Source organism: Crinia signifera, chromosome 1, assembly GCF_055691185.1.
Source record: "Crinia signifera chromosome 1, ASM5569118v1, whole genome shotgun sequence".
NCBI classification, from domain to species: Eukaryota; Metazoa; Chordata; class Amphibia; order Anura; family Myobatrachidae; genus Crinia; species Crinia signifera.
In genome coordinates, this window is record NC_139217.1 from 50,413,772 (window position 1) to 50,557,950 (window position 144,179).

General features: G+C 46.3%; 2 protein-coding genes across 5 annotated transcripts; both read left to right on the forward strand.

The window, feature by feature from the left end:
- Nucleotides 1-564: 564 nt before the first annotated feature.
- Nucleotides 565-87,567, forward strand: CFAP99 (cilia and flagella associated protein 99). 4 transcript variants are annotated; one of them, XM_083151475.1, is made up of 17 exons: nucleotides 565-1,114; nucleotides 1,493-1,710; nucleotides 7,554-7,680; nucleotides 14,371-14,515; nucleotides 17,544-17,638; nucleotides 37,656-37,768; nucleotides 39,178-39,352; nucleotides 40,602-40,682; nucleotides 47,939-48,007; nucleotides 52,187-52,270; nucleotides 53,910-53,998; nucleotides 56,416-56,620; nucleotides 61,593-61,734; nucleotides 62,396-62,547; nucleotides 63,515-63,720; nucleotides 75,574-75,739; nucleotides 87,318-87,567. In XM_083151475.1, the coding sequence occupies exons 3-17, from the start codon at nucleotides 7,570-7,572 to the stop codon at nucleotides 87,477-87,479; spliced, it is 1,995 nt and encodes a 664-aa protein (XP_083007601.1). In that variant the 5' UTR covers nucleotides 565-1,114; nucleotides 1,493-1,710; nucleotides 7,554-7,569; the 3' UTR covers nucleotides 87,480-87,567. The 4 variants fall into 4 exon arrangements, with proteins under 4 accessions (XP_083007601.1, XP_083007608.1, XP_083007615.1 ...); XM_083151482.1 differs by having other exon boundaries at nucleotides 565-995; XM_083151489.1 differs by having other exon boundaries at nucleotides 565-950.
- Nucleotides 87,568-120,851: 33,284 nt separating this feature from the next.
- Nucleotides 120,852-134,139, forward strand: RNF4 (ring finger protein 4). The gene is made up of 8 exons (XM_083151509.1): nucleotides 120,852-121,013; nucleotides 125,644-125,761; nucleotides 126,078-126,157; nucleotides 126,336-126,345; nucleotides 128,889-129,026; nucleotides 130,469-130,481; nucleotides 130,824-130,879; nucleotides 131,792-134,139. Exons 1-8 carry the CDS (start codon nucleotides 120,882-120,884, stop codon nucleotides 131,938-131,940), a joined length of 696 nt encoding a protein of 231 aa, XP_083007635.1. The 5' UTR covers nucleotides 120,852-120,881; the 3' UTR covers nucleotides 131,941-134,139.
- The last annotated feature ends 10,040 nt before the right edge of the window (nucleotides 134,140-144,179 follow it).

A 144,179-nucleotide genomic window follows, 5' to 3' on the forward strand; every position in this document is an offset into this window, starting at 1 on the left:
TCAAAGAGAGATAATGTTCTTCCCCGTTACACTCATCTGATCTCCCAGTTGCAGTAACCTGTAAAAAATGAATCAATTGGTTTTAAATATCTCTTTTCATAGAAAGACATCATTCAGACTAAGGTTTTATGTTTGGAAAATGATTAGAAAATGGGCTTATTGAGGGGCAATTGGTTAACAAATAGAATATTTTACCATGTCACAACCTTCCCAACTCCCTACATGGAGCGTGACATGATCCTAGTACCGATAGTATGTGTGATATGAGCGAATGATATACTACTAGTATCATCTCTGTTTCTCCATCTAGGGCCTTATTCAGGTCCGTAGGCTCACATGCAGATTCGCATGCGAGCGCAATGTATTTGAAATGCGCGTTTCTGTGCATTTGCCGGGTGCATACGTCCACGGCGAGTAGATTGTTTGCCGGGTGCAGGCACCCCACATTGCGTTTGGTGGGCGGGGGCAGCCGGGGGACTCACCCATGGGAATGTCCAGCGTTGTGCATGCACACATCATACTGGGCGCATGCACAAGCTGTTTGTGTGGGGTGCCGGGTGACGCTCCAACAGTGGGGATCCCGAGAGTCAGTATCTCGATGTCGGGATCCCGACTGCCGGTGCTCTGACAGGCGGATCCCGACTCACAGGAGCTATCCTCCATTGTGGGGGTCCACAACCCCCATAGAGGGAGAATAGAACCTGTGGCGAGAAAGGGGCTTCTTTGCGCTCGGCCCCTGTCGGAGCACCGGCAGTCAGGATCCCGACGTCGGGATACTGACTCTCGGGATCCCCACTGTCGGAGCCCCTTACCACACCCGTGTGCATGGCAGGCTGCCCATAGGGTGATTGACACCCCACGGGTTTTTGGGTGTGGTAATGCAGCATTTCCTGGCCGTTGGGAGGGAGGGAGGGACGCTGACATCATCAGCGGCCTCCTTCTCCCCATCAGTAAGTTTACTCTGCGCTACAACAAGAGGGGCAAACCATTCGATGGTAAATTTTGAATGATTTTCCCCACATGTGCATATGGGAAGGGGGAATATGGTCGGTGCGCTGGCAGGATGGCGTTAACCTGATCGTTGTGCTCTGAAATCTTGCAGCCCAGCGTTCAGGTATGAATTTCCGCCTAAGTAAGGAAAGCAGAGGCTCTCAAACTCAGCCCTAAGGACTCCACATATATATACATATTCTTTACAAGGAGTCTATTTTGTGTCTTTGTACATTTTGTATATTCCTCATTGTATAGAGCTACATTATTGTGTAATAACATGCCAGAGCTTTGTGAAGAAAAGTTTTTAATATATTACCCATTACATCACTTTTCCATAATAAGTGACGTTTTAACAAACCTATTGAACGCTAAACTTTAGTTCTACACACTGTGGTCCCAATTAATGAACCCCTGGCTAAAACTTATAGTTATTATCACGTGTTCTAATGCACCAAATCAACAGCCTCCTCTTCCTATTTTTTTTTTACCATGTTGCCAGGGAGACGATCAAACACTGGCAGCGCCGCCTACCCGAACTGCAATCTGGGAAACGGAGTTTTTCTCTAATTAGGAATCGTATTACTCGAGGGATCGGCGCAGCTCGGGACTACAACTACCATAAGCCACCGCGCGGCACTCGGAGCAGCTGCTAAAGTGTCCGGATCCCCTCTAATAACAACGACTGCATTCATCATCATTATCTAAGAAAAAGTCACGGTATGGGTCAGAAGAGCTCCATAAGATGTGTTTGTCCTGTATGAATTCGTATACATTGATAATTAACTGCCCTGAGCTAAGACTGTAGGTATGTTGCCATGTGGAATGGGGCATTCTGCACATGAAGTCATGTATCTGTTATAGCAGCAGAACACTGACCATCTATCTATCTGTCTATATGTCTGTCTGTCTGTCTGTCTCTTTATCTATCACACACACACACACACACACACACACACAAAATGGTGGGGAAAACCTGGCACTCCAACATGACTGACTGGGGTGCTGCAAGCAGGAAACATGTAGAGGGGGAAGAGTAGCAGCACTCTGAAAATCTGTGTGAGTGCTGCTACTCTCTGGGGGGCTTTACGTGACAGATGTCACCAGGGAGGTGCAGGAGGGTGGAGAATAAAGGCTCCCTGTATGGCCCGGGCAGGTAGCAAAAACTGGAATGGTCCCCTTCCCTATGTCCCTATGACGCCCCGGACTACAAGCTCCGGAATGCAGATTTTGGTGTCTATATATATATATATTTTTTTTTTTTAACTAAATACCGTTTCAGAGGCATTCCCACTGCCTCAAAAACGGTATTTAACCGTGTAGGACTCTGCTTTTAAAACGGGTTGAAATACCGGTTATCTTTAACCGGTATTTCAACTCTGGCACTTTCCCACTGCAGCCTTAAACGGTAAATTGCGCTGAAAAATCGGCAATTTACCGTTTTAAGACCTGCAGTGGGAAAGGGGCATTATGCTGCTTTCAGACCGCATAACTGGCTTTGAGCCTGTATTTGAAAACGTTTCCAAAAACGGGTCTGCCAGGTAAAACCCCTTTCACACCGCACTTCTTAAACGGTATATTACCGTTTAAGTGCCGATTTTTTTACACTGGCAGACCCGTTTTTGGAAACTTTCCAAATACAGGGTCAAAGCCAGTGCAGCCTTCAGCGCCGCCTCCCTCCCCCACCCTCCCCTCCGTGCAGCCCCCCCGTCCCCCCTCCCCTCCGTGCAGCTCCCCCCTCCCCTCCGTGCAGCCGGTACCTGAGTTCGGTTGCAGATCCCGGCAGTAGTAAGGACCGATGCTCTTATAAAAAAAGTGACTTTCGGAAAATGTCTGCCCCATAGGAAAATCCATTTAAAAAAACTGTCTTTCGTGTGGGGGCAGCCATTTTCCGAAAGTCACTTTTTTTTTATAAGCGCATCGGTCCTTACTACTGCCGGGATCTGCAACCGAACTCAGGTACCGGCAGTAGTAAGGACAGAGGGGAGGGGGGGCTGAAGACTGCACTGGGAGATCGGGGGATGTTACCCCGGGAGATCGGGTAATGTTAACGCGCGCGGGGGGGTCGGCGGCGGGCGGCTCCAGTGCTATGAATATTTAATGAGCGCTCATAATACCGTTTCAGACCCGATTTTGATCCCAAAATACCGGGTCTGAAACGGGTAGGACCCTGCATTTTAACCGGTTTGAAAAAACGGTATTTTCAAACCGGTTAATTGGATCTGCACCTTTCAGACCGCACAGATTACCGTTTTAAAATGGTAAAAAAACGGCAATATACCGTTTCCAAAGTGCGGTCTGAAAGGGGCATTAGAGATGCACCTTGTTCTGTGTCTGTGACTGTTACATATTTATGGCACAATGTGTTCCTTTGTTTGTTTTGGGAATGTTACAGCCATTTGCACAATTATCCCTGACAACACACGGTCACTGCTCAGTTATGATGCATTTCTTAATGATACAGGGCCAGATTCTCTAAAAGCTTCAAAAGTGATAAAATGGAGAGTGATAAACAGCCAGCCAATGTGTTTGAAAAATGTCAGACAGGAGCTGATTGGCTGCCTGTTTATCACTCTCCATTTTATCACTTTTGAAGCTAAGAGAATCTGGCCCGCAGTATGTAGATGCTGTGATTATGGGGAAATGCTGCTGGAGCTCACTAAGGCTGAGGGCCCACCAGTGGAGCCCCTGATGATATTAATGGCAGCACAAGTCTTGATACACAAGATAAAGAGATATCTATAGCTTATTAATTAGAAGCTCTGAAAATGATCTCCTGGCTGCTAGCGGATTAGCAGGGAGACAGACAGCGTGTGGGCATCATGTGGGAAAGCCACCAGAGAGGAGAGATCAGATACCACGCTGGGTGTCTAATGCAGTAGAAACAAAACCAAACATTAGAAAAATAGAATATTACTGCTAAAAGGATCAAATAATTCCACTGATATAAAATGCATTCGTTTTCTTATGGCAAGTAACTATTGACTTAAGCAAGTTGAATTGACATTTCACTATTAAATCCCATTGGTTATATTAGTAGACAAAGTACATTTGTAGGAACGTCACCCACACATGCGCAGTTACACTGCGAGGGAAGGGGACATGCTGCAACCACTACACTTCTTATACACCGAACACAGGAGCTCCTTTCTGAGGTATACATTCACTTAGTCGACAGGCATTAGGTTGACACAAACATTATTCAACATTGGGAAGGTGGACAGTCAAACGGTCAGCATGTTTTTTCACTTTTTCTCTGAGCCGACATGTGCCGACAGCTGGTATTTCATCACCATCCACTAGGGCAGAGGTGGGGAACCATTTCCTCCAAGGGCCATTTGGAAATTGATAAAATCCTTCGGGGGCCATATCAAAACTTAAAAAGTACCCTGACTCCCCCTTCCCACGCTCCGGCTGCCGCTGAATAACTGGTGCCGGCTGCTGGACGCCTCTCGCGTGAACTCTCTCCTGCCCGCCTCACCACCTCACGCAAGAACGCCCCCTTTTCTCCTGGGCAGGTGGACGGGCCGATCAAACTGGCTACGGGGGCCGTTCACGGCCCGCGGGCCGGAGGTTCCCCATCCCTGCACTAGGGGGTTGAGGGAGAATAGAATAGTGTGCCGAGTGTAGGAATGCACTGTACAGTGGTCAACCTAAAGGTGGCCATACACACGCAGATTTATCTGCAGATCTGTCTGGTTGGAACAAAAACATGGTTATGGATGAGAGCAAATGACAGTTGACCATTTGCTTGGAGATGCTGGAAAACTGCCAAACTGTCACTCATCCATAACCATGTTTTTGTTCCAACCAGCCAGATCTGAAGATAAATCTTACTAGTGTATGGGCACCTTAATTCATGTCGACCTTCCTGTAGTCGACCTAATGATCCGCACCCCTTTCAGAGTTTCCGAGTTAGTGTTTTGTAATGCATTTGGGTGAAATCTAATGTTATATTTCCATGAAGTGGACCATAACCCGGTAATTAAGTCCAGAACGGGTCCTGTGTGGGTGCACCCAGGGCTCGGTGGCAGCGGGCAACTCACAGGCAGATTTCCAGAACGCAGCTGAGCAGTTCCAATGGTCATGTTGGGTAAGCTTCGCCTTACTCAGGTGACCGATGCCTCTATTCCATCCGGAGTCAGGTTCAGCTGGAGGTTGCTTTTGGACTTTGGACTTTGACCCAGTATTCTCAGATGCCGACGGCATATCCCGGGTATCATGCGAATTTCAGAACTGAATTGCGTTCAGGTTCTCCGCCATCTATGGGCTCACGTCACTAACCACCTACCACTACTGAGGGCGGCAGTTGGCTGTTTTGATGCGGGGGACCATATTTGTGATTCCAGTGTGTTACGTAAAGGCGGAGAATAGGAACGTTTTGCTTTAAGGAGGGCCGTACGGTATTTATTTTATATACCGTTTGTTTCTGTGATTTGGAGAAGAGGACCACATGCACAGAGGCCTGATGCAGCGATGGGCGCAGTGGTGACGTTGGACGCAAGTGGCTGATGTTTTCAGTCTGTGCATGTGGTCAGGTCACCCTACGCATGCGTCCCATTGGTTACCCCTCTGAGACACAGATCAGAATGCAGCACATTTATAAGGCAGTTACAGTAGCACTGCTTCCAGACAGTATCTCAACAGGCTGAGAATCGGTCACAGCGTATGCAGACACTGTTACAGGAAATATGCAGCTGCGGCCGGGAGTGCGTGCACCTCTGAATCAGGCCCTTATTGTCATCTTGATGCCTTTGATTCTACTTTTATATTTTCTTCCACTGTTTAGCAAATTCTCTCTTCTGTCACCACTCTCTGTCCCAAAACTGACTGCTTCTCTCTATAACCGCACTCTCACCCCAACCCAAGGAAAGCCGTGTATACCAGCACTGACTTATTCTAGTGTTCTTATCCTCAGCAGCAGCAGCATCCATACTTCCATAGTGTTCTTATCCTCAGCAGCAGCATCCATTGTTCTCATACATGTGGATGTTGCTGATGGACATCTTGCTCTGTCGCTAACTTTCTCCATTTATACAGCTTTGCCCAATCTCTCACTAGCCTCATCTTAGGCCAGATGCACTAAGCTTCAAAAGTGATAAAATGGAGAGTGATAAACAGCCAGCCAATCAGCTCCTACCTGTCATGTCACAGACCGTGTTTGAAAAATGTCAGGCCGGTGCTGATTGGCTGGCTGTTTATCACTCTCCATTTTATCACTTTTGAAGCTTAGTGCATCTGACCCATTATCTCCACCATTCACCCAACATCTACATCCAAATTCTGCTAATCTTCCAACTATTTACCACCTTTTTCTCCATTCTGACACCACTGGGAATGTGATCCTGCCAGGCCCCAACTGTCTTTTTCGTTTTATAAATGATTCAAACCCCTCTTAATGTCCTCTCGAATGGAGTTTATTTACTAAGATGGGAGTTCTTTTGAAGATGGGATGTTGCCCATAGCAACCAATCAGATTATGGACCAGATGCACTAAGCTTCAAAAGGGATCAAATGGAGAGTGATAAACAACCAACCAATCAGCTCTTGCCTGACATTTTTTTAACACAGTCTGTGACATGTCAGGAAAGAGCCAGCCAATCAGCTCCTACCTGCCATGTCACAGACCGTGTTTGAAAAATGTCAGGCCGGAGCTGATTGGCTGGCTGTATATCATTCTCCATTTTATCACTTTTGAAGCTTAGTGCATCTGGCCCTCTATGTCTTATATATTTAGCACTTTCTAGAAGATATTACATAGAATCCAATTGGTTGCTATGTGCTATCTTCAATAGAACTCCCTGGCTGCACTTCTTCATCTTGTCCCTCGGCCCTTCCTTGCCTCCATTTTCCAAATTGACGCATGTCTTTATATATATATATATATATATATATATATATATATATATATATCCTTTTATACTACATTCATGCACTTGAGGGCTAATAAATCTTCATTCATTCAATGCGGTTCTTTACATGAATATGGTTATTCGGTTGTTCTCAGTATATGAAGCCATTGTTGTGTCAGTACGGAGGAGCAGTCGCACAGGTCACATGGGGCCACCTCCACAGCCAGTTACTACAGTCCCTGCACCATTTCTCACACTGCGGACTCCGCACACTGATCAGCCGGCTGCCTCATTAACTGCAAGCCGGGATCTGCAGGCGACAGACTCGTCTAAAATACATCAGAACTGGAAATTGAATCAGTGACCGTGACTGTCACCATAGGTTAAAGTGGCAATATTTACTGCAGGAAAAGATGGATGTTGTTTAATTACCCCGTTGAGAACATTGTATTGTGTACCGTCCTTATAACCACTGCAAGTGGCCTTTTCATCATCCATCCGAGATCGTTACACACTCTGGGGCTGATTCATACCTCCTCGTTCAGCAGCGAATTTGGCCCCTCTGTCGATGGTGTAGGTCTGTGCATGCACATAGGAAGAAAGTAGATTCTGATTGGTTGCCCATGTGAAGTGTTATTCCCATCTTAGTAAAAAAAAAATTATGAGTAAAAGTTGGGTTTGAACTTTATTATCAGTTTTGTTACTTTACAGGACACTGCCAGTGAAGATGACTATGTATAGGAGGTGCATTACCCTGGCCGCCCATCTTGTTGGCAGATATAATCCAGAGAATCAAAGTCTGGAGCATTTTGTTGAAGAATCCACAGAAGATTTTGAGGTAAGTCTTTTTTTGTTTCTACGTAATGCTAGTGGCTGCATGTAGGCTAATTGATGGTTTCAGCTAATCTGTATACATATGCAATATACCAGGGAGTAAAAGATATCGGACCTCATTCTGGTCTGCTCAGTCCCCGGCGTGTTCGCACTGGGGACCGATGTTTTAGCACTGCGCATGTGCAGGCCTGCAGTACGGGCATGCTTTCGGAGACTTGCATAATCTCTGTGGTGCTCGTACAGGGAGGGTCGGGGGGCGGGTTGGAGGCGGGCAGGGGGTTCGCATGCGAACACCAGTGGGCTTCCAGAGGGGGGTGGCTGACGTCTCAGATGTTTTTTCTGACACTCCCAGTAAACGGCTGATCACCATCCCCATATGGCAACTTCCTGTCTGTCATATTGCCAAAAGATATTTTCCCTATACTGATTTCGCATGCGCATCTGAGCTAAGATCCGTACACATGTGCAGTTGTTCCATAATCGCTAGGATTGCGAATTCGCACAATAGTGATCTACTCTGAATAACCCCCTGTATCCTCCTCCATAGCAACAAGGTTCTCCATCACAAGTGGTTACTTGCAGCTCTGGTGTCACGTACTACCATAACTTGGTCTATCAACTTGCGGATTGGCTTGACCTGATGCAAAGGCCAAGGAGTCTTACCGTGCTGGGGGATTTAGACTCGGCCCCCTGGGCAGGTTCCCCTTTTGAGCTGATATATACTAGGGAAACGGAATAGGGAGAATCGTAGTCGTCTAGCTGGGTCATTAACAGAACGGACTAAGCCAGTGGTTCCCAAACTGTGTGCCGTGGCTCCCAGGGGTGCCTCAGGATACATGCCAGGGTGCCCTTGGTTGGTGGTCCAGGACCAGCTCAAATTATTAATGGTTAATTATTTATGAGCAAAACCAGTGCTGGTGGCTGACAATCATAAAATGTGTACAAACAGAAGGAAATCCTGCCCTTTACCACATAACTGATCCTAAGAATCGCATATAAATCCAATCTAATTATGTTAATTTGGTCTAGGGGTGCCGTGAAAAAAATCTGATACTCTAGGGTGCCGTGATTCAAAAAAGATTGGGAACCCCTGGACTAAGCAGTTACCAAAGGATAAGGCAAAAGGGAAGTCCAATGTCAGACCAGGTCATACACAGGGAAACACGGTTTGCAGTGCACTAGGATGAGCCTGAAGAGTGGTCAGGATCAAGCCGAAGTATTCTGGAGGGAATACAATAACACAAGGAATGCTGGAGCAGGATGTGAACCTATACTCAGGGAATGCCTGCCAGAGACTTACTTATATAGGGGAAGGCCAACTGTGAACGTCTGATGATGTCATTTAATTGCGTGCCTGCCCCTAGGAAGATGGCCGCACTGCCTCCCATGTCCCCGTTGCTGCACGGAGCCACTCACCGCCATCCGTTTTCGGTCATTTTCCGAAAATCGCACATCTTTCTATAGGATGCGATTTGCGGCAAAAAAACCCACACTTTTTTGCAGCGAATTAGCACATTTTAAAGTTGCGATATTTAGTAACACTAAAAATCGCATCCAGATGTTTTCCCATTAAAAAGTATACAAATCGGCAATTTAATGGGATGCGATTTTTAGTAAAGATTACTAAAAATAGCAAAACAAATAGACCAGTTTCCGACGAGAATTTGTCTGAACCATGCACCGATCATTGTGGCCTATGCATGGTTCTGGTGTAAAAAAGGGGTTAAAAAAGTAGAAAAAAAAACGGCGTGGGGTCCCCCCTCCTGGGCATATCCAGCCCCGGGCTTAAAGACCTGGTCCTGGTTTCATAAACTCACGGGGCAAAACAAATAGGGGTCCCCAGGATTTTATAAAACCAGCACCAGGCTCAAGGGCCGGTCCTGGTTCCAAAAATACGAGGGACAAAACGAGTAAGTGTCCCCCGTATTTCAAGAACCAGCACCGGGACCAACCAGCCAGCAGGGTAATGCCACAGCCGGGGGAAGACTTTTTATAAAAGTCCCCCCGGCCGAAGCATTCTCCCCCTGACCGGTTACCATGGGCAGGGGTCCTGGGGAAGTGGTGACACCCCCCATCCCCCAAAGAAGGGGTCCCCCCTCCAGAACATACCTGCCCATGCTGAAGCGCGGGGCTGTCCTCGATGCCCCTGGGCAGTGGGCATCGAGCAGATTATAGTGTAAAAAATAGAAAAACTATTGTGTATTGCTGTGGCATTACAAGTCCCAGCAAGCCATCACCGCATGCAGGGACTTGGAGAACCACAAGTCCCAGCATGTGGGGCAATAAAGGGCCGCTGGAACTAGTAGTCCCCCAGCTGTACAAATAGTTAAAAAAAAACACGCATAAACACACTTACAGTACTTAGCCCCGCCTGGGACTTAGCCCCGCCCGCCATGGTCCGGCATGGGGGTGTTCCCCATTTTTTTTTATAAATACATGCAACCACAGGGGGCCCCTAGCTAGACAGGAGTACTGCCCCCTTTTGCCCCTGCTTTAATCCGGCCCTGATTGTATCTAGTTCTGAGTTCTTGCTGCAACGTTATAGCACAGTACTCCTGGTTTACAAAGCTCCATGTGACTCCCAATCAGGCCTGAGCATCTGGATTACGGGGTGCTTACCCTATGTATCCTATAGGAGACCTAAAGCTGCTGGATTCAGTTATACCCCTTTAACATCGCAAATGCCAGGTGGCACCCAGGATTTGGACACAGGTCCGTCCCGTGTGTTGTTTGCTGCTCACAGCGACCCGGCAATACTGACATCATCCGTGGAGCGGGGCGGAGCGGTGGCGCATCAGGTGGAGGAGGAGGCAGCACTAAGGTGATGATGCTGCCTCGTTTACAGAAGTGAACCGGACCCGGGTCGCTCGACCCTGGTTACCTCTTCACACTGCCTAGCATTTCTGCGCATGTGAATATGCTGGGTGCGAGCGGGCACAGCGAACTGTTAGTTCCCATCCCATTCGCACCTACCAGTGCAGACGGGGGGCATGGGGCGGCAGCAACGGGCTGCGCCCATGGGAACGCCCAGCATTTCATGGGTGTTCCCATGAAAACGCTGGGCGTTCCCATGGAGATGATGCAGTGATGCAGCTGCCGAGGGCGGCCAGCTGACATCACCGGATGTGAAGCGGCAGGCGGAATTTAATCCACTGTCAAAGCTGCGAAATTCGCAGCATTACGGCCACTGGAGGGCGGTAATGAGCCGCCGAGGAGAGGTACCATAGAGGTACCATAGAAAGCTGGGAGCGGGGAGCAGGTAAGACAGAGGGCTTCCCTCTTCACCCACCCCCCATCCCGCCTCTGAATCAACACTGCCCTCCCCCCCCTGGACGTGGGGGGAGGGCAGTATTGCCCACATCACAACCACCCACCCACCCCCCACCCCCCTGGAGTGCGGGCGGCTGCTGCAGTATTGCCCGCAAATCCCCCCCCCCCCCGGAGCGCGGGTGCCCGCCGCAGTATCGCCCCCCCCAAGCATGGGGGGGTGGTGCATCGGGTGGCGGGCGAAGTATTTGCCTGGGGCGGGGGGGGGAGGCTTGCACCGGCCCTGTGTGGACCAGATTAAGGTCCTTTCTCTGATGCTTGTGTGCAGCTAATGTTATACTGTAGTGTAGTTATTGTTAGGAACTGCCCGGGCAGCGCTGCCCCGGCAGTCCTCAGACGACGCGCCCCGGCTGTTGCTAGGCAGCCGGAACGCCGCCACGTCATCACCCCCGCTCTTCCGCCGGATGCAGACACAAGTAGCGCTGCTCCGGCAATCCTTAGACCAAGCGCCCCGGCTGTTGCTAGGCAGCCGGGACGCCGCCGCGTCATCAGTCCCGCACTTCCGCCGGACGATGATGCGCGTCCAGCAGCTCTCTTACAATTCCTTCCTCCCCTGCCGCAGCGGTTGCCTAGGCGACGGGGGACACCAGGCGGCCGCGGGGAGGAGGGGACTGTCTGCAGGCCCCTCACAGCTGATTAGCAGCAGCTGTGGGGGACGCCTTTTGGCGCCCTATTTAAGGTCCCGGGCACTTCTATCTGACGCCGGTGATAGTTCTACCTTGGTTGGTCAGAGTGTTTTCCGGTTTCCTGGTTCCTGTTGGTCGTGGTTCCTGCCCTGCTTCCAGCATTCCAGTGCCTTTTCCCGATTTGCGGCTGAGGGATATCCCTTCTTGTCTGTATCACCATCTTTCAGATAAGTGGGAGTTTATCCCTATCTTTTCAGCTCCTGTATATCAGTTTTGTTATATACCATCCTTTGAGTATTGTTACTCCTGTATGCCAATTAGTGTTAAGTACCATCCTTTGAGTATTGTTACTCCTGTACGCCTTTTATTGTTAAAATACGATCCTTTGAGTATTGTTACTCCAGTATATCATTTATTGTTAAAATACCATCTCTGGAGTATTGTTACTCCCGGTGCCTTTTGTCACTGGTTCTACCTTCCTCTAGTTGTGTGAGTCCTCGCCAGTGGTTGTAGTCAGTTGTTCCCCTTGTCCTCCGTTGGCCTTGACGGTCGCGTTGTCACACGTAAGACCTGGTGGCATTGGGGGCGGAGCCTGACTAGCGGGCTCTGTCGAACGCGGCTATTTTAGGTGAAGCCTTAGCCCTTGCACGCGTCCGTCAATTCTATCCAGAGGCAACGGAGTTAGGGTTGGCGGGGACTCTACGGATCCTAACAGTTATTGGATAAGTGTACTGTCCATGGAACTAAAGACTTTTGATTTAGGATAAAAGATCATGGGGTATATTTTCAAAAGGTCGATGTTGGCCAATCTTGGGTCAATTTTGGTCCATTTAAAAAACGATCTTTATCGATGTTGGGCTTCCAGATCGAAAACACACATTAACTGACACATTCATTTCTTATATCCTTTTTAAATGTTAGTAAATGTGTGTTCTAGCCCTGAAAGTCCAATATTGATTAAGGTCCATTTCAACTCGATTAAGATGACCCAAAATGGACCCCTATATCTTTAAAGTGATAAGTGAGTGCATCAGGTGCCTTTGTTGGCATGTACAGAATGTTTTAGCTGAATTGAGCACGTGTTCATCAGAGCATATAACGCACTGGATGATCAATCTTTGTATGTTTGTGTGTTTGTGTGTGGCCAGCTTAACACCCGTCCACAGCACATGTGAGTTATTTACGTACGAGCACCTGTTCTCTTCCCATCACACCGGTGTGTGTGTGTGTGCACAATGCATCCTACTTTCCAGCAGGAGAACACCACCAGAGCAGAAGGAATAGTTTAATTGCTCCTGAGAGAGATATAAATCATTTTACGGCAGTTTTTGTATGTCTGCCAGCGGTAGAGTGACATTCGTAATGACTCATTTAATTGTGCACTTGAAGCCTGCGCGCGAGTATCACTTACAGAGAGTTTCAGAGATGGAGATCTGGTATTATAATGTCAAATAGATATAATTTGGAGTTATAAATCTGTCACCTGCAAATCCAGAATTATAATTGAAATCCTGACTAACATCTGAATCATCCACTGTCTCAGGAAATCTAAATATTTCTTTGCATAATAGCAGATGTTTAATCCGTGTTATCTGCACTTTGTCAGGTACTGTGCTGAATCTGATGCACGTTAGCTGGTAGCGGTGTGACGCCACGTCTCAATCTTGCTGTATTCATGGGTAATGTCATGCATGCAATAAGACGGTACAACGGACTGTGTTGTAAAGGTCAGTTGTAAGGAAAGTGAGATTCAAACATGAGGTATACCTCTTGACGTCATGACCTTACAATGGGCCCTATTCAGAGGAGCGAGCAAGCCACATGTAGGGAAGTAAGCATGACTGGTCTTTCATCTGATGCACTAAATTTCCTTGGGCGACCACTGTGTCTACGATCTTCAACATTGCCCGTTCTATGTGCTTCTTCAAAAGAGCTTATAACATACAACCACAGTCTGTTTTAAAATCTTTGTCTGGGAGAGACCTTGCTGATGCAGTAAAACTACCCTGTGTCTTGTTGCTGTGCTCAGTCTTGACATGGTGTGTGACCTGGGACATGAAACTGTCTCCCACGACCTAACCTTTGTAGCAGAGTTTGTCTGTTCCTCACCCAGTTTTAAGCCTCCTACACAGCTGTTTCTGTTTCAGTTAATGAAGAAAAAAGAAAGCAGCGCTATTAATAATTACTCAAATACCATTGGATTGACTTTACATATATATTAAAAATAATAGATATGGATATAAATAGATATAAAAACATTTATTATACAATTTGACCATGGGTAAATACCATATAAATCTTGGTAAGAAAAAAATTCAAATAAAATCAAGCAATTGCAAATATGCTATGATAATAGCTTTTTAACATTTTACAATAAAACCCAAAATGGTTAAAATAGCTAAATAGAGAATTTGCAAATCATGTGATTTTCGAACGGGTGGTAACAGCGATGACCACTTCCAGCCTGCCTCAGACGCAGATTAATGGCAGCCTTAAGACACTCACATTTGCACAGATGGAAGAATTCTTTCAGTGGCTCGGGAATTGCGTATGGATCTGCAAGTGGCTGCCGATTAGCGATCCACTTGAAATCCTTTCACAATTTTGCAAATGGCGGTTACTCTTTCTTTCCTGGTGGCTATGGCTTACTCCTCGCAGCCCACTCCAAATCCTCACATTAACGATCCATGATAAATTGTTTTTACGCATTTTTTTTGCATATTTTGTCTATTTCCTTGCAGACACTTAATGATTCAGAAGAACAATTAGTGCTTGACATCCTTTCTGGATGTGTTGAATATAAGGATGTCTTGAACATCGTTGTCCAGGCTTTCTATGCCCGGGATGGGAAGCATTCTTTGCTGTCAGAGCACCATTTGTATGTTGGTAGGTATTATGGTTCTTTTAAATATGTTAGAAGTCAAATGAACTTCCTTGGACAATTACATTGAAAATACAATTTAGTACCTAGACTTTAATATAGTGTAAAAACACAGCTTATAGATATATTTGTCTAGTACAGCAACAAAATCATAGGAATAACAGTAGTGGTATCTGATCAGATAGATCAGTGGTTCCCAACCCTGGTCCTCAAGTACCCCCAACAGTGCTCGTTTTCCAGGTCTCCACACAGAATCACAAGTGCTATAATTAGCTCAACCTGTGGATCTTTTCAAATGTGCCCGAGGGGTACTGGAGGACCAGGGTTGGGAACCACTGAGATAGATCCATTTTATTATCCATTATATTATAAACGCTGCTTGTTCAGCTGGTCCCCCCCCCCCCCCCCTCGCTTGCCGCGTTCCCTGCATGGATGTTTTGCATAAACATCCATTGGCAGCCTTGGGTGCGGGGCCAAAACATTCGATGGTCACCGACCATCGAATCATATGGAACATACACGCAAAACTAAGGCTTTCTCAGGTGCCTTAGCTTTGCATGTTCCCTGTACGGCAGGGGTGGGGAACCTTATTTCTTCTAAGGCCATTTGTAAATGGATAAAATGCTTTGGGGGCCATAACAAAATTATCAACTAAGAGGTTCACCACCATCATTTCCATGGGAACGGCCAACGTTTTCATGGCAACACCCATGAAGTGTTGCCCGTTCCCATGGGCACCTCAGCTCGCTGCTGCCCCACGCCCCCTGCCAGCACCGGTGGGTGTGAACAGGACGGTAAACTAATAGTTTGCTATGCACGCTAGCACCCAATGAATACGCATCCGCATTAGCAAAACATTGGTCTCCCATGGGAACGCATGGGGGACCAAGTAGATTAGAATAAACCACCTAAATATCTGGACAAACCATGCTGCAGTGCAAGAGTAGCAAATGCATTTACTTATGTTTACATGCAGGGTAAATAATGGCTGCTTTTGCAGGTAGCCCCCAAATACTGTGCAGCTCCATTTTTTAGCTGGATAAGAACACAACTTACTCTCTCTGCACATGTTACATTTCCCTCACTTGCAGTGCAGCATGCAATTTTGCCCAATTTCACCCAATTGCGACACCTCCAGTCGTGAAATCTGGCACATCCCATGTGTTTAAGAACCGATGCTTGGTCCCATGCACATCGAATCAGATCCTCTAGACCTGGCAGTTCAAAGAAGTCTGTGTCGACTTCTCCCCTTGGAGAAGTCGCAGTATTGTATGGGGGCCTTAAGAACTAGACCCCTTAAGGCAGGGGTGTCAAACTCAAATTCATCGGGGGCCGCATCAGCAGTTTGGTCACCCTCAAAGGGCCGGTTGTATGTTGGCATCATAGTACAAACCAATCCCATACTCCCACCTAAAACCAAAAATTCCAGAGACTTCATCTTTGGTTGGTATTTACCGGGGACCCCCCTGCACCCCCATGCTGGAAATCAAGCACCTTGAGAGTATATAAATACTATGTAATGTGACTAATGTTTACATGCAGTGTCAGAATGCTAGCTCTATTAAAAGCAGAACTATTAAAACACCACTTGTGAAGTATGGGGGCGTGGCCACGGCGAGGCGGGAGTGAAGGAGTGTGGGGTAGATTGCTCCCTGGATTAATATCCTGATCTATACACTGAGCCGCTGAAAGGTGGTAAAACCCCCGTCTCTCGAGCTCCATAGTTGCATAAAGGTACCTGCTGCTGAGTGTACCAGGCGCAAGGTCTGACGTTGGAGACTGTGGCGTTTGCTTCCGTCCGTGCTGGCTGCTGTGTTGTGCCGAGAGGAGAGAGAGAAAAGAGTCGGAGCGAGCCAGAGACTAGTGGCCGGGTGCGCGAGGCGCAGGAGAGTGACGCGGCAGACACGTGGAGGAGGGAGTGTGACGCGGCAACCCGCGGCGTCTCTCCGGTGACGAGTGGGAAACGAGCCGGGCAGGAGAGGGGGAGAACCCGGTGGGCGCCTTTCCATCAGCCCGGTCCCTCATTCCACCCCAGGCAGCCAATGCAAAGTGGATCTAGACTCTAGATTGCGCGGGCCACATGAAGAGGTCTGGCGGGCCGGGTTTGGCCCGCGGGCCTTGTGTTTGACACCCGTGCCTTAAGGGCATGTATCAAACTTATAAAGAATGGAGAAATGGACCAGTAGAACATTTTTCCCAAAACAACCAATCAGCTTCTACCTATCACTTTATACAATGTACTTGATAACTTCTACTGTAGAAGCTGATTGGTTGATATGGGCAACTTCTAAAACTCTCCAATCTTTTGAAGCATTTCCTCCTATGGCCCTCATTCTGATTGACCCGCAAAGCTACGGCACAGCTTTGCAGGTCATCTAAATGCCGCCCGCCACCCGCACAAATGCCCGTCTGCTACCAGCACGCAGATTTGACCCGCACGCATGCGAATGGATGTTTTCCCATAAACATCCATTTGCAGCTTGCATGCGGGGCAGAAATCCTTTGGTGGCCGCCGACCATCGATTGATTTCTGTAATGCACGCAGATCTAAGACACTCTCTGGTATCTTAGATCTGCGGCACCCCTGTACAGGAAGACGGCGGGCTGCGGACCCTTGTCACCGGCAAATTACCATGGGAACGCTTAGCGTTTGCATGGGAACGCCCATGAAACGCTGGGCGTTCCCATGGGCGCAACCGATGTCCGCCATCCTACGCCCCTGTTTACACTGCTGCGTGCGAACGAGCTGGCGAATACTCAAGTTACCATGCCCGCTCGCACAAAGAGGCTGCACATTCGCATAAATGCTCATGCGTAGTCTCTAAACATCTCCCCCCCCTGTGGGAACGCGCAGGGGAGCGTATGAACCAGAACGAGGGCCTATGTCTGTTGTTTTCAGTTTAGTGATATTTTAGGAAATTCATCCTCCATGTCTTTCAGTAATTTTGATATCTTGTCTTTACAGTATTTCAGGGTTATGGTAAGCACCGTGTTACAGGTGGAATAACGTTGCTATTTTCTTGTCTTTTTCAGTGATATGTTATATAGCCATATTTAAGATGGAAGAACTTGGTCTTCAAACCTTTGGTAGAGTTATTAAATGCCAAGATGTCTCCAAGATATGCAAGGTAAAACTAAAATAGATCTTACTCTCTGTAAATGATTGTAGGGCAAGGCTTGGGAGAGTGTGGGGGTGGCGGAGGTGTCTAATCTATACCCGTCCAAACAAGCAACAAGAGTGTTGGGGTGGCGGAGGTTTCTAATCTATACCCGTCCGAACAAGCAACAAGAGTGTGGGGGTGGCGGAGGTGTCTAATCTATACCCGTCCCAACAAGCAACAAGAGTGTGGGGGTGGCGGAGGTGTCTAATCTATACCAGTCCGAACAAGCAACAAGAGTGTGGAGGTGGCGGAGGTGTTTAATCTATACCCTTCCGAACAATGAACAAGAGTGTGGGTGTGGCGGAGGCGTCTAATCTATACTCGTCCAAACAAGCAACAAGAGTGTTGGGGTGGCGGAGGTGTCTAATCTATACCCGTCCGAACCAGCAACAAGAGTGTTGGGGTGGCGGAGGTGTCTAATCTATACCCGTTCCAACAAGCAACAAGAGTGTGGGGGTGGCAGAGGTGTCTAATCTATACCCGTCCCAACAAGCAACAAGAGTGTGGGTGTGGCAGAGGTCTCTAATCTATACCTGTCCGAACAAGCAACAAGAGTGTGGGTGTGGCAGAGGTCTCTAATCTATACCCGTCCGAACAAGCAACAAGAGTGTGGGGGTGGCGGAGGTGTCTAATCTATACCCTTCCGAACAATGAACAAGAGTGTGGGTGTGGCGGAGGTGTCTAATCTATACTCATCCGAACAAGGAACAAGAGTTTGGGGGTGGCGGAGGTGTCTAATCTGTACCCATCCGAACAAGCAACAAGAGTGTGGGGGTGGCGGAGGCGTCTAATCTATACTCGTCCAAACAAGGAACAAGAGTGTGGGTGTGGAGGAGGTGTCTAATCTATATCCATCCGAATAAGCAACAAGAGTGTGGGGGTGGCGGAGGTGTCTAATCTATACCCGTCCCAACAAGCAACAAGAGTGTGGGGGTGGCGGAGGTGTCTAATCTATACCCGTCGCAACAAGCAACAAGAGTGTGGGTGTGGCAGAGGTCTCTAATCTATACCCGTCCGAACAAGCAACAAGAGTGTGGGTGTGGCAGAGGTCTCTAATCTATACCCGTCCGAACAAGCAACAAGAGTGTGGGGGTGGCGGAGGTGTCTAATCTATACCCTTCCGAACAATGAACAAGAGTGTGGGTGTGGCGGAGGTGTCTAATCTATACTCATCCGAACAAGGAACAAGAGTTTGGGGGTGGCGGAGGTGTCTAATCTGTACCCATCCGAACAAGCAACAAGAGTGTGGTGGTGGCGGAGGTGTCTAATCTATACCCGTCCGAACAAGCAACAAGAGTGTGGGTGTGGAGGAGGTGTCTAATCTATATCCATCCGAACAAGCAACAAGAACATTTTGAGTGTAATAGAGCAAAAGATAAACAAGGAATAGGTCCACAGGCAAAAGGTCAGCATGCTACAAAATGTCGGCAGTTCAAAAGGTTGATGAGTTGAAAAGGTCAACTTGGAAATGGTTGTGTTATGATTCACAATCATAGTAGATGTGACCGGACGCCTGCCATTACGCTCTGGCTACGCCCTTCGGGTCCACAGATAGCGGTTCCTGGTCTCACGGGACCTGGCCAATAGGGGATTCCCTGTTACCGTCAGCAACCGCCTGTTACTGACTCCGCCCACTACGCTGTGGGCGGGGATATGGCTGCCACCACCAGACTCCTCCTACGTGGCATCTGGAACCACGGATACTGACTCAGGCCCAAACGCTGGCACATGAGTACTACCTGCGTCGACACGCTGCGGACACCCCCCCCCCCCCGACTGGCGTTGATTGGTTCCCCTTTGGTCACGGACCAGCCTGCTGCTTTGGTAGCAGGCAGAGCGGACTTTGGAGACACTGGATGCTATACCCAGAACAGCCAGAGAACGGAATTATTGCAGTAATTCTGTTGGTCGCAAGATGAAAGTAGTCGTCTTGGGCAAAAGATGGTTTATTTGCCAATATATCTTAAGAGATCTCTTCTCCTATCATAGGAGGCATACAGATGTTTACAGCATTCAGGTACAGGCAGAAGTACAACTTTACAAAGGGCAGAAGCCCTCTTTATATAGACAGAAAAACACACTGGCATAGTCAGATCCTTCCATATACCTTTAGGATTTGCATATCAATCAGACATCTTACTTCCAGTGCATAACGAATCAAGATTACATAAAGAAACACAAATGTCTGTGCATTACCAACACCTCGTACACAGGATAGGCCATCCTTGACACATCACATACACAAGTTTCCTTATTAACACCTTTACACAGGACTTCAGACACAAAGCCTACTCCCTGCTGTGTTTTTGGCCACTCACAGACCTTCTGCCAGGTGAAGCTGTTTAGCATCTCATTTCCTCATCACCAAGATTTGCTTATTTTCTTCCTCCAGAAATGTACAACGTGCATTGTAAGTGTAGAATGCGTTCCTCAATATTCAATACAATATACACAATATATGATGCAGTCCTAGCTCAGTGCCAAACATATATTTCATAAATACATATACTTTGTGCCTTGTGCCCAGCAGCAGGCTTCATCTTACAGCAGCACTGCAGAAGGGGGTCCTGTCCCAGCTCAGTGCCGCTCACTCCGGTTAAAACATATCAAGTGCCCTTGTTCCGAACAACAGGGCTTCACAGGCGGTTTCCTCCGTCGTCCTACATGTAAAAACAACCGAGAATATTGCTGATGACGGAAGGGGTGGTTTGGAGGAGGGGTCCAGCATATTACATTCATAGACTCTGAGCATCTGCAGCAGTTATACCTTTTCTGTGTGTCCCGTTCTCACACATACTCCCCAACGTCTCTCATCATTCCATTGTCAGCACAGAATGCGGTTTCCTTGCAATGGGATGGTTAATGTGCTGGCATGTCAGCTCAGGCGTGGAATGCTTTTATTGCACTCGCTGAGATGAGGAGACAGATGGGGCTCCCGCAGATGTTGCAGCACTTATAGGAGTGAGGATGAGTGCAGCAGGTGGGCTGTGTACCCACTCACTGGTGACATCACACCCCGCACCGAGGACCATATGCATCTTACAAATGAGCCGCCTATAATTAGATTTCTTTGCTACTCTCCAATTCTCATTTGTTACTGAAATAGCTGTAGCCTGCCAGATACACAGTACTCCGACGCCAGCCCAGTGAGATCCACATCTACATGTGCCTGGGATGCGCAATCAATGATAATGGGGCCGATTCATACCTGATCGCACGGCCGTCATTTTGCAGCGGCCAGTGTTCCGTTATGACGACGTCCTGTTAAAGTGAAATCCTGAAAGCTCAGTCTTTTTATAATCAGTCTCCTTGCGAATTCGCAAGGTCTGAATTACCCCTATCAGAGTACACAGGGATGGGAGAGTACGCAGCATTTCTGGGTATTTATTGGGCAGCAAATGGGCATACACCTGGAAGAGAACCATGTCCTGGGAGTGTCAGGGGCATGTACCAGCATAACACCATGATAATGCATATGCTTACAGCTGTATCTCCAGTGCTATATCCTAGGAGGTAGATATTGTCACATTACCATTCCAATTGTTATTCGTCTGCATTCAGAATGTGGCCACATTCACACCTGCATCTGGCCCAGGGTCACTACACTCATGTGCAGTATATATACTCTCATAATGGGGGACATTTACCAAAATGGATTCCCTAAAAATTCGTATTCGTATTTGTATTCATAGAAAATACGAATGAGTACGAATGATAGTGATCCTAAAAAAGTCGTGTTCCGGGGTTTAAGTTACTACAAAGTCGTATTTTTAAAATTCGTATTTTTCGATGTTGTAGGCATTCGTATGTTGGTTTACACATGTTTTCGTATTCTCGTAGAGTCGTAGGTGAAATACGAATGGCGTAGAGATTTTTGTCTGAAAACGCCGTTATTTCACGAATTTGTCGTAAAAAGGAAATACGAATTTTCGTATATTCAACCACATGGCTCACTACGAAAATGAAACTACAAGCGTGATTGGTGTATCTCTTTTACACTTGGGAGGGCTCTCACACCCATATATAAGTCGTGGAGGCGCCAAAACTTGTTGTGGGTGTAGTTTGGAGTGTGTAGGAGAGAGGTGCAGTGGAGAGTTGTTTGGTGATTTTTGGTGAGATTGTTAAAAGTGATTTCTGAGTGTGTATTGTTCTGAAAGTTGTCTTGTGCTCTTGTTTGTCTTGTCCTTTTCAAAGTTTGTCCCATTAGGTTGTTTTTTTTGTACTATAGTCGATATTTGTGTGTGTTTGTGTGTGTGTGTGTGTGTGTGTGTGTGTTTGTTTGAGGGAAGGAGTAGGAGTGTGTTTTGTGTTGTTTGTGTTTAATTTTTTTTGTGTGTTCTACATTTGGCATCATGTCTGAGAGTGGTGACAGTTTAATGGGTGAGGTTGAGGAGGTGGCTGCTGTGATGGTGGCTGACGAGGAGCTGGTGGAGGAGGAGGAGGAATATGTGGCAGAAAAGCTTCAAGCACCTGGGTCAGGTACCTGGACAGTGTGGGCTGAGATATGCCAATGCCATGGGCAATGACATGTTGAAAACTGCCAGCCGCCAGAAAGTACAACACAGCCAGCAGTTTGTGCAGGCCTGAGACAGCGCATGAGCGTCCTGTCACAGGATCTAGCTCCAGTCTAATGAGCCCATACAGACGGAGAATGTTGGTACGATTAAGCCGGAACATCTGTATAACCACATCATCCGGCAATGCGTCTAAACATAAACGCGGCCTAAATAAACGAGGCCGACGCAGTCTCTGTGATACCTGCTGGACCTGCTGGTCATGCTCAGTTTCATGACGCCGGCATCTTCTTCCTTGGCACAGCCAAGACATCAGCTGTCTCAAAGCCCACACTGAAGCACCCTGATATAGCATATAGTCTGCCATGCTAGAAGTCAGGAAGTGTTTGTAGGTGGATGTTTGGCTTTTATAAGGCACGCATGTGTGATTACAAAGGTCTGTGATGTGTTGTTAAAATGATAACACATGTGTTCCATTGAAGCAGGTGAAATACACTTTAACCCCTTCCCGACACATGAGTGAGCTGGCTTGAAAGAGAGCAGGTAATGGCTGTATATTACAGCCAGGTCCCTGCTCTCACGGCCACGAGCGGCGAGTTCGCCGCTCGTGGCCGTTTAACCCTTTAAGCACCGCGGGCAAAGCGACTGCAGTGCTTAAATAGCTGATCGGAGGGGGGGCGCCCCCCTCCGGCGCCGATCGGGGCCCCCCGCAGCGAGATCGGAGGGTGCCGATCAGTTGCCATGGTAGCCAGGGGTCTAATGTAGACCCCTGTGCTGGCCGTGTCTGCATACCTATCATATCCTGCCTGAGGCAGGATGTAATAGGAAGTGCATAAAATCACTACGTTCAGCCATAGAGCTCTATGGCTGAACCTAGTACAGGCGATCGCGCCTCCTAGTGGTCAAGTACACTAGGGGGCCTTGTAGTAAAAGTAAAAAAAAAAAAAAAATAAAGTTTAAAAATAAAAAAAAAATAAAAAAATATTAAAAGTTCAAATCACCCCCCTTTCCCCATTTCCCAAATAAAAATAAATAAAAAATAAAAAAAATAAACATATTTGGTATCGCCGCGTTCCTAAAAGTCCGATCTATTAAAATATAACATTAGTTATCCCGCACGGTTAAAGGCGTAAACGGAAAATAATCCCCAACTCCAAAACTACGTTTTTTGGTCGCATCGCCTACCCAAAAAAAAATAGCTAAAAGAGATCAGAAAGTCGCCCATATCCCATAATGGTATTAATTAAAAAGTACACTTCAGCCCGCAAAAAATGAGCCCTCACCCAGGTCCGTAGGTGGAAAAATAAAAAAGTTATAAGCCGCAGAACATGGCGACGCGACGCAAATTCGAAAAACCGTAACATTTTCTATTTTTTTTTTTAGTGGTAAAATGTAACGAAAACTATATAAGTTTGGTATCACCGGAATCGTAACGACCCATAGAATAAAGATAACCCATCATTTTAAACGAACTATGAACTCCAAAAAAACCGTAACCAGCGCAAAATTGTGGAATTGCGTTTTTTTTTCTTTTTACCCCACATTGAATTATTTCCTGATTCCCCAGAATATTATACGGTATAGTAAATGGTACCATTAAAAAGTACAACTTGTCCCGCAAAAAAAAAGCCCTCATGTGTCTATATAGCCGGAAAATTAAAAAAGTTACGCTTATTTGAACGCAAGGAGGAAAAAAAAAAAATAATTACCATAAAAGGCAATGTCGGGAAGGGGTTAAAATAGACCTTGTCAAGGAGGGTGTATTTTATTTCACGAAATTTTTTACGATTCTGAGTTGTTTACGAATCCTATTTTACAACTTCACGAATACGAATTTTTAGTACATGATGAAAATACACCTAGCCAATACAAAAATCATTCGTATTCTATCGATGGTGTAGACTTTTCGTACACATGCGTAGTCGTATTTTGATATACGAATACGACCTCAATATGACAAGTTCACGCCAAGATAATTTCCACGATAGTACGATTTTTTTACTTGTTAAATTACGATTTCACGAATACGCCAGAAATTCACGCCAATACGACTGCGAATACGACTTTTTTCACTTTTAAAATACGAATCCATTTTGGTAAATGCCCCCCAATATGTCTGTAGACTGTATGGTGATGCTGTAACTCTTACTGTATGTGTAACAGGTGGGAGGTAAGCTGTGAGCTGGGAAGTAAGCTGTGAAATGGGGGTTCTGCTGCAGACTGTATGCTGTCCCCACACTGCAGCAGCTCAGATACCTGCTGTACCCACACTGCAGCAGCTCAGATACCTGCTGTTCCCACACTGCAGCAGCTCAGATACCTGCTGTATCCACACTGCAGCAGCTCAGATACCTGCTGTACCCACACTGCAGCAGCTCAGATACCTGCTGTTCCCACACTGCAGCAGCTCAGATACCTGCTGTATCCACACTGCAACAGCTCAGATACCTGCTGTACCCACACTGCAGCAGCTCAGATACCTGCTGTACCCACACTGCAGCAGCTCAGATACCTGCTGTACCCACACTGCAGCAGCTCAGATACCTGCTGTACACACACTGCAACAGCTCAGACACCTGCTATACCCACACTGCAACAGCTCAGACACCTGCTGTACCCACACTGCAACAGCTCAGACACCTGCTGTACCCACACTGCAGCAGTTCAGATACCTGCTGTACTTACACTGCAGCAGCTCAGATACCTGCTGTACCCACACTGCAGCAGCACAGACACCTGCTGTACCCACACTGCAACAGCTCAGTCACCTGCTGTACCCACACTGCAACAGCTCAGACACCTGCTGTACCCACACTGCAACAGCTCAGACACCTGTTGTACCCACACTGCAGCAGCTCAGACACCTGTTGTACCCACACTGCAGCAGCTCAGACACCTGTTGTACCCACACTGCAGCAGCTCAGATACCTGCTGAACCCACACTGCAGCAGCTCAAACACCTGTTGTACCCACACTGCAGCAGCTCAGATACCTGATGTACACACACTGCAGCAGCTCAGGTACCTGCTGTACACACACTGCAGCAGTTTAGGTACCTGCTGTACCCACACTGCAGCAGCTCAGACACCTGTTGTACCCACACTGCAGCAGCTCAGGTACCTGATGTACACACACTGCAGCAGCTCAGGTACCTGCTGTACACACACTGCAGCAGTTTAGGTACCTGCTGTACCCACACTGCAGCAGCTCAGACACCTGCTGTACCCACACTGCAGCAGCTCAGATACCTGCTGTACCCACACTGCTGCAGCTCAAATACCTGCTGTACCCTCACTGCAGCAGCTCAGATACCTGCTGTACCCACACTGCAACAGCTCAGATGCCTGCTGTACCCACACTGCTGCAGCTCAGATACCTGATGTACCCACACTGCAGCAGCTCAGTCACCTGCTGTACCCACACTGCAACAGCTCAGATACCTGCTGTATCCACAGTGCAACAGCTCAGATACCTGCTGTACCCACACTGCAGCAGCTCAGATACCTGCTGTATCCACACTGCAACAGCTCAGATACCTGCTGTACCCACACTGCAGCAGCTCAGATACCTGCTGTACCCACACTGCAGCAGCTCAGATACCTGCTGTACCCACACTGCAGCAGCTCAGATTCCTGCTGTACACACACTGCAGCAGCTCAGGTACCTGCTGTACACACACTGCAGCAGCTCAGATACCTGCTGTACCCACACTGCAGCAGCTCAGATACCTGCTGTACCCACACTGCAACAGCTCAGAAACCTGCTGTACCCACACTGCAACAGCTCAGAAACCTGCTGTACCCACACTGCAACAGCTCAGACACCTGCTGTACCCACACTGCAACAGCTCAGACACCTGCTGTACCCACACTGCAACAGCTCAGACACCTGCTGTACCCACACTGCAGCAGTTCAGATACCTGCTGTACTTACACTGCAGCAGCTCAGATACCTGCTGTACCCACACTGCAACAGCACAGACACCTGCTGTACCCACACTGCAACAGCTCAGTCACCTGCTGTACCCACACTGCAACAGCTCAGACACCTGCTGTACCCACACTGCAACAGCTCAGACACCTGTTGTACCCACACTGCAGCAGCTCAGACACCTGTTGTACCCACACTGCAGCAGCTCAGACACCTGTTGTACCCACACTGCAGCAGCTCAGATACCTGCTGAACCCACACTGCAGCAGCTCAAACACCTGTTGTACCCACACTGCAGCAGCTCAGATACCTGATGTACACACACTGCAGCAGCTCAGGTACCTGCTGTACACACACTGCAGCAGTTTAGGTACCTGCTGTACCCACACTGCAGCAGCTCAGACACCTGTTGTACCCACACTGCAGCAGCTCAGGTACCTGATGTACACACACACTGCAGCAACTCAGGTACCTGCTGTACACACACTGCAGCAGCTCAGGTACCTGCTGTACACACACTGCAGCAGGTCAGATACCTGCTGTACCCACACTGCTGCAGCTCAAATACCTGCTGTACCCTCACTGCAGCAGCAGCTCAGATACCTGCTGTACCCACACTGCAACAGCTCAGATGCCTGCTGTACCCACACTGCTGCAGCTCAGATACCTGATGTACCCACACTGCAGCAGCTCAGATACCTGATGTACCCACACTGCAGCGGCTCAGATATCTGCTGTAGCTCAGAATTCACCATGCATGTATATTGGATGCGTTCAGTATGCCGGCAGTCGAAATCTGAATGGCCGGCAGTCGAAATTTGAATGCTGGAATGTCAACTGGCGGCCACAATATAGGGTTAGGCATCTGGTAGGGAGGGTTAGGGGGATAGGGTAAGTATACTTACCCCTATCTTCTGACCTGCAGCATCCCATCCACCGGTTATCTGTATGTATTCCATGTATACTACTGTAACAGCAGCATAACATTGCAGAATGTGCATTATGTAAAGTACTCATGCTGGGAATCCATATTGTTACAGTGCGCTTTCCAAATAAGCCATTTCCCTGGCAGACAGCGCTCTGCTCCCAGTGTCTGCTGGAAGAACACATTTCATCCCAGGTTATTGCAGGCGCTTCTCCTGCCAAGTCTCCTGTTGCCCAGCTGTCAATGCTGGCAGTGACTGACTGCAGTATTACAGTGGGTGGGTTTGGAGGTGACCGCCCCCCACCAGTGTGCTGCAGGGGAGTACAGCTAAGGCTGTGGGATGGTATACAGTCCTGTACAGCTTGCAATATACTCTGTATGCATAATCTATTAGATTGTTGCTGACAATCAAATTACTCTTCCTCCCTTTGCAGATAAAAGTAAGCCTGTACTTTATCCTGCACGGTGATGGCCGAATTGGGGGCGGGCGCTGACGTCGTGTGAGGTCAGCCGCCGGCCCCGAGCAGGAATGGGCTGGGGTAACCCCAGCAAGTAACCCCGGTCAGGTGCTTGTAATGTTTTGAACAATGTGCACCTGATCTGTACTGTGTGAACGATGCGTGGCCCTACGGGTCAGGCGCGCTGCACGTCCGATCCGTCGGCTTCCATTGCGGTCGCAGGCAGATTTAAAAACAGACAATTGCCACGGATGTCTACTTATTTACAGTCGGCGTCCATGGTAATTATCTGTTTTTCAATGACCTCTGATTTTATATAGCAATCTTTCAGTGGTTCGGCACAGCCACTTAAATGGTAAGTATGGGAGGGTGCCCGTGGTAGCAGGTATATAAGAATAAAAAACACCGCACTCCATCCACTTAAAACCAAATTCTTTTTTATCCAGCATAAAACAGCAACATTTCAATACAGTGATTATTTTCTTTAGCCTATAGAAAATACGGTACTTGTTTCCTAGAACGGCCACAATCGTGAGTGATCGTGGCTCTTAATTAAGGGACACGATCCTCACGATGTGGCCGATTTTTTACATTTTTTTCCCTTTGATTGACAGAAATCGGGTCAATCGGTCGGTCGCGACCAATTAAAATCGGCCGCGATGCGACCGACCGATTGACCCGATTTTTCCATAGACTTCAATGTTAAAAAATCTTTTAACATTGAAATCGGGAGGATCTTGTCGGTCTTGTGCCATTATAATGGCACAAGATGAGATGGACTTGATTAAGTCCATCTCACATAGGGAAAAATGTTAAAAAAGGTGAAATGGGCCAATATGACCCATTTCACATTTTTTATGTGCCCGCCATGACCCCACGATAGACGTCAACCCGAAGCGTGGCGAGCGCAGCGAGCCCGCGAGGGGCGGCGGTGCGCGTCCTCCGACCTTTTCATTCCCCTACTATCCACTAGGGCGTGGAGTGAGAATAGAATAGTGTGGCGAGCGCAGCGAGCCACCGAGCCCGAAGCGTGGCGAGCGCAGCGAGCCCCGCGAGGGGACGCGTATACCTGTGAAGTTATACGCGTCCCCTCGCGGGGCTCGCTGCGCTCGCCACGCTTCGGGCTCGGTGGCTCGCTGCGCTCGCCACACTATTCTATTCTCACTCCACGCCCTAGTGGATAGTAGGGGAATGAAAAGGTCGGAGGACGCGCACCGCCGCCCCTCGCGGGCTCGCTGCGCTCGCCACGCTTCGGGTTGACGTCTATCGTGGGGTCTAGCCCACTTAGTAACATTTGGGGGGGCAATTGAAAATAATCAGGTGAAAAAAAAAAAAAATCGGGTGAAAAATCGGTCGGTCGGATCGGTCGCATCGCATGCGACCAAATCGCATGCGATGCGATCGATCCGATTTTTTATCTTACGACCACAACGATCTAAATCGTTGTGGCCGTTCTAGGAAACAAGTACCGAAAATACTCACTGTATTGAGACGTTGCTTTTTTATGCTGGATTAAAAAGAATTTGGTTTCAAGTGGATGGAGTGCCGCGTTTTTGATTCTTTTCTTTAATTTCTAGTTACATAGTGCTGAACGGGAAGGTTATGAAAAGTTGCCCTTCGCCCGAACAGGCAGTGTCTGCTGTGCCGTTCCGTGCCCCCTCCCCTGTCAGCGGCAATGATTTGCTTAAAGGTGCTTGAAGTGATCTGGCTGATCCAGCCTCCCTCCTTTACCCCCTCCCCTCTCTGAAGCTCCCAGGGCTCAACTAAACGTCACTATCAAGTGACCAGCCCCAGCGTTAAACCTGCGCCGCTGCTAACAGTGCTCGAAAGACCCAAGGCTGCCTCCAAAAAATGATCTCTGTGGTAGGGATGGCCATCGTTGCCATTGCCATCGATGGTTGCCATGGATGGCAATTCTGCAACTGGCCATCGATAGTGCTTAACTATGCAATGGATGACCATCGATATTTTTACATCCATTGTGTTTGATTGATTGGCCTTTGGACCAATCAAAACACATGGGGGCGGGGCTTCACAGGTGTTGGGGGCGGGGCTATGCTCCGTGTCCCGGCACTTTGAAAAAAAAAAAGCAAAACATCGTTTTGCTGTTCCATCGATGGAGGGAAACTATCTGGTTCTCCCCCATCGATGGCAAAAGTATTTGCCATCGGCCATGAACCATCGATGATGTCACGACCCTAGTCGGCGATTCCCCAGATACGACAATCTGAGTATCCCGGCCACGTGACACTTTCACTGAGTATCCCAAGCGTGTGCGTATTTCACCACGTTTCCGCTTGCCACCAATCAAAGTAAGCTTTTTGGACTTAGTCCGCGACAGCTTTGATTCTGCCGACACACCAAATTATGAGTTACAGGGTAGCGCTCTGGCAATTCGTCAGAGGCTTGGGCTGGAAAACAGCAGATACCAGAACTAATTATGACTTTTTAATTAAGTGAAAACACTACAAGGCTTACAGTATATTACAGAAAACATAAGTTACAAGTAAAATGATTAATAGGTAAGTCAAACGTAAAAACAGTTTCAAAATAAAACAAAATGGGAATAAAGAAACAAACCACTTCAAGGACACACAGCATGAAGCGGGATTTGGAGTGGAAATCTCTCCGGATATTGGATCATTTCAGAGACAGGTATCGGACCTGTATCATCCCAAGGAAAAATGAACAAAATGTCTTGTGAGACACACACTTTTAAGATTTTCAAAACACACACAATCACAGCCCCCACCTCAGGAATTTCCCTGTCCAGGGGTTTCCCTAGGATATAACCAGGGGCTGGCTAATTGACTTCCCTTTTGAAGATGAGCAATGTAGCCATTCAATCACCCCCCTGGGCCTCCTAATTCTTATCTCAAATAAGGTGTCCTTCTAGAGTTATAAGGGAATTGCTTTCCTGACATCTCTCTGGTCTGGGAAGACATTTGCCAGAGACCCTGGACTTCAATACAAGATTTATAGATGCAGGGGGAAGGAGATAACCTCTTCTTTCCTGTTGAGGTTTCAAACAGATGGGCAGGGGTTGTTAAAATAACCTTTTTACCCACAATTTCTTCATAAAAATACAAGATGAGTAGATTGCACACCATATCAGAAACAGTATTGTAAACAGAGCATGGACTTCAAGGGAAAGAGATCCCATCTGCCTTCCTGCTTCACCCCCCAGTCCTCCCAACCATCCAGGGCAAAGGCAGGTCACTTTCTCCATTACATTTACCATTAGGGCAGAATGGCGTGGTACAATTACGCTCCTTCTGGCGTAAAAATGGCGGTCGCTCATGACAAGATGGCATCCAATCATGACACCTCCCCCTTTAAAGATCAGCATGGGAGCAGTGGCCAAACCAGCCACAGTATCCCATGCTGAGCCCTGACACTTGTCAGTGCCCTGCCCGACAGTCTGCTGCAGTTTCCAGGTTAGGACCAGCGCTACGGGCGAAGTCCCCGAACTACAGAATTCTTGTATCACCCCTAGGCTCTGCATCTCACCCACCTCCCACCTTATTATCTGTAACAACTCCAGGGGTGTTCGGTGACCTGAGTCTACCCGGTGGGTGCCTAGGTGCCTTTTCCCTGGTCTCCCTGCGAAGCAGGTTTGGTACGGGTGCAGAGGGTCTGACCACTGACGCTGCTGCATTCCTACTAACACATTACGATAATTGGCATCTGTCAGGATGACACCTGACACCTCAGCCATGGCTAGGGCGGGCCAGGGGCCTGATTCCAGCTCCTCTTCCAGGAGACAGCAAGCTGTGAGCGAACAGGTGTCCCTGCCCAAGTCATCTGTGGGCACACTGATACAGTGGAAGCTGTGTCCCCTTGTGCCACCCTTGCTGGCAAGGTCACAGCCCACCCCAGCTGTGCATTGGACTCCTGGGCATAGATTCTCACCTGCCGCCGGCAGTTCCGTTTGCCATCCTGGGGTCAGAACCAACCTCTTCTGCCACACCCCACACAGGTATTCCCCTGAGGTGTAGGCGTTCCAGAGCCTCTGCTTGGCTGGGGCAGCCTTAAGAGGACTGTGGGACCATGCTATCAGGTGTTTTAAAGTACCTTTACATGACATGAGGTGAACAACAATAAATATGATACAAATCATATGGGCTAGGGCCTTTCCTGTGTTTACCTCAGCACTACATACCATGGGACAGGTAATCCTGTCACCTTCCAAGAATCTCTTGTCCTGCTCTCTTGCCTGAGCTGATTGACCCCCCCTCGCTTTCACTGGGGGGAAGGTACACTTCCTCAAAGCCTTTGTGTGTGTGAAATGTGAAGGGGGGCAGGTTTCTGCAGGGGGGAAAACCAACAGGTCATTGTCCCCTGTGTTGGAAACATCCAAGTCCAGCCCTATAGAGGTTAATGGAGCTGAGTTTATCTGGGCTCCGTGGGCCCTCAGACCCTTCTGGTTACACACAACACTTGCCACTGGCTCTATTACTGAAGCAACCCTCTCACTATACCCATGTGTATCTTTCACACTTCCCAGGTACGGGGCAGCCGCAGTGGGAGGCGGCTCACCTGGCATCTGCAGGCTTGCAGCCTCCGTGACGGTTTGGTCACGGAATCTCTCCGTGTTTGGAGGGGACCCCTGCTGGGTTCCGGTGTTCCTCAATATCTCCTTGGGGAACCACACCAGGGAGAATATGGGGACAAGGGCATCGGCCACTTTGTCGATGGGGACAAGGGCATCGGCCACCGCTTCTGGGTAACGGATGGCGTAGTCTACCCCTAGTGAAATGTACTCTGTTCTGGAGCTACTGGGCACTGCAAGGGGCCCTACAACGTCTACAGCCACCTGCTCAAAGGGCTCTGATACCACAGGGAAGGAAATAAGGGGGATTTCATGAGCTACCTTAAGCAGACCCTCCCCATACCTTTGGGGTATGACCAGCTGACGTTCCGTAACTTGCCCTGGTGGGGTGTTGTGGACTCCATACTCTCTATGCAAACAACAATTCTCCCAGTACAGCCTGGGAGTACCCTGGGAGCCATCTGACTCCTCAGCTGCTGCTGCAGCCCTGAGACTCGCCGTTATCAATTCCACTTTGAAAGATCCACTTTCTATTGAGCCCTCAGGGTGTGCAGGGACCTCCTGCTGTGTGACTGTGTCCTGACAAGAAGAAGGGGGGTCTGTGGGGGAAGCTGCAGTAAGGGACACTCTCTCCCTATCTGACAGGTCTGCAGTGCACACAGGACCCACCAGGTCACTTATTATACCTGGTACCACATTTCCCACATTAGAGCAAGACATCACATTATCAACAGTAACATCAATGTCATAACCTGGGGAGGCATCTTGCACTACCTGAAAATTAGCCTGTGCATCTTCCACAACACATGGGACCCATCCTGCTGGCTTACAATTGAACCATGGCAAAACCACTATATCTGGATCCCATTGTCTCTGAGCAGGAATGGGGTTATCTGAGCATGTTGTCACCATTAACTGATTGGCAGGTACATGCGCTGCCTGCAACCAACTCAGATCGGTCCCATTTGTGCAGTTAGCGTCCCCTGGCCCCATATCACAACCAGACATCACTGGAAGAACAGGGTTAACTTCTAGCACAGCAACCTGAATGACATCACCAGCAGCACTCCTACCATTGGTGAGTGAGGGTGTCTCATTCCCAACTAGATTAGGGCATTCGTTTAACCCCACAAACTGGCAAGGATTACCCACTATGCCTGTCTCTAACTCGCCCTCCCCTACCTCTACAGAAGGTACGGCACTATCACAGATCATCCCAGGAGTTTCACAAGAAATCACAACATTGCAATGTTCAGCATGGTTACATACTACCTGAGATGCATCATATGGTTCAGAAGGGTTAGCGACAGTGGGGAAAACATTCACAGATATGTGTGGAGTGAATAAAAGTCCCACATCAGTAGTCCCACACACATTTGTGTGCATACAGTCAGAAAGTCCCATTCCTCTTTCCGACATTGTCCCTTCCCTGCATACTTTCACTATGCAGGCAGCCTCATCTGGCAACAAATCTGGAGCAACGGATGGGAACATGCTGCTCACATCTTCCAGCAGTTTAAACTGGGCCTTGTGATGTGAGGTCTCCGGAGCAGGTTCCATGACGACTGTAGTAGGCAGAGTTACCTTGTCCTGGTAGGGCATTCCTGGTGAGAGCAAGCTGCTGACATCCTCAGCTTCTGCTTCTCCCAGCAGTTTAAACTGGGACTTTGCTTCCAGAGCTGGTAACAGCAGCTGTTCTAGGCGATGCCACTCCGCATCTACCCGGCGGCACTGATCTCTCCAAAATGGGGTATCCAGCTTTCTCCAAGCAGCGACCTCCTGCTGCGCGAATTGGTAACATTCTCCCAGCTCTCTCAGCAGCACCTCAGGAGACGCAGATGGACCCCAGACACGAAATGCTGCCCGATACTGGCTGAAGGCATTGCACTCATCGTCCCTTGCCTTGGTGAGCTGCGTGATCATCTCCCCACGAGTATGGTTGTGGCAGGAGATACCTTGCAGCTGGCATTCTTCCGTTAGTTCCTCTGTGCTCATTAGGGTAAACACATCATCATCCTCCTCTGGGTCAATATACCCACTGGACTCCTCCGGTGCCGTAGGGGATTGGTACTCCGCAGCCTCCGTGACTGCCATGCACCCTCCAGTCTCCCTGGTACTAGCAGAAATGCCAGTCCCCTGAGTAAAGTCCAGGTCCAGCTGGTTATCCACAACCAAGCCGGCATTTACTTTGCTCTCCCTGTGTGTTTCAAAGACAGGGAAATCCTTGTGACGCAGTCCATTGAAATTTGCATCCACTGCCACAGGCTGCCAGCTGAGCTTAGCTAGTTCCAGCTGAAGCTTGCGATCTGCTGCTTCCTTTGCAGCAGTGGACTCCCTTTTATTAAACTGCATTATCAGTTTCAGCACCACGGCATTATCTGGCTCTTTCACATACTTCAGAGCCTCTTGCATATACAGATCCAAGGCAGAGCAGTAATTGGAGGCATCCAATCCACGGTGTGTGGGGCCTGCAATCTTCATTGTCCGCTTCTCCTCTTCCTCTGTTCTGGAACCAGAATGATTCCCAACCTCAGACCTGGAATTCGCTTGATTCCCCCCAGCTACCTGCTGGTCCGCATCTCTGAGGACTTGGATCATCTGTTCCCTGGTCTGCCCCTTGGCAGGCTCCACTCGGTTGATACCAGAGACCACATCACGATCCAACTTCACACTATTAATTTCCGCAGAAAGTAAAAGTTCTGTACGAAGTCCACCTCTTGCTACCTCAGTAGCCCTGGCCGGTGAACTCTCACGCACAAGTCCGCCATCGTGATGCTCTGTATCTTCCTCCATAGAGTCACAGGTCAATCTCCACTTAATCTGTGCCTCTTTATAAGTAGCTGCCATTCTGCTGCAGTTACTTCTCCAAAATAATAAAACAGGGATGGGGAACAGAAAATGCTTTTACGGTGACTTACACTACTACATAAGCCTTGAGTTTTGGTATCTGGTGAAATGTATTCACTTAAGTTATCCAAATAAAAAACAAAAATTGCTTTTTGAAATATCCCACCGCTGGCCACCAGTTTGTCACGACCCTAGTCGGCGATTCCCCAGATACGACAATCTGAGTATCCCGGCCACGTGACACTTTCACTGAGTATCCCAAGCGTGTGCGTATTTCACCACGTTTCCGCTTGCCACCAATCAAAGTAAGCTTTTTGGACTTAGTCCGCGACAGCTTTGATTCTGCCGACACACCAAATTATGAGTTACAGGGTAGCGCTCTGGCAATTCGTCAGAGGCTTGGGCTGGAAAACAGCAGATACCAGAACTAATTATGACTTTTTAATTAAGTGAAAACACTACAAGGCTTACAGTATATTACAGAAAACATAAGTTACAAGTAAAATGATTAATAGGTAAGTCAAACGTAAAAACAGTTTCAAAATAAAACAAAATGGGAATAAAGAAACAAACCACTTCAAGGACACACAGCATGAAGCGGGATTTGGAGTGGAAATCTCTCCGGATATTGGATCATTTCAGAGACAGGTATCGGACCTGTATCATCCCAAGGAAAAATGAACAAAATGTCTTGTGAGACACACACTTTTAAGATTTTCAAAACACACACAATCACAGCCCCCACCTCAGGAATTTCCCTGTCCAGGGGTTTCCCTAGGATATAACCAGGGGCTGGCTAATTGACTTCCCTTTTGAAGATGAGCAATGTAGCCATTCAATCACCCCCCTGGGCCTCCTAATTCTTATCTCAAATAAGGTGTCCTTCTAGAGTTATAAGGGAATTGCTTTCCTGACATCTCTCTGGTCTGGGAAGACATTTGCCAGAGACCCTGGACTTCAATACAAGATTTATAGATGCAGGGGGAAGGAGATAACCTCTTCTTTCCTGTTGAGGTTTCAAACAGATGGGCAGGGGTTGTTAAAATAACCTTTTTACCCACAATTTCTTCATAAAAATACAAGATGAGTAGATTGCACACCATATCAGAAACAGTATTGTAAACAGAGCATGGACTTCAAGGGAAAGAGATCCCATCTGCCTTCCTGCTTCACCCCCCAGTCCTCCCAACCATCCAGGGCAAAGGCAGGTCACTTTCTCCATTACATTTACCATTAGGGCAGAATGGCGTGGTACAATTACGCTCCTTCTGGCGTAAAAATGGCGGTCGCTCATGACAAGATGGCATCCAATCATGACAGATGATTTCAAATCATCGATGGTCGATGGCCATCCCTACTCTGTGGCAGAGCTGGAGACAGCTGCAGCAGGCAAAACCCTGGCTGCAATGTTGCAGGTATATAGCGCCACTTATATTTAAGGGTGGTGTGTGTGGGGGAAACAAAGGGCAACTTGTATTGAGGTCATGAAGGGGAGAGGATGGGGTTAGGGCAGTGTTTTTCAACCAGTGTGCCGTGGCACACTAGTGTGCCTTGAGCTGTTCTCAAGTGTGCCCCCAGATCTAGAGATGCCCAAACCCATTTACAGCCACCACCAGTTCAAATGTTATTTACTGGTCTCCTCTTTTCATCTAAAGGGCCAATGTATTCTATTTTTGTTACCTGTGGGGATCAGTGTGATTGTTTTTAATGTGGGGGCCAATAGGTTTCTTTTTTTCCTGTGGTGTCCAATGTGTTTTGGCCTGTAGGGATCTTGTGTGCCTTGGCAATTTTAAAGTCCTATTTAGTGTGCCGCAAGGTAAAAAGGTTGAAAATCACTGGGTTAGGGCTTTAACCCTTGCTCTCTGTCGCCACCCCACCTCCGCTCTCTCTCTTTTTTCTCTCTCTTCCCTGCTCTTTCTGTTCTTCCCCAGACCGCCTCTCCTCACTCCACCTCTTCTCTCCCCCCCCCCCCCCCACATCTCTCCCATCTCTCTTTCCTGCACTCTCCCTGACAACCTCTTTGACTCTTTTTTTTTCTGCAATGTAAAGACATTTGGGGGGGGGGGGGGCTTTCAAAGATTTTGCTATGGGGCCCAGAAGATGCTAGTTACGCCCCTGCTTATAAGACTTAAGCCCTGTACATATGCATTGATTTTTCCCAATTTTCAATTCGATTTTGCTTATAGAAGCATAATCGAATCGAATCCTAAACAAAATCGAATGGTTTTTGTGTCACTTTCGATCTACATTTGATTTGATGCGCGCTCCCGTTTTCACAAAATCGAACCTAAAAATCTACTGTGCAGCCAAGGAAATATCGAATTCGATCTAGTAAATCGAATGTGTACAATGTACCATGAATGTATATCGAATTCGATATCTAATGCAAAAGTACAGATCTAATGCCAAATCAAGGAAAGATCTAATGCCAGATCTAATAGAAAGTCGAATCTAACATCGAATCAAAAGCAAATCGATGTGTGTGCACAGGGCTCAAGAGTGCTGCCCGTACCCATGGCTCTGTCCGTCTGTCTGTCTATCTATCTGTCTATCTAATTTTAATAAAGAACAGTAGAATTTGCTGAGAACTGGAAGCTCTGCATTCCAATGCAATCCAGTACTGATAGTGCCGATACTGGAGAACACTTCCGTTCTTTAGCAAAGAAAGTATTTGTTTTATCACATATAATATATATGTATATATTGTGTTGGACAATGAGGATTCGTGTTACCCTCCCACTCCCACATTTCTTTTCAGTTTCTGAGGTTTTTCTTTAATACTTTGAACTTGAGCACTTGGATAAAAGATGAATGGTGTCAAATCTATGATTCAGACTACGTCAAGGAAAACTGGATCGGCCCCTTGCTGAAGTGAGTCTTACCTCTTATAAGCCAATGGGAAATAAAAGGTAGGGTGGTGCCTGGCATAGGATACATCCATAGAACGCTGAGGCTGTGTGTAATAATGTTTTAGGGCCAGATGTACTAAGCTTGAAAAGTGATAAAATGAAGAGTGATAATCCACCGGCCAATTAGCTCGTTACTGCCATGTTGCAGGTTGTGTTTGACAAAATGACAGTTAGGAGCTGATTGGTTGGTGGTTTATCACTTTCCGTTTAATTACTTTTCAAGGCTTAGTACATCTCGCTCTACGGGGATATTCAATCTACCGCAGCCATTCCCGATGGGGGAGATGGCTGCGGGGTCATATTCAATGCTGCATTGAACAGGGGATCTCGGCAAGTCATAATCTCGGCAAGTTTCACAAGCAGTCAGGCTCGTTCTGCCGAGAACACCTGGGAATTGACGAGCTCCCGGCCGCAGCTCGCTGATTCCTAGCCGCGCCATCTTCTCGACCCACGGCAGGTGGGACATTGAATCCCTCCTGCAAAATCTCGGTCCGAGAACTGGACAAGGTCACTGCTGTCGGGCCAGCCCGAGAGTCATGACCCAACATTGCATATCCCCCTATATCTTTAAAACATTTTGGTTACTTGAAATATAATATAAAAAAATACCATGTGACCGAAAAGTAAGAGTCACTTCTTATATTTTATCGTATTTAATGGCTATCTGGCTGCAGAATATAAGGAAAGGTACCCGCTCCCAGTCTTGGGAGCATATGATTGGACTAGGGTCATTATTCTGGTTCACTTGCAAAACCATGTGCACTGCAGGTGGGGCAGATGTAACATGTGCAGAGAGAATTAGATTTGGGTGGGGTTTACTTCAAAGTGAGATCTATATTGCAGTGTAAAAATAAAGCAGTCAGTATTTACCCTGCACAGAAACAAAATAACTCACCCAAATGTAACTCTATCTGCACATGTCACATCAGCCCCACCTGCAGTGCACATGGTTTTGTCCATTTGAGAAGGAATTTGCCTTTGCGAGTGAACCAGAATAAGAGCCTAGATATGCAGCTAGCTAGCCAATGCCGTCCTCCCCATGAGCTTGCCAATGTGACCTAACCTTTTATCTTTTCCACATATCCCTTTTCCTTCATTGCCATTAACACTGGACGACGTTTTACTGTTCACATTAGCTAATGACTACATAGATGAGGACTTTTCTTGATTCCACTGATCAGAGATGGAACATATATGTACAAGTCTACTTTGTGCCTCCAGCTCTAGACCCTTGTGTGTCTCCACTAGGTGGCAGCAGGGAGTGATATATTTACAATGTAAACCTAGAACTATGCAGTTCATCCTCTAGGTGGCAGCAGGACGTTCTGAATATACCATTTATAAACCAAGGACTGTGCATTTCTCCACTAGGTGGCAGTCTGAAGTTCTACATTTAATAGAAGGCCTTGAATGCAAGTCTGTCAATGGTTCAACACCAGTGAAAGGTTCAAAAGTGACAGAAGTTAAAGAATTCAATTTAACAAAGCCCAAACCAAGGTCTATACCAGTACCACAAAGAATCCCATCACAGAAGCCTCATCAACCTGTAAGTTGTCTTCATTGGAAGTAATTTGGTTGTGTATTCCCTTTTACATGGTTCATCAGTGGAGTAGTTAGTTTAGTACTTCCCAAAGCTTCTTGCAGAGATGAACATAAGTACAGTCAAGGACAGAACATGTAATCTAGGGATGGCCATCGACCATCGATGATTAGAAATCATCGATGGTTTATGACCGATGTTGAATAGATTTGCCATCGATGGGGGAGAACCAGATGGTTTCCTATCATCGATGTCAAGCTTAAACGAATAGTTTCGTTTTTGCTTTTTCCCCAAGGTGCCGGGACACGGGGCATAGCTCCACCCCAGGCACCCGTGAAGCCCCGCCCCCGCATTTTGATTGGCCCACAGACTAATCAATCAGAGAAAATGGATGACCATCGATATGTAAAAACATTGATGGTCATCCATTTAATAGTTATACACTATCGATGGTCAGTTGCACTGTTGCCATCGATGGCAAAGGCAACGATGGCCATCCTTAAATGTAATCACCCCCCCCCCCCCCCATAGTCCTCCTCCCCTCCACCCCCCACCCACCATAACAATATTTGGTGAGGGCCAAACTAAGCTTCACTCTACATGATGTACTGGTCTTAAAATCCCTGCTGTACAGAAGTGTTTGTGTGTCAGTGTGTGTGTGTGTGTGTGTGTGTGTATTTATATATATATATATATATGTGTGTGTGTGTGTGTGTGTGTGTGTGTGTGTTTAAGCTGAAGTGATAAGGCAAATCTTTGCCATCTACTACTGCTACTTCCATAAGTCAGTCTTGTTATCTTGTTATTGTATTTCCCCGAGACTGTTGATATCCTGTCATCTCCCATTAGGTTGAGCAATTCTTTTTGAATCTCTGTTTTCATTTAAAAAAAATCTCATTGTTTAACTGATAATTGCGGTGAGTGGATATTTTACATTTGTATATTTAAAAAGTCACAGGAAATCCAGGTGTTCTATATAGATTTTGTCTGACACATAAACTTTACTACAGCATATATGATTCTAAACAAGCAGAATTGTAGTCAGGGGTGGTGAGTATCTTATGTCCTGTAAATCATGGAATATTAGTTGCGGAAATACTTTTTGATGCAGGTGCTGCGCCCTTGAGGGACCACGGGGTACTGCACATGATTGCATTTTCTACTGCTGCTCTAAAGTACTGTTTGCGTAAAGACTCCTGGATTACAGCACATAGTGGAAAACTCAGTATAAATACATATTATTTCTTTAATGCAGGTCCCTGAGAGTACGTACAAAACTCCAAAGGAACACGAGCTACTTCAAGGGAAGAAACTGAGCAATCGTAAGAAAGCAGAGGTATGTATCTATAGAGGTGTAAATCACAGATTGTGCAATACCCACTTCTGCAGTATCATCCAATAGCCGGACGTATATAATGCTTATTTGGCATTATGGGAAAGAATCCTCAGGCTTATATATATATATATATACCACCCAGGTTTCTGACCTATATGCATTAAATACCCCAGGAGCCCCTATCCCTGCATATACGTTTTGATACATTCATTTCTGCAAATAGCATTAATACAACATGGTCAGATCTAAAACTTGATCATTGATGATATGTCCCTTAATTTTTCCATGGCTACATAACCATTGCTTTGGCATTTCTTTGTTTTCATATATTGGAGCTAATACACAATGTTTGCTGGAGACAGCAGCATCTCTCCCAGGGAAAGCACCTGCGCAATAGTGAAGTATTTCACCAAAGCAGGAATGGGCTGCTGACGTCATCTGAAGATGGCCTTATCTACCAGGGGCAGTTTCAGGAAGGCTAACCTTTTCACAGCTTGATAAATTGGGTAATATTGTAGTCTCCTTAATAAACAGGCCTCTTATTAACTTCAAAGCTTATGTTTATTATCTTACATTTATCTATTATCATCTTCGTCTGCCGTTTTATTTAACTAACTTCTACAGAAGTCTTTCTGCGCCAAGTAACCATCCTGTGGTGATAACCTTACATCGTTTACTTCCATCTGCACACAGGAAGTCTTCTGGTTCTAGGCCATGCACAAAGTCATTAATAAATAAATAGCAGGACCCAGTAATGATCCCTGCTGTACTATTAATAGCTTCAGGCTTTCCGATCTCATGAGTATTGGTCTCTAATGACCTGGTGGCATCTGCTTTCCACCTGACTTGTGGTGCTGATCTGTTGTTCACCAAGATGTCTTTAAACAGAGCATATAGGACTTAACCTTTTATATATTTTACTATATTTGTGCTATTTATTGATCATTTTGTTTAGCCATACTACTTATATTACTAGTGTAAGGTTTCCTTTGATAGCATATTTAATATGACTAGAATGTGTTTGCGTTCTAAGCTTTATTTAACATGTCTCTGAGTTTAGGGAATGTATCCAAGAGTTATAATGTTTTCTTTTACACATACTAGCAAACCCTTTTGTCATACATTACACAGAGCTATTCCTTATTGAGGGGGAGATGTATCAAGCCTTGAGAGAGGTAAAGTAAGGCTTCTGTCATTTATCTAGTGAAGTCTTTGAAATGAGTTAGAAACAGATCTCTTCATCTCTCTCCATGGCCCTTATTCTGGTTGGTGCGGTAATATCCGCGTGCGTTCGTGCCGCCGATGTTTTGTGTCTGCGCATGTGTAGAGGCGTCTCTGCGCATGTGCGAGCGGGACGCAGGGCCACATTCCGCATGAAATGTGTACACTACGAACAGGGGGTGGAGAGGGGTGTGAAGGGCTGTTTGGGCTCATTACCATATGTTTACACCCCGCGTTTCATGGGCGTTCCCATGCAAACGCTGGGCGTACGTATGGTAATGCGGCCGAGACGCACGTGTAGGGGGCGGACATATGACATTGCAGGATGTCAGCTGCCCGCCCAGATCCCTGCTTTTGCACGGAGAAATGCCCGTGTGGTCTGAGGTTGCGGGAGCTGCCTGACCACTCAGTCCTGCATTCGATGGTCTGCGACCATCGAATGATGGGGGAGGTTCCCTGAGATGGAGGAGGTGTATTCATGAGAAATACACGTGCAGTCCGTTCGGACAGCTTCTTACCGCGTACGGACGGAGTTGGCGATCCGTATGGAAGGCGGGGTTTAGGACGGACGGTGCTGGCCGCATATTCGGATCCGGCCGCACCGATCAGAATAAGGGCCCATATCTTGATACACTTCCCCCTATGTATTAATGTTGATGAAAGGTGCTGTATTAGTCTGTAGTGGAATAATGAAGTACTTTGGTGAAAGAGCAGTGCCACCCAATATTTTAAGGATAAGCTATAACCCTAATGCTATCCAAGCCTTGGCTGAACTTGGAATAACAGTCAGGCAACTAACAGTATTAAAGTGCATTGTGATTCCCTGGCAGCGCCGGGTATCGGAGTGGAGGTAATAATGGGGTACACCAGGCCGTCTCATCACAAACACCAAGCAGCTTATGTCAAGTTCAACAAAAAGGTTGTCACGGCAATCACACTTCAATCCTTGTTCTCTCTCCAGCACAATATTCATATAGGTTACATCAGGTCAGCATTTCCTTTCAATCACATCAATGGCAATAGCAGTATAAACATGATGGGACAGCATTACATTACAAACCTGAGAATTCCATGGGAATCAGTAGTGCGGCGGCCACAAACTGAGAGTCTGTTTGGTGCATGAAAATGCGATGGTCGCTAGCCAGGACTTACTTTTCATATAGCCACTTTCCGACAAATTCGGGGCAGGCGTTAACGTCATGTGACATCATCCACCCGCCCCAAGCAGGCATATGCACGTCTCCATTCACAGGGCTGCCCAACACTTTGCATACGCTCCGGCGAGTGTAAAACTCGCCAAAGGTGTTCGCTCTAGGGGTTTGCGTCTGCGCAGACCCTCACCATCGGGGACGGAACCGAATTCGGACCTGTGCGAACAGGTCTGAATCAGGCACGTTGTGCAGATTTTAGTTTCAATTTGTTGGAGAAGAACAATTAGCGTCAGGCGTGGAATCTCCCAAATTCATCACACCCCACATTTGTCCTAACGGAGAACACATCCGCTAGATCAGGCATGTCCAAACTGTGGCCCTCCAGCTTTGTTCCATCAAGTTCCATCATGCCTTGCCACAGTTTTAGGGAATGCTAAAACTGGCAAAGCATGCTGGGATGTGCAGTTTCACAACAGCTGGAGGGCCACAGTTTGGACATGCCTGCGCTAAACAGTCACTGTGAGCTGCTGTTATACTTTCCCAGTTCCTCTTTGTGTGTGGCACTACAAGTCTCAGCATGTAGTGAGGTTGCAGTGTAGGGCCCCTGCCCTATATATATATATAATTTCTATAAATTTGCCTGATAATCTATTTCCATGAATCTCCACCATTCCTCATCAGACATTCCCTGCCTCGCTCTCTAGTAATTGCTGCCCACTGTGTCCTGCCTGTGCCTTTTGCAAGGTGTCAGCATATGTGATAAACACAGTCTTGCCTGAGAACACCACAAGGACAATTGTTCTCTGAACAAAAGCTTTTAAATCAACAGAGCAGTTTGTCAATAGCGACACACTCATTAATGAGATTACCAACAGACAATAGAGAATCTGTGTGTGCAGCATCATTTAGATGCTGTCAGACAATTGACAGGATTATCCTATGAAACACTGACCTACCCAGGTCCCTGTCCACCACACACAGCTCTTTCATACAGCTGTACAGGGACATGTAGGACATCTGAACTTGTTATCAGAGCTTATATACAGTGACCCTACTGGATCCAGCGGAGGTCATTTACGAAGGACAACCAATGCACTGAAAAAATAAAAACATGCCCACGGGACCACTCATCGGACCCGAGGGGACATCACACTGGCCCGTTCCATCGCAAGGGTCAAATTGGCCCAATAGTGCATGGGGGCCTTTATACCACTTTTACACCACATTACCGGGTCGCATCGGGGATTTTCTATTCAGCTCCAACCTTGCTTGAGGCCCCTTTTACACTGGCTTCCCTATATGTGATAATGCCGGCTAGGTGACTGTGTACTGGCAGTGATAAAAAAAAAGTAGCCTGCGTTTATCGCAAGATGGCCTTGCACATGCATTCTCCCAGACGTACTCAAAGCGCAGTCTATCCATAATCGTCCGCCAGGTGAATTTACGCCCATGTGATCAGGTCTGAATAACCCCCTCTTTTCTGTGTAGCATAATGTGATGTGAAGGCACTATATTCTGTGTGGCATAATGTGACATGGAGGCACCTTGTTCTGTATGGCATAATGTGACATGGTGGCACCTTGTTCTGTGTGGCATAATGTGACATGGAGGCACCTTGTTCAGTGTGGCATAATGGGAAGTGGAGGCACCATGGGCCTTATTCTGGTTATTGCGGTCTGTTCCGAATTCTTTCGGAACTGACCAAATGCCACGCCGTGCGGACATTCTGAGAACACACGCCCACAGGTCGTCCGCATCCCTTCGGACGGACTCTCTAAGAAGAGGGAGTGTCTTCGGACTTCATCCAAACGTGCGTGTGCGGTGGGAACACAAAGATTCTGCATGGTCTTACCGCGTCCCAACGGACGTGAAGCTGGCCGTATGCACCGATTTGGTGAATTTCCGCAAACCTCACTACTCTATTCGGAACTCATGCATCTGCAACATGACACACTTATGCAATTAGCCAACCTCATAAAAAATGGTTTATTTTTAAATGTAATCAATTAATTCCTAATTGATACTTAAACACATTACTAGCACTTTAGATTAACCCTTACATCATGTTAAGTGGTATTACTTCATTGTTGCCCCTTTACCTGTCTTAGTGGTTCCAATTTAACCTGTGAAAAGAGTGTAATTAATCACTAATGAGTAGATGAGTGGATTGTATTGTGGTCAGCAGAGAGTGCTTCAGGTGCGGCCGTACTAATTGGGCGAACCGAATGCCTAGCGCATGAACAAGTGCTCTCCGCAAACTGAAACTTGCTTATGGACACTGCATATTTCATGCGTGTTGGTTCGCTTGCAGTCGGTGTCCTGTCCGAATGCACGCCTACCACAGTTCATGCACTCCCACGTGTACGCCCCGATTTACGCCCAGTTTTGCCCACTTTGAAACCGCGCCCTTGTGAACGCCCACATGACGCCCATATTTCCCGAGCCACTTCGGTGCACATTTCTGGATGGTATTGGCGAGAACGAGTGCGGAGACACTACGTTGCACATGCGCATTGCGTTGCCTACGCATGCGCAGACGGCTAAAATGCGCCCTACGAAAGAATTCGTAACGGTCCGCACCAAGCAGAATAAGGCCCCATGTTCTGTGTGGCATAATGTGATGTGAAGGCACTATGGGGTTTATTCTAGTTTATTCTTTCTGACAAAATCCTTCTTAGATGGACAAAACCATGTGCACTGCAGGTGGGGCAGATGTAACATGTGCAGAGAGAATTAGATTTGGGTGAGTTATTTTGTTTCTGTGCAGGGAAAATACTGACTGCATGATTTTACACCTCAATATAGATCTCACTTTGAAGAAAAACCCCACCCAAATCTAATTCTCTCTGCACAAGTTACATCTGCCCCACCCGCAGTGCACATCAGGTTTTGTCCATCTAAGAAGGATTTTGTCAGAAAGAATGGACTAGAATAACCCCCTATGTTCTGTGTGGCATAATGGCCCTTATTCTAATTGATTCGGACAGATGCGTATTTCGGACAGGAACCGAGTGTTCTTAGCACCGCCTACCGTACGGATCGCTCACACCATCTGAATGCAGTAAGATGCCTACCAAACGGACCACGAGTGAATGTTTCATGTGAACACCTCCCCCATCTGTGGGAACCTCCCCCATCCGCCGACCATCGAATGATGGACCGAGGGGTCAAGCAGCACCGAGTGCTCCAGACCACTCGGACATTTCTCCGTATGAAAACAGGGATATGGGCGGGCAGCTGACATCTGGCTATGTCCGCTGTCCACCCCCCACACGTGCGTCACGGCCGCATTACCATACGTATGCCCAGTATTTTCATGGGGCGTACGAATATGGTAATGATCCCAAACAGTCCTTCACGCCCCTCTCAACCCCCTGCTCGGATGGTTCCGTACGATCATTTTCTGCACGGACCTCACACCGTATTCGTAGGTGTGAGGCGTTCGCACATGCGCAGATACGCCTCTGCACATGCGCAAACACCTAACATCGGCCGTCCGACTCAATCAGAATAAGGGCCAATGTGACATGGAGGCACCTTGTTCTGTGTGGCATAATGTGACATGGAGGTACCTTGTTCTGTGTGGCATAATGTGACATGGAAGCACTTTGTCCTGTGTGGCATAATGTGAACTGCGAGCACTGCTTTCTGTGTGGCGTAATATGAACTATAGGCACTACAATGATGTTTAACGATGACCTTTTTATGTTGATTTTAAATTTTAGAAAACAAATCAGGTAAAAAAAAAACAGTAGTCAGTGAGCATCACCTGGGAATAGAAAGCTAGAAAACATTACTGCACAACTAATAGTCACAGGACAGGGTAACACAAGTTCTAACAAGTGTTTGGAACTGGACACCGTGGGCCTTATTCTAGTTCACTCTTAGAGGCAAATTCCTTCTCAAATGGACAAAAGCATGCGCACTGCAGGTGGGGCAGATGTAACATGTGCTGATAGAATTAGATTTGGGTGGGGGTTTTCTTTCAGACGAGAAAACTGAGCATCTTTCACATGAAAGTCGCCAAGTGTGTACGGGGCTATATTTGGGTAGAGTGTTTTCAAACTGAAATATATATTGCAGTGTAGAAATAAAGCAGTCAGTATTTTCCCTGCACAGAAACAAAATAACTCACCCAAATCTAATTCTCCTCTGCACATGTTACATCTGCCCCACCTGCAGTGCACATGGTTTTGTCCACTTGAGATAGGGTGACCAACTCATCCCTTTAATCCGGGACAGCTGGCTTTCACCTGGTTTTAAACTGCCACACCTCAAGACTCCATTTCACCTGGTTTTAAACTGCCACAGAACCTGTGTAATTAATATGTGTCCCGGATTAAAGGAATGAGTTGGTCACCCTAACTTGAGAAGAAATTTGCCTCTAAAGGTGTGTACACACGGTCAGATGTGCCTTAAGATACTATCCACGATCCGATCAGATCGGATCGGAATCAGATCGCAAGGCACATCTGATTTGTCCAGATCTGCACTATATAGTCAAGGCAGACAAGACTTTCTGCCTTGCGATACGTGAACGCGCATCGGGATCGGATCGGGATCGCAAGGGTTAAAACCTTTGCATCCGATTCCGATCCGATGTTGACTATATCGTCAACATCGGAAGGCAAATAGTACCGTGTGTACACACTATAAGAGTGAACCAAAATAAGGCCCATTATATTATAAAATATTAGAAACATCCATCAGGCACATACACATGTAATGAATAAGACAGTAGTGAGTGATAGCATATATAAATATATAACAGCCACCAAGCCATTTCACTGGTGACCATGGCATCCACAAGCTACCCATTTGTTATTACACTGGTAGGGACTCTGCACTATGTACATGTAACACTCCTCCCTCTTTCTATTTCAGGAGCTGCTGATTGATGCCAACATGGTGCAGTTCAAATGTGCCAATGCAGAGAAGTCTGATAAAACTAAGGTAGGTTACACCGGAGATCATGATGTGTGAGTAAAGGCCCATACACACTGGGTGACTTTCAGCTCAAAGCCGCTCAAAATAGCAGGTTTGAGCTCAAAGCCGCCCAGTGTGTATGGGCCGGCAATGAGCGGTGAGTGCTGCTGCGCGCTCCTACATCCTCGCCAGGCAAGCCATTCATCTGTTGGTATTACCAGCAGATGAGTGGCTTTGAGGACGGCTTTGCATAGCACTTAGCCCTTCCCCGCTTGCTGGAACAGCGCAGGGGGAAAGCCGATCAGTGTGTATGCATTGAGCGGCTTTCCCCCCAGCGATGACAGCGATCATCGCTGTCCATACACGCTGGCCATAATCGCCCGGTGTGTATGGACCTTAAGAGAAGGACATTCCTAGTGGAGAAACTATCTAGATTATGATGTGGAGCCACCAGGCTGACAACACTGGGGCTGATTCACAGTCGCTTTTACATAGGTGTGGATCGGCACAGGTGTTCAGATCTGATGACATCTATGCATCCACACAGCCTGTGTATGTCTATGTGGGAAGTGACAGACAAGGGGCCTGATTCGTACCTGTCGGACTTCTGTGTAAAAGCCATCCTGCGATACAATCTTGCAGTGCCTGACTGATGAACACTTCTCCTGGCTTTGAGGTGACTTTCCCCTGGCACGTCTAGAAATTGTCTAAACTGTTGAATTACTTGAACAGGTGGCTTTTTGGGCCCACCTAAAAACTGTTCTTTTCCTGTGGAGGCCTGGGGACAGGCCTGGTGCCCCCTTGAATGAGAAAAGAATCTGTGTACCAACAGTCTAAGATCAATATACCCTTTGAGGGGATCAAGGTCCTCCATATACAAATATATTATGGCTGTTGAACTGCGCACACAACAAAAACATCTTGAACGCTTTTTATCCAGCTGAAAAAGACTATATACATATATATATACTGTATGTATATGGACTTTCCTATGAAATCTCCATTCCCGGGCGGTTGATCAGTCCTCGGTAAATCGGTATAATATTCGATATGTGCTTCTTATAGCAAGGTCATATGTTCCTAGTGGCTGTAATCCTCTCTAACTATGGCCCTTATTCTGATCGGTGCGGCTGGATCCGATTATGCGGCCAGGACCGTGCGTGCGAAACCCCGCCTTCCATACGGATCGCCAACTCCGTCCGTACGCGGTAAGAAGCTGGCCGAACGGACCGCACGTGTATTTTTCACGGAATACGCCTCCTCCATCTAAGGGAACCTCCCCCATCATTCGATGGTCGCAGACCATCGAATGCAGGACCGAGTGCTCCACCAGCTCCCGCAACCTCAGACCACACGGACATTTTTCCATGCAAAAGCAGGGATCTGGGCGGGCAGCTGACATCCAGCGATGTCATATGTCCGCCCCCTACACGTGCGTTACGGCCGCATTACCATACGTACGCCCAGCGTTTGCATGGGAACGCCCATGAAACGCGGGGCGTATGCATATGGTAATGAGCCCAAATAGCCCTTCACGCCCCTCTCCACCCCCTGTTCGGAGTGTTCACATATCATGCGGGATTTGGCCGTACGCCCCGCTCGCACATGCGCAGAGACGCCTCTGCACATGCGCAGACACAAAACATCGGCGGGCCGAACGCACGCGGATATATCCGCACCGACCAGAATAAGGGCCTATATCCCCTTTTAATTATGGATTGCAATTTTATACAGTTCAGAATAATAATAAGAATAAAAGTAGTGTCTTAGGCTGCTGGGAACATATCGTGTTCTTTCATTTGAGAGGTGTTATAAAACAGAGTCAGGTTCCATTGATGGTTTTCACAAACAAACCAATACCAGGCGGAGCAGCTGCCCCAGCTTTCGGTACGCTGCACAGTTCATGCATTTCATGATATTTTATTACTTTTGGCATTCTGTCCATCTTCTAACGACCGGCCAATTAAATTCCAGTCGGGTGGAAAGCCTCGCTTCTGATAGAGCAGCCCTGGTCATACAGAGCAGCCAGGCTGGTTAATGGGGTTATACAGAAAGACATCTCTTAAGTGAGTCGTTGAGTAGGAAAACTGGATCCCGAGAGAGGGGAACCAGCCATGCTGATAATACACACCGGGGCCAGCAGGAGCATGAAGACATGCAGACAAGTCTGTGTCAGACGGGAAAGGCATGGATCAGAAATCAGCTTTTCTATTTCAGAACAATGAGATTTATCTGCCAAATGTGCAAATCTACTCTAAAATCACAGCACGCAAAGGCTGGCTGTTGGTGGAGGGGATTTATGTTCAGGCTGCTATATGAAGGGAGTATTGTTTGCATGCAGCAGGTGTCCCTTGGTGGAGATGGGACATGTATAGGGGAGTTCCTGTCTGTGCTGAGCAGTGGCGTAATTATAAATTTTGCTCCCCCTGCCAAAAAAGTGTGTGCCCCCCCCCCCCCCCCCCAGGGTCCTCTCCAGCGTATTTCCCCAGCGTGTGATGTGATAACATCACACGCATAACGGGGAAACTGAAGCAGGAGAGAGGAAGAGAGACCAGCATACACTGCTGCTTCCCTTGGCTCCGATGCATCCCAGGCCGCCCTAGCACGCACATCCACCCGCCCATCCGGTACACAGTAGCCAATAGCCGGCTCTGTGTACAGTCAATTGAATCAGTGAGGGAATTTGTCATCTCTGCCATGGCCCCACCCGCGCTGCAGCTGACTCGCGTGGAGTGCTCAGTCAGTGGGCAGCGCCAGGCAGCAGCATGTCAGGGCGTCGAGCGGGTGCCGGCGCCCACACAGACCCTGCTGCTGCTTGCTCCCCCAAGTGGCTGCTGGGGCTGCCTTACAGTTGTTAAGCCACTGGTGCTGAGAGTTGCATGGGCTTTTCTAATGGATTAGGCCAGTGGTTCTCAACCTCGGCCCTCAGGGACCCCCAACAGTGCACGTTTTCCAGGTCTCCTCACAGAATCACAGGTGAACTAATTAGCCCCACCTGTGATCTTTTAAAATGTGTCAGGGAATAATGAGTGCACCTGTGCAACTGCTAGGTGACCTGGAAAACATGCACTGTTGGGGGTCCTTGAGGACCGAGGTTGAGAACCACTGGATTAGGCACCGGCTTAGAACTAATGTTCTCCAGGTCTCACCCTTTAATTTTAAGGGGATCCATCTTCAATTAAATGCATTTCCAGCCACACTCCAAGCAATATAATAAAAAAAAAAGATTTACGCAAAAGTATAACTTACACTCAGTGACCACCCGGTTAGTACCTTAGGCCCGGTTCAGCGTGGGATGCCAGATGAACTTGGGTGTTTTTTTTAAAGGGTCAATCAAGTCAAAACCATGCTTTTAAGTGATTGCCCCTTTAAAAAAAAAGTTTTACGTTCAGACGGCATCCCGCATGGCCGCCGAACTCGTCCGTCATTGGGCCACCTTTTTCCCTTAATGCAGCTTGAATTCTTCTAAGCACGGATTCCACTTAACTGTCTGTATGGCATTTGCAGAATATTAGCCCAAATGCGATGAACGTCATCTCTAACATCATCATTACCGGACGTTTGATGGAAGCAGATTCTGTTGTCAGATCTTCCTCTCCATGTTTTTGTGCTCGCCCTGGTGTAACTGAAAAACATGATTCGCCAGATCACATGACCTGCTTCCATTCATTCACTCCCTGGTTCCTGGGGTCGCTACACCCTGAGTACAGCAGATAGCAATGGTGTATGGACAGGCCTTCTGCTTCTGTAGATAATACAATAATGTGTGGTGTACTGTTTCCTGAGAGGGCATTAGTCCCTAATTCAGATTATCCATAAATCAATGTACCGTTACCCACCCGTAAGACTGAACAAGAGCAAATTTCCACTGGAGCATCCCATAGCCATTAATGTCCACAGTCCTAGCGCTCAGACCCAGCTTTCTGACCAACACTCATTTCCCTTCCAAAGTACAGCTGTGTATACACTGGTCGACATGAACTATTTTGCCGATTCTGACAAGTCAGAACGAATGTCGGTCAGTGTGTACGTAGGCGTGTTACTGTGCGGTCAGCAACATCCTCCGTCATCTGTGCCTGCAGGGCTGAGGGTGAATGTATAGAGGAGTAGAGCTGATAATGGGGGTCTAGAAAGTTCTTGAGTGGAATATTTACCTATAGGAAACTTTCTCCATTCATCCAGCTTGTTATTTACCTTTCTTCACAGCGTGTTATGGCGGAGATATTGAAAGAAGAAGATGATGCTTTGTCGTTTAATAAAACTAAAGCTCGACAAGTACAAGTGAAAAAGGTAGGAGCTTATCACTAATTACCAGCCTTTCCTAGAGAACACGGTCGCTGTAACAGCGAACATTATTGGCTGAGCCTGAGTGTCATAGGAAATAATATGTCCGAACCATATGTAAAATGAATTTAAGTTTAATATAAAACTTTTACCTCAGGTTTCACAATTTTACTTTTATTACAGAATTTTAACCCAGTGAAGAAAAATGAGACAGATTCATAGCCATACAATCCCATTTTTCGGGCGCTGTCCCGCCATCTCACCCATGGGTTCCAGAGTGTCCACCTCCTAACCCCCCCTTGTGGTGAGGAAGTAGGGAGATCTCTTACCAATCACTGCCCTGTTTAGCAGATGCCGTGCCAATACACATGGTTTCTATTTTGTGGAGAGAGGGTCTGAGGACATGGCCACCAGCTCCTGATGCCGCCACATTGACGGTTGCAGCATTTCCCATAAAGCCACGTCTCCTTACATGAGGCTATCCCCCTAATGGTTGCAGCATTTCCCATAAAGCCACGCCTCCTTACAGGAGGCTTTCCCCCTAACGGTTGCAGCATTTCCCATAAAGCCACGCCTCCTTACATGAGGCTATCCCCCTAACGGTTGCAGCATTTCCCATAAAGCCACGCCTCCTTACATGAGGCTATCCCCCTAACGGTTGCAGCATTTCCCATAAAGCCACGCCTCCTTACATGAGGCTATCCCCCTAACGGTTGCAGCATTTCCCATAAAGCCACGCCTCCTTACATGAGGCTAACCCCCTTTTTGAGTGCATGCACCTTTTGGAGTGTGGCAAGGTTCCTGCTTTATCATACAAAAAGGTTATCCACTACGACGAACACTGCTAAACATATTAGGGTCTGATTCGGAGTCACGCACATATCGGCTCCAGTTGCCGGTGGGGGATGCAGTTGAAATTCCGACCGCCGAAATCCCGGCACTTTGTCCCTCTATGGGTGTCCACGACAACCATGGAGGGAGAATAAATTAGTGTGCCGACCGTAGCGAGGCATCGGGCCCAGCGAGCGAGCCCGCAGGGGGGGCACTCCACGTCCCCCCCTTGTCGGGATTTCGGCGGTCGTGATTCCGGCGTCAGGATTTTGACCGCCGGGATTCTGTACCAATCCCGCCGGTGGAATCCCGATTTGCTCTCTTATGCTAATGCCTAAAACTGTAGAGCTAAGGAAGGGTTTTGTGCATCTGCAAGCAGAAAGACCAGGTGACCATTTGATTATTCCTCATTATATCAGCACATGCAGCATGTAAGTGCTACAAGAGATATGTCCGAAACAGACCCCCCCGATGGCCAACTTCATGGCAAGACCATCCCAGCCGAGTTCCATCGGACTTGACGTATACCTGCGCTTTATGCAAAACTTACCATGTGCGCTCAGATATCGGTCTAACAATCTGGGCCTTAGTGAGCAAGGGAATGCCGGGAACAGTGTTGGGGAGACATTTTCCATGGTTCTTCGGCTAAAGGGAAAAAATATCTGGAAAACCGCTAATTCCAAGCATTCTGGATAATCTGTGCAAAAACTTCTAACTATTTAAATAACATTTTGTAACATATTATATTAGGCTTTTGTTTGGGTTTGTCATTAGATTTTTCTATTTTCTAACATGTATATATAAATTTTTCCAGGTGGACAATGTCCCGGTTAGACTGAACGCCACAGCCATATTAAGAGAGGGCGCCCTCTATCAGCGGCAGGTGGAAGAGGAGCTCCGCAGGTACAGACAGGGCGGATTTGCTTTGCTGCTACCTCAGTGTAGCATTTCCAGGGGATCTTATGGTATAAGAGAGGGAGAAAAAGCTGAGAGAAAATTGGGACAAGAATAGTCCCTTATGTGCAGTGTTCAACCGGTTCTTACTCCTGTCTGTTCTAAGCTTTGGCTCTCAAACCTACTCATATACTGCCAATGTGTCTCACAAATCCATGTGCTTTTATGCAGAGCTGGCCCACATTTGGACAAGGGGTGTCCAAACCTGTCCTCAAGATCTACCAACAGTTTATGCATTCCAGGGAGCCTGTGGATCTATAGTAGGAATGAATGCAGCATGTTTGAAAATATGACAGTTAGTAATGACTACAGCTGTGCACCAGCTAGGTGATTTGGGTCATGTGACAGTTAGTAATGACTACAGCTGTGCACCAGCTAGGGGATTTGGGTCATGTGACAGTTATTCATAACTACAGCTGTGCTCCAGCTAGGGGATTTGGGTCATGTGACAGTTATTCATGACTACAGCTGTGCACCAGCTAGGTGATTTGGGTAATGTGACAGTTAGTAATGACTACAGCTGTGCACCAGCTAGGTGATTTGGGTAATGTGACAGTTAGTAATGACTACAGCTGTGCACCAGCTAGTTGATTTGGGTAATGTGACAGTTAGTAATGACTACAGCTGTGCACCAGCTAGGTGATTTGGGAAACGTGGACCATTGGTAGATCTCGAGGACCGGTTTGGACCATACTTGCCGACTTTTGAGCTGCCCTCTCCGGCAGAGGGCAGCCAGCTAGCTCTGTTAGGCAGGGAGGCGGGGCCATATCTGGGAGCGAAAAAGAGGCGATTTGGGGCGTGGCCACACAGATGCTGCCCCGTGGGGGCGTGCCTACAGCGTTGTGTCATTTTAGCCCTGCCACCCACCGTGCAATGCCGGTATTTCAGGCATTGCACGGTGGGGGGCGGGGCTAAAATGCTGCGATCACGGCATTTTACCTGCGGGACCCCCCCCTGCCGAGGGACACATCGCGGGAGCTGGGGGGGATATGCGGGAGGATTGCCACCCTTTCCGGGGGGCCGAGAGGGGGACCAGATTTCCGGGACCCTCCTGGCCATTCCGGGAGGGTAGGCAACCCTGGTTTGGACACCCCTTATTTGCATTATGCATTTCCACCTTTTCAGTTCCTTCAGATCCGAGCACCATCAGTAATCGCTCGTTCTCTGTTAACAAGCGGCATGCTCAACATTATTCGGTCAGGCCATCATGGCTGCCACCACAGTGAGCAGAAGGCAACCAGCCACAGTTTAAAATCAGTATGGGACCTGGTAGCTAATATATATCTGAATGCATAGCTCCGGGAATACATGGGGCTAATGCAGCGCTATGCACGGTCGCACCTTATTTTGCTATTTTTATTGCACTGTAGAAATGGCAGAACCAGGCAGTTAATCAGCCGGCAGCAAAATCATCACTTTCTGCCTAGATTACTCTTTTTTTACAACCTTACAAATGCTAGCAAATCCGTCTGACTTGATTTGTGTCACTGTCTGGCAGCAGCTTCTGCAGACAAAGGCATATATTTAAGGTAATTAAAATTGCATATGGCCTTAAAATCCGCATAGAGTAGAGCCGCGTGAGAACGTTACCAGTTATAATATGATATGAACTGGAGCCAATGAGCTAAATGCTGCTCTCGGGGCTGTGACCTGTATGGAAGCACAGTAACTCGGCAGTCACATAACTATAAGGGAGCCTTCGTATCATACTAGCAACCATTGCACAGGTTTGCTTGTGTCTATTGAGTATGCAGTCACTAAGCCGGCATGATGAGGCAGTGATGCGGCTGCCGGGGGCGGGCACCTGACTGTCCTCACACAGGGCGCACGCAAAGCTAAGACACCTGAGACTGAGAGTGTCTTAGTTTTGCATGCTCTTTCCACATCATTCGATGGTCGGCAACAATCGATGTGGTCCTCGCCCCCCAGGCTGCCAATGGATGTTTATGCAAAACATCCATTTGCAGCCGTGCGGGCGAATTCGGCGTGCGGAGGGGGCAGCATTGCAAGTGGCATTTAAATCACGCGCAGTGCTGTCAGCTTTGCAGCGCTGCATGTGAATCAGAATAACCTCCACAATACAGATGCCTCCAGGAAAGAGGCACAGGCACACTAGAGATGCAGGCCCGGTAACAAGGGGCAGGCGCCATGTTCCCACAGACCTCTGTATGCTGAGTTTACCGGCACAAAGTCACTTCTATTACTGTACTGCCAACCCGATACCGGTGCCAGGTCGTTCCACCCCAGACTTATCAACCCAAACGTGTGTCATTCAGCCCGTCGGACAGCACCCACCTAATTTTATTGCATGACATGTATCAGTACAACTTGGTTTCCCCATTTAATAACCTGCATTGAAATTCTAGGGTCGAGAGGCTGGTTGATGGGGCCCGGGACCCCAGTGAGTTTCTGGAATGGCAGCGACAGAAGCGAGAGGAGGACATGGAACAACAGCTGGCTGCCATCGAGTGCCGGCGCCTGGAAGGCAAACTGAGTTACGAAGAGGCCGTTCTAGCACGACAAAATCTCATCCAGGAGAACAAGAAGAAGGCGGTTCTGAAGAAGGAGGAGGTGACGTATGCAAAAAGGCAGAATCGCTACTGCGCCAGCACTTATGTATGAAGGAAAGGCGTAAAGATCGCTGCCATCACGCAAGGGCATCTCATTAATCAGAACTAATATATGGCTTTACGGCAGACAAGATTCAATGATCTGTATTCTGTTGCCTGCCTATCTGTGTAGCAGTAATCCTATGACATGCTAATTTAATTTCCAAGACAAACATCCTCATTTAAAGCGTGACGATAATAAATAAAATAAAAAATCGGAATAGTCACGGAGCGATCATGAGTTACGCTACAAACTCACATTTTCCAATACATTAGGGTTTTAGTGCAACAATAAAAGAACAAAATAATAAGACGTCAGGGGGAACACATTAATACATCTGCTGATAACTCGCTGCAGACGAATACACAGGTAACGTCAACATAAAACTCAGGCAACATAAAAAGAAACCTTTTAATATCTCTCGCCGTAAATAAAAAACATTTATCCCAGCTCATAACTCTCTCCTGACCAGAATTACATGTATACAGTTATTTAGCAATCTAAAGAAATCTAACTTTACGGCAAAAGCGTTTGATTCACGGTCATTTAATTCCCGTCTTATTTAAGGGCTCGTATAGACCGGTGGCATTTCACGCATCGTTTTCTACACAGGCGGCAAATGCAAACAGTCATTCTGCAATATAGGGACCAATCTCTGTATATCAAATAGACTTTTATCGTTGCTTCACACCTTACGCAACTGTAAACCATCAATTTATTATATTGTGTACTATTAATTTAGGTCATATTTTCAGTTCATTACGCTGTTTGTATGATATTTACAGCATTGTTTTCATTATTATGCATCAATAGAATGTTTACGGTAACAATGGTCCATAAAAAGATACGGCACATACCAGGTACAGACTAGAAAGTGAGAGGCCGTAACTGACCATGGGAGAGAGCGGGTCAGGGTCACCGTGGTCCCACTGGAAAATCGAATCTGATTTTATTAGGCGTATTGTGCAGACTCCGTTTAAGGCTTCCACTGCTTTATATAATTAGTGCAGATGGCCTTTCGCAGCACTTGGTCATATTTTTCAATTATCGTTTAGACAAAATCATTTTAAGCAAGTTGAGGAATAGAGCAGTTGCCTCCAGCCCCTATTTTAGAACTAGTCACTTAGCAACAAGAAGATATTAAATGATCATTTCGCAAGTTCAATTAAGCTTCATCGTATACATAATATTTGAAAACCTTTGTGTTTGATATTCTGCCGTTACATATATTCTGACCAAGACTTTTTAGTTCTTATAGAGCAGGGGTGGCCAAACCAGTCCTCAAGATCTACCAACGGTCCACGTTTTCCAAATCACCTAGCTGGTGCACAGCTGTAGTCATTACTAACTGTCACATGACCCAAATCCCCTAGCTGGTGCACAGCTGTAGTCATTACTAACTGTCACATGACCCAAATCACCTAGCTGGTGCACAGTTGTAGTCATTACTAACTGTCACATGACCCAAATCACCTAGCTGCTGCACAGCTGTAGTTATTACTAACTGTCACATGACCCAAATCACCTAGCTGGTGCACAGGTGTAGTCATTACTAACTGTCACATGACCCAAATCACCTAGCTGGTGCACAGCTGTGGTCATTACTAACTGTTACATTTTCAAACCTGCTGCATTCATTCGCACTATAGATCCACAGGTTGTCTGGAAAACATGAACTGTTGGTAGATCTTGAGGACAGGTTTAGCCACCCCTGTTATAGAGTTCAAAAGTCCTATTTATAGATAACGGGCGCAACAAGATGAGTTCCAGTTTCATAAAGAAACGGATCACTTTGCTCATTGACTGACAGTTAAACCAATAGGGCAGTGGTTCCCAAACTTTTTGAATCACGGCACCCTAGAGTATCAGAATATTTTTCATGGCACCCCTAGGTCAAAAGTTACTAATTTCAGGACAAATATTAAAAAAGATGTGCTTTAAATGTTTTCCTTTGGTCCACTTATGTGGTGAGAAACATGATTCACTTCTGTTTACCCACATATTCTTAATTGGAAGCCCCAAGCACTGATTTTGCCTATTTCATTGGCCATAAATAACTTGAATTGGTTCTGGACCACCAACCTGAGGCACCCCTGCAAGTGCTCCGGGGCACCCCAGGGAGCCTAGGCGCACAGTTTGGGAACCACTGCAATAGGGAGTGCTCGCGCTAGATACCAATTGTTGCGAGGGGGCTGCCAGGCTGGAGTGGTCCAGGCTCCTAAACGGTAATATTAATAGGTAGGTAACCTTGCGCTCAACCTCTATATGTGACACTGATGCATGTGGTTGGATATAATGAGAGAAGTGACACGTAATGTTCCTTTTAAAGGATTTATTGTGCATCACAAACTTTAAACTAAAATGCAATATGAGTCCGTTTGCACACACCCAGTGCTGTAAGGTGGTGTTGATGCACAGTGGTGGGTACGTACTGAAATATTGCAGTGGTGGTGGTGGATAGGGGTATAGGGATGACTCTGTGATAATAATCTCACAGAGTGAGTGTTCCGGTGGGTGAAGTAATTGACAGTCTGTGGAGTGAGGTCAAGGTGAGAGTGTAAATGTCACCGGGGGCTGGCGTCCCTAACCTCCCGGTGATACACTCAACTCTTACCCGATAACTGATCTTCTGAGGCTCCGGGTCCCTCGCCGCGGTCTGTCTGTCTTCACAGGTGCGTGCACTTGCAGCCGGCAGCTGTTCCACACTGCTCTACGGCGTCTCCCGTCACTTCCGGGTTCAGCTGGTGGGCGTGCGCCCGGAGTGCAGGTTCTGCCGGAGCTGTGTGCGCTCTACTCCTGTGTATGGAGGAGACTTGGAGATGGATGTCTGAGATGTGGTGGAGCTCTATCCAACGCGTTTCGGCCGCCTTCGGCCTTTTTCATCCTAGAAACATCACGTGTCACTTCTCTCATTATATCCAACCACATGCATCAGTGTCACATATAGAGGTTGAGCGCAAGGTTACCTACCTATTAACATTGACTGACAGTGTAGTACACTGATACATGTGATATTATCATTGTTTATTTATATGGCGCTACGAGGGGTGTGCTCTGCAGTGCCTAGCAGAAAACAGTAATTATTGGCAGATGTCTAGGTGAGTATGAAGTATGGGGCAGTAAGCACTTTTATGCAAATTCCAGCCGCCGTAAAGTGTGGCCGGTGCCGCGATGGTTAGCACTCGCAAATTAATTTTTGCCAATAGGATTGACCCCTAAGTAAGGAAAAAGCACATGAGGGGAGAGGGCCCTGCTCTTTGCAGCTTACATTATAAAAGGGCAGACAGACATGAGTGACACTGAAGAGAAGAAAGGGTATGTACACCTGTGATATACTTACTGATATACTGACACATGGGATGTAGGGTATCCCCACTGTTGCTCATCTGCATTCATCCCACTGACTCATATGATGCAGGGAATGTGTACAGTGCTGTCACGCCTGCAGAAAGCAGCTGTGTATGCTAAACAATGCAATCTGCTTATTTCCACACCAATGATGGTAAATGCACCAAATATTCCTCTGTGCTCAGGCCTTCTCCATTTGAACTTGATGGGAAGCACCTTAGCTGATGAATTTTCTGAAGTGCATTAAAGTGTATGCTTAAGCTGTGTACACACGGAGCAATATGATCGCTGGCAATATATTGCTCAGAAATCATATTGACCAGTGTCCCGTTTTCATCAGCGACCAGAGATAGTCGCTGATGAAAATGACACACTGCCGGGAGAAGAGGCAGGGGAAGCCGCTGGTCGGAAGCCCAAGCTCCTCCCACCAGCGACCATTAGGGGCTAAAAAAGGGAGCGCGCACCCAGCGATTTATCGCCGGTGCACACTCCAATCGCTAGCAATATGGTTGCTCAGCGACCATACTGCCAGCGATTTTTGCCCATGTGTACGCACCTACACATACATCTTTACATAGTTGCTGAGATTGAAAAAAAGACGTTCGTCCATCAGGTTAAACCTTTATAATAGTTTTAGAATACATTTTAGAGGCCCTTCTGAAATATCATCCTATTGATCAAGGATTTTTAAGCTAGAACTCCCGGGAACCCACTGTCTGTTATGTTCAATACCGGTCTACTATTAGATATATTATAATTTATGGTTGTATCCCTGGATATTATTATTATTCGTTTTTTTAAAATTTGTCTAACCCTTTCTTAAATATACAGTATCAACTGAGTCCGCCATCACAACCTGTTCCATATTTTAAGTGCCCTTACTGTAAAGAATCCTTTCCTTCGCAGGATATGAAACCTCCTCTCCTCTAACCAAATGGGGGGCCCTTATAACCTGTGTCACCTGACAGTTCTCTGTATTGACCCCTAATGTATTTGCATATGTTAATCATATCCCCTCTTAGTCACCTTTTTTCCAACGTTAACTTACGTAACCTGGCTAACTCCTCTTCGTAGCTCGTTGACTCTAAGCCCTTACTCAAGCTAGTTGCCTTTCTCTGAACTCACTGCAGTTCCAAAAGATCTTTTTTTTCTGGAGCGTTGCCCAGAAGTGGACACTGAATTCTAGGTGAGGCCGCACCAATTCTTTATAGTGTGGCAATATTACGGCATCTTCCCTAGTTTTGATGCAAGATAATATCTTGTTGGCCTTGGCTGCTGCTTCTTGACATTGAGCACGACAGCTGTTTATTGTCAGTGTACATCACCAAGTAGTTCTCCATTAAATTACCTGCACACAGGAGGTGGCCATTTAGTTTCCATATTCAGGAGACTATTGCCTCCTTATGCCTTTTAGTGATATTACTGAATCAGCCATTTTGTGATCCAAGTATGTGAATGCAAAAGTGCCTCCTGCCTCAGCTAGGATATTAGTTTCTAGCCAGTTAATAAGCTGATACTATGGGTGCCTCTGTTGTGCGTGGGTGATAAATGAGGGTGAGTCATGTAATCGTTGTCTATTCTGTAGACTGAGAAGCTTATGCGCCAGTACGCGGAGAAGCGCCTGCGGGAGGAGAAGGAGATGAGAGACCTGGTGGAGCAGGTGGCTGAGGGACACAAGAACACTAAGCAAGCAAGGCTGAAGCTACAGAAGTACAAGCAGCAAATAGGTATGTCTACTGTGGTTGGTCTTCGTCCCAATAATGTCTAATGGGACACTGATGAAGTTGCCTGGTAAACTGAAAATACCCCCTTTAAATATATGCTCTGCCTCTTCAAGCTCATTTGCATATAGCATTGCTTGATATTTGGGAAGACACATGTGCAGACCCGCTGTGCAAACGCCTTTGGCGAGTATCACACTTGCACAGATGGGGATGGGAAGGGGGCGGAGAGTTGGCTGTCACATAGGAACGCCCAGCGTTTCCTGGGCCTGCCCACAAAACTGTGGGTGCGCCCAGAAAAACACTGGGCATCCCCATATGAACACAGGCGAGTCGGAGCCTTCTTGGTTATCATTTCTGTGTTGCATTCTAGAAAATTATACACATAATCTCATTAGTTGCTATGGACAATGCCTCCATTTATCTGTTTTTAAAGTTTTAGTAAATATTACTCAACCTCGGAAATGGTCATAGAATATATGTGCAAAAAGAGACACGGGACACCATAAGATAAAGAACAAACAATATTTGTGTAGCGTATGCCCAAGGTCACGTGATTAGAGATGACCCTTTTATTGTTGCTTTATTCGGCACTGTTATTAATCCTAAATGTCAGACATTATGGGAGAACAATGTTTTACTACCGTATGGTTCTCCGGGCATCTAGTGCAAGAAGTAACGGAGGAGAGCCGGGAGCTGCTGCGCCGGGCTCTGGAAGAGGCTGAGGAGGAGCTGAAGAGGAAGTTTGAATTGATCTGTGAGATAAGAGCCATTGAGTCGGTGCCATTCATCAGACACAAGTTTGTGGATTTAACACAAGTGAGTGCACTTGTATGTATGAAATAATATGTTCTGTACAGATGCCCGAAGTGTTAGGTACAGTAATACAAGTACATTAACACACATGCTAAATTGACCATCTCTGGCCTCCTTGTGCCTCCAGACATGGTGGAAAAATGATCAGTATGTTGGGAAATGGTGATCGGCCATGTCGACCTATTGTTTGTATCGACATTTTGACCATGTCAACCTAAGGTATGTTGACCTTTTTCATGGATGAAATTTAATAGGATGAGAGATTCAGAAAGTGAGAGATTTGGTAAGAAATCTCCATTTTTTTAAAACGGCAATCATTTACACTGCAAAACCAGTTTGATTTTTGAAGTGTAAATGATTGCCGCTTTAAAAAAACTGGCAATGTCTTACTAAATCTCTCACTTCCTGAGTCTCTCATCCTATTAAATTTCATCCCGTGTGTCAACGTATGGCCTGTCAATCAAATGTGGGCTACCTATGGCCTGCCGACCTTTAACAGCCGACCTGCCGACTGCATCCCATTGTATCTTCCATGATGTAACCCTGAGGAGTATAAAGCTGTCTGATCAGCAACAAGGGATTCTGGGAAATAGGTACAGAGCTTAGCCACCACAGAGGACTAGTTTTAACAATTTATATACTTCTCAGTTTACCCTCCATAGTTACACACTCTGGGGCTGAATCACAGTCGGGAGCAAAACCAGGAGGGATTTGCTCAATAACAAACCATGCGGCAATGCAACATTTATCAATTTGCATGCAGGGTAAATACTGTCTGCTTTTGCATGTAGCCCAGATACGGCAGACAGCTTTGTTTTGCACTGCAATTTACAGTTCAGGTAGGAACAGAGATAGCATATATGTGTGACTGGGTTCCCCTCATAGCACCATACCACCTGCACCCACGGTAATACCACCACCATATTATATAGTGATGATCTAAGCAGACTTTTCTTTGGGTTCCTTACAGACTGCTGGGCACCGTCTGAACTGTGAGATGTCCATAGTGGAGCTCCATGAGCGACTGGCCTTGTTGAAGGAAGCCCAGAGGAAAGATGAGGAGGAGAAGAGGGATCAGATCCTTGAGGAAAAGCAATCGAAGCAGCAGAACCTACTGGACACATTGGAGCAGATCTCTCTACATAGATCCGCAATGGCCAAAGCAGCTCTCCTCAGGTACGAGACGTCTGCCGTGTTGCTATCTGACCGCCTATATTTTGTCATTAGGAACTGGTTTTACGGAGAGAATAACCTGCAACCAGTGGGATGTTGGTGTTTTATGGTGTCTCATCGACTAAAAACAGGGTCTGGGTCAATAGGGTACAACCTGCTGCAAGACCGTCTGATGTTGAGTAGATGACAAGGTGTTATATGCTATCTATAAGTCCTTCTACAGCAGAGGTGGCCATACCTGCCCGTCAGGCATCCCTGTTCGTATCAGCATCGTGTTCCCGCCCGTTCGCGGCCAGCCGGAGCTTACGTAGTTAGCGTAGTCAGTCAGCATTACGCAGTTAGCGTAGTCTGTCCGCGCTTCTTACATTGTGTGGGAACCATTGACCATTTTAACCTGGCTGACATGACAGGTGTGAATGTGTTCCTGAAACACCCCCACTATCCACGCCAGCCCGAAGCGTGGCGAGCGGACGCGTTGCTCGTCCTCCTGACCTTTTCATACCCCCACTATCCACGTCGGCGTGGAGTTGAATTTATAAAGTGTGGCGAGCCACCAAGCCTGAAGGGTGGCGAGCGGATGCGGAATACACGTAAAGTATTCCGCGTCCGCTCACCACGCTTCAGGTTTGGTGGCTCGCTGCGCTCGCCACACTTTATAGAATCAACTCCGCACCGACGTGGATAGTAGGGGTATGAAAAGGTCGGGAGGACGCGTAACGCGTTCGCTTGCCACGTTTCGGGCTGGCGTGGATAGTGGGGTTTCAAATGGAGGCATTTACCAGTATGTAACATGGAGCACTGGCAAATGCCTCCTTTATTGTTCATGAGACGCACTTGCGGCCGCACCCTAACACGCGCGATACTGAATCCCTAATCCTGTCGGCAAGGTTGCCGTACCCTGCCGCAATACTTACTGAGATGCTCCTGCGTCTCAGACAGATAGAGCGCCTCTCGGCCAGCACCATGCGGGCGCCAGCACTGTGTGAGAGACGCTCACTAGGCTTGCCAAAGACGCCGGGGACAGAACTGCATCTCCTGGGGACAGTACGGTGACAAGCTGCCTGACGGGTACACTATGCTGACTACGCTAGGCAGCCATTGGGCTACGCTGACAACGTAGCTTAGCCTACGCGTAGCGGGGCGACGTGATAATACACCAAGTACCATAGTACCAAAAATAAAATTTGAAAAAGCCTCAGTTTGCTGTGCTGTCCGGTTCTGAATAAGCTCAAATATATTCCTCTGCTTATCTGCGGAAAGGTCCCAACGGCTGATGTTCCTCCATAAAAAAAGAGATTGTTACTTATATTCCTGGATTGGGCTGCAGAACACCGTCAGGCTGTCTGTATCCCATTATTGCTGAGTCACTGTATAACAAGTCACATTTTTGAGGCAATTTCATACTCTAAGACAAATAAGGGGCTTTGTGGATTTTGGACAGAGTAGAACGTACCTACCCTGTGCCTGGATTTTGCAGTTCCGACTTGTATGATGCATGGGTACATTGGGTTAATTCTGCAGCAATAGTGTAAACTGTGTGATAGAGATGTCATTTGTTTTTGGATGGATTTCTTGTCTTATGAGGAATGAGTCGTTAATCTCATATTTGGGGCTTTCTGTAATAACATTTCCACAATTTGCTGCAAGATCACCGAAGCATGTAATTCATCAGCATGCGTCTCATTGTCCTACAGATCTTACAAGTCACGCGAGTACCACTGCAGTGCTAATCATCTGCGCAGTGATGGCTGGGAACTAATTACACCCTTTACTGGTGAAAGGGCCCTTCTGCAAAGTAGTGACATTATCGTCTCCTTCCCTCTGCAGTACAATATAACCCTCGCAGTAAACACGGGATCTGCTGTAGATGCATCCATTATATTTAGTAGGCCACAGTCTCCCCCATGACCAAAACAAGCCCAAATGTTAGTCGCAATTGCAAGAAAAATCTTGCTTACTCCATCAGTAACCGTCTTATGTAATACATCTAAATAGAGAAGTATTGAAATCATATTTAAGACACTTTTTACATATACTCCCCCCCCCCCCAGCCAAAGCATTATCACCCTGGCTGACCAGATCCCTGGGTGGAGTGGGGACCCCTCCAACCCCTTCAATAAGGGGGTCCCCCCCTAGGCCACCCCCAACCAGGGCTTAAGCCCAGGGCTGTCACCGGCACCCCTGAGCGGTGGGTGCCGGCTGATAGAAATGGTGTAAAAATAAGATCAATTAATAAAGTATTGGGTTTTGTTGTAGAACATCAAGTCCCAGGAAGCCTCCTCTGCATGCAGGGACTTGGAGAGCCACAAGTCCCAGCATGCAGGGCATGGGCCAACTTGGACTTGTAGTCCCACAACAGGACCAGTCCCCCAATAAACACACAGATAAAGTATAACGGTACTTGTGTATTATCAGGGCGCCCACTAAGCAAATAACTTAGTGCCCCATTCTGCGTAGTGAGATCGCATCACATCGCATGCAATTTTGGATGCGATTCGATGGTACTAGTTAATTTTCACTGCACCCCTGGCCGCAGATCGCATCTCATCTCATGCGATTTTATCGCGTGCGATGTGATTTAGCACACCCCCACTATCCATGTTGATGCGATGCTATGCGATTTAACACACCCCCACTATCCACGTCACCCCGAAGCCTGCCGAGTGCAGCGTGCCCCGCAAGGGGACGTGGACCGCGTCCTCCCGACCTTTTCATACCCCCACTATCCACGTCAGCGTGGAGTTGATTTTATAAAGTGTGGTGAGCGCAGCGAGCCACCGACCCCGAAGCGTGGTAAACGGACGCGGATTACTTTACATGTATTCCATGTCCGCTCACCATGCTTTGGGCTCGGTGGCTCGCTGCGCTCACCACACTTTATAAAATCAACTCCACACCGACGTGAAAAGGTCGGGAGGACGCGTGACGTGAATAGTGGGGTGTGCTAAATCTCATTGCATGGCATGCGATTTGCCTGCGATGCGATCCACAGCCAGGGGTGCAGTGAAATTTAACAAGTACCATCGCATCGCATGCAATTGCATGCGATGCGATCTCTACGCCGGCGTACGTAGGCAAATTGGGCACCCTGATACACAAGTACCAGTATAACTTTATTACACACGCCATCCATACATACAGTACTTACCTATCTTGACACCGTTGGTTTGGTCCACTTGTCCAATAGTAATCCAATGAGTTCCTGTGAAAAAAAATATGCATCCACGGGATTAAATATAAAAAAACACAAAATAACCCAAACCTGACATGAGGAGCTGCTTGTTTACCCAAGCAGCTCCTCCACGTTACTGATGTCACTGGGACTTCCCTCAGCCTATCAGAAACCCGCTCCAGGGAGCTCTGCCCCTGATAGGTTGTGCGCTCCTCCATAGATACACATATTCATGTAAAAAGTTTCTCCTAGCTGTGGCATTACACTGTTGGCTGTTGGAGCCTGGTGTTGGTTATAAAGATATGGGGAACCCCTATTCTTTTAATCCCCAATATTTTTGTAACCAGAACCGGTCAAAGAGCGCAGTGCTGGTTGTTTGCTGAAATACAAGGGAACCCCCTAATCATTTTGTATTTCTGGAACCATACACTTGTGCCATCGGATGCGATGCGACATCGCAATTCGATTTCCCATCTGATCACATCTGAAGTTATTTTTTCCAGCATTCGGTGTCACATGTCACCAGCGATAACACATCGGGTGCTGGAAGAGAGCTGGCAGCTGGACGACTGGTGGCAAAAAAAAACACATTTCAAAAGACTAGGCGGCCACACCTGAAATCTCAGCTTCTCTTATTGCTGGTTTTCCACAGAGCATCCTTATTTTCTCTAAAATTGCCCATAGACTTCCCATCTCTGAGCTGGGGTTCGGTATGATTTACCTACAATCAAAATACCGACAAGGTCAAAATACCTACATCTAAAATATAGACAGGTCAAAAATTAGACACATGTATTTCATATTTTTTGGGGGGGTCTGTATGTTGCCATAGGTCGACATGAACCCCGTGCTTCGGGCACACTACAGACATTCCTCACTTAACGACCAGGTTCCGTTCCTACAACCCGGTCGTTAAGGGAATTGGTTGTTAAACGATCTATATAAAACCCCTTAATACTTCTGAGACGCGGGTCGCTAAACAGGCGGGGCAGGTCGTAACTGCGAGAGGGTAGGCGGGGCAGGTCATAACTGCGAGAGGATAGGTGGGCAGGTCGTAAATCAGAGCAGGCAGGGTCGTAAGTCCGAGGAGTCACAGCACGGACGCTAAACGAAGGCCTGGGTCGTAAGTCCGGGTGGTCAATAAACAGGTAGGTCGTTATGTGAGGAATGTCTGTATAATATCCCCCGTCCATGTTCACTGGGATGGTAAAGTATGTACAAGTCGGTTTCAATGAAAAAAAAAATCATTTCGGTATTTTGACCTTGTCGGTCAATGGTTGTCGGTATTTTGACCGTCGGGATTTTGATTGTCGGTAAATTGACTGCATCCCCTCTCTGTGGCATATTTCAGAGAACATGCTGCGAGCTGTATAACAACAACTGCCGCAGAGCCATTAGTAGCAGTGGCGTAAGTTCATCCCAGTTGCCCGGAGGCAAGATAAGTATTGGTGCCCCGCCCCCCCCCCCAAAAAAAAAAAACCAACTCATTCAGTAAGGTGTCTGTTTCCAGTAGGGTCATGGGATCTAATACAGGGTGTGACACTTGCAAAAATGATGTTAAAAGGGGGAGTCAGCCACATTAGCAATATCAATTGCTTTCAATTAACTGATTCAAACTTGAAGGGGATGAGAGGTGCCCCCTTCGGAGCAGGAGCCCGGCGGCAGATGACTCCATTGCCTGCCAGAGTTCTGCCTATGATTAGTAGGCTATACTCAATGTATAGGAAATGACGTACCCCGCCAGATCCATATACCTATAAATATGAATGTTATATATTATTCTGAGCTTGTGGATGTTGATTATTTACTGAGTTCATGTTTTATTTATCACAAAGCCATAATGAAAGCTATGTAATTATCTCGTGCACATCAGGAGCTGCCAGTGACCCAAATCTTCAGGTGGTTAATTGCCATGAACATTACTTATGTTAAAAGGTATTTGTTTTTTTTAATAAAAAGCTTCTAATTTTAAAATATTCAGTGGAAAAAAAAATCACACCCATTACCTGATTTATCTGGCAGTGGCAGCATAATTAGCTAATTTCCTAGACACCTAATTTACATGCAGAAACGGTACAGCTGCACTGATAGATGCAGTGACTTATTCCCACTGAGCAGCTGCGAGGGCCTGCATGTGGGGAGAGGCAGGGGGACGACAGACGGGAAAACACAAATTGGGAGTTTTATTAAAGTTTGCGGCAATATTAACGTTGCATTATTAATTGTAAGAATATTCTTTCAGTTGTCTGTATGTAGCATCTAGTATGGCCCGACAAACAGATACACGGCAGAATTCAATATTTAGAATTTTTGGTACTTGTTTCGTAGCACGGCCACCCCGAATTTGCATCGGGGTGGTCGTGTCGGAAAAATCGCGTCGGTCGCATCGCATGCGACCAAATCGCATGCGATGCGACCGACCCGATTTTTTTATTTCATCAAATGTGAATAGGGTCCCTGGGACCCTATTTTACATTGGATTCAATGTAAAATATTCCTTAAGGTGCCCATACACGTACCAATTACCCGGTACTTTTTGTGCTAAAATAGCATCGTTGTGCATATGTTGTGCATGGGATGCGATGCTATTTTAGCACAAAAAGTACCGGGTAATTGGTACGTGTATGGGCAGCTTTAGACCCCCAATTTTACACCTTCAACGCCACCCCACGATTGACGCCAACCCGAAGCGTGGCGAGCGCAGCGAGCCCGCGAGGGGCGGCGGTGCGCGTCCTCCGACCTTTTATCATACCCCTACTATCCACGTTGGCGTGGAGTTGAGAATATAAAGTGTGGCGAGCGTAGCGCGCCACCGAGCCCAAAGTGTGGCGAGCGCAGGGAGCCCCGCGAGTGGACGCGTATAACTTCACAGGTATACGCGTCCCCTCGCGGGGCTCGCTGCACTTGCCACGCTTCGGGCTCGGTGGCTCGCTGCGCTCGCCACACTTTATATTCTCAACTCCACGCCGACGTGGATAGTAGGGGTATGAAAAGGTCGGAGGACGTGCACCGCCGCCCCTCGCGGGTTCGTGTCAATCGTGGGCTCACGACAGGGCCATATACAATGTGAAATGGGTCATATTGGGCCATTTCACATTGTTTCCTATGTGAGATGGACTTAATCAAGTCCATCTCATCTTGTGCCATTACAATGGCACAAGACCGACGCGATGCTCCCGATTTCAATGTTAAAAAATATTTTAACATTGAAGCCTATGACAAAATCGCGGGCATTGCGTCGGTCGCGTCGGGGGCAATGTTATTGGCCGCGACCGACGCGATGGCCGTGATTTTGCCTTTGCCGGCAAAATGGACCTAATTTCAAAGGAAATCGGGTCCATCGCGGGCATCGTGTACCTTAACTTTAAGGTATTGTGGCCGTGCTAGGAAACAAGTACCGAATTTTTTTTTTTTTAATCAAATCCATCAAACCAATTTTCAGTTGTCATCTAATGACACTGAAGGAGAAAAAAAATCCTAATAAAAGGGGTTATGCAGGATCTGATCGCTGCTCTGCTAAATTGCAGAGCCCTAAGATCAGATATACGCCGCCCAGCCACAGTGAAATCCCGCCCTGTGGAAGCTTGCGAAAATGAGCTGTATTGGCGATTAGCTGAAAATCCATTGAATGATATTTCCACTGTGTGCAGTCTGTGCAGTGCGTCAGGCCCTTGTGTATAACACGCTTCCTTGCGTGATGCCCCGGGCCCTGCCTCCATGTCCGCCCGCTTCTTCAGTAGAGTTGACTAGTTGCTGCGCCATCTCGGCAGCACACAGTCTGTACTGCCGCTGCGGTGCCAGGTTTCTCCTGTCAAGGGATACCCATCTCTAATTGCCTGGAAGTCACATTATCAATGGCTATACCACACACAGCCTGGCAGCCATTGATGATGATGATTACCATGTATGGCTGTTTGTGTTACAAATTTTGTACCACACCCAGCCATACATGGTAATCATCATCATCAATGGCTGCCAGGCTGTGTACCGTACTAGCAGGATATATCATTAATTTCTGGGGTTACAGTGTGTATTCCAAGTATATGATTTCCTTGCTTTCAAATCAAGGGGGTTATGTTGTATCTAAATATATTTTGGGGTAAAAGGTAAAAAAAGTCCCGACCCCTGGGATAGAACATCAAAAATTTGACAAGAAGAAAATCAGAAAAACAAATATACATTTTTTTTTTTTTAAATATCCGGAAAAGGTGGGCCTAGTCCATAACCGAAATATAGAAATAATATACGGGGTTAATTGGATAACCAACCACAGACATTAAACTGTTCATGTGTTGTTGTTGTTTTACCTGGATAAGTAGGGAGCATTATGACCTGCTTCTCAATCAATCGAACATTAGGGGAGTGGAATTAGGGAGCAACTGTTAAAGGATTACTTAAAATATTCTGAAAGGAGGGGCGTGGCCTGGGCGCCGATGGAGTAGGCAGCAGATATCCTGAGCTCCAACAACAGATCCTGATTAATATCCTTTTTTTGCTGCCGCCGGGGACCCTGACCCTCACACAGGGAGCAAGATACAGTGCCTTTTGCCCAGCAGCACCGCCAGTGACGTTCAAGGCTTATCCGGCCGCTGGACCAGGGACGACGCTGCCCGCGGCCTGTACAACAGCAGGGATCCGAACGCCGCTGGTCCTTTCCCCTTCACCGCCGGGATATTGTCACAGCGCTGCCTGCCCGGGTGCTTCAGCGGGTGAGAGGGGCTGGTGCCGGCTGCTCCCTGTTATTGGAGCGGAGAGAGCAGGGAGCGCTCCCGTCTTGGTAGCGCTGCTGCGGACCGCGCAGGGAGGGCGCCATCTTGCCCGCGTGGCGGTCGGGTTGTGGCGTTTTACTGCATCTGTAGTGTCTCTCCTGGGCCTAGCTGTTACAAATCCTGGACACTGCTAGATGTCAACGCTATGGACCATATGTGAGTGCATTAACTCCTGATATTATAGTGGGGGTCAGCTGTGGACACGGTCGGTATACACTCTATTGACTGCCTGCCTGGGGTGCCCGGGATCATTATACTGGTTTCTTTAAGACCCATATCTATATACTGTTTCCCTTGAAAAATCCTGCTATCGCTGAAGGAGGAGAGGGGCCACTTTCTGTAGATATTTACCTATAACCCTGGAATGTGCTTGCCTCCATCTATCACTGCAGAGATAACTTGTGACTGTGGGACTGCTTTTACATCGCTGTCCCCTCCTGGTATTAAGCTTGAGATGGAAGCCTCATTGAAGCAGATCCTGCAGGTCATTACCTCCGTTACAGACAGGCTTCTCAATAAACTTACTGGCTTACAGTGGGATAATACTTGTCCCCTCTGTGACAACGATACACCTGCTGATGTATGTGTAAACGATGTGTACACATGTAATGTCCCTACAACCTATGAGGTCTATACACCATTATACTGTCAGGACAACTACTTGCATAACCCTGTAAATATGTCTAAAATCCTGTCTTGCCATCTTATACATCCTGCGGCATGCTCAAAATTGCTTCATGTATATGGAACACATGCCAACCATAATTGGAACGGAACGTACTTCTACTTTGAATCTTCCCCTGCTTTTCCCTTTGATGCTGGAGGAAATCCTGGTCCGTCATTCTTTCCCTGTATTGGGGCGGAGAGATGGCCGGACTAACGTTCCGCACTATATTGCAATCTGGGACATTTTCTTTTGTCTATGCTCGGACTTTTGACTATTGGAACAATGCTTTTTCTAAGCTTATTTCTCTATAGATGGTAGAGTACTCTTTTAAATGAGACCACTGGTGAGATTTAATAGGATGAGAGATTCAGAAAGTGAGAGATTTGGGAAGAAATCTCCAGTTTTTTTAAAGGGGCAATCATTTACACCGCAAATCAAACTGGTTTTGCAGTGTAAATGATTGCCGCTTTAAAAAAACTGGAGATTTCTTCCCAAATCTCTCACTTTCTGAATCTCTTATCCTATTAAATCTCACCCCACATGTTGCTAGATTCTATATATACATGTTACTAAGGGCATTATCTTATATGCATATGTTCAGGTTGGGGAACTGGGTAAAATTTTGTCTGCTTCAAGAGCCATGGGTTTGTAGCCCTCGGGTTGTCTCTACTTCTATCCTGTACTTTTATGGGGGGGGGGGGGGGGGGGGGCAGGGCATCCTGCTGATTTACTCTTACAAATCTATACTGCTGATACCCAATGGGAAAGCTGGATTTTGACTTGATCTCCTTGTGGTCTAAGATTAAGCCCCAAACACATACCTGGTATAACATCCTGTCATTATTGGGGGGGGGGGGGGGGATGGGAATAGCTAGTTAGCATAGTTAGATGGGGGGGAAGAGTTCAGGGATCCAAGTACACCCCAGTTGGGGATGGGTAGTACAGGGTGGGGGGTTATAAGGGAGGTTTGTTTTGGTCATTTGGGGGGGGGGGGTTATTTTGACTTACTATATTATTATTGGGCAGAACTATTTAGCTGTCATAGTCATTATTGGCACATTAATATAATACTACAAACCACGTAAGTGGATGGTGATTATGCTCCTTGTGCGTGAACATTTCTTTATTTTCTCTGGGATGCTCTTCTCCGTTCCTTCCCATCTGGCTGCACTTGGTCATGCCTTCCCATCTGGCAGCATTTACTCATGCCTTACCATCTGGCAAGTGCTTCCTCGTTCCTTTCCATCTGGCAGCGCTTCCTTATTCTTTCCCACCTGGCAGTGCATTCTTGTATCTTCCCATCGAGCAGCATTTGCTCATGCCTTCCCATCTGACAGTGTTTTCTCATTCCTTCCCATCTGGCAGTACTTTCTCATTCCTTCCCATCTGTTAGCATTTGCTCATGCCTTCCCTTCTGGCAGCATTTTGCTCATTCCTTCCCATCTGGCTGTGCTTCTTAGTTTCTTCCCATATGTATATTTCCCAGCTGTCCCAATTTTTGCAGGATATTCACAATTTATTAGTGACTGTCCCTCATTCAACCCATGGGCAGCAGTGGCCTGCAGTGGGGAGAGGGGCAGTTGGGAGCCCCTCTGACACTCACTGCTCTACTTAGAAGAGCAGTGGTGAATAGATGCATACATTCGCAGAAGCAGAGGGACAGGGTGCATGGCCAGCACTGGCCATTCCCCATAATTATGTTAGGAGGCATGGCTTACAGGAGCATCATCCCCACAAAGCCACATCCCTTTTGGTTAGGCTACGCCTCCTTGTAGGAGTGCAACACTTCGTGGAAAACAGGAGTTATGGCTCACCTTTTAATAGTTGGGAGGTATGCATCTGGCAGCACTTCTCCTTGTTCTTCTCTAAAAGAGCTTTCTCATTCTTTCCCTTCTGGCAGAGTTTCATCATTCCTTCTCATCTAGCAGTGCTTCCTCCTTCCTTCCCATCTGGCAGCGCTTCCTCGTTCCCTCCCTTCTGGCAACGTTTTTGCACTCCTTCCCTTCTGGCAGCATTTCGTCATTCCTCCCATCTGGCAGCGTTTTCTCATTCCTTCTCATCTGGCAGCATTTTTGTCATTCCTTTCCATTTGGAAGTGCTTTCTCACTCCTTCCCATCTGGCAGTGCTTCCTCGATCCCTCCCTTCTGGCAGCGCTTTCTCATTCCTTTCCATCTGGCAGTGTTTTTTCATTCCATCCCATCTGGCAGCGCTTTCTCATTTCGTCCAATCTGGCAGCATTACCTTGTTCATTCCCATCTGGCAGCATTTCTCATTCCTTTCCATCTGTCAGCACTTTCTCATTCCATCCCATTGGGCAGCATTTTTTCATTTTTTCCCATCTGGCAGCGTTTTCTCATTCCATCCGATCTGGCTGCATTTCTCATTTCTTCCCATCTGGCAGCGTTTTCTCATTCCATCCGATCTGGCTGCATTTCTAATTTCTTCCCATCTGGCAGCACTTTCTCATTCCATACCATCAGGCAGAGCTTCCTTATTCCTTCCCTTCTGGTAGTCCTTGCTCATTCCTTCCCATCTGGCAGTATTCTCATTCCTTCTGATCTGGCAGCGTTTCTCATTTCTTCCCATATGGCAGCACATTCTCATTCCTTCCCATCTGGCAGCGTTTTCTCATTCCTTCCCTTCTGGCAGCATTCTCATTCCTTCCCTTCTGGCAGCGTTGGCTCATGCCTTCCCATCAGGTAGCATTCTCATTCCTTCCCATCTGGCAGCGTTGGCTCATGCCTTCCCATCTGGCAGTGCTTGTTCATTTGCTCCTATCTTGCTCTTAATTGTCTGCCTGTGAATCAAATGAGCACTAACGCCAAGCCCTGTGACTAGCAATATTTGTCAAGTCTTAAAAGAAATGGCAATAGGTTTGGGGTTGAATTCGGAGGTCAACATATTCGGTTGTATTAGAATATAAAAGAGTAATAAACAAATATTTTCTAAGCAGATTAAAGGAAAGTGTTTGAATCCTTGTTCCCTGCAAAATGTTCATTTCCACAGTCAGGCAATTTAATTTTCCACTTTAGCTGCTGCCTTAACTCAAAGCTGCAGAGTCAACTAAACTGGGTGTTAAGTGTAACAATGAATCACTCCTGTGACGCCCCAAAATGCGATCTATTTGTGCGCTCTCACCTGATTAAAACAACCTTACTTTATTAGGAGACAATAGATACCTTTTCATTTTTTTTCTGTTAAGAGCAATATATGATAAAACTGTTTATTTCATTTATCTTTCTGACAGGTTGGATGAGAAAAAAACGAAATCTCAGTTTGGAAAAGCTGCAGTGGCCAATGACGAGCTTGTCACAGAACTGCAGAGGAAACTTGAGGAGAAAGCATCGGAGCGCAAGATGCAGGCTGAGGCCTTGAAGATAACCCCCCAGCGCAATATGGCCAAATCTTCTAAGGTTAATATATATATATATGTGCTTGTCAGGTCCTTGCTGGAGGAGAACCAATGCTATAATGGGGGATGTATATATAAATCATGTGGAAAGTGGATGTGCGGTGTCACAAAAAGCTGATGCACTGTCTTGGATGAGAACATTAAGACTGTATCAGAACATTCCCTTACGTTCATTCACTATAACAATATATACTTATCTCTGGCATCCAGAATATATGAAGTGTCTTCTATTTCTGAGGCACTGTGCTAGGAATGATTGGGGGTCATACAGTCCTTTAATATGTGCAGAAGACAATTCCTGCTTGTCCTCTGAGTTAAAAGGGTCAAGTTGATATGTTAATCCTTTGAGTGGCAACGTTGCTGTGAGAGAGCCTTAAAATATTCTCCAAAAATAAGGCCAGCGCCGCTCACAGCGACTGTTCTTATCGGTGCAATATTTAGCTAAACTTCAATGAATTGACTTGGCAGGATTTGTAGTTATTTATACTAAGAACAGTCGCTGTGGCATTTTTACAGGATATTTTATGACTCTCTCACAGCAACTCAAAGGGTTGAGCAGTTTTCAGTTACAGACACATGAGCCCACTTCCTGTCTGTACCAAGGCTGGGCGACACCTAAGGCCCTCTGCTCCTTTTTGGTGAAGGTATCACTTTAGGCCACCTCCTGGGAACCCCCATTGTTTTGCACAACCAGTTCTAATGCCAGCATCTCCATACGCATCAGCGGTCTCTGCATATAATTGGGGGAATGCATGTGCCATAGAGGGTTTTTTTAAATTCAGTATTTTTTATTGATTTTGCACAAAAAAGTAAACATGACAACCTATCATGTAGTCACGACAGTGTGTGGGTGGTATACAGCAAGACAATATCGTAGTACATTGCAATCATATAGGAAGCAAGTATCTATTGCAGGATATAAAGAATATTTCCTGCGTACATTTTAACAACAGGAATACCCGAAAGCGCCATTGGGGTAGGTGTCTAATATAAGGAACAGGAACGTATATGAGACAGACTTGTAATAGATGAAATGTATGATCCCACCCAATGCAAAACACTAATCGGATATCCACTTTTCGACTCAGGCTGGAGTCATTACATTGTATTGACATTGACGTGGCAAACACTAATACCCCATTCTCACTGCCGCAAAAACCCGGGTATTTGCCTGTGCAAGCAGTAATTCCCTGTGTCCTGTCTCAGTGTGAAAGGATCTTTGTGAATTTCCCGGGTGTTATGCTCTGGGAATTAGACACAGGTTTTTTGCAGGGTTTTTCCTGGGTAATACACGGGTGTATGGTGGTGTGAACAGCACAGACCCGGGTTTTTCCTCACAAAATGCAAAAAAGCAAGTTCATTGGGGGATGTAATCATGTGATATGTGACAGCCAGCCAATAAAAACTGTTTTTAAACAGCCAATCACAGCAATTTGTACAAATTTCCCAACACCCAATCAAATTCCACACACTTGTTGGAAGGCAGACCATGGAAAGCAGTGTGAAAGGGGCAGATACGGGAAATTCCCGGGTCTGAGGTGCATGCTTATCAGGAGCAGATGGGGACGGCGCACTTCTCCCTGAACGTCAGTGAGCTGAGCAAGAAGCCTTTTAGTAGAGGCATGTATAGCCTGCAGGATTTAGTGATGAGAGGATTCCATAGTCATGGGAGCAATAACTGGTCAGGGAAAAAGTGGGAGTGCTGCCCATGCGATAGGATTTTAAGTCCGGATCGATAATGTGTCTCTTGTAGATGAAAAGAATAGAACAGGAGAGCCAAAATAAACGATCCTTTCCCCTCCAGCAGCACTGTATACTTGAGCTTTGCTGTTGGTCTGCGCACGCTAGGAGCGGGAAATGGCACCGGCTGAGACAGTCCCTCACACTCCAAGAAGGCCGCAGCCTCTCTCCATCGCCGGTGACGTGGAGGCCGGCTGTGTTTTATCCAGGCGTCTAGTCGCGGTCAGGCAGGGGAGCGGATACCGACCGCAAGGGAGGCCATCAGTGTGGAGTGCCAGGCGGTCGGAGCGGGATTCAGGGCACCGGAAGCTCCGGTGATCTGTGTCCTTATGAGGTGGCAGCAGCAGCAAAATGGCTCTGGCGCCTGACCTTCACTCCGGAGCTGCGGCACAGCGGGCCAAATATTAGTGCAGTGGAAGGCTCTGTCCTTGAGGGTACAGGGATGTTCTGGGAAGCTTCCCACACTAACAACTGGCGGCCAGGTCGAGGTGAGCAAGTTCAGGATGGGCAATCAGGATGGTTTTAGCGTGCCATAGAGGTTTTGAGGCCTTTTCTCACCGTAGCAAATAATCTTTCACCTGTGCAAACCACTGCGTCCAACTTTGCATAGATTTGTCCACGGGTCAAATAACGCGAATCACGCCTTTTAGCCATGCCCACCGCAGTGCAATGCCTTAAAAACGGCATTGCATGTCGGGGGCATGGCTAAAACATTGCAATTGCTCTGGCCACGCCCCCAATCAAGTAGCCACTCTTGTGGCAGCCAGAAAGTAGGTAAGTATGCTTAATGTAGGAAACAAGTCCTGCATTACACCAACTCGATATTGTAATCGCTAGTTATTACTATAATTACTTTATTAGTCATTTAAGTCGGCCAGATCTCACTCTTTATTGGGTGCTGCTGCTCTAATTGGGATTGCTCATAGTCCCAAAAACAGAAGAAAAGAGATTGGAAAAATAGGGCTGCGCACCCGACTAGAGTTATTAATGCAATTTTAATAATACACAAATATACACAGATAAAAATACATTAAAATTTAAATAAAAAATAAATAAAAATAAAAAACACACAAATGCAAGAGTGGGACATATACAACCGGTTGTATTAATATTATATTGTTGTCCAGATATTGGTAATTAGCAGCAGGCTAATATTTATATATGCATATAAGTAACCGTAGCCACTGTACATTCCCATGGTATAGTGTTAGATTTGAAAATTAGAAAAATCACTATATTACCCAATTCATTGGTAGTTTGGGGTATTATATAGTCACTTTTTTCGTCTGGCCAGACAGTTTAGATATTGGTACCCTACAGGCGACCTTGCTGCTGTATCCTGTTCTCCCAGTTGATGGCGCTGGTTAGCCAAGATTTTCAACTTTATCTAACGCGTTTCCCCGCCTGTTTGTTATTATCAGCGGCTTCTTCAGAGAGTGTATGGCAAAAAGCCTTTTTGCCATTCCTACACTCTCTGAAGAAGCCGCTGATAATAACAAACAGGCCGGGAAACGCGTTAGAGGAAGAACCTATGTGGCAATACATCTAAGAGGATTGGTGCCTGTAAATCTGTTGTGACCAGCTTACCCGAAACTTACTCCGGATAAAGTTGAAAATCTTGGCTAACCAGCGCCATCAACTGGGAGAACAGGATACAGCAGCAAGGTCGCCTGTAAGGTACCAATATCTAAACTGTCTGGCCAGACGAAAAAAGTGACTATATAATACCCCAAACTACCAATGAATTGGGTAATTTTTTCAATTTTCAAATCTACCACTATACCATGGGAATGTACAGTGGCTACGGTTACTAATATGCATATATAAATATTAGCCTGATGCTAATTACCAATATCTGGACAACAATATAATATTAATACAACCGGTTGTATATGTCCCACTCTTGCATTTGTGTGTTTTTTATTTTTATTTATTTTTTATTTACATTTTAATGTATTTTTATCTGTGTATATTTGTGTATTATTAAAATTGCATTAATACCTCTAGTCGGGTGCGCAGCCCTATTTTTCCAAGTATGCTATTTTTCCCTTTCTGCCTGCTGTAATAACTTGGGTTATTGCCGGCTTGATCTGGGTTGAAAATATCCCCCCCAAAAAACTGGGTCGAGCTACCTGGGTAGTGCCCAGAGTTGTACCCAGGAATAACCTGGGTTACAGGGCAGTGTAAATCAGTGGCAAGGGTCATCTGACCTGCAACCTGTTTACAGCACAGAAAGAACCAGCTCACTGGCATATGGAGAATGGGCAGTGTCCCCTACCCAGTGTCCTTCCCTCACCTCAGTGATCCCATCCAGTCTCCTTTCCACTATCTTGGTATTCTCCACCCTCTAAGTGTCTCTGCCTAGTCTCCTCCCCCTAGTGTACGGTAGCAGCAGGGAGTTAAGCAAGTGTTGGGTGCATGTGGGGCACCCGGTGCCCAGCAGGGTAACCCGGGGGCAGTTTAGTGATATTGGGGCAGATGTACGAAGCAGCGTTAAGTGCTTAAGTAGCACTTAACGCCACTAAATGTACTTTCTCTTTCAATGGTCCTGGTGACACAGCTCAACACTGGGATGTAGGAGGGTCCGAAGGAGCCAGGCACCTATCCTAAAGCTTTAGAGGGTAGGCTCCTCCCCTACTGCATCCCTGGACTCTTCAGTTCGTGTTAGGTGCCCACTGGAGTGGGTGCTATTCTAAAGGGCTGCAGGAGCAGCCGAAGAATTAGAGTAGTTAGGGGATTTTTATTATTTTATTAACTATTACCCTAGCTAGGTAGGCACAGTGTGAGGATTTTCATAGTGAATCCTCACACTGCTAGCGCAGCAGGAGCTGACAGAAGCGCGTCCTGTCAGCTATCTGTGCACAGGGTAGACGCTGTCTGGTCTCCCTGTGCTGCGCTCATAGCCTCTATTAAGAGGCTGCCTGGGCTCCGGAGCTGCCTGAAACCGGCTCCACAGTTAGGTGGGGATCATGGGGGACAGGCGCTCCGTGATGGCGGCGGCCATTTTATGCGGAGCTTACACGCTGAGCTCCTGACTGAGAGGACAGCAGCGCTGTGACAGGCATGTTCCAAGTGGTCCCCATTTGAGGGGGAGACACTGGAACAAGGAAATCCTACCTAAGGAGCGGCTAGCTGGGGGTGGTTGGCGCCAAAAGGTCACGGACCCCGCAGCAGCAGGGACTTTGGTCTCTTCCTTCACTCTGACTTTGGCGCCTTTCAGAACGCTTGCAGCGGAGCTGAGCTGGCGAATTGATCCTGGCAGAGTGACTTGGATTTCCTGGGCATCGCTTCCCCGCAGAGAAACCTACAGACAGCTAAGTGACTGGGTGCATTGACTTTGTATAAGCGCTTGGACAATTGTTTGCACTGTGTATACTGTTAGATATACAATTATCACTTGCATCATGTCTGAGCATCAGGCTGTGGTTTTGGGGGAGGGAGCCCTTAATGCACTGAGCGCGTGCAATGTTTGCACACAAAAGTTTGTCCCTGAGCAGATGGCCAAGGGGGGCTTATGTATTACTTGCGCTGATGTGAGACCCATGGGCAGCGATCCCCATAGGGCAGAGCATATGGAACCTGCGTGGGCCAGGGCCCTAGGCAGGTCAGTAAACGCTTTGGTGCAGCTTTTGGACAGGCAGAGTGATGGGCTGGTAGAATCACAGAGACCTATGCCATCATCTCAGCAGTCGTCTGGCTCCTTGCCTCTTACCCAGGCAGATCCTGCACTGATTCAGGTGATGCAGGATACTGCAAAAGGGATTAACAGGTTCAGTGAAATGCTGGACAAAATGGATGATGTGGCAGGGACCCCTAGAAGGTCTTATGCTTTAACTACTGTGGTAGATGAAGAGGAAGGAGAGTATAATGACATCCCCTGGGATCAGGGTGATGATTTGGAAGAGAACTCTGCTGCTGGTATAGAGGATCTCATTGTAGCTGTGAAGCAGGCTTTAAAGCTGACTGTGGAGGATAAGACTCCTGTTAAGGGTGTTTTTAAGCGACAGCGGAAGGAGGCTGTTACTTTTCCTTCAGATGAGGGGTTACAGGAATTATTAGAAGGAGCTTGGAAAACTCCTGATAAGAGGCTTCAGATGCCTAAGCGATTCCTTAGTCTGTACCCCATGCCAGAGTCTCATGCGGAGCTCTGGGAAAAGGTCCCAGTGGTGGATGCTTCAGTGGCACGTTTGTCCAAGGCTACTGTATTACCAGTACAGGGCGGTGCAGCTTTCAAAGATTCTGTGGATAAAAAGCTGGAGGGAAACCTCAAAGCTATCTTTGAAGGGGTGGGGTTTACCTTACGGCCCCTTATTGCTTCAGCCTGGGTCTCTAAGGCCATGATAGAGTGGGCTGGTGAATTATGCACCGTGCTGCAGGCTGACCCTGGTGCATTACTGCTTGCAGAAAAGATTAAGGCAGCAGCAGAATATGCAGTGGAAGCAGAGGAGGAAGCTATTAAAATGGCTACCAGAGTGTCCACAGTCTCCATTAATGCCAGGAGAGTGCTTTGGCTTAAAGCCTGGGAAGCAGACAATGAGTCCAAGAAGGCTCTGGAAACATTAGCCTTCAAAGGAAAGGTACTCTTTGGTACCGAGCTAGAGGAGATTATAAAACAGGCCACGGGCGGCAAAAGTACATTCCTGCCGGCCTCCTCAGCAAAGCAGATGTCAAGATTTTCTGCTTTTAAGCCGTCCTTTCGGCCCTCCCCTAGAGGTGGTGCGTCCTTTCGAGGACAGTCTTTCAGGGGAAGGTTTCAGTCCTCTAGAGGCAAGACACAGAAGTCAAAATTTGGCTCTTTTCACAAGAAGCCAGCCACAAAGGGAGAGGATAAACCCTCTGCATGACTGTCAGGGGCTTCGCCCGACAGTGACAAAAGTGGGGGGGCGTCTCACACTCTTCAGGGACGCTTGGACTGCTTTAGGCCAGGATGCCTGGGTGTTAGATATTATAACACAGGGTTACAAAATCCCTTACAGAGGGCCGCCTCCGAAGAGGTTCATCCCCACATCCTTACCAAAGGAGGCACGGCTTCGTACAGCTCTTGTGAGAGCAGCTCACTCCCTTTTGGAGAAAGGGGTGGTTACACCAGTCCCCAGGGCAGAGTGGAAGAAAGGCTTTTACTCCACGCTGTTCCTGGTGCCCAAACCAGACGGGTCTTTCAGACCAATACTAAATTTGAAATCCCTAAATGTTCATTTATGGGTAGACCATTTCAAAATGGAGTCCCTACGGTCAGTACTCCTGAGTCTGGACCAGGGAGAATTTTTGGCGTCCATGGATGTCCAGGACGCATATTTGCACGTTCCTATACACCCGGAGCATCAGACCTTATTGAGGTTTGCCATAGGAGACCTGCATTTACAATTCCGGGCGTTACCCTTTGGGCTAGCAACCGCGCCAAGGGTATTCACAAAGATAATGTCAGTAATGGCGGCGGTGCTGAGGCTCAGGGGAATCACAGTCATACCCTATTTGGACGATCTCCTGTTCAAAGCAGAGTCAGCAGTCTTGCTGCAGAGTCATTTGGCAGAGGCCATCAGTTTTTTGCAGGCTCACGGCTGGATTTTAAATTTGCAAAAATCTCAGTTGGTACCGTCGCAAAGGCTCCAATTCCTGGGAGTCATACTAGACACCCATCTTCATCGGGTATTCCTCACGGAGGTAAAGGCCAGGGATCTGGTCACCCTAGTCCAGGAGATTCTCAGGGCTCAGAGCATTTCAGTATGGAGGTGCCTCAAGGACGGCAGAGGTATCAGCGTTACCAATCAACATCTTGGAGCTGAGAGCTGTCTGGAAAGTGATTTCCTTGGCGGGAGACAGGTTACAGAACCTCCCTTTGAGGATTCAGACCGACAATGCCACAGCTGTGGCGTATCTGAATCACCAGGGAGGTACACGCAGCAGATTGGCCATGTGGGAGGTGTCCAGAATCTTCCTATGGGCGGAACAGAATGTTCCAGCTGTATCGGCTATATTCATCCCGGGGATAGAGAATATAGAAGCCGACTTCCTGAGCAGGGAGGAGCTCAAGGAAGGGGAATGGAGCTTACACCCTCAGGTGTTTCACCAAATCACTTCGAGGTGGGGAACTCCGGATGTGGACCTGATGGCATCCAGGATCAACCGTCAAGTGCCCAGGTTCTATGCCAGAACAAGGGATCCACTAGCGGAGGCAGTGGATGCCATGACTATTCACTGGCAGGGAGATCTCCTTTATGCATTCCCACCTGTACCAATGTTACCGAGACTTCTAAAGAAAATACAAGGGCAGAAGGTTCCAGTGATCTTAGTGGCCCCAGATTGGCCAAGGAGATCCTGGTACTCGAGGCTTCAGAGGTTGTCTGTGGACTCATGGCGTCTACCTCTGAGACCAGACCTTCTAAGACAAGGCCCATTCAATCACCTGGATTCAGATCGATTGATTTTGACGGCCTGGCTATTGAAACCATCATTTTAAAAAGAAAAGGGTTTTCTGACGCAGTAGTACAGACGATGATAAAGGCCAGAAAAGCTGTATCTTCGGCAAATTATTATAGAGTCTGGAAGACTTACATTCGATGGTGTGAGAGAAGAAAGGCTCATACATCTCATTTTAAGCTATCAAGAATGATGGAATTCTTACAAGATGGTTTTTCATCGGGCCTAAGCTTTCAGTCACTGAAGGTGCAGATCTCGGCCTTGTCCATCTATTTCCAGAAAAAGATAGCCATTTTGCCGGAAATTCAAACTTTTTTACAAGGAGTATCCAGGTTGAAGCCTCCATACAAGCAACCAGTAGCTCCTTGGGATCTATCACTGGTTTTGGAATGCCTTCAAAAGGCACCTTTTGAACCTTTAAGGTCGGCTGACTTTAAGTTTCTTACGTGGAAGCTAGTATTTTTGTTAGCAGTAGCATCTGCTAAAAGAGTTTCAGAGTTGGGAGCTTTATCATGTAAATCTCCCTTCTTAATTTTTCATGATGACAGGGCTGTTTTAAGAACAGTGCCTCAGTTTTTACCGAAGGTGGTATCTACCTTCCATTTAAATCAGGAGATTGTTCTACCTGTGTTTCAACCCCCAGAGGGTTCTAAGAAAAGGGACAAATTGAGAACTTTGGATGTTGTGCGTGCCTTACGCATATATGTGGACAGAGTGAAGAGTGTCAGGAAGACTGACACATTGTTGGTATTGTATGACGTACACAAAATTGGTTGGCCTGCATCTAAGCAGACTATTGCTAGGTGGTTGCGGTCTATGATAGCCTTTGCTTACACCAAAGTGGGTAGACCAGTACCGGCCAAAATAAATGCGCATACCACCAGGTCAGTTGCCACCTCTTGGGCGGTTCGACATGGGGCCACAGCAGAGCAGGTTTGCAGAGCTGCCACTTGGTCATCTGTTCACACATTTGCCAAATTCTATAGATTCCATGAGTTCGCGTCGGAGGACGCATCATTCGGGCGAGCAGTGCTGAGAGCTGCAGACCTGAGCGTACCCTCCCAAAGGACCGGCTCTGGAACGTCCCAGTGTTGAGCTGTGTCACCAGGACCATTGAAAGAGAAAAAGGGATTTTTGTAAGAACTTACCGTTCGAATCCCTTTCTCTGATATGGTCCTGGTGACACAGCGATCCCTCCCTTACGCTCAGTAAGTATGCCAGAATTTCATGATGTTCATGTTAAAATGGTTAAAAGTTAACAGTTTCTGTTATAAAATGTGCAGATAATGTGCAGGTGTTTGTACTGAGTTAATGTATTCCAGTGGCTTTGAAAGTTGAACTGAAGAGTCCAGGGATGCAGTAGGGGAGGAGCCTACCCTCTAAAGCTTTAGGATAGGTGCCTGGCTCCTTCGGACCCTCCTACATCCCAGTGTTGAGCTGTGTCACCAGGACCATATCAGAGAAAGGGATTCGAACGGTAAGTTCTTACAAAAATCCCTTTTTTTAACGTTTTGGGGAAATGTATGAAGGGGGCTTCTAACGTCCCCCTGAGGCAGCCCTGAACTTAACGTTCAGGCGCTGTCCTCCTGCTTTGAGTTATAAGCTTTAACGTCGCAGGCAATGTATTATTGCCTTCCCCGACGTTAAGCCAGATTTTTCTCTTCGCCAGCCTCAGGCTGGCGTTAGGTGTTATATATATATATTTTTTTAACTCCTTCCCTTCCCCCCCCCGATCCCGCCGGCATGCTGACACCTGCCTCTACTATCAGCATGCTGGCGCCGCCGCCTGCCCTGCTCGAATCCCACCCCCCCTTCTAATTTTTTTTTTTTTCATTGGGTCCCTGCTGCTTTATTAAAGCTCTCCGGCACGCGGATATATTTAATTAATTGAAGTGCTCTGTAGGGACCCCGCAGGGTTCCCAAGAGAGCGGGGACGCTGCGGGAGAGTAGACAGAAATAAAATGTAAAAGTCCGGGCGGGCATGCTGTGCTGTCTCTACAGCAGAGAGGAGAGCCGGAGACGCGGCGGGAGAGTTGTGAGAAATGAAAAGACCGGGCGGATGATGATTGGCTGAGAGCTCAGCCAATCAGCGGTCGCCCGGTCTTTTGTATAGCGGGGACGCAGCAGGAGAGTTGTGATAATTCATATTCAAAAGACCGGGCGGCTCTCCCGCCGCGTCTCCGGCTCTCCTCTCCGCTGTAGAGACAGCACAGCATGCCCGCCCGGACTTTTACATTTTATTTCTGTCTACTCTCCCGCAGCGTCCCCGCTCTCTTGGGAACCCTGCGGGGTCCCTACAGAGCACTTCAATTAATTAAATATATCCGCGTGCCGGAGAGCTTTAATAAAGCAGCAGGGACCCAATAAAAAAAAAAAATTAGAAGGGGGGGTGGGATTCGAGCAGGGCAGGCGGCGGCGCCAGCATGCTGATAGTAGAGGCAGGTGTCAGCATGCCGGCGGGATCGGAGGGGGGGGGGAGGTATGTAGCTCCCTGTTCATGTCTCCTGCTTTCCCTCTTCTCTGTTTGATGCTTCCAGTTTGCAGGTGAAAGCAGGAGGGAGCTCATTTTAATTAAAAACACCATAAATAAAACTCACAAAAAAATGGGGACATATGCTGTGTAGCAGGCGGCGTATGCAGCGTGAGGGGGGAGCAAACTGGCAGCATCAGAGAAGAGGGAAAGCAGGAGACAGGAACAGGGAGCTACATAATAAAAAAAAACCATACTTTAAAAAATGAAGAATCTGAACATGACCTGTGCAGAGGCCAGCTATCAGCAGTGCACAGAGAAGGGAAGAGGAGCAGGGAGCTTACATCGGAGGGGGGAGGACATGCGCAGTGAAGACAGACCAAGACGAAAAACTGGGATCGTAAAACAAAAAATGATTACAGAGAACAGGTGAGTTAACGATTAACGTTACTCACTAGCGCCATCTTCATACATTAGGGTAAAACCAGTCCCTGCTTCTGAGCGTTATGCCAGGAGAAGTGGCAAACGTTAAAATACAAACGTTAAGGGGAGATTGATACATCTGCCCCATTGTCTCTAAGCAAAGAGTTTACACCGCACCCTGGGTCAGAGGTCACTCTATCAATGTTATATACTTACTCTTCCCAGCACAGGACGGAGATGTCTGAACTGTCTAAGGTCTGTCCAGTGACATTGTAGTGGTAGTTGTTGGAGGGTTGGCCATGCATGAAGGAAACTGAACATGATATGACGGTATAAGGAATGATAGACAGAATCTGATCTGACCCACTTTACATTTTTAGGACCTACGTTTCTGCTTCTCTTTCACCCTTTGTATACCTTTTAAATATTTGAATGTTCTGCAATATATCCGTCAGAGCCTTTTATTATTACTCTGGAGCAATTGTTTTTCTCAGAAGGCCATTCACCTGTGTTGTTGTGTCCCGTACAGAACTCATTTGAAGAGCAGCACTGGAAGGAGCTGGAAGAGAGTCGAGAACGCCAAGCTCGGCTGCTCCAACATGGGATGGTACCCAGAGGGACGGACGGCCGTATATCTGCTTATCAGTCTATAAGAAGCAGGAACTCACCCGCCTGTCTGCTGCAGTCCTAGGCCATTGATTTAAACAGACATCAGGGTCGCCCTGGACTTTGGGTCAAGATCACAATTACTATTAACCAAAATGATTTTTTTTTATAAATATAGTTAAATAAATAGTAAAACACAGAACAGAAAGTTGTGATGATAACAAGCATGTGTGGGCTACCTAATAGGAAGCAAGACATACGAGGCAAGAAATGAATAGAATAACTATCTAATTACAGAAGAACATATACGTAAAGTATTCTAGCATGTAATACAGATGGAGCGCCTCTCTTCTTTGGCCAGGGATCACCAGCATTCTCCGCTGGCGATTGCCGGCGATCGCCGCCGCAGAGGCGCTCCATCACACTGGGACGTGCGTGCGTCTCACAAGCTTGTCTGTCCCAGTTTCAGGACGGCGCCGCTGCGGGTCCCTGCCCGTCTCCACTTCAGGATGTGTACACTGATGGCCTGACATGAACACGCCAAGAATGTGAAATCAGTGGAAACAATTCAAGTGTCACCCAAAGAATGGGTACATCTGTACCCATCTGTACAGTACATTTCATCATACACTAGCACACACCGATCTGCCCCCACCACTGGCACCAACCTGATATGTGTGCTTTTTGGCATTGCAAGTCATTCGTACCTATTAGACATTTGGGTAGCCTGTGGTCTACGGATACAACAATACTCAGGTAGGCTGTGGTAATGAAACAATATTCATTTGGCATTTAGGGTCCTAATTCAAACCTGATCACAGGACAAATTCGTTCTCAAAATGGGCAAAACCATGTGCACTGCAAGTGGGGCAGATGTAACATGTGCAGAGAGCTAGATTTGGGCGAGGTGTGTTTAAACTGAAATCTAAATTGCGCGTAAAAATAAAGCAGCCAGTATTTACCCTGCACAGAAATAATACGCCCCACCCAAATGTATCTCTCTCTGCACCTGTTACTTCTGCCCCACCTGCAGTGCAGCATGGTTTTGTCCATTTTGAGAACAGATTTGACCTGCGATCAGGTCTGAATTAAGCCCGTCATGTGTACCAAGGAAACCTTCCCCGCACCATTACACCACTGCAACCAGCCAGATACTTTGACCTCTGGGGAAGACTTTCAGGGCCAAAGGTAGTAAAATGCAATTTTTTGGTAATGTGCAATTTTTTTTTTTTTTCAAAATAAATTTTTATTAAGTCGAGCAATGAAACATACTGTACATCGCAGATGTACTATGTTGCCAAGTACAGTAACCATCAAATTGAGTGACTAAGATACATTACAATGGCCAAGAAAATAAGAAACTATGCTGACTTATGTTTATAAAGAAAGAAAGTATGAGGGGAGAAAAAGACAGATTCAACCAGACAGGAACACGAGGGGACAGTTACACAAAGACAGGGGGAATGCCTCAGACAAGTGACACATTTAATACAGTAGAGCATATGATAAAGAATACAATAAAACCTAGGAGTAAGCAGCTCAGGTATCACTGCTTCGAGTAGGGGATTCCAATATAGACAAATCTATCTGGTTATGGTCTGAGAGGGAGAGACCCTTTTTTTCTCTGTACTCGCTCCATTTGTACCATTTGATATGGATTGATGAAGCGGAGGGGGAGTATTTGCAGCCGGCCGTCTCAAAGAGAAAATGTTTATGGACTTTGTTAATGATATGATGTATGTCAGGTACAGAAGGTGATTTCCAGAGCTGTCCGATAGCAGCTTTAGTAGATACCAGAATATGACCTAGAATATAATTGTCCCCCAGAAGAAGGTGTGTATTGTGGTGGAGCAACGCTACTACAGGGTCAGCAGGCACATCTATCCCCAGAACCTCTCTTATGAGGGCAAATACCTCAGCCCACAGCGGACGCAACACCGGACATTCCCAAAATATATGGAGAATGGACCCAATACAGCCGCAGCCCCTCCAACAAAATTTAGAGACCGAAGGCCATATTCTATGTTGCCGCTGAGGGGTGAAATACGCCCTATGGCAGAGCTTATAGAACATTTCAGTGTGGTTAAGACATTTAGATAACTTAAAACATGAGTATGAGATAGCGTCCCATTCCTCCTCAGACAGGGACCTAGACAGGTCAGCCTCCCACCTAGTATGTGCTGTTAATTTCCCCTTCTTAAATTTGTTAATCTGATAGTCATACCATTTTGATATCCCGCCCTTATGCATTGGGGAGGACAATCTGGAGATCAATATTTTAGGGAGGGAAGGTATAGCTGTGGATCCACCAGAGTGCGAGGCCATCCAGTGGCGTATCTGTAGGTATTTGTAAAAGTCTTGTTTGGGAAGATCGAATTTATCTTGTAAATAAGAGAAAGACAGGAGGGTGCCTGACGGGCATAGTATTTTTAAGGAAGTTATACCAGCTGAGTACCAAGAGTCCAATCTCAAATTTGGGATAAGAGCAGCTATAGTCAAGAGGGACAGATCCGGGCACGGCAGGGAGACCTCCGCATCATCCGCGATCATTTTATGCCAAACGGAGAGAGTAGCTCTAATTGTGACCCCTGGGCCTGTCCAAACCGGCATCGCCTGTGGGGGAAGCCAAAATAAATCAGTGAGGTGGACATTAGGTATAAAGGAGCGTTCGATCAGTACCCAGGGCTTAGGAGCTTCTGAAGTGAACCAATCCCTAGCCTGGCTAATCAGACAGGCCGACTGGTAAGCGCTTATTTCTGGGTAGGCCACTCCACCAGACTGCTTAGGGAGAACAAGGACCTGTTTAGAAATGCGGGGTTTAGACCCTTTCCATATATAGCGGGCAAACAATTTATTAAAATTAAAATGGAGGGATTTGGGGGCGATTCTAGGGATCGCTCGGAAAAGATATATGAGCTTGGGAAGCAGGATCATCTTAGATGCCGCTATGCGGCCAAGCCAAGATATCTCGTGCATCCCCCACTCGCCTATGAGTTTGTCAAATGCAAGCAGCAAGGGCTTAAAATTACAATCAAATATATCACAGTCCCTGGTCACCTGAACGCCTAAGTACTTGATAGATTTAGTTTGCCATGCATAGCGGTACTGGTCCTTTAGTAATTTAACATTCTCTGGGGGCATATTGAAAGGGAGTGCTTCAGTTTTGGAAGTGTTTAACTTATAATATGAAATGTTGGAGTATTCTCTCAAAACATTATGTAGTTCAAACAGTGAGACTTCGGGTTGTAAGAGACATAAAAGAATATCGTCTGCAAACAGGCTAATCTTATGGGATATCCCCCCTATTATCGGCCCCTGAATAGGCCCAGTGGATCTTATTTTTTCAGCTAGGGGTTCTATAGCCAGTGCGAAAATAAGCGGGGACAGGGGACAGCCCTGTCTAGTGCCATTTGATATTTCGAACCCTGAGGACAAGCAGCCATTTACAAACACCTTCGCAGAGGGACCAGAGTATAAAGCAAAAATAGAGTCCATAAATCTGCCCCCGAAACCAAAGCGGAGGAGTACAGATCTAAGGTAACCCCAGTGGAGCCTATCGAATGCCTTTTCAGCATCAAGCGACAGGATCAGCAGGGGAGTCTTTCCAGAATCACAGCTTTCTATAATATTGAATACTCTACGAGTGTTATCTGGGGCCTGCCTGCCCGGCACGAACCCGACCTGGTCGGCAGCAATGAGTGAAGGTAGAAGAGGAGATAGACGATTTGCAATCAGCTTAGCATAAATTTTGAGGTCCGTGTTTAACAGAGCTATGGGGCGGAAATTCTGAACAGCCGTAGGTGGTTTACCTGGCTTAGGGATCGCAACTATACGTGCCTCAAGCATTTCCTTTGGGAAACCTCCAGTACCGGAAGCCTCGTTAAACACCTTCAATAGCATTGGGGCCAGGATCGGCTTGAAGCATTTATAGAAGTTAGACGGGTACCCGTCCGGGCCAGGAGCCTTATCACTTGGCATGGAGTCAATAGCAGCTTCCACTTCAGTAATGGTCCAAGGGGAGCACAAGGACAGGCAGGTCCCAGAGTCCAACCGCGGGAGGGAGATGCTGCTCAAAAAATGCTCAATGTCGCAGGGGTTAGGCTGGGGGGTGTTGTTGTCCGAACTAAGATTATATAGCTGAGAATAGTAGTCTGCGAAGGTGTTTGCAATATCAAAGGGGTCAGTTACTTTAGTGCCACCCGAATTGTATATGTGATGGATTCTTGCTCTTGCCTGGCGCCCTCTTAGCTTCCTAGCCAATAGACGTCCCGCTTTGTTCCCTAATACATAGAATTTTTTATTTAAACGGAACAGATTCCTTTGTACCTCTTTAAGGGAGAGAGTGTTAACCTTCTCCCGGGCCTTTAGGAGGAGGCGAAAAAGATGTTTATTATGTGGATCTGCCTTATGGGCAGCGTCAAGTCTCTTAGCCTCTGCTTCTGCCTGACTAGCCTCTAGTAAGCTTGATTTTTTTAATCTAGCAGCCGCTTGAATGGCTGACCCGCGAATCACTGCTTTAAGAGAGCACCAGTTATTAAATACATTAGTATCATCAGGGTCATTATAATTATTGTAGGCTAATAGAGAGTCATGAATGGCCTGATGTGTCTCAGGGTGAGATAAAGTATAAACCCCCAATCTCCAAGGACCCGGGGAAATCCTACGTGAACCCAGATCCCACTTAACTAATATGGGAGAATGGTCCGACCAGGACATAGGCAATATACGTACTTTAAGAATGGAGGCTAGAGTCCATTTGTCAGCCAATACTAAATCTATCCTGGAGTAGGACTGGTGCACATGGGAAAAAAAGGAGTAGTCCCGAACCGATGGGTTTTTAGCCCGCCAGACATCAAATAAGTCATATTCACCCAGTAGGTGACGAAAACTAGTGGGTTGGTTCGTGTGGGGGGGATGTCCTTTCCCAACAGGCCCTGATCTATCCACCAAGGGGTCAGGGACCATATTAAAATCTCCCAGGATCATAATAGCGCCTTTGGCGTGTCTCTTAATTAGTGCACATAATTTCCTGCAAAATGGCATCTGTTTAGAATTTGGGGCGTAACATGAGACAAGCGTAACCTCAATTCCTTCCAATTTACCAACCAGAATTAGGTATCTACCATCTGGGTCTGCTTGTTGGAAATCTACAGTCAGAGAGCAATGGGCCGATACTAGTATAGCTACCCCTGCTTTTTTAAGAGGGCCATTAGCCATATAGCAGTGGGGAAATCTATTATCCGAAAACTTGGGGGCTGCAGACTTCATGAAATGGGTTTCCTGGACCGCGACTATGTCAGCCTTTAACTTGTGGAAGGAGTTAAGAGCCAATTTGCGCTTCTGTGGGGAATTTAACCCTTTAACATTTAAGGATATTATGTTCACCATTACTCAAAGGTAAAATAATACAATGAAGGAGTGTACTCTAAAGCTACATAAACCGATGCTGAGGCACATGGGGGAGGGGGGGGGGGACAAGAGACAAAAGGGGTTATAACAATAAGACACATAAACAGCGACTCTAGCCAGAGCCGAAGTGAGACGCCGGAAATGGGCGCCCCACCCAACATTCTAAAGGGGGGGTAGTGACTACCCACCCTGCAACTTAGCATAAAACACAGTGCATTACAAATAGCACTTCAGACAGACCTAACCGTGAATATTAGGAAAAGAGAGCAAAAAGATAATAACATTACAATAATGGTTAAAAGGTCTATAGGCACAATGAGAAACCGATAACACACTGCTAACAAAATATATAGTATCGTGAAGATAATATGAAAGGAGACATTTCCCCCACTAGGAACCTTTGTGGAGGTAACATTTAGCTATGAAGCCTATCAGCAATATATCAAACATGTGGAGCCTAAGGCATAGGTTACTTCTCCGCCATCGACCAGTCCTGCTGAAGTCGATGGTTTGGAGGGGAGGTTGAGGAAGTCGAGGGAGTGTCAGATAAGTCCCACCTGTTCAAAAGCTTCATGCCCTCTTCTACAGTGGAGACTGAGATAGTGGAACCCTCCCGGGATATAAGTAACCTGGTCGGGAACCCCCATCTATATAGAATGTTAGCTTCCCGGAGTATGGGCGTAATGGGCTGAAAGGAGCGGCGTTTAGCTAGAGTTGCCCTAGACAAGTCCCCGAAGAGTTGGATAGAGCCCAAGGCAACGGCTGTCTCAGAAGTAGGTCTAGCAGCTTTTAGTATTGCTTCTTTAATGTGAAAGAAGTGGACCCGCGTTAGGACATCTCTTGGGGCTCCCTCTGGGGCTCCTCTGGGTCTGGGTAGTCTATGTATGCGGTCCAACAGCAGGTCAGTGGTTGAAGCTGTTGGTAGGAGCTTCCTAAAAATGTCCAAGGCGAAGTCATGGAGACTACTGTTTGATACATTCTCAGGGATGCCTCTTAGTTTGATGTTGTTTCTGCGGGATCTGTCCTCCATATCTGCAACTTTATCCCGTAGTGCCGCCACCTCCTCCTCCAGCGCCGCATGTGAGTCAACCAGGTCATTGTGGGAACCCACCACCTCTCCCATTTTGGTCTCCAGGGTATTTGTACGATCTCCCAAATCATCCAAGGAGCGCTGGCATGCTTGGAATGAGGTGCGGAATTCCGCTGTAACATCCTCTTTAAATTGCGTAAATAGTTGTTTTAGGGTGCCGACTGTTAAGGCCGCATTATCGTCTAGATCCTTAGAGTTAGGAGACCCAGGCTGAAAAGGATGTGTCTGGAGAGGGGGACCAGAGGGAGAAGGGGGTTCGGTGCTCAACTTAGATGTAGAGGGCCCCGGATTGTCGGTGCGGCGTGCCGGTGGTTTAAAAAAGGCCACTTGGGAGACCGAATTTGTTACCTTCTTCTTTTTTGCAGGCATGATGTAAAAGAGCACAGTGCAGAGTCGGATACAAAGGCAAAAGCAGCTGAAGTGATCCCGCAGGGGCTCAGTGTGTTGTATCAAAAGGTAGTGTTCTCTGGGGGGGAATATATCTCCAAAGCAGTTTCAGGTAGATTCAGGTAGACAGCATGAAAGCGGTAGTTGCAGGGTGGTGGCAGTTAGGAGCCCATTATAACCAGCGGTTACATACTTCAACTGAAGAGGGCAGGGTCACACAAGAGTAGTAAACAGCTTGCATACATGTAGGCACTGATCAGTTCAAACAGTATTTATGCTGCTTTACTTATTTTCCAGGGCTGGGGGTGGGCAGGGTGCAGGTACCACCAGCAGACACAGTCCTATATCTCAGGCCCTGCAGTGGCTAACGCTGTGTATATGGGTATGATATCTGCATATGATATCTGCCTGCCTCCTCCAAGATGGCCGCCGCTCTCCCCCACTCTCAGTGGAGTTCAGCACCTCAAGCCTCCCGGGCACCAGCACCCCTCTCTAAACGATGGGGTAGTCAACCCCCAGGTACAGGGGTAGAGGAATGCCCCCTCACGCCCGCCTCAAGGATCGCAGGGACTATAGCCGCTCAGTAATAGGTCCCGCGCCGGGACACCAATATGGCCGCCGCCACCGGATCAATGCCTGCCTGGAGCTCTCCTCACCTTACTCCTAGCGGCGGTCGGACCCACAGGGCGGCGTGTCAGCAGCCGGAGACCTCAGCCCAGGTCAGGGCAGCAGGCAGGGGCACAGCAGCTCCGTTCGCGGACCCGCCGGAGCGCGATCTCCGCAGCGGGCAAATCAGCAAAATCGAGGCCCCGGCTTCTGGGGCTTGGTAGGCCGCAGCCTGTAGGGGCCTGATTCAAAGTCCCCGGCCTCGCAGCACACGCCCGCTCGAGTCCTGGATGTCCAGAGAGGGGGAACCAGTGTCACAGGCAAGTCGTTGGTAGTGGGAGAGGGTGGGATATGGATTTTGGGCTCAGGATGGTCCGGAGCCTCACTCCAAGGCCATGTGCAATTTTTTTTAGGCAAAACCAAAACCTGACAAAATCGCATGTTTACCACAAATCACACATTAATTAAAAGGGTGTGAAAAAAAACACAAATGTTTTAAATCTCACCCTAAACATTACCAGAAATCTTTAAAAAAAATAGACTAAGTCCAGACTGGCGAGTTTGACAGAACCATGCACAGATCAGTGAGAGCTGTGCATTGTTCTTTCCAAAAAAGTGTCTAAAGGAAAAAAGAAAAAAACAGCGTGGAATTCCGCCCCCCACTCCACCACCACTCCCCCCTGCAGAGCATAACCAGCCCTGGACTCATTGAGCCGGTCCTGATTTACCAAATATGGGGGAGAAAAAGTGATAGGGTCCAGAAACCGGCACCAGGCTCTTGGACCGGTCCTGGTTCCAAAAAATACAGGGGACAAAAAGACTTGGGGTCCCCCATATTTTGGAATCAGCACTGGGTAACAGCCGAATAACACTTTTATGCAAGGTCCTTCAGCCAAAACACCCTGGCTGGTCAGCCCTGGATGGGGTAGCTGGGGGTGTGAGGACCCCACCCAATAAAGGGGTTCCCTCCCTCCCAAGCTTCATCCTACCAAGGGGTTTACAGACGTCTACAGAAAATAGAGGTACATGTTGCATTAAATTAACCGGATATAAAGTGTATATGGAGGGTCTAATGGCTTGTAAGGGCATCTGGAGGGATCTGATGGCATATAAGGGGCATCAGGGGAGTGTAATGCTTATAAGGGGTATCTGGGGAGACTGGTAACATATTAAAGGGTATCTGCTGGAGTGTGATGGTATACAAGGGATACATGAAGGATTCTGATGCCATATTAAAGGCACATACAAGTTTGCCAAAGATAAAATATAACAGCTTGAATTCAATGACAATATCCACAGGCGACACACACACACACACACACACATACAATTCTATATATCAGTGCTTATTCACACACCTTTGACATGGACTTTTTGAATATATCTAAACACCTCTGGGTTATCCGATGTCTGGTGGACATGCAGTTGATCCGATTCTGGGTAATGTGTGCGATACTGTTGGTATTTCAACTTTGGTAACTGTTGTTCGTAATGGTTTTTAAAAACTTATCAAAATAACCAACAATAATGTAATACATTTATTTATTATTTATTTATTATTATTTATTAAATCATAATAAATCATTCCCGCTGGCTGGGAAACAAACAGACCGACCACTCAAATAAAGGAGGCATTTAAATAAACAACCAATCAGCCATTCTATAGCGTATGACAAGTAAAATAGGGAAACTCGGGCTGGAACATCTGGAAGTGTATACAGTATTTTTGTGGGCAGAAAATAAATTGCTCTGCAATGCATGGCGGAATCCATGTTATCCTGAGAATCAACAAGGCTTGAATGAATGTACAAGCTCGGTATAACAAATACAGCTAATTAAGCAGCGAATCTCAGCTTCTAAGTATGAACCATTTCTCCTATTAAACGAGAAGAGCTATTAGGAAGGGAAGCCCTGCGCTAATATCTGACAGATGGGAAATGTTCAGCTCAATCTACCTGCAGAAGGTACTGACATTCTTACTGCTTGTTACTTCTGTTTATGTAGCAGTGCACAGTGGCATAACTACATATGTGGCAGACCCCGTCGTGGCTTGGGGGAGCGGCGCTGCTGGCTGAGCTGACAGGCGACCCAGGCAGCAGTGACCCGCTCATTCAATATGCACTGCGCTGGGTCCCCGCTCATTAGATATGCATGGGTTGGGACCAGGGGCGTAGCTAAGGGTTCATGGGCCCTGGTGCGAAAGGTCAGCTTGGGGCCCCCCTACATACAACAAAATTACTGACAATGTCCAAGAATAATAATCACAAGCGGTGTACTCCACCTCTCTGATTAAATGGAAATATACAGTATATGTCCATATATTTTATATTTGTATAATTCCATTTCCAAATGAATAAACTTTTGATTATTTTTATTCCTTTAAGCTCATTGTCCAATTAGAATGAAGTCTCTGTATCAGTCCAATATTGAAATGGGGGGGGGGGGGACATCTAATCACAGTAACACTAACACGGACTGTATAAGCAGGTGATATTGGTAACTTGCGGAGGAACAGGAGGCTGCGTATGTATGAGTCCCCGGCAGCGACACACTGCACACCCAGCCAGAGCTGACCACTTCGTTGCTATATTGACTGGTAGGTGCACTCTCCGGGAGATGGCTGCGGCGCGGGACCTGCCTGTCAGTTCTTCTGGCACTTCTAATCTCGCGCCGCCTGCAGTCAGCGTCACACCACCACTGCTGGTCCTGATTGGTTGCCCGGATCGCAAGCTCCTATTGGCTCGCGGTCAGGGCAACCACTCAGGACCAGCAGTGGTGGTGTGGCAGCGGCTCTCCATCCCCGGATTGGCGCAAGATTTAGAACTGCTGCCTCTCACACAGCTGCTTCTCACTCGCGGCGCGGTTCCCGGACAATGTATAGTCCGGGAACACCACCCCTCCGGACTCCGGACACCAGGCATAATTACCGGACTGCCGGGAGTAATCCCGGACGGGTGGTAACCCTACGGACAGTGGCGGGGGCTGGGCCCCCCTGGCTCAGGGGCCCGGTCGCAGGTGCGACCGCTGCGACCCCTGTAGCTACGCCACTGGTTGGGACCAGCTCAGCGCTCACTGCTGCCTGAGTCGCCAATCAGCTCAGCCAGCGGCAGGGTGGAGAAAAAATTCTAGCTACGCCACTGGCAGTGCACCAACATTTTTTCCACCACGTGGTACACTAAGGGGACCTCATTCAGAATTAGATGCAAGCATAGAATGATGCCTATTCTGAGTTGGTCACAGGCACGAGATGTTACCACCACTATATAGGCAGCCAATACATCTCCTTTCCCATGCAGGCAGCAGGAGCAGATGCGCCACGAAATACTACAGGATGTGTGGCGTAACTGTGAGTACAAGCGCTCAAACATAGTACTCAGCTCATACATATTACAGTAAATGCCAGGCGAGTATAGATAAGAAATACCTAAGATGCTTGGAGCCTGTAGGATGCATATCAAATAAGACTCAATTTTTTTTTAAAGCATATATTATACTAGCAGGGGCGGATCCAGGAGAAAATGACAGGGGGGCACCATGATAGGAGAGGGTTTTGGAGGGGAAGGGGGGGATTAGTGGTGCCAGTGTACATGCTAAGAGAGCGGTGAGAGAGAGAGGAGCAGAGAGAGGGTGGGAATGGGATTAAAAATAGGCCCTGGCGTTTTAAGTACACAGGCCCACCTTGCCGACAAAAGTGAAGGATGCAGTTGTGTGTGCACCAAAGGCACGCTCTGGAAAAAAGGGGGTGTGGCTACTCAAAAGGGGGCGTGTCCTTGACTGTAGTGTACCACACCATATACAGCTTCTATACATTATGCAACAAAATACTAGACCCTATTATACTTGCCCCTTACTCATGATACCAAATGGAATGAGACAAAATTCACATAATGCCACACAGATAGAGCCAAAATTCACATAATGCCACACGGATAGAGCCAAAAATCACATAATGCCACACGGATTGTGGCAAAATTCATATAATGCCACATGGATAGAGCCAAAATTCACATAATGCCACACAGATTAAGCCTAAATTCACAATATGCTTTATAAACAGGGACATTGTGTGCCAAAAGAGCACATTAAAGATTTACACCATAATGCCCATTACATGTTAAGCCACACATCATAATGTCCCTTACGTATTATGCCAAACACCATAATGCCTATTAAAAATTATGCTACATAAGTGCTGCTTACCTACATGCTTATTGCCAAGGGTTCCATGCTCATTGCCAGAGGTTCCATGCTAGTTGCCATGTGGGATTGCATGCTCATTGACAAGGGGGAATACATGCTTGTGGTAACTGGGGGACAGCCGCCGCCAGGCAGAAGTGACAGCCATTGACAGCTAGGCAGAGTGGGAGGCTCCCCGGCTGTATTCAAAGTACTGCAGGTCCCGGCTATTTGAAATAATACCCCTTTCACACCAGAAAATGTATTCCCGGGTTGGCCCCTTTTACTCCAGACTAGTCCCTGCATTTTCTGGTGAGAGGGGGAGAGAAAACCACCCCCCCCCCCCCCCTTTAACCGGCTATCTGATTTAACCGGCTATATCTTCGGAACCAACTGACCCATTTACATGAGACCAGTATCATATTGAAGAACTTTTGAGGGGGCTTTGAATAAAGCCCCGTGAAGATCCCGTGAAACTGGGCCATTTGTTTCCAGAGTAATCTGCCCTCAAAGAACATAAACAGCCATGAAATTACATTTAGAAAATAAAAAAAATTGGTTTACCCACAATATTTCCGGAAAGAATTGACCCATATAGACCAGCCTGATATCAGATTGAAGGCCCAGCGATTTGGGTTCGAATCAGATACCAGGGGGTGAACTGGCAGTCATCGGAACTGGGTCGGGGTCGGAATTAGCGGGTCCCATGTTATCCTATGGGGAAAATGTTCCAGTTTTACCAGGCGATAGTTCCCAGGGGGCTAGCGACACAGGGCCGGGCTCGTTGGAAAGCCCCGATCCTCAGCTGTCTGAAATGACAGGGGGCACATGCCCGAGTGCCCCCCGAATCTGCCCATGTATATTAGCAGCCTCCTCCTTCCGAGAGTAGAATCTATGATTTGATTTAAAAACAAGTGTTCCGTACCCTAGTGTTAGACTGCAGATTACTGTTATACTACATTTGCATATTTGGGTGGGAATTCAGAAGTTTCAGCAAATCACAGGCCACCATCGCTAGCTATTGCCAAAGGATTTGAGTACTGGCAAGTGGACAGACAGGCACATTTGTCATCTAGGAGGGATGCAGTTAAAATCCCGGCGGTCGGGATCCCGGCGTTCAGAATCCCGACGCCGGAATCCCGACCGCCGAAATGCCGACACTTTCTCCCTCCGTGGGTGTCCACGACACCCCTGGAGGGAGAATAAATTAGTGTGCCGAGCGTAGCGAGGCACCGGGCCTGCTGCGTGGCGAGCGCAGCGAGCCCGCAAGGGGGGGCGATCCACGTCCCCCCCTTGTCGGCATTTCGGCTGTCGGGATTCCGGCGTCAGGATTCTGAACGCCGGGATCCCGACCGCCGGGATTCAATACTGAATCCATCTAGGAAGCAAATTGCTCCAACTAAGGCCTTCCTGTACTTTTGTGGCATATACATGCAACCCTCAGCCTTGCTCCACTGTCATAGTGCATTGTGAAAAGACACCTCCAATAGACATTCATGGCTGTACACCAGAAAAGACACAGTCAGATGCCACTGTACAGCAGGAAAGACACAGTCAGATGTGTGGTTGTACACCAGGAAAGACACAGATACTCAACTGTACACCAGGGAAGACACAGTCAGGTGTGTGGTTGTACAGCAGGGAAAACACATTCAGATGCACGACTGTACACCATGGAAGACAGCCAGAAGCACAACTATACACCAGGGAAGACACAGTCAGATGCATGGCTGTACATGGGTGAAAACACGGTGAGATGCACGGCTGTACATGGGGGGGAAGATGCAGTCAGATGCACAGCTGTACACCCGGAAAGACACAGATGTGTGGTAGGACACCAGTAAAGACACTGTCAAATACATGGCTGTACTTCAGGACAGACAAAGTCAGATGTGTGGTTGTACCAGGAAAGACAGACAGATACATGGCTGTACATCGGGAAAGAGTCAAATGCACGGCTGTACCCTATCAAATACACAAATGCATGGCTGTACCCTATCAAATACACAAATGCACGGCTGTACCCTATCAAATACACAAATGCACGGTTGGATTTTATGAAATACAGTCAGATGCATGGTTGTAACAGGAATAACACAGTCAGATGTACAGCTGTACACCAGGGGAAACACAGTCAGATGCACGACTGTACACCGAGAAGATACAGTCAGATGCACGGCTGTACACCAGGAAGAGACAGTCAGATGCACGGCTGTACACCGAGAAGACACAGTCAGATGCACGGCTGTACACCAGGAACACAGTCAGGTGCACTGTGAATAAAGAATAAAAAATGAACCAGCGCTCCCAATCGGGATAAAATCATGCATCTACCATATAACAATACCGAGCAAAAAGGCCAATAACGTTCTCCGGAAGTGATTTTCCTCCCGGTTAGATTTTTCCACTTGTGACATTTTTCAATTTATATACCTCAAAGAAAAAAACAAAGAGAAGAGCCACTTCTCATAATGCAGGTCAACTGAAAGTACCACACATCGGACAAAAGGATAGCAAAACTTTGTTAGTACTATCTGTACACTGAGTGTTCCATTACTAGTGTAACAATAATCGTGTAAGAAGAAGTCAGGGGAAAATGACATGAGGTGATTAGAGGGATGTACATCTGTATACATCTGTTGATGTACAAATGCTAACATTACATGTTCTTGTCTTACAATATAGATTAGTTTCATGCTTGGATTCGGCGTCTTCTGTATAATAACTCTGTGAAGCCACAAGTGCTCTCAGGGATAATTCCTCATTCTCTGTGTGAGGTAGAATCCGGAACCAGGTGCACTGTGACAGATTCCTCTCTGCGTGCCTCTGGCATTCTCTCATTAATCTGTAAACAACATGTAATGGCTAAATTGCCTAATTCCCCAGGTGATAAAGGGATTGCCGTCACGGTGACAAATGACCAGCTCAGTCCAATAGCCAGAATGTGTTTTATCTGCACGTGGCGGTAACGCAGATCTGGCTTTGTTATAGGAAGCTGTCTGTGTTTAATAATGGATCACTGTCCTGGCTCGAAATCATAAAGAGAGCGTAACAGATTATTCCATAAAATATGTCAATGTAGATATAATAATAATACCAATAATAATACCTACATTATGATGTCACCATACAATAAATAAAGCAATAAAGTTTTATGATACAAAGGGCCGGATTCACTAAACTTCAAAAAGTGATAAAATGGAGAGTGATAAACAACCAACCAATCACCTCCTACCTGTCATTTTTCAAACACAGTCTGTGACATGACAGGTAGGAGCTGATTGGCTGGCTGTTGATCACTCACCATTTTATCACTTTTGAAGCTTAGTGCATGTGGCCCAATGTGATTGTTGACTGATACAATTGGTTATGGTCATGGTTAGTTATTTTAATTGGCCGAAGGGGGTTGGTAAATAAGTACCCATACTAATACAAATAATTAGTACAGTATGGGTCTTTGCATTTCTGTCTACATATTAAAATGGACACTAGTATAAGTAAGTCCTGGGTACACTTATATAATGTTAGGAACTTAACTGAGGAACTTAACTGATGATGTTAATCTTGACTGCTGGGCTGTGAATCACTACCCATCAAAATGGTTTTCCCCCTGTTTGCAGCTGCCAACGGCAGCGGCCCTCCGAATTCGCAGACAAGCAAACAGGTCTGAATTGGGCCCTATAGCTAAGGGGCAGATGTATTAAGCCTGGAGAAGAGATAAAGTGGACGGAGATAAAGTACCAGCCGATCAGCACCTAACTGTCATTTTTCAAACACAGGGCAGATATATTAAGCCTGGAGAAGAGATAAGCTGGAGATAAAGTGAAAGGAGATAAAGCACCAGCCAGTCAACTCCCAACTGTCATTTTCAAACACAGTTCATTGGCTGGTGCTTTATCTCCTTTCACATTATCTCCATTTTATCTCCAGTGAGTAGGATACACCCTTCTTCTCTAGCCCCTAATAGAAATACCCCTGCTGTTGGAGAGATATAAAGTAAACGCTATACATTGGGTACCACTCATGAGTTGGTGAGTTAGGTAAGCGATTTATGGCAGCTTTAAAGCTAAAGAAATCACTAAAAGTGTGCCCCCCCCCCTTCCTTTTTTTTTCTAATAAAGGTGATGGGAATAACACCATAGTGTTTATACTGAATACATACCTCTGCAATACTATACATTGGATTTTTTCTCCTTGCTCTTCGGTACTTATATAAATGCAATTTCCTGAACATTGAATAAGGAAAAATACCGAAGATATCGATAGAAATCGTGATAAGAGACTTCACCACCTGTTTAAAAGAAACCATGAGAGGAGTCCCCACCACGTGTTTTCTGTGAGTAATGGTACGCTCCCCATTTTAGTCCATCTTGACAAAAGAAACCTTAATGAGAGTCATCACACATATTGATTGTGAGTTCTTGGGTACGCTCTACTTTCACCTTGTGTGAATTTCTCTTTAAAAAGTTACCTCTTTAGACGTCCCTCTTCACCTTATTGGTGAGCGAGGTATGCCATTTTTTGAAGAAGAACCATAGGAATAGTCCTCCAACCTGTATAAAAGGAATCTACACATTGTTGTTTTTTTACTTTTCATACCACGAGAACACGTTCTATGAAGATCAACTTTAGGAACTTCTGAAGGCGACGTATCACCGACTCCCAGGAGGATAAAAGAAACCGCTACAGGTTTGAAAATAAACATCAGTTGGGGTACGCCCACTGTTATATGAAGTTCCAGAAAAGCTCATTTTCCACAATATATATATATTGATCTAATCACATATTCATTTCACTTTTTTATTGCACATGCACCGTTGAATATATCACCTTGAAAAAGCACCACAATACTCTTTCTTTATTCGAAAGAAAGGACACATTCAACAACCAAAAAGTAAGACAATAATTTTTCTTTTCTTTTCTTTCACTTTATGTAATTGTTATAATCACATTTAGAGTGTCATTGTTTACTTATTACTATTATTTTATGCGCCTCCTGAAGAGTCTCCTCCAAAAAAACCTTTTCTCTACATCCGTTCCAAGGTGTTGGTGACACCTAGGAGGACTCTCTTCTGAAGCTGCATAGCGCCACTGTTGTTCACCCCTGTTTTATATTATCTCCAGTTTATCTCTTCTCCTTAGGGCTCAATCCAATTACCTGTGACTTCACTGCAGGTGCGAGTAAGTGCGGCTGTATGCCACCGCTATGGTACTGCTAGATTTTTGTCCGTACAAAATCCATCTGAGATCGGGCCACAAGAGGGGACCATTGCGGCATTTAAGCACCTCTGCAAAGGCAATGCACACCCATAGTGGTTAATTTAATTGACCCGTTACTTTTTATGGCATGGCACTAGGAGATCAGAACTAGACTCTCCCTCATTCCTTTTCTTATTTATGAAATATGATTAACAGCTGCCTTGAAATGTCAGTTATTGCCAAACACCCATAACTGGCTCAATGTCATCATGTATTCACCTTCGCTGTTTGTCACGGTAAACGGCCTTGTAACTTCAAAGGGTCCGTTCACTTTTTAAAGAGGTTCCAATGATCTAGGAACGGTTAAGTGCGGGATATTACAGATTAGTACCTGTTAAAACGGTTTCCTTTACTCCTCCATAGCAGCACTGACTTCTGGGTATGTTCCTCCCGTTTGGGCAGTAGACAGGAAAGAGAAAAGGCACCGGAAGCATATAATCGCCATTCTCACTGTCTCCTGTGTGTTCCACTTTACAAGCTTAAATAAACCAGATTTTGTTAGTACAAACACAATTAAAGTAATAAACCAAGTGGGAATATATGCGCTGCCATGGGGGGAGTAAAGGAAACCATATTAACAGATATGGCAGCACTGACTTCTGGGTTATACCCAGGCAGCTAAGTGGGTGGGCAACCAAAAGTCGAACAACAGTTTATACAATAATTTTTGTTTTATGAGAGCACTAAGGACTTTTTTTTGTCAAATTTTGCTACTACAGATGCCTGTACATTTACGCTATAATACTTAGAGAAAGTATGCGGTGAGGTCCAACCTGCGGCCTTACACAATTCATCATTGGAGGCAGATTCTTTCTCTGACCATGACATCACCACAGCTCTTGTCGAATACACTTTTCGACCCTCGGGTGGTTCCAATCTTTTAAATTTATAGGTCTCTATAATGCAGGATTTTGTCCATCTTGCCATTTTGGCGCACCGCCGCCCTTGTTTTTGCCTTCCATAAGCACAACTGCTTAGATCTTCCGAACGTGGCTGATCTTTGGACATACAGTAAATACTAAGAGCTCTTACAAGATCTAATTGATTAAACTTCACTTCTTTCTCGTTCTTGGGGTTCGAACAGAACGACGGCAAGGTCATTTCTTGACTTATATGAAAACTAGATACCACCTTGGGAAGAAACTGCGGATTGGTCCGCATTGTCACCTTGTCCTCAAAGGAGTTGAGAAGCGGCTGCTCTACCCACAGACCTGACACTCTTCTCGCTGAGCTGATGGCCACCAGAAATACTACTTTCCAAGTTAGAAATTTCAAGTAAACATCTTGCAAGGGGTTCAAATGGTGGTTCTGTCAGGACAAATCAATACAAGATATAGGGTTAGATGTATGAAGCAGTGATAAGGAAGAAGAAGTGATCCAGAGGAGAAGTGACCCATGGCAACCAATCAGCTGCTCTGTATAATTTTATATTATGCAAATTATGCATGTTACTTTATTGCTGATTGGTTGCCATGGACCACTTCTCTTCCAAGATCCCATGGTGCTAAGGGTGAGCGGGAAAAAACAGGCCTTACTTTCTGTGATGCCTGAGCAAACCTCATTACATATGTTTTACTATCAATGTCATTAATAATAATGCACTTAGGGACTGTGCATGTGCGATAATTTCCATGTGCAAACAACCACAGTGAGCGCCTTTGGCAAATTTTTCCTTCGCCAGGGCAAACCGGTAAAAAAGCAGAGTTCTTATCGGTTTGTTGCTGTGTTGCTTGGTGGTGTGAATGGGTTCAACGGGTCGACCCATTTCCCGTTCACACTATGGAGGAGGCAGCGCTTGGAGCAGCGCCAGCTCTAAGCGTTGCCTCCTCCCCCACCCCTGATGACACGCTAAGGGTCTGTCCTGTGCACGCTGCTGCTGGAGACGCTGTGGGCTTTCTCAACACACCTTGAGAAAGCCCTAACTGGTGAAACGATCGTCGGTGGTAGTGGAGACCGAGACGCCGCTCCACAGCTTCTCCAGCAGCAGCATTGTGCACAGGACAGACCCTGCGTCTCAACGGGCACGGACAGGTACCTCTTTTCTCCTACCCTGTACACTATTTTCCTATCTATCTCTTCCTTCATACTTCTTCTACACTTTTCCCTAAACCCCATTCTCTTTTTCCCCTTCTCCCCCCTCCTTCCCTCACGGACGGATTGCCTTAACTAGATGCCGCTATGTAACATCGTTATATGTGGAGGACAGCAGCACACCTGCAACAGCATAAAAGCTGTGCTTTCATTCTTACTATATTTTTACTGGGAACACTCATCCACTGATACCCCAGGAGCCAAGGGCGTAACTACCATAGGTGCAAGGGGTGCAGCTGCTATGGGGCCCAGATCTGAGGGGGACCCATCTTTACTGTCTAATTAATGTTTTACATACATTTATCACCATCAGTTGGTAAATGGGGGGCCCTTACAAACTTTTACTATGGGGCCTACTGATATCTAGTCATGCCTCTGCCAGGAGCCCATCCTGCACTGGAGATTATCTAACCAGGGGGTCTCCAGGATACTTTGGGACAGCAGTATCCCACCCTTTTCCTCTTACTAAACTCTCCACAGCATATTGGAGTACGCTCACCCCGCAATACCATACAAAGCCCATCATAATTATCTAGGTGGCAGCTGGTAATACGTGGACAATACACCAATAGAGAAGGGCGACCTCTCTGTAAATCTATGTAACCCATCCACTTTTGACTATATATATATGTATTTGTATATATAGCAGGGCAGCAGCTGCTCCCAAATGGAGACATAAGAGGCCTTTTTTCCTTTTCTATCCCACAGGACTCTCTAAATATTTGGGATCTCCCACAATACCTCTAAAGCCCACATTCATAGTGGCCTCTGGCAAAATACAGGGGGCCCTGTAAAACGGGAAAGGTGATTTCCCCGAATTTCCCCAGGTGTTCCTTTTTTGCCCTAGGTATATAAAGTCTGTACGAGATCACCTCTCTGGGACATTCAGGGAGACTCTTACCTTATTCCTACTTTATCTCTCTCGCCTTCATCTCTCTTTCCTATTTTTCTTCTCTCTTCACGGGGAGGAGACATACCTTTACCTACACCATCCTGTTGTGACACTGGTACAACACAATAAATGTACCCCCATCTGTCATCCATTACTTACAGGGACTGTTTCATCCTTGAAATTCTTTTCTAGTACCAGCCGCTGCGATATGTGTTAGGCGTATACTTAACGCCAGTATAAATATATTTTCGAATACAATTACTGTATAAACACCATTATCTCTCACTGGGTATCTTCTAACCAAACATAATTGTTGGAAATTGCTAAATACATCTGTGTAAAATTGTTACATTTGTTTGAAATTATATATGGTCTCTCAGTGATGCTATACTCCATATGCGTTAATGACAAGTGATACTTTATGCTATCTGACAGTTGAGGTCAGTCTCTTATTGAATATATAATGAATCACTACATTGAGTAAATTCAAAGCATTGTGTAGACCTAATATTGTCTATTTTCAAACAACCAGCCAGAAGGTCACTTTATATCAGATCAGTAGCACACGCAGGGGGGGTTTCTGAGTACCCAGAAACCCCCCCAGGAGTCTAAGGGCCCGAGGCTGAAAGCTGAGGGTCTCCTCTTTCCATGGGTACAAAAATCGGCCCTTGGGAACCGGAGATATCTGACTTCAAAACAGTGGTCCCCATCCAAGCCTGTTAATTGCTCTTCCCAGTCAGATATTTCAGGTTCTGTCTGATAATAGAGTTTTTCTTAGGGTACATTCCATAAGCTGGGACTCTCCCCCTTTGATGGACACTAGTAGCTTGTCTCTACTGTACCCAGAACCAGAGATATCAGCCTTCCAGCAGCAGGTTACTGCTCCAGCTCCACACACCTGGTATGTAGTTTTATATACTCATTGGCAGATTGCTCTGCCTCCTGAATTCTGATCCCCTAGTCCCCAATACCATTTGGTAGGTGGGATTCTCTCGTTTTTAATTCCATTAATCTAATCTAATCTATAATCTATTTCTGGGAACTGGAGATATCTGCAGTCAAGCAAGCTGTCCTCCCACCAGAAAATTATGAATCAGAGCCGGCCTTAGGCATAGGGAAACTAGGCAATTGTCTAGGGCATTTTGAATGCCTAGGGGCATCAGCAGCTTCTGCTGATTAAAATGATATGCAGCATGCAAGTGAGTGAGGCTGTATCTGCATATGAAATAGTGTATTCATGGAAATCACTGTAACATAGCATTCCGTATGTAGGTACAGCCACAGTTGCTCACAGAATATAGGCATGCCGCATATCATTTTAATCATCGGAAGCTCCTTGTGTGTCCTGGTCACATAACAATGCAAATAAGACGAATTTTCAGCAAAAAAGGCACCCAACGTTAGCAGAACTGGCCAGGAGCTGCATGGCCTATTGAGGCAAGATGTATGAGGAAACATCTGTATCCAAGCAGAGGTAGAGGTCACAGTGTTAGCAGCTGTGCGAGTGCTGTCTGTGGGTGGGTTGGTTGTGCAATAGTGTTCGGCATATGTGTAAGGGGCATTATGTGTGTCATGTATAAATGCATTTATAATGTGCGACATATGTGTAACAGGCATTATGTGTGTCATGTGTATTATAAGGGCATTAATAATGTGCAACATATGTGTAATGGGCATTATGTGTGTCATGTGTATAAGGGCATTAACAATGTGCAACATATGTGTAAGGGGCATTATGTGTATGAAGGGCATTAATAAAGGTTGGCATAATGTGTGAGGGGCATTATGGTTATAAGGACATTAATAATGTGTAAGGGGCATTACTGTGTAGTATTATCAGGGGTGCCGAGAGAAAGGGGTAGGGGGTACAAATTACCCAGGCCAAAGTCTGATGGAAGGGCCCAGTGGGGGCCCCGAGCCCCCTCCCCTTAAGTGACAGCAGCAGCTGCATCTCTTCTCCTCTGCCCAGCACACACTGCTTTGTGCTAAGTTGCAGTGTGGCCATGGAGGAGCTTAAAATATTTTTCTCAGGATTTTTTTCTAAGGGTATAATGTGAATTATGTGAGGAGTAATGTACATAAGGTAAAGTGGTACTACTGTGTGATGTAACGTGAATAAGGAACACCATCGCATGATATAATGTGAATAAAGTTGCACTACTGTGTGGCATAATTTGAATTGGGGGTACTATTGTGTGGCCATGCCCCTTCCCAGCAAGAACACACCCCTGTATGGGCTGCGCACCGAATGTGTGCACTGTTTCTATTTAAAATATTGCGGGTAGGAGCACCAAACTGATGACTGCTATGATGAGGGTTGATGGTGCTGGGAAAGGGGAGACCCAGAGGCGGAACTAGTGGCGGTGCTAGGGGGCACCAGCCAAAATCTTGCCTAGGGCGTCATTTAGGCTAGGGCCGGCTCTGTGCCTGCACCTCAACGAGCCCAGCCATCTTTCTTTATAAACCCATCTATATTGGGGGAAATCAAGGCACTCCCAAGTTCTGCACAACCCAAGGCACGAAGACTGCATCTATACCCTGCACTTCTCAGTTGTTTAATGCATCATAATCACAGTAGTAACTCCAATTAGCGATATGCTACATAAGGTAGAGTAATGGCCTCACAGTATATGTATGGAGATGAAGTTCTGTCAGACCTACCATTCAGCTATTGCAAGTATTTACCAAGCATCATGCTGCACAGTACTGTGTGTAGTCTGACATCTAGTGGATTGGAAGGAGAACAGCAGAATAGTCACTTGGTTGCAGCAACCAGAGATACAACCAGAGATATTTTTCTCAGGATTTTTTTCTAAGGGTATAATGTGAATTATGTGAGGAGTAATGTACATAAGGTAAAGTGGTACTACTGTGTGATGTAACGTGAATAAGGAACACCATCGCATGATATAATGTGAATAAAGTTGCACTACTGTGTGGCATAATTTGAATTGGGGGTACTATTGTGTGGCCATGCCCCTTCCCAGCAAGAACACACCCCTGTATGGGCTGCGCACCGAATGTGTGCACTGTTTCTATTTAAAATATTGCGGGTAGGGGCACCAAAATGATGACTGCTATGATGAGGGTTGATGGTGCTGGGAAAGGGGAGACCCAGAGGCGGAACTAGTGGCGGTGCTAGGGGGCACCAGCCAAAATCTTGCCTAGGGCGTCATTTAGGCTAGGGCCGGCTCTGTTATGAATAATACGCCCACTCCACTATACACCCCTCCTCTGCGTATTAAACCTCCTCTACCACCCTGGAAGTTATGTGTCAGGGCCCCTTCATTCAGCCCAATGCCCCCTTCTCCCACCATCTGTGCAGTAAAGGGGTAATTAGTGGAAATTACTGATCCAGGCCCTACATGCTGAGTGGTTAATATAATACCCCCTACCACCAGCGGGACATCAAAGCTTCCCCTACCGCTGGAGGATTGGTAGGGGCCCCAATACATTGCTATGCCCAGGGGTCTACACTGCTGTTATGTATGTATATGTGCGTGTGTGTGTATTATTTTAATATTATTATTATTATTTATATACATTTGGTCTATCTATAATACTTTAACTGACCCGGCATATACTGGGTCACCTAAGTGTCCATCTCCGTGCTTTGCTCCGCCCCTCTGGAAACCCCCTTCTGAAAATCCTGCGTTTGCCACTGCAGATACATTGTTTCCTTTCTCATAGATTGTGTAAGAACTGGTATTTGGAACAAAATATCATCTGTCCCCACTTGGAGACAAGAACCAATTGTCATACTTTACTTGTACTTGTACTTATAAGCATCACTACACATTTTTGTAGAGTACCTTTTCAACAAGTGTCACCCACTATATATGTTTTTTGTGTATTTTCATGTGTGTCTATTTCCCGGTGGGCCGGCTCTGGCAGGGCCGCCGACCGTTCTTCCGGGGCTGGCGTCATCCTATATATGCAAGCGGCCGCAGCCTGGTCACAAACGGCAATTAAAAATCGCATTGCATCGCATGCCGCTATATTGCATGCGATGCGATGCAATACGATGGAAATCGGGGGCGCCATGCTAGGAAACAAGTACCCACCCCCATTATCCTAGTCAGCCCAAAGCGTGGCGAGCGGACACGGAAACCGATCCCGAACCGCCACGCTTCGGGATCATTTTACGCGTCCCCTAGCGGGGCTCGCCACGCTTCGGGCTCGGTGGCTCGCTGCCTGACGTGGATAGTGGGTGTATGAACCAGTTGGGAGGACGCGTACCGCATACGCTCGCCACACATCGGGCTGACTTGGATAGTGGGGGTGTGCATTGATGGAATAGCATGCAAATTGGCCGGAAAACACGGAAAATCGGCCGCTAAATCGCATCCGATATTTGCATGCGATTTTCGGACGATTTTGCGGGCGCCCTGATAATACACAAGTACCGTTAAATTTTAGTACACTTCATTTCAACCAGGGCACACGCTTAGCCCTAAAATTACTGTATTACTAGTACCTTTTTTGGTACTTATGTAGTATCTGGACGCCCGATTTTCTGATTGTATGCCTTACCTTAAGGCATACAATCAGATGCGATTTGACGCGATTTTCGGCAAAATTCGATGCGATTTTGCATAGGATTCCATGTTAACAAGGTCCTGTTCATTTCCCCACTATCCAAGTGGGCATATAGTTGATTTTATATAGCGCGGCGAGCGCAGCGAGCCACCGAGCCCGAAGCGTGGCGAGCGTAGCGAGCCCCGCGGAAAACATTTTAAGTAATCCGCGTCCCCTCGCCACGCTTCGGGCTCGGTGGCTCGCGGCGCTCGCCACACTTTATAAAATAAACTCTATGCCCACTTGGATAGTGGAGAAATGAACAGGACTATGTTGACATTGATTCCTATGGAAAATCGCATTTTTTCCGACCCGATTTTAAAATCGGGCGTCCAGATACTACATAAGTACCCCTTTTTTCCTTACAAGGGATGAATGCATAGCGTTGACCCCCAGCCGCGTCCCGCTATACAATATTGAACTGTAAAACATTATAATTCAAACAACTAAAGATTACGTCATGTAATCTTCATTTAAGAGTGCCCCAACAAAAAAGAGAGTCTTTCCCTCCTTTTTCCTTAACACTTATTTGGGTACTTGTTTCCTAGCACGGCCACAATCGTAAGTAATCGTGTCCCTTAATTAAGGGACACGATTACCCCGATGGACCCGATTTCTTTTGAAATCAGGTCCATTTTGCCGGCTAGGAAACAAAAATCGGGGGCATCGCGTCGGTCGGGACCATTAACATTGGTCCCGACGCGACCGACGCGATGCCCCCGATATTTGCATTGACTTCAATGTTAAAAAAATTTTTAACATTGAAATCTTGTCGGGAACGGTAAAATATCGGGGGCATCGCGTCGGTCGGGACCATTAACATTGGTCCCGACGCGATGCACCCGATTTTTACATAGGATTCAATGTTAAAAAATTTTTTAACATTGAAATGGTGTAAAAATGTAAAAAAATGTGAAATGGGTCAATATGACCCATTTCACATTATAAATGTCCCCGTCGTCGCCCCACGATAGACGCCAACCCGAAGCGTGGCGAGCGCAGCGAGCCCGCGAGGGGCGGCGGTATGCGTCCTCCGACTTTTCATGCCCTACTATCCACTAGGGCGTGGAGTGAGAATAGAATAGTGTGGCGAGCGCAGCGAGCCACCGAGCCCGAAGCGTGGCGAGCGCAGCGAGCCCCGCGAGGGGACGCGGATACCTTCACAGGTAAACGCGTCCCTTCGCGGGCTTCACAGGTGTCCGTGGCGACGCGGACACCTGTGAAGCCCGCGAAGGGACGCGATTACCTGTGAAGGTATCCGCGTGCGCTCGCCACGCTTCGGGCTCGGTGGCTCGCTGCGCTCGCCACACTATTCTATTCTCACTCCACGCCCTAGTGGATAGTAGGGCATGAAAAGGTCGGAGGACGCGTACCGCCGCCCCTCGCGGGCTCGCTGCGCTCGCCACGCTTCGGGTTGCCGTCTATCGTGGGGCGCTGTGTACGCGCTTCAATTTGGGGGGGTTTGGAATTTTTTTCATTCAATCCAATGTAAAATTGGGTCCCAGGGACCCAATTTACATTGGATTTAATGAAAAAATCGGGTCAAAAATCGGTCGGTCGCGTCGATCGCATCGCATGCGACCAAATCGCATGCGATGCGATCGACCCGATTTTTTTCAGCACGACCACCCCGATCTTAATCGGTGTGGCCGTGCTAGGAAACAAGTACCCTTATTTTACTCTCAAGGGTGCACCTCCACATTATCTAAACCATTGGGGAGGCAACGCTTCCTCCCTCCTTATTGGTCAATTGTGGATATTTTCATTTTCAGCTTAAATTGTTGCAAGAACTTACCATGTGCACTGGTCTATTCCCCTATCCTTTTTCCCTTACATTAAACATACCTCCCAACTTCTGTATCTATGAAATAGGGACACTCGCTCGGCGAAGCCGCGCGAGCGTCCGAAAAGGGGGCGGGGCGTATGCAAATGAGGGCGCGGCTTATGCTAATTAGCCGCGACCTCATTTTCATACGAGAATAGACGCTGTGCGCATGCGCACAGCGTCTATTCTACGAGATTGGGGGTCTCCCAACTGTCACCCCCCCCGCAGTGGGACAATGCCTGCCGCGGGTGGGACAGCGGGACAGGACCCGAAAATCGGGACTGTCCCTCTAAAATCGTGACAGTTGGGAGGTATGCATTAAATAACGCCCTTACCACATGCGAACGTGACTGTTCACAACAGTACACAAAGGGGAGTGTACTGCAGCTAAGTGGACACTTGCGTGCTCCTAGCCACATTCATGTTAGCGCAGGATCATGCGCTGTGTGTGCATACAAACAGCCTCTATGGTTTTGTTCATTTGCAACTCCAACCATACACACGCAGCCAAGCCATCCTCAACATTATACTTAATTACATGAATGGCCTCTCTTCATTGTGTTTATTGCAAGTCAATTTTCATCATTAGTGGCCCTTATTAATTAGCAAGGATCCGTTTATTAGTTCCCTGTGCTTTTTTTATTAACTCTTAACAGCACAACTACATTTTAAACCAGGGTTGCCTACCTGACCCTCTCCTTCAGGGAGAACATGCTCTGTTCCTGGACTTCCCTGGTAATGTAGGATTGCCAGCACCTGTGGTGACACCTTTCTTATCAATGACCTAGCTCCCCACAGGTGATGGCAATAATAGATTACACAACCATGTCGACATATTGTCTGTCGACCTTTAGACCCTGTTGACCTATTGTATGTCGACCTTTAAACCCTGATACCGCAGAAAATCTGGGGTATTAAAACCCAGAGAATCACATAGGTGTCGGAAGGTAATTTATGGCACAGGGCACTAAAGGTGCCCATACACTAGTAAGATTTATCTGCAGATCTGGCTGGTTGGAACAAAAACATGGTTATGGATGAGTGACAGTTTGTCAGGTTTCCAGCATTTCCAAGCAAATGGTCAACTGTGATTTGCTTTCATCCATAACCATGTTTTTGTTACAACCAGCCAGATCTGAAGATAAATCTGCGTGTGTATGGCCACCTTTAGTTTTGTTACCCTTCTTTTGCCCTGACCTTCTGACTGGACATGAAGATTACATTTCATATAAGAGTTGGAACTTTAATTTATATAAAAAATGTCACATATTTCATCCACTCTAAATTCTAAATCAGGTCTTTTGTATTATTTTGGACACTTATTATTATTATTTAATACAATGCAGAAACCACGCTCCATCTGCTTTACATAGAACAGGGGTAGCCAACTCCAGTCCTCGAGAGCTACCAACAGTGCACAGTGAAGTAATTAGCTCCACCTGTGGATCTTTTAAAATGTGTTAGTCAGTAATGAGTGCACCTGTGTACATGCGAGGTGAGCTGGAAAATGTGAACTGTTGGTAGCTCTCAAGGATTGGAGTTGGCTACCACTGACAGAACAAGAAAACATGAATGGTGTATGTCTAGAGATAGTAAAAAGCATGCAGCATTTATATTGAACTAGTTAAAAGCCCATCAAAATGACGGCTTCTGCAAGGTACTTTGAGCTGTGACCGTTTTTAATTCCACTTTGAGCTGTGACCGTTTTTAGCCCACAAACTCTCTAATTACCCCCAATTCCCTATCTTCTCCTACCTCCAATTTCTGTCTTCACAGCTCCCTCTCCATATCCAGATCAGCATCCCTACAAAAATCTGCACACAAATTAGGGATGGCCATCGACCATCGATGATTAGAAATCATTTGATGGTTTATGGCCGATATCAAATAGTGTTGCCATCGATGGGGGAGAACCAGATGGTTTCCCACCATCGATGTAAAGCTTAAACGAATAGTTTCGTTTTTGCTTTTTCCCTAAAGTGCCGGGACACGGAGCACAGCTCCACCCCTGACACCCGCAAAGCCCCGCCCCTGTATTTTGATTGACCCACAAGCCACTCAATCAGAGAAAATGGATATGCAAAAACATTGATGGTCATCCATTGAATAGTTATACACTATCGATGGCCAGTTGCACTTTTGCAACCATCCCTAACTCAAATCATGGAGAAGATATAGAAATCTATATCAATTTTTAAAGGCGCTTCAATATGAGTGTGCTTGGCTTACAGCAGCAATCTAAAATTGGGGGAGTCACCTCCAATACAATAGACAAGAAAACAAGGGTGGTTGATTGCGCTAGAACGATTGTACGTGAGTATTCTATACAATTAAATAAAGATATAAATAAGTATAAAGTGGTCAGGTGTGGATATATAAAATTGGAAATACATTTATTATAACATAATGCAAAAAATATAAAATTAGATAAAAAAAGTAGGATTTAAAATAAGGACAATGATACAATAGTCACCCAAATCCTTGGAGAGGTGTATGCTAGACTTTTTAGGGAGTTATCCCAAATGATGTTATCGTCCTGGATAGGTTTTTTATTTGTAATCCAAGTTGGTTGGAAAAAACACTCGGGTGCCGTTGCCGCTTGTAGTCCACAGAATGGTTACCGGGCTTCTTTTAGGAGGTGGCGTGCCTCCAAGATGTTGCTTTGCCTCGGATGGTGGTTGGGGGCCGGTCAACTGAGATTTGTAAGCAAGTGTCCCAAATAAGAAATATATTTGCTGGTTTTCCAACTCCAAGTAGTGTAAGAGGGGTGCTGGTGATCAGAGTCCCGTTTAGGTTGCACCTACGCGTTTCGCTGTCATGTGGCAGCTTTTTCAAGCCTTTCAATCCTAGTGGATGGTAGGGCATGAAATACTGCCTGTCGGCACATGTCGGCTCAAAAAAAGTGAAAACCCCATGTCGATCTTTTGACAGTCGACCTAGACTCTGTTGACCTAATGCTGCCACCACCGTCACAAGACCAGCGAATCAGTCCCCAAAAAATCACTCCATTTCTACAACATCACCATTGCTCTCATTGCTGAATCAGGACCTAGGACTTTCTCTGCTGCTGTGTAAAGCAGCAGGGGTTAATAAAATGAATTACTGAATATTTATTTCTCATTTGGCGCTTACTGCAGATTATGAATGTTTCCTATCCCTCAGCCAGACAGAGCATAGGGACTGTGGTTGGTGTTTGCTGCCATCTACAGGCCATCATGAATATTTCATATTAAGTCTTAAGAAAGTCATTAAAATTTCTATTTAAAAAAATTCCCAATTATACAAACATTTTCATTCTCAATTATACAGTACATCTTCTCTTATACTGTATTCACAGGTTGTTTGCAAAAGGTATAATTGTTAGTTTAATTATGAACCTATTTTGTGGAGGCATATTACTATACGCTGTGATTTACACATTGTTTAATATGATTTGCATCTGTGCTTGTCCTGGTTGAGCATACAGTATAAATACAATATCTCTCTCACACACACACACATAGAAAGCACATTATAATCACCCTGGCATCTGCTCATGTGCAGCACAAGCCTATGTTTATTTCTCTGATATATGGTAATTTGGTCAAATAATAGGTTGTCAAATGCTCCACAATAACCTCCACTTAACTCCATTACAACATAGTATATGGATTCTGGGATACGGTCATTTGGTCTGCAGCATGATGGTAGACAGTCATTAAGTCGACAACATTAGGTCGACATGTGAAAATGTCGACATGGGTGTAGGTCGACATAAAAGGTTGTCATGGTTCTAGGTCGACAGGTCATTAGTTCGACAGGTCGTTAGTTCAACAGGACATTAGTTCGACAGTGTCTAGGTCGACAGTCAAAAGGTCGACATGGGGTTTTTCACTGTTCTTTGAGCTGACATGTGCCGACAGGCGGTATTTCATGCCCTACCATCCACTAGTGTGCCGAGCGTAGCGAGGCACCATATCCAACGCATAGCGAGTGCAGCGAGCGATGCAAGGGGATGCGGTGCACTTTAAACTGTGTCCATGTCGACTGTGTTGACATTGAGGTAAAAAAACAGTGAAAAACCCCCATGTCGACCTTTTCACTGTTGACCTAGACATTGTCGAACTTATGACCTTTCGACCTTTTCCCATGTCCACCATCATGCTGTAAACCAAATGATCCCAACCCAATACATCTGCCCCAGAAGGAGAATAGAAACCCTGGCGAGTGCAGCGAGCCACTGAGCCCGGAAGGGGCTTCTCTGCGATCACAAATCAATCAAAATAATAAGATTACATTTCCAGAAGTCATATTACAAATCTACCCTCATTGCCCTGCGGCTTCCTCCAACATTCCAAAAATATATTGGTAGGTTATTTGGCTGCGAACAAAAATTTACCATAGAATGAATGAGATTTTAAGCTCCACTGGGGCCAGGGGCGAATTTAAGGGTCAGGCCGCCCCCCCTCATTTTAACATATCATTATTAAGTTATGTCATAACTTTTGCACTTTCACACGCATATATACAGGGCTGGCAACAGAAATCTTGGGGACCGGTACACTGATATATCTGGGGGCCCAATACCCCGTCCCCTTGTGCAGAATATTTTAGTACACTGTATACTGAATGTTTTTTTGTTACAAAAGAAACAATTCATATTCACTAATACCGGGGGGGGGGGGGGGGGGGGGTTCCAGGAAAGTACCCTTACGGATTTCAGGCGGGTGCCTTTATAAACTATTGCTAGTTACTGCACTGCCACAGCCATGCTTACAGCCCCTCAGCACCTTGGGGCCCGGTGCAGGTGTCCCCTTTGACCCCCCCTGTCGCCTGCCCTGTATATATATATATATATATACATACAGTATGGATGGTGTAATGGTTAGTATTTCTGCCTCACAGCACTGCAGTCATGGGTTCAATAACCAGCATGGCCCTAACTGTGCAGAGTTTGTATATTCTCCCCGTACTTGTGTGGGTCGAATATACCAGGTACTCTGGTTTCCTCCCACAATCCAAAAATATACTGGTAGGTTAATTGGCTCCCAAAAAATTAACCCTAGAATGTCTGTGTGTTTGTACATGTGGTAGGGAATATAGATTGTAAGCTCCACTGAGGCAGGGACTGATGTGAATTTTCAAATATTCTATGTAAAGCGCTGCGGAATCTGTGTGCGCTATATAAGAAACTGCTAATAAATAATAAATAAATATATATGTACATTATTTTATATATCTATATATTTCAGTAATATGATACTTAAGCCCACCTGAATATTTTGTCTGAGCAGTATGTACTGCCCACTATAAGGACCGGGAGGGAGGCCGGGAGGTGGAGCAATAATGGAGCACAAATAGCACACTGCCAGGAACGGGCACGTCGCTAAGCTCAGTGACTGTCCCCGCCCATTGTGAACACAGCAGCCAATAGGCTGTGTGTGTAGAATAGCCAATGGGCTCAAGGCGACAGTGAGCCTGAGCCAGTCAAAGGAGGAGCCTTCCGGAAGAGATGCCGGACCTATGGTGATGTGCATGACAGAGCGAATGGGCAGCAGTGAGAGATGATTGGCATCGCTGCTGACATGAATCACGGTGGTGGCAGCGCTCATCACTCACCGCTGACCGCTCGGCCATACTGCTGCCTGAATAGGTCACTGGTGGTCTCCGCTCCCAGACGGTCAGCCTGCTGTGCCACCCCTAATTGGTGCCGCCCCTAGGCCAGTGCCTCACAGGCCTAGGCACAATGCTAGCCCTGACTGGAGCAGGGACTGATGTGACTGTTCAACTATACTCTGTAGAGATGCGGAATATGTGTGCGCTATATCAGAAACTGTTAATAAATAAATAAAATTCCTAATAACAGCCCTCTTTCATCAATTAAATATCACACTAAGGTACTGCCAATCAACTCTAGCAACAATTCCATTATTTAATGACATAATTATTTCCCTTCTCCAAACACATAAGGCCATGTGGCTGCTGCTGAGGTAACTGCATGCAATGGTGTAAGGCAGGGGTGTCAAACACAAGGCCCGCGGGCCAAATCCGGCCCGCCAGACCTCTTCATGTGGCCCGCGCAGCCGCCGCCAGTCTTCACCTTTTATTCTCAATTTTTTTTTTTAAACAAGAAAGTCGCCTCTTCAGCGCATGCGCGGCAGCCTACAAGCCAGAGAACGTCTGCCCTCTAGCGCAGTGCCGCCGGTCGTCAACCCCTCCTCCGCTCCCACCTGCTGTATAGGAGCCAGAGAGAGGAAAGAGCAGGTCCGTCGTGGTGAATGGTGCTGCTGCTGCTGTGCGCTCCAGGTTACTTACTGCTGAGTGTGCACTGCACAGTGACCGGGAGCACGCTGCACCCCACTCCTGGATAGATAGTGCGAGGAGCGCTACTCACAGGAGGGAGGGGGAAATGCGCCTGTGTGAGAGCGCAGCTGTGTCCTTGGTGGTGGAGCAGCTCAGACTGGAGTGGACGCATCAGAGCGGGTAAGTGTCAAACTCTCTGCCTATGTGTGTGTGTGCGCACTGGCACATTGCAGCCCATCATTAATTGCTGTGTCCCATGATAATAATCAGAACATATGCCCTAAGACTGAGTGCTGCCCCCCTGTGCAGGCAGCGTGTGCCCTAATGCACTGCAGTTCACTGCACTAGCAGGAGGGAAATGCTACTGCTGAGTATACAATAATTGAATGCAGTGACAATAATTTATGATTATAAAGAGTGGACACATACTGTAGTCCTACAAATACAACCGGCCCTTTGAGGGTGACCAAACTGCTGATGCGGGCACCGATGAATTTGAGTTTGACACCCCTGGTAAGGCCTCACTAAGCTAACACACACCGCCCCACCGGCACTTACACAATGATTATGTCAGCTCAGCTGCCTGCTATGCGGCTGCGCCTGCACTTTTATAGGGAGAAGGGCATCACGTGGTGCCCGTGTGCAGCGCATGCGCAGTAAGGCATCCCATAGACTACAACTCCCAGAAGACTTTTCACAGGGCCGGAAAACGTTACAGATTGAAAATGAGACAGTTAGTGAGTAACCGATGTCTCCGGCGCCCAATGGCAAGGAGCGAGGTCGGGGCGGCGCTGTGAGCGGAACAAAGTGCGACCAATGAGCGGGCGCTCTTGAGGTTAAGACCGAAGTGCAGGTATGGGAGTGTGTGGGGTGACGGAGCGCGAGCCTGGGTATGGGGTGTAGGGCGGAGGGCCACCAACCACCCCTGTGTAACCCGCCATTGTGGTGGATAGGTGACAGGGGACCCTATAGGCGCCGCACTATATATGAATTACTGGCTCTTCCGTCCTCCTCGTCCTGTCAGGTGTGTTATCGGCTGCTGTCACTGTTACCCCCATAGTGCCAGTGCCGGGAGCACCCTCACTCTGTGTCCTGCCCACTATAGTCTCCAGCAGCAATGCTCTGTCCATAATACACAGCTGTTACCCCCTGTACAGCCAGTCATATAGTGCACTACACTTCCCAGCATGCACTGCTGTTACCCCCTGTACAGTCCTGTAGTGCACTAAACCACCCAGCATGACCATAATACACTGCTGTTACCCCCTGTACAGTCAGTCATATAGTGCACTGCTGTTACCCCCCTGTACAGGCATAGTGTACTAAACCACCCAGCATGACCATAATACACTGCTTTTACCCCCATGTACAGTCATATAGTGCACTGCACCTCCCAGCATGTCCATAATACACTGCTGCTGTTACCCCCCTGTACAGGCATAGTGTACTAAACCATCCAGCATGACCATAATACACTGCTGCTGTTACCCCCCCCCCCCCCCCATATGTATAGTCCTATAGTGCACTAAACCACCCAGCATGACCATAATACACTGCTTTTACCCCATGTACAGTCATATAGTGCACTGCACTTCCCAGCATGACAATAATACACTGCTATATGCCTATAATGCACTGCAACTACCCCCTGTACAGGCATATACTGTAGTTCACTGCACCTCCCAGCATGTCCATAATACACTGCTGCTGTTACCCCCCCCCCCATGTACAGTCCTATAGTGCACTGCACCTCTCACCATGCCCATAATACACTGCTGTTACCCCCATGTACAGTCATATAGTGCACTGCACCTCTCAGCATGCCCAGAATACACTGCTGTTACACCCATGTACAGTCATATAGTGCACTGCACCTCTCAGCATGCCCAGAATACACTGCTGTTACCCCCATGTACAGTCATATAGTGCACTGCACCTCTCAGCATGCCCATAATACACTGCTGTTACCCCCATGTACAGTCATATAGTGCACTGCACCTCTCAGCATGCCCATAATACACTGCTGTTACCCCCATGTACAGTCAAATAGTGCACTGCACCTCTCAGCATGTCCATAATATACTACTTTAATCCCTGTACAGTCATATAGTGCACTGCACCTCCCAGCATGTCCATAATACACTGCTGTTACCCCCCCTGCACAGGCATATAGTGCACGACACTTCCCAGCATGCCTATAATGCACTGCAACTACCCCCTGTAAAGTCATATAGTGCACTACGTCTCCCAGCATGTCCATGATACATTGCTGTTACCCCCTGAAAAGTCATATAGTGCACTACATTTCCCAGCATGTACATAATACACTGCTCTTACCCGCTGTAAAGGTGAATAGTGCACTACACCTGCCAGCATGCCCATAATATACTACTTTAATCCACTGTACATGCATATAGTGCACTACATCTCGAAGCATGTCCATTATACACTGCTCTTACCCCCTGTGAAGGCGAATAGTACACTATACCTCCAAGCATGTCCATGATGTACTGCTACTGTATACCTCCAAGCATGTCCATGATGCACTGCTTCTGCCCCCTGTACAGGCATATAGTGCACTACACCTCCTAGCATGACTTGACCCCTGCACATGATCATAATGCACATCTAGTACAGCCTATATAGACTTCGGACACTCTGCCCCCAACACCCTAACTCCTAATCATTTTACAATTCTACCATACACCAAATCAACATTGTGCATGTCAACTTTATGAATATATCAACTTGTACTCTGTCAACATGCAGTCTGTTGATAGCTCGTACTGCTCCTGATGAGTGTAAATCGGTAGCTTATTGTATTAAATGGAAACTGCATCAGATTTATTAGGTTAGCTTAAACTAATGTAAAGTAATATTTGTTTAGTTGGTCTATGGAGATATATCCCTGTGTGTGTGACCAAGGATATCTGGTTCCTCCCCTGAGGAAGACCATTAGCCCCTCCCTTTTACCGTGAAGCCACAGGACATTATAGCCTAGGCAGGGCACACAGGGCTTTTTTTCCCATTGTTGGCTCTATCAGATTTGCTGGATGATTCTGCATGTCCCAATGATATTGGTAGCGTGCATGCACAGTACCAGTATTCGCCCAATCTGACAATATCAGGCTGATCATCCGGATAACTGTGTAATATATCCCCAGCATAAGCAGCGAATATAGATGTAGATATTATTCGATGTATACTTGTAAAACCTTATGTGTGAATGTTTACCCACCATAACATATGTATATGACTGACAACAGGCATATTTACAAAATAAAGGTTATGCTCAGGTTTAAGGGTAAATGTTGGATCTGCGTCTAACTTCACTGTGCTCTTGCGATCTCCATTGGAGCAACTGATGGATACACTTTGTTACTTTGTATCTCAGCTGTGTCGGCTGTGTCTCATGGAGACAGTTGGGTCAACAGCCAAAGACTTGATGATCTGTTTATGCTGTACATGCACTTCAGACTTATTCCGATTATTGAGTATTAGGGATGATCTAAAACAGCCAATGTGACCATTGATCTTAGTAAGGAAGGCTTTGGAGATGATGGTCAGTGTGTAGCCCCAGGTACGTAGTGGACGTGAACTAGAAGATATGACTTTGAATATAGTTGCACATTCAGGCAGGTAAGCCAGAGAGATGGGATATGTTGTACACAGGAGGAAGGTTTTAATATTTAAAGGGATTTTTCAAGTCGTGCAAATAAAAATCCTTTTACTAATAATAGTAGCCTACTTTTGGAAGGAGACACAAGGACTGTGCTACTAAATGCATTGCAGACTTCAAAAAACTTTATGATGGGTTTTTGTGCTGTCTTTGTTAGTTATTGGTGTCATTTGTATTGTTTGTCTCTGGAAAACCCATCTTTTTGCTCCCACCTTTTCCCTAATTGACTTAGCCGCTTTTCTTTGGCCATCTCGCGTGTTTCTTGCACCGTACTCAGCTGTTGATGATTACCTGTCAGTAACCATTTCCTGTTTGGTCCTCTCTTTCTAGGTGTGGAAGAGCAAGCTTGTAAGAATCTGGAATTGTAACTGTGGTTTTTGCTAGAACATGGGCAGCACTGCACTTTGAGGCGCTGAAACCTATTATCTCTGCACTCTGGGTGTTTTTTTTTTCCCTTTTTCACTTTTGTGTATCTAGCTTGTTATTGAAGGCCCGTCATGAGCTCTGTAAGTATTATTTCTTGTGTCTGATCACGTGAGAGGATCAGTACTGTACTGGAAATCCATGAAATCTGTTTAGATTAAGTATTCCACTGTTTGTAGGAGGGGCCTGTGTATACTTTCCTGGTAATATATGGGTTCACCCAGTTGAGATAACCCTTTATAAATGTTGTTCAGTGTAATATTGCATCTGTTAACAGAGGACAGTACTGTACCCACCGAGTCACTAATAGGACTGATTCACATAAATTGTAAATCTTGAGTGTTTTATTTTCCTTTCTGGTGTTCTGTAGTATATGTAATTTGATGTGTCTGTGAGGATGGGACGTGTGAATTGGACTTGCACAATTTCTAAATGGCGCATACACACGTTGAGATGTGTGCTGAGCTATCTAGGCTAGGCTATTTCCCTTGAACTTCCCGGTATCTAGATCACCCATACACACATTGGCAGGTATTCAATGCGGTCGGCGAGGGGGTTAAACAGCGAGGATTGCAGAAAACCAGCGATCCTCGCTGTTTAACCCCCTTGCCAGCCGCTCGCCCTATTCAACGTTCTGGGGAAATCCTTGCCACCACAGGACGGCGAGAATTCCCCATAATAATAATTTTGGGTACATTATACGGGCAAAAACAGGAGAAGATGGGTATTAGTGCTGCAATGAAGCCTTCCCTATCACACCGTGTCATGCGGAAATGGAACCATTCCACCATGTCCAAGACTTCTCTCGCGCTACCCCCCTGCACTGGAACAACCTCACGCCACCCATCAGGCTTTCTGATTCCCTTACCTCCTTCAAGCGCTCCCTCAAAACCCACTTTTTTCGAGTAGCCTATCCCTCCCTCCGTTCCTACTTATCCTGTTGTTTTTCGTTCGTCCACCCACCTATTTTTAGTATGTTAACTCTTATGAGCAGGGTCCTCCTGCCTCACGTACTCACCCTACCTCATTACCTCACTTGTGCTCCTGTCCTGTTCTTCCCTTCCTCTATCTTCAGTCTCCTTGACAATTTTGACACCTACTTCTCAACTGATGCTGATTTTATTTCTACCAGCTACACCCCCATTTATACTGTATTTTTCAACACACCCTGTACGTTACCTTGTCTTTTTTTTTTTTTTTTGTTCGCTATGTATGGCGCTGCGGACACTTTGCGGCGCTTATAAATAAACGTACTTCTACTACTACTAAATGTATTATATGTGGATTTTTTTGGTTTTGTGCATAGACTCCGTGTTTCTGAAACTTCTTATAAGTCTAATGTACAGCAGAACCTGCATTCTCTCTCCATATAGTGCACACAAAGAGCATAGAATATGGTCTGGGCTATTTCTTGGCTGGCTCTCTCCCTGGTTGGAATGGCTGTTACTGATGTGTACATGCAGGTTGTGCACATTCATACACTGCTTTGTTTAATTGTATGTGAAGAGTGTCCGGTTTCCTCTCATAATTTTTTTTTTTTTGTCTGGCACAGAGGAAACGTAAGGGACCCGAATCGGGCAAATCAAGAACTTCACAAAAAAGGAAGAGAGGCGCAAATACTGCCAGCACGATGGCGGCCGTGACGGAACCCATAGAACTAGAGGAAAGCGGTGTGTATTCACAGAAAGGGGCCTTTGTGTTTCTGGCTTTGCATGCTGGTTGGAAGACTAATTGTCACCGTGTGTGTGTGTGTGCGTGCGTGGACCTTCTCTGATTGCGCAAATTGGCCCAATTGATCTTTGTCACTTTCTGCTCTTTTTCGTGGTGACACAACTGTCTGCTGGTGTTTATGTATTTTGTTTTCAGCATGTTTTATTAATCTGTTCATGTGGCATTTTCGTCATTACCTATACATTTTAGGTTTGACGTAATAGACAGGTAAATTAATAAATCCTAAATCATGAGGTTGTGTTTGTCTTGGAACAGGAGAAGAAGTAGTTGATCTGACTTGTGAATCCTCTTTTGAACCGGTGGTAGTGGATTTAACGCACAATGATTCTGTGGTTGTAAGTTCCTCTTGTGTTCTGTTTTCTAACAATTGCTAGTAAAAAACAGTCTCTTCTAATCATACCCAATGACGTTGTAAATGTAATGTTTAAAGCAGAGTAGATTATGAATAAATTAATCTCGTAACATATTTTTCTTTTCTTTTTTTCTTTTTCTCACTTTCTGGATATGGAGCAGATTGTCGAAGGTGAGTCCATATATATTTTTTTTTTATTCATCTTTTTAGAATTACTTGATGGTCAGGAATGTTCCAGTTATTAGTGTAAATCAGTGGTTTCTCTGTCCTCAGGGCACCCGGCAGGTGCTCTGTTTATCGCTAAAGGTCCACACACACTGGGTGTTTTTGCCCAATGTGTATGGTGAGAGATGATGGGGAAAACCGCTGGGATGTAAATCGTGTGGTGCAGATACACTGACCGTTTTTCGCCCATTTTTCCAATTTATTTTTATTTTCCCGGGGGTGGACTACTTTTCATAGCAGGACGCTATGGAACCCCGTCCACTCCACGCTCATCTGCTGGGCCAGTGATGATGCAGCGGCGCTCACCGTTCATCGCTGCCCCGTACACACTGGGCAGCTCTTGAGCTGAACGCAGCTCAGATGAGTAAACTGAGCTGCTTCAGCTTAGTCGCACAGTGTGTATGGGCCGTTACTGTCCTGTCATAAAAATGCACAGATGACCTGTGTGGTCGAGAATGAGTGTCTGTGGTCTATGTGATGCTTTCTGTTCAGCGCATGGGTGCGAATTAGCAGGCCGGGCGATTATCGATGGACTGCACATGTGTACAGCCCATAGTACAAATGCGTGAGGCCATCCTGCGATAAAAGCCTGCCACTTTTTAAAAAAAAATCTGTGGCCATTTGCGAGGTGATTGACATGAAGCTGGTGTTTGTGGGTGGTAACCGTCGAGGAAAACGCAGACATGTCCGTGTGTTTGGAGGGTGGGGGTGTGACATCAGCTCCATACACGATCTGCATGATTCTGTAACAGCGTCCAAATAAGTCCTGCTCTAGGAACAGACTGCGCACACTGAGAAAATTGTTTAATGGGGAATCCCCCGATGCAGCTACCTCCCTGGATTTCAATGTGTTGGGATGGCGTATCATCCTGGCGTAGATCTCTGGGCTCTAAAAATTAGCAGGCTGGCTATCAGGTCTGAATCGGGCCTAATGTTCCAAAGATGGGCATGCTTTTTAAAAACCCCTTTTGCTGCAAAGGATTAATAGGACTCAGCAGAAGCACTGCATGGGTCCAGGTCTTTCACTCATATTGCTGCCTGTGCCTGAGAGGGGAATAGGCTTCATGATGACATCATTGCATCAGATGTAAGATGAAGCCATTTAGTCCTGCACCCGCCATGCAAAACACTTCCCAAGTCAGGGAATAGGAGCAAAATAACCAAGTGCTTTATTTTCCCAGTGCTGACAACTACAGGCTCAGGGGAACACTTGTTAGGAACTGTGTAATAAATTTCTTGCACTGCAGAAATAATTCTAAAGCCCAGTGATGGAGTTTTAATGTGTCCTGGCTTTAATAAACTCAAGAGTAGAGTCCCCTCTTTAAAATGAGATGTTCCCCTTAGTGGTTACTGGGCCAGATGTACTAAGCTTGAAAAAGAGGAAAAAAAACCGAGAGTGATAAACCACCAACCAATCGGCTCCTAACTGCCAGCTTACACAATGGGTTTTTTAAAAATGACAGTTAGGAGCTGATTGGCTGGTGGTTTATCACTCTCCATTTTATCAATTTTCAAGCTTAATACTGGCCCACTGTCTGATGAACACAAGACAATGTCAGTTTTGCATTGCAGAAATAGTAATGGATTAAGGAGGGCCCTTCATGGGGCAACACTGCTGAGAGATCTGAGCAATGCAGATCACTCGGCAAACAGCGCTGCACATCGATGTGTCAGCAAAGTGTGCTGAGCGTTCTGTCAGGGCCAGTTTTCTCCGGTGAGAACAATGGCCCTGACCGGCGATTATAGATTTATCCAGCATGCAGGATATTAATCTCCAGGCGATAGCGGGGCCGCACATTGCAATCGTTATGTACACACAGAGCGATGTAGGGTCATTTTCTAAGCCATCTAGTGAGATCACTTACAAAATGCCTGGAAATTTCTGCATGTTTAGGCCCCATAACTGTGCACCATCATTCTGGCACTCTCTCTGACAATCCGCCCAGTCACCAGACAGTATAGTACAGAACGCTTTAGGATATACAGAGATTGTGGGGTTCCGATCCTGGCACGAATCACACATTCTAAGTTTATCTCTTCTGTCCTTGAGTGTTCACATTATTCTAAATGTTTTTTTGGCCTTAAGCAGCGTTAGCAATATGTAAAAAATGAGCATTGTGCTCCTAGAACAAATACTGCAAAGGGTGAAGATTTTGTCATTCTTTTGCATGCTGGGAAAATACAAAGTAATATTTCTATGGCGACATAACCGCTTAGAAATGGCAAAATGGTCTCAGCAGTGGATGGCTGAAAGTGTGCTCTGGCTGTGAGAAGTCTTCCACTGTGATCTTCACTGAGACCTTCCTCGGAAGTCCTTCAGCTCCAGGCATTATATAGAAGAAAATGTATTGTTTCCTTTTTAAATATCCAACAAATCTCTGTGTATGGAGTCCTGTATGTAAGATTTTTCTGTTCTATTACTCATCTGATTGTTAGAAATGTGTGACATAAAATATCACGTCTTGCTGCGTGGCACTGTTGTATTTCAGAACACCAGAGTCGGAGTGAGAACGCTTCCCGGTCGGCCGCGCCGGCTGCTAGTTGTATATTAAGCAGTGACGATGAGGATTTGAAAGATGCAGAAACGCTAGTGTTCGGCGGAAGATCCAGGGAAGCCCCATCTACAGGCTCGCGGTTTGTATTTTTTTTATTTGTATGATGCCGGTTCCGACTGCACTTTAGCCCAGCGTTGGATAATATTTTGTCCTTAAGCCAATGGGGGCCACAGACAAACAAGGATATTAAACAGGGCATTGCCTTATACTAGAACGCCCATTATCTGCCTTAAATTGTGTCCATCCCGCTGTGTCTATAATGGGTGCTTGCTGAAAGGTTGTGCTGCAGCCATTTTCCTGGAGATCTGCAGTAGACTCTAGAACGGTCACAGCTGTATGACAACTGAGGAGTGGGCAACTACGTAGAATGCCCACAGCTCCCTCCTCCCCATGTCTGATTTCTGACTGCCGGTGGTCCGACAGAGGGGATCCCGACTCACAGGGGCTATTCTCCATTGTGGGGGTCCACGACCCTATAGAGGGAGAAGATAACCTGTGGCGAGCTAAGAATCCGCCTGTTTATGGAAACCACCACATAGCAGTGGATATCTTTAACATTCTGTCACCATTGTGCAATCTGCTGGTGAACTTAACGGACAGCTCATGGGAACGGTAACTGCTTCTCCGCGAACATTAATAATAATCTCTGCACTATTCTTTACCATTTGTGTTCTCTACGTTTGAGCCATGTTAAATGCCAAAGGAAAACTGTATAAAGGCAGCTGATGGAGGTTAAAGTCTCTGGGGTATAAGACTCCTGACACCTCACTGACAATTATGCTGACTTCCTGATCACTCATTCCAATTGTAATGTAATATGTACTGATTATAGCTGTTATTTCTTACAGGGACAGCATACAATCCGCTCTACCTAATTAGTGACTCCGCTCCTGGTAACGAGCGCCTTCAGCTTGCCTATTCTGTGTATATGGCAGGTGGGCACTACCTTCCCTATTGCCCCCATAATGACAGCTGCAACCAAATGAGCATCCATATTTGAAAGCAGGGTGTCAACACGTGACCTAATAGTAGCTATTACCCCACACTATGGTAATTGTACATTTCCCACGTATCAAACTGGAGATTCCCCTCTTTTAAAATTTAGTGACCCCTTAGTTGGAATTGTTGTGGTCGCAACAAAAAAAAACCGCACAGCGCTAGAGAAAAATGTGTTCCGTAGATGGGATGGCACATAAGGGCGCAATGTCCCATACTGTCATGGGACCAATAGTAGTAGTTTATTGTAAGGGTGTACTAAGACAATGACTGAAGCAGTACCTAAAAACTAATTTGTAACAGATGGGGAGAATCTAAAGCCCAGTCCCCCCCCCAAAAAAAAAAAAAAATAAGCATGGTACACACTGAGATGATATATCCGCCCAATATGTAGTTTCCGACCAAATTGGCACGACCGATTGGGCATATTGCTGAGTGTGTATGCCAGATACGCGGGTGCTGGTGGTCTGCATGGCCAACTGGGCCATATCTCATGTGACCTGGTGGATGCTAATGAGATCATTCTGATGTGTACCCAAGATCCGATATGTCAGCCCATCGGGCTCGCATATCAGCTTGTTTAATGTGGTAGGTTGACTTGGATTTAAAATGTTATGCCTTGTTGGCCTCTGGTATTGTCTTTTTGTGTGACTTGTTTTAGCTTATTCTTAAAATACCCAAGCAACTGCATGAATATCTGAACGCCACGGTTTTAGTAATGTCCATTGGTTTATATAATAACACATGCAAAAGGCAAAAGCACAGATCATTGAAATGTTTTTTTTTTTTTTTTTTTTTTGTGTGAAATGGTTTATTACTTTGTAGCTTGTGCTGTTTGTGTTGATCTTTTTATCTTCTGTCTCTCACACACAGATCATCTGCTGGGAATGTTCGTTGTCCAATTTGTTTAGATGGCTACTCAGAGGTGAGTGACAACCGTGTGTACAAGATTGCAAGCTTCACAAGTACACAATTGTTTATAACAACCAAAAAGTTTAAGCAAATGTATTTATTTTCTTTAGACGGGGGGATTTTATTTTTCAAAAATGGTAGCAAACGTGTGGTAAAAAGACCATAAACATAGAAGTATTTGTTGTAAAATAATACTTTTTATATCCATTTCTTTAGAGTTAAGCCCAAATGGTTTTTTTTTCTGGAACGCCATAATGAATAATGTTATATTTTTGTTGATGGGTAGTATCTACATCTGATTTGTTTTCCCTGCTTGGAGTAGTTTGAGGGCCCTAGGTTTCTCATTCAGGGGCAGATTTATTTAACCTGGTGAAGTGATAACGCCGCAGCAACCAATCAGCTCTTAACGGTCAAATTATAGGCTGGGTTTGAGAAATGACAGTTAGGAGCTGATCGGCTGCTGCGTTATCACCTTCCACCTTCTTTCTTCTTAAGGTGTAATACATCTACCCCTCTGTCTGTATGAGGCATGGGGGTAAATCTGTTTTAGCCTGCGACTTTAATGCATCTGGGAGTTCCTGAATAATCAGGTCCTCACTGCAGAGCTAAAGTCAGCTGGTAAACTGTAAATCATTGTCATCCCATTAGACTAGGCATGTCCCAAACTGTGGCTCTCCAGTTGTTGTGAAACTACACATCCCATCATGCCTTGCTATAGTTTTAGCATTCGCTAATAGCAAAACTGTGGCAAGGCATGATGGGACTTGTAGTTTCACAACAGCTGGAGGGCCATAGTTTGGTCATGCCTGCATTAGACTGACACCGCTCTGATCTAACTATACTTGCAGCTGTCAGCCCCCTATGTGTCATTGGCGGTGGTTTTACATTCACGCTCCATGCGTAACTATGGCTTGTTGTATTTCTTTTAGATCACACAAATGGACGTCTTATTGTTTCTACCAAATGCGGCCATATTTTCTGCAGCCAGTGCATACGTGACGCCCTTAAGAACGCTACCTCATGTCCAACATGTAGGAAGAAACTGACCCACAAACAGTATCACCCCATCTACATATGATCCGCACAGGAAGGTGCGCCTACAAATGCAATACCCCCATGCCAACGTTCACACGAAACGTCAAACTCGCCACGTTCAGAGATAAATGTATTAAAGCTGGTGAGGAAATGACCGAACGCTTGGAAGTTGTGGGACAAATTAATTTACCGTTGCGATTTCTCGCCCATTCGTTCTGCTTGGACGCCAGTGAATCAAATTGGACGTTGTACAAAGATGAATTCTGTAGGGCTTTTTTTTTTGACCAGAGGAATTTACAATTCTGTCTCATTTATATAAAGGGCACTTATACTCTTTTAGCTTCCGTGAATTGTTGGATTTCAGGACCGATGTCTTTACTGCATTCTCCTTCTCCATGGCTGCCGAGGTCCTCAGGAGATTCCTTGCAGATCATATAACACCTTGTCTGCCCTGGATGCAGGTGTTTGCAGTGACATCACCATAATTGCCAGGTTCTTGCTGTCACAGCTAATGTACTTCCTTGAAGTATAATTTGATTCACAGAGAACCTGCCCAACCTTACTTTTTTTTTTTTTTTTTGCTTGATTCTCCCCGGATTGCATTGGAGTGTGTCGACTTAAAATAATAATTGACGTGAAAGCTCTATATTGAATTTCTTTTATGATACTTTGTTAAATACTATAATTATTAAATGTCTGTCTGACTTGTTAATGACCATCCTAATGTGTGTTCAAACAGTTGACAAAAAAAAAAAAATGGAATTTGTGGAATAAGGTGTGTTTAAAGGAAATCTACATTTATAACCTAGTTTCCATAAGATTTGTATATTCTTTATGTTGCTTTGTCAAACCAATACGGCTCTGTCCGTTTCTGTTAGTATGCAGGGTTGATAGGTAGACAGTTAATAGGTCGACACAAGCAAAGATGAACATGGGGGGGGGGGGATTTGTTGGTATATTTTCTTAGGATGAGTGGGTCTTTTCGTACTTTACCATCACCATAGACTTGTGTGCGGAACTCAGCAGTAAGCAAAGCGAGGCACCTTGCCTGATGCTTGTGAGCTATGCAGGGGTATGCGGTACACCAGGGGTGGCCAAACCAGTCCTCAAGATCTACCAACAGTCCATGTTTTCCAGACCACCTAGCTTGTGCACTGGTGTATTCATTACGGTCATATTGTCAAACATTCATTCCTATTGGACACAGTCTACATATCCACAGGTGGCCTGGAAAACATGGACTGTTGGTAGATCTCGGACTGGTTTGGCCATCCACGCGGTACACTTAGGGGGGGGGGTATTCAATCTTCGGGTCACGGCAGACGAGCTTGCTCGCCCGCCGTGACCCAGTCCCGTTCTCGGTCAGCTCGACCGAGAACATGCAGGCGGGATTCAATGTCCCGCCTGCAGCGGGACGAGAAGGGGGCGTGGCCGCGAGTTGGGGCCGGGAAGTGACGAGATGCAGCCGGCAGCTCGTCACTTCCCGGCTGTTCTCGGCAGAACGAGCCCGACAGCTAGAGATGTCGGGCTCGTTCTGCCAGGAAACCTTGTTCAATGCTGTCGGGGAAGACAGCATTGAATAGGGCCCGTCGAGCATCTCCCCCACGGGAGATGCTCGACGGCGATTGAATATCCCCCTAATTTTGGATCCACGTGATGAAATCTACAAATTGACACACACAATAAAAGCATGAAAATCTTTTGCCTATTTTGTACGGACTGTCTACATTTAGACCGTAACTATTTCTCTTACACAAATAGAATGCATTCTAAAATGCCTAATTTGTCAACGTTCACCCATGGTCTACATCAGGGATGGGGAACCTTTGGACCTCCAGCTGTTGCTGAACTACACATCCCAGCATGCACTGCTACAGTTTTGCTATTTGGCCATGCTAAAACTTTAGCAAAGCATTCTGGGATGTGTAGTTCTTCAACAACAGCTGGAGGGCTGAAGTTACCCATCCCTGGTCTACATGCAGAGGATGCGCCCATTTAAAAAAAAAAAAAAAAAAAAGTTTTTCAGTTTTACCGTTTAATAGACTTCCTGTTACAAAACTATTATCCCCTTATCCATTGATCTTTGTTTTTGGCTGTTTGTGTTCGCTGTTCTACTTTTCTAAAATATCTCTGTAATTCCTGCTGGACAATGTACACATCCTGGAGTTGCTCAGCCGCAATGTTTTGTTTGACACAAAAAAACAAAAAACATTTATTAAAGGAATATTTCTTTTCTTTGTAATGTATTTGAAAATGGTGAATTATTTAAACCTTGCATATATTCTTAAGTCATTGGAGGAATATATAAAAGTTTTTTGCAGACAGAAACTGAACAGAAATCTTTTTTTTTTTTTTTTTTGAGGCAATAGCAACAAAAATGTGGACAACATAATTATGTTAGCGTAATGAAACATGAACATTACTAGCAACCCGCCAATGCTTCGCACAGGTATATTGTTATTTAGGATGAGGCATAGAAATTTAAACAAAGACTGTGTGTTTGCAGGGTTGTGTACCATTGTGACTGTGTTGTTCTTGATCCCCCGGCAGTCAGGTCAGCGTTGCTGTGTGGGTTCCATGTTCTTTTCACATCTCTCCAGTCTCCCAAAGTCCCCTGCAGTGCTTTGACCTTCTGTTGGCTTACCGGACCTCTACACCGCTCAGAAGTTTTGGCCATTGTCCTGAAGCGAGTGGTGGGCTCCCTGGTCAGTTTGTTTCCTGTTGGGTGGCTGCTTCACCCAGGTTGTCTGTGTTTGAGAGTAAGGTGTTTGGCAATATCCCCTGCAGCGCTATAACCCTCCTCCCATGGTGCGAACATGTGTGAGATGGGAAGGGGCACTCCAGGCTGGTACCCTGCCCGGGTCAGAGGGCATGTGTAGTCTCCATTCCTGTAGAGCGGTGTATGGGTGCGTGCACTCTCCTTCCTATCAGGCCCGACTGGGAATGCCTACAGGTGCCTACAGGCATTCCCAGTGTTTGTAGGGGAAGGAGTGCAGGTAGTCTGGAACCTGCATTATGTGGCAGGGTATGAGAACGGCGCAAGGATGGTGTCTAATAAAGCAGGTTACAGGGCTGGCATTTGCCACTGTTTGTATGGGGTGGAGGTAAGTTAGGGCAGAACCTGTATTATGAGGCAGTGTATGCCAACACCACGGGGACAGCATATAGTAAAGCAGGTTTCAGGGCTTCTGCAGGAATAACCATGCCATGAGTAAGGTGTAATTTATATAGTGTGCTGGGCATTTGAACCTGTAGTGCCGTGTTGTTCTATGCTTGTTCTGTGGTCACAGAGCAGCCTTTATGTCAATATTACATGAAAAAACCCTTCTGGAGAAAGTGCTGTACATCTACTGAAAAGGTTTGAGAGATTTACTCCTTTTAAACAGTCAAGTGTGGCTTGCTTTATACTATGTAGGGATGATACGAGCCCATGCAATCAAAGGTCGGGACGTTACATGGGAAGGTCCTGTGAGCAATTGGTTTACATTGCCTAAACCTGGGGTAGCCAACCCTAGTCCTCGAGAGCTACCAACAGTGCATGTTTTGCAGGTCTCCTCACAGAATCACAAGTGAGCTAATTAGCTCCATCTGTGGATCTTTTAAAATGTGTCAGTGATTAATGAGCGCAGCTGTGCAGCAGCTAGGTTGTCTGGAAAATGTGAACTGTTGGTAGCTCTCGAGGGCTAGGGTTGGCTACCACTGGCCTAAACTGATCATATGTTTACACTACCTTCAACTATTGCAGCACGAGGCACAGGGACACTGACATACAGTATGGAAGCGAATAGCTGACCTGAACTTCCGGTGAGCTGCTGCAACTATAACAAATGACCTAAGGTATGAGGATATGTTTTGCTTTATTTGCTGTTCTCAGTTAAAATGCATCATGTGGTCTGATATTAAATGGAAAACTCTGGCTTATCCAGGTTTGTGCTGCTTTGTATAATCAAAACTGAGTTATGAGTTACAAAGAGCCAATTACACCTAGAGAAGGTGAAGATATACTGTTCGAAGACAAGGTCATGAAAGACTTGATCTCAAAAGAATGTTCCAACTTGCAAAAAGGCAAGGAAAGTCGTCCAGAATTGACTGTATGTGTGTTAAGGATGAGCTCTTTTTAAACTGGTGTACCTTGCCTAGGGTTGGTGAGGAAGTTGCATCACGCACCATGATACCCCTAGAAGATGGAGCCTCATTTAAGGACCCTATGTTTAGGAGAATGGAGGGGTCCTTTTAGAAAATTAGATTTTTTCTCAGCCGTGTCTTTGAAAGCTGGTCAGTCAGCTGTGCAGTCAGACTCCACACTGCCGCTGGAGAAGAAGTTGCGGGAAAATGTCCACTGTGCAATTTTTTTAAGAGGTCTGTGCATGCGTTCTAGGCACTTTAGTGTCTCCATTGCATCGGTAGCTAGAGCATATGGGGAACAGATCTGCACAGTGACATTGATGACAGAAACTCTAAGCAATATTTGTTAACAAAAAAGGTTATTCAAAAAGCCGTAGAATTTATCTGCAAAGCTTCTTTGGATGTGGTTTCATTTGTAGCAAGATCCATGGCGGTCGGGGTTATGGCCAGAAGAGCTTTATGGCTGAGGTCCTGGTCAGCAGATGCCCATTCCAAGAATAGGTAAGTGACTAGCATTTTGAGGGATCACAGCTGTTTGGATCAAAACTGGATGCTCTAATACACAGGTCTTCAACCTGTGGCCCTCCAGATGTTGTGGAACTACATTTCCCAGCATGCCCTGACAGTTTTGGCATGCTCTTGTATAAAAAAAATGTGGCAATGCATGTTGGAACATGTAGTTTCACAACATCTGGAGGGCCATAGGTTGAAAACCCATGCTCTAATACATAGGCTCACAAGTGGAAAATCACTCAGGTTGCCTCTAGAAAGAAGAAACAAGTTTCCGCTTCCATTGTCCTCTAGACAGCAATACAGAGAAGCCTGGCGGTACAGGCCAGGGAGACTATGTCCAAAGAGGTTCCTTTACGATGTCAAGACAGTCCATTTGACAACATCTCAGAAGAGGCTCCAGACAATGATGATCGCAGTGGCCCTTGTGCATGAGCTAGTCTGTTGCAGTTTGCCAGCAAATTGGAAGAACTGGTTCAAGACAGATGGGTATCAAAGATTTGTAAAGAAGAGCACAGGTGGTTATTGTACCATTCTGGGTCTGAAAAGGCTTAATTTGTTCATAGAAGTAAGAAAATTCAGGATGGATACGCATGGAAGAAAACAGCGAATTATGCTCACCGATCATCCCAGGGACCAAAGGAAGAAGACCCTCAAAAAGACAGAGGGAGCAGGGTTTTTTGCCAGAAGGGGGAGGTCCTAGAGAAAAAAAAGACCTGTCTGAGAGGAGAGGGATGAAATCCCAAGGTCTTGGCTGCCACAGGATCTCTAGGAAGGAAAGAAATTATTGGTGAGTATAATTTGCTGTTTTTTCTTTTAATTGTAAAATTGTATCAACCTGGTCCTGGAATACAGGAACCCATTCCCCTAGATCAGCATTTTTCAACCTCTGTGCCGTGGTACACTAGTGTGCCTTAAGCTGTTCTCAAGTGTCCCCCCCAGATCTAGAGATGCCCACACTAGTTTACAGCCAGCATCACCAGTTCAACGTTTATTCACTGGTCTCTTGTTTGCATGTGAGGGCTAATGTGTTTTATATTTGTTACCTGTGGGGACCAGTGTGATTGTTTCTTCATATGGTGGCCAATGTGTTTTCCTTGCGAGAGTCTGATGGTGTGCCTTTTTTAAAATCTTGCTTGGTGTACTGAGAGGTAAAAAAAAATTAAGTTGAAAATCACTGCCCTAGATGTATACTGGAAGTCTTCTTACAGGGACTGCCTAGCTGGTGTATTTTTTTATTTTATGATTTTAGTTGGTCTTAAAACTTAATTCTTTTACTCTAAATAGTTCTGAGGAGTGTTCAATAAGTTTCTGGGCGTACCGGGCATGTGCAGAGAAGAACATTCTGACTGTATGGCTGTGGACTATAATCTCTGGCTAGAATTTTTGGGAATGACAAGGTGTAGTACCCTATATAAGCAGCACTGCACACTGAAGAAGGCGTCATGTTCACTTCATTCACAAACTTGTTCTAAAGTTTAACTGAGGCCACTGGAGTGCCAGGATCTTCTACAGCTACAAGAGTTGTCTGAGAGCAAGTTTTGAATGTCTGCAAGCTGCTTTTTGGGAGGAAGCATGGTCCTGAACCACTGTTTGGTTTGCAGAATTACATCACGGGAGATGGTCCCTGGAAAACTAGGAGCGCTGTTTGACCTGTGTCCACCATCACTGAGGATAATGTTGCTGCTAGGTGGGCCTCAGTTGAGGTGGGCACCAGTGTCACTGTGGCCCAGAAAGACGTCTCAATGGGAATCTTCTGCCGGGATTCTCCATGAAAAGCTTGAAATGAGCAAAATGTCTGTACCTTAGGTGCCCCATCAGCAGGATCCAGAACAGACTAGTGTTTTAGTGACTTGGTGCTGCAGCATGATGGCCAATGTGAATGTCTATTTGATATCAAACCGATGAATAAGAAGTGAAGTGCGCAGTTTATGTTCTGTGTCCGCAAACTTACAACCTTTATTCCTAACTACGGGCAAAATAAAGCGTAGCGAACCTTATTTGTGTATCACACATGCTAAACCGATAGCCTGATGGCGGTATCCTTTTGCAGTACTTGGTACTTAGTTATATGTAAATACACCAGTTATAAATTACTGTAAACCTTTCCGCTTATTGCAAATAATACACGAGACGGTATAAATTCAGGAATAAGGGTACAAAGTCCTTAACCGTATTTTTGAGTCCCTAACGGACTAAAGGGTATTACAGAAATAAGAATGCAATAGCAGATTATACAAATCACCTTACAATACAAACAATATATAATGAAAAGGGGAAAAACAGATATAAATACAACCAGCCACAGTACAAATACAATAAAAGAACAGTTACCGTCTCTTAACACGCTGCGCTACTCGGTCTGAGTATCTGTACTCAATCCAGAGTACATTCCAAAATAGAAGATAGAATGAGAGCGTCCTTATGCTGTGCGCAACATTATATAGGGTCCAGACAAAAGGGTACAGTAAAGTTCTCCATTGGCCAAGAGGTCAGATTTCGCTTCTCCTTGATTGGTACAGTAGAATGCACAGACTTCATCATTGGTCTAGGGGTCATGCTGTTCGACCAGTTTTCTCCAGTTCTTTCAGTTATACCATCATCATGGCAATGTAAAACATTAGATATGTATTTGGTCCATAACTCTTGACTGGTAAATGTAGCGCACTTTAAACAATCACCGGATGAGAGACGGAACACACAGATGCAAAATATGTCCAGGGGAGATCGTGTTTTACCATTATTACTATGTGTGGTACTATGACTTTTAAACCATATAACTGTATTTTATTATTTGTGAGTGTAAAGAATGAGACTGTATTAGTATGGCAGTGCACAGGGTTTGCACAATCATTCCTTCTTGTTTCTATGCTTTATTTACGTAACCATGCGATCCAAAATGGCTGCCATGCCATGCTACTGTGGCCTAGATGCAACTCTACTTCGACAGACCACCCTTTGACAGTAAAAATAAAATGGTCACATTTCAAAATACCTAGAAACACAAAAGAAATTCATAATAATAAAACAGGGGAGAAATATAATTTTCACATTATATGGTTTAACATTTAAGGGGAATGAATCATTATGCGCTATGGCTAATCCCAGATTATGGATAAATGGGGAGCACATTTACCTAACAATTTATTCATTGGGGACTTATGAGTGGGAAGAGGAAACAACTCTTATGTGCATGTCACGATACCTAGTATCATAGATAGGATGTGGGGACTTCACCTATCCTAAAAGAGATAGTGGGGACATGGGACAATAATAATAAACAGATAAAAAAAAAACAAGGGTGTTACATTTTATATACAATTTTCTGATATCGTATCCCTCAATGGATGGTGGTTTCGATCACAGGGTCCTATACCAAACCCTCATCTTCCTTGATGTCTCTTGTCCTTACACTCATGATTTCAGTACGTTTGTTTTTTCCCCGGGTTACCACTCTAACACACTTAAACAACAATACGATAATTATGGTAGCACCACAAATACAATATCCTCCTGCCATGGCCATCAAAAACATTCCTGTTCCTTCCTCCCCGGTCTGTTCCGCACAAGTTTCTGGCTGCAGGTTCTTTGTACAATAACCTGCCGATACTCTGCCAGCCATCACCTTTTCTCTTTTGACTGTATAAATATATTTATAGTGTCTTCTGCTTGTGAAGATCTTTAACAACAATCCTTTATCAATGGGCTCTCCATCTGGACGCTGTGAATAAGTTATCGTCTGATTAAACCATGTCACTTCCCAAGTTCAAACATACCAGGGATCTATCCACCTTGTATGGGACCTGGGGGACCTGGTATACAGGTATTTCTTATCCAATTGCCTCCCCTTATCTAAAGCACTCACTTCCGATAGCTTTAGCGGATATGGGACTAGGCCTACATTACTGTATTTTTGTGCAGTACTTGTGAACACACCCAGCATTCAGTTTGGTTTAAGACCTTACCCACTAATGAGTGATCATAACTCAAAGGATGTTGGCTCTTTGTAGTCTTACCTATTGACTGACATCTCTGGATGCATTTCTCCTCCATTTTTGGTTGACAATATCTACAAACAGTGTTCATCAGACGATAACTCATCACATCGCCCTTGAGCTATGTATTCCTCTTACCAACTCCTGTTCTGGATAACGCATCACGTTTACTTAGGGATTCTATCTCAACCTGATCTGTATCGGTTAACACCCTTCCAGAACCCCGCTCAGGTCTTGTTAGGATTTTACCGTCACTGAATGTCCTTGAGTGAAAAAAGAATATAAGAAAACAAAAATAGAACCAAGAACCTGTTGATGGTAGTCCTTACATCCTTTTATCAGAGGTCTTTGTTACACTGTCCTTTTTTGTAGCTTGTACATGTTGCTTGACCTTGGCTGCTTTTCAGTCCTCTCAGAATAGTGCCTCTAGCAATATTTCCTCTTCTTCGCTTTCAGTACATGGAACTTCCGGGTCTCTGGCCTACTTGCAGTGGGACGAATGTACCCAAGTGTCTCTCTGTCTCTCTCTCCTTATTGAGGTAGTGCTGGTCAATATGACTTGGTATGGTTCTTCCCAATGGTCTATCAAGCAACCTGAGCGTAAAAATTTCAGATCATAACAAAATGACTGTTCTCAACAGGCATGTCAGGTGTCAACAAGTTAAATTCCTTTTGTTGCTTTCTCAGCTGTCGGTTCATCTTTAATTAATATATATATATATTTTGTACAGTCAGTTCGTTACATTTGAGATCATCCTATGGATCTATCATAACGTGTGGCTGCCGTCCAAACAATATTTAGAAGGGGGACAAGTTAAGCGGAGCTCTGCGAGTGGTTCTTATACTATACAGCACAATGGGCAGTACCTCTGGCCATAGTAACCTTGTTTCAGCCATACATTTACCCAGTTTGTTCTTAATAGTACCATTCATTCTCTCAACCTTTGCGTCGATTGGGAGTATGAAGTTTACAATTATTCCCAGGAGTTTACACATGACTTGGAAGACCTCCTGTGAAATGAGTGCCTCTGTTACTCTCGATAACCTTTGGGATACCATAGCTACAAACAAACTCTTGACATACAGTATTTTTTTAGCCGGGAATGCCTCCACCCAATTAGAAAACATGTCAACACAAACTAATACATACTTTCAATTCCGACAGGGTGGTAACTGTATGAAGTCGATTTGTATTACCTGAAAAGGGCCTTCTGTAGGAGGGATGTGGGATGCTCTGTTGTAATGGTTTTCCCAATGTTTTTCCTCAAACAGGTGAGACATGACATTGCCACTCTACCTGCTTGTGAAGCGAACCCTGGGGCACACCAGTAGGCTTTGACCAATTTGCTCATACCTTCCTTGCTGACATGTGTCAGCCCATGAGCCGCCTCGGCCAGGCCAGGAAGATATGCCCTGGGGGCCACTGGTCTTCCTTGTCCATCTCTACAGAGTCCGTTGGACTCTTGGCCACATCCCTTCGACTTCCAGACCGCCCTCTCCTGTGGAACACAAATTCTGCATGTCTGAGTTTTAATGTGGATATCATGTTAAATGTAGAGATGTTTACAGGGAAAGAAGAAATATTTACAGAACATGCGGCCCTTTTCGCTGCTTCATCACTTGATATGCTGAAATAACACAGTAGGATCGGGGGTCTGGCCAGAAAGTGGTGGTCACATGTAACACAACCACCACATATCAACATAATGAATGTCCACATTATGACTGTCAGCACTTTGGAGCCGATTCAGATGCGTTTGGTCGGCCCGAATTCGGACAAGTTTTTGAAGGTGGGGAGGGATTATGTGCATGTGCAAACCCCCTGTGCGAACGCCTTCGGCTTGTATCACACTCGCTAAGGCGTTTACACAGTCAGGGGAGAGCCAGGAGCAGGAGAATGCCTAGCATTTCATGTGCGTCCCAATCAAAACACTTGGTGTTCCCCTGGGAACACAGTTGTGTCATTGCCTGCATGGGGCGAGTGGCTAACATCACATGTCATCAACGCCAGACCACTTTTCAGCCATCTCCACCCAGGATAAAAGTAAGTATATACTTATGCGGCCCACATACGTAGCACTGTGTGCTGAGCAATCTGTCAGGGCCAGTGTTCTACGGTGATAACCCTGGCCTCAACCGATTAATAACCAGCGTGCTGGTTATTAATCGCCAGAAGATAGCGAGAAGTGGGGCCGTGTCTATTACTATGGCGCCTACACACATCGATGTAGGGGCATTTTCTGAGCGATGTATTAAAGTAACATTGCTCAAAAATGCCCATATATGGCTACGTGACAGCGAGCATCGAATGATTTTACGTCCGGGTGGCCGCATGACAGGGGGATGCGTTTGCGTACACATCCCCTTGCATGCTTGCGAGGGGATTCGGGCGGGTGGTGTTGACCTGTTCGCTAGGTCTTAAGCCCTTTGTACCCAACCCACTGCTTCACTGTATACATAATGTCCGTACATTCTTATTATCAAATGGGTACAAGTGATCCAGTCTCTATCAATAGGTGTTCAGTCTTGGTATTATTGCATTATGCAGGTGCTGTTTGTCTTCAAATAGGAGTCTTTCCTCAAACACTGCTGTACCTGGTACAGTTTAACCCAAAAATGTATAAATATATTCTATTCTAAGATTCTGCTATTGAATTATATTCAATATCCTCTAAAACAAAATCTCCTGGGAGAGAACTTACAATATCCTCCGCTAGTGAAAAGACCTGGGTCGCTTTTACGTCTATTGTATTTGTATCTTTATTGAAATAAGCCTGGAACATCCGAGAAAGACATTCTGCTTTGTAGTCTACGCTCGTATTGACTGTTTAGGTTTTAATAACACGGTCATCACTTTGTGGAGTAGACTTTGTTATTTGCGGCAGAAGTCTTATAGATGAGGAATTTTCCCCTGAAGATTCTGCAACTGTACTGAATAGAAATGGGGAGGGTTCCTTCTGTACTGTCTAAGAAGTAACAGAACAAGGGTGGCTGTACCGGTCCTGAGATCTATCAGCAGACCATGTTTTTCAGGTAACCTGTGGATCTCTTTGAATATGGGGGTTATTCAATCTGGGATTCCATCCCAACAGTCCGAATCCCGGGCCGTTTTTCGCTCAGCTTGACTGTAACTCGACAGTTGGAATTCAATGTTCTGACTGTTGAGAGTTGGAAAGTGGGCTTGTCGGCAAAAACGGCTGTGGATTGTCGAAAAATGGTCGTGAATTCCACAATCCGCGGCCGTTTTCAACACAACCGTTCCGACATGTTTTAAAGTCGACTCTGTTATGTCGGAATCTGACTTCAATGCTGTCGGAAATGGCAGTATCGAATAGGTGATGGTGCATGCGGCCACAGCAAACAGGGTGTTCGCCGGGCACACGCACCCAAGTTTGTGGGCGGGAGCCCGGGCGATACCCTATGCGAATGCCCAGCAAATCGCCCAGTGACGCGGGGGGCGGGCAGCTGACATCACCGGATGTCTGCTGCCTGCCTACCGTGCCTTTATATCTAAGCGACCTGAGAGTCACTTAGATATGCGTGCACCTTCGACATCATTCAATGGTCCGCGACCATCAAATGATGTGGGTGGTTCCCCAGAGCCTGTGAATGGATGTTTATGTTAAACATCCATTTGCGGGCAAACCCGCGC

What these genes read in the sequence shown, in the direction of transcription:
- RNF4 (XM_083151509.1), top strand. Translation starts at nt 120,882, where the DNA reads ATGGGGTGTAGGGCGGAGGGCCACCAACCACCCCTGTGTAACCCGCCA. An exon ending in CGTCCTCCTCGTCCTGTCAG is followed by an intron (nt 121,014 to 125,643) that starts GTGTGTTATCGG and finishes TGTCTGGCACAG; the next exon opens with AGGAAACGTAAGGGACCCGA. An exon ending in CATAGAACTAGAGGAAAGCG is followed by an intron (nt 125,762 to 126,077) that starts GTGTGTATTCAC and finishes GTCTTGGAACAG; the next exon opens with GAGAAGAAGTAGTTGATCTG.
- CFAP99 (XM_083151475.1), top strand. Translation starts at nt 7,570, where the DNA reads ATGACTATGTATAGGAGGTGCATTACCCTGGCCGCCCATCTTGTTGGC. An exon ending in ATGTCTCCAAGATATGCAAG is followed by an intron (nt 17,639 to 37,655) that starts GTAAAACTAAAA and finishes ATTTCTTTTCAG; the next exon opens with TTTCTGAGGTTTTTCTTTAA. An exon ending in GTGGAAGAGGAGCTCCGCAG is followed by an intron (nt 53,999 to 56,415) that starts GTACAGACAGGG and finishes TTGAAATTCTAG; the next exon opens with GGTCGAGAGGCTGGTTGATG.